This window comes from Amphiprion ocellaris, chromosome 2 (genome assembly GCF_022539595.1).
Source record: "Amphiprion ocellaris isolate individual 3 ecotype Okinawa chromosome 2, ASM2253959v1, whole genome shotgun sequence".
In the NCBI taxonomy this organism is placed as follows: domain Eukaryota; kingdom Metazoa; phylum Chordata; class Actinopteri; family Pomacentridae; genus Amphiprion; species Amphiprion ocellaris.
In genome coordinates this window covers 1,332,549-1,442,537 of record NC_072767.1, presented here as the reverse complement: position 1 = coordinate 1,442,537, position 109,989 = coordinate 1,332,549, and the positions used below count along the sequence as shown (strand labels likewise).

At 38.2% G+C, this 109,989-nt stretch overlaps 3 protein-coding genes across 4 annotated transcripts; 2 read left to right on the top strand and 1 right to left on the bottom strand.

Annotated features, from left to right (window-relative positions):
- Positions 1 to 12,942: 12,942 nt before the first annotated feature.
- On the top strand, positions 12,943 to 20,926 carry lpla (lipoprotein lipase a). Its single transcript, XM_023296319.3, has 10 exons — positions 12,943 to 13,197; positions 14,041 to 14,246; positions 14,663 to 14,842; positions 15,435 to 15,546; positions 16,181 to 16,423; positions 16,968 to 17,210; positions 17,810 to 17,930; positions 18,127 to 18,309; positions 18,405 to 18,512; positions 19,636 to 20,926. The coding sequence occupies exons 1-10, from the start codon at positions 13,098 to 13,100 to the stop codon at positions 19,685 to 19,687; spliced, it is 1,548 nt and encodes a 515-aa protein (XP_023152087.1). The 5' UTR covers positions 12,943 to 13,097; the 3' UTR covers positions 19,688 to 20,926.
- Positions 20,927 to 34,335: 13,409 nt separating this feature from the next.
- On the top strand, positions 34,336 to 41,020 carry LOC111586568 (lipoprotein lipase). Its single transcript, XM_023296321.3, has 10 exons — positions 34,336 to 34,637; positions 35,393 to 35,589; positions 35,886 to 36,065; positions 36,994 to 37,105; positions 37,218 to 37,451; positions 38,192 to 38,434; positions 38,730 to 38,850; positions 39,150 to 39,368; positions 40,682 to 40,783; positions 40,870 to 41,020. The coding sequence occupies exons 1-10, from the start codon at positions 34,538 to 34,540 to the stop codon at positions 40,889 to 40,891; spliced, it is 1,530 nt and encodes a 509-aa protein (XP_023152089.1). The 5' UTR covers positions 34,336 to 34,537; the 3' UTR covers positions 40,892 to 41,020.
- A 1,915-nt stretch (positions 41,021 to 42,935) lies between these two features.
- si:ch1073-396h14.1 (disintegrin and metalloproteinase domain-containing protein 10) lies at positions 42,936 to 102,339 on the bottom strand. Of its 2 annotated transcripts, XM_055017641.1 has the most exons (15): positions 102,081 to 102,338; positions 100,213 to 100,360; positions 99,854 to 99,972; positions 97,981 to 98,136; positions 87,020 to 87,105; positions 86,100 to 86,222; positions 80,998 to 81,090; positions 74,101 to 74,269; positions 62,428 to 62,591; positions 52,610 to 52,781; positions 52,355 to 52,499; positions 51,891 to 52,074; positions 48,241 to 48,340; positions 45,573 to 45,793; positions 42,936 to 44,501 (listed from the first exon to the last, which is right to left on the bottom strand). In XM_055017641.1, exons 1-15 carry the CDS (start codon positions 102,148 to 102,150, stop codon positions 44,397 to 44,399), a joined length of 2,055 nt encoding a protein of 684 aa, XP_054873616.1. In that variant the 5' UTR covers positions 102,151 to 102,338; the 3' UTR covers positions 42,936 to 44,396. The 2 variants fall into 2 exon arrangements, with proteins under 2 accessions (XP_054873616.1, XP_054873621.1); XM_055017646.1 differs by lacking the exon at positions 80,998 to 81,090 and having other exon boundaries at positions 102,081 to 102,339.
- Between the last annotated feature and the right edge of the window lie 7,650 nt (positions 102,340 to 109,989).

Sequence of the window (109,989 nt, the reverse complement as noted above, 5' to 3'; positions counted from 1 at the left end):
TGGCTTCATATTAGATTTTTAATTCATTTTTTTGATCATTAAAAAGGTTTCTGCTCATAATTTTTTCTGGGGGATTGCACATATTTGAGAAGAGACAATGCAAATCCTTCCTCTGGGTGATATTGAGTCTGCTCAGTTTTGAAATCACAGTCTTCTGAGAATCATCTGAGCAGAACATGCAGACCTCACGGGAGGCTGCTGGACAGTGGCACAAGAAGAATGATGCAAAACGGGCCTCCTGCCAGCCAAAAAGCTTAGACAGCACTAATGAAAAGACGGTGAACCCTCACCAAGAGGTTTCCTCTAAGCTTCTGTCAGTCTAAGCCGCAGGACGGAACAAAAATGTGAAGAAGTCCTGCAAAAAAATTAAAAATCCCACCTGACCAGGCATGTCTAATATCACAAAAACAGAATACTGCTCACTGTTTTTCCAGTTAAATCAAGCTAATATTGCTTTAATAATCTGCCAGTAAATATGCAGATGCCCAGTTTTCCACATATGCAGCCTCAGCTCACCTCCCCCCCCAGACACTGGAATCTTCTGGAGAAGTTATGAAACTTCTTCTCTCTCCTGAGTTGAGACATCAGCAGCTTGAGAAACTCCCCATCAGACCAGAGCAGCGTGCTCATCGCCTGCCTTTAAACAGGCTGAACATTAACATGGATGAAACATGGAGGACTTCTGGTCTGCTGCATTCCTCTCATAACCCTCCAATAAACCACCTGCACAAAACAGCTCATAGAACGTACATGCATGAAATTTGTGGCTTTTCACTGAGAACACGGTACAATATAGTGAATGTGTGCATCCCTCATGTGTCTGCTTGGATGCATTGCAGCTATTTGTGTGCTGGACAGAGTGTAGAAGACAGTAGAAGCTCTGTGTGACCCGACTGATGCAACATGTGCTGAAGCAACGACGTACAGACTCAAACCCGAACGAGTCTGCCTGGACTAAAGACAGAATCATGAGTCTGCTGTTAAAGGTGGAGCAGGTGATTCCACTCCAGGACACTTTCTGTCAGATTTAGTGAATATTTCCTCACAGTGAGCCTGCTGTCAATTCTGTATGTGAACTGAAAAGAAAATTGGGGGATCATATAACAATTTGGCCAATAAAACTAAATTCCAGCATGTTCTCTGCAGGTTCATGCTTGTGCACAGGATGAGCAGAAATGAAGCAGTAAATCTGACCCACACTGTAAAAAAACCTTGTAATTTTCACTTTTGTAACTTTTATTTTGTAAGTTTTTGTGTATTTTGAAATGCATGAAAATATCACTGAAATTACAATTTTTTTAATTGAATTTACATCTCTAACATTAGGTAACCTTAAAATTATGTTTTCTATAGTGTTTATGCATGTTATTTCATAGATATTGAAATGACAAAAAACTACACATAATCTCATGTAATCTGAAGTTAGAAAGTGTATTTTAATTATGAAAAATTCATCAATAAAATTTCAAAAAGAGAGCTGACATGTCTAATGTAAACATTTAAACATTAAAATTTGTAAATGTGAATAATCATAACTTTTTAAATTATGTTTTCATAATTTAAAAAGATTATTATATTGTATTGTATTGTATTGTATTGTATTGTATTGTATTGTATTGTATTATATTATATTATATTATATTATATTATATTATATTATATTATATTATATTATATTATATTATATTATATTACATACATCACAATATATTAAAGGAGATTTTATTGTTTTACTCGTGTAAATTAATCACTAAAAAGGCATAAAATACATGTGATCTTATGCTATAAAATGTATAATTGTGGAAAATTACTGTATTTTAATGAGAATTATTTTCTGGTATTTTACTGTATTATTTTGGTATATTTTAAAAAGTACCGAAATATCAGCACAAATTACAAAAATAGATTTTACAGGACATATTTTTTAAAAAGTACCAAAATATCAGTAAAATTACAAAACTAGGCTTTACATGAATGATGCAAATAATACCAGAAAATTTACATTTTAAAAGAACATTGAAATTAAAATTGTGTGACATAAAAGGACTTTATAAATTCAAGTTTAATAAAGTTTTTTTTAAGGGTTCCAGACGTAAGTAACCTTACTTTTTGGGCAATTTATACATGGAACTATCTTGTGTTAAACATTAAAAAGGCAAAGGAAATTACCCATGATCTGTTAGTGTATTTTAATTTTCGAAAGTTACGACACGTATGCGTTTATGAAATGTTTATTTTCTATCATTTTTTTAGTATTTTTAATCTCTTTTTGTTATTTTACAGTATTTTATGTTACTTTAAAGTATTTTTTGGCACCCCAACTACCAGAATATTTTTTCTTTTGTTTGTTTTTTACAGTACAAAATATTTTAACTTGCTAAATATCAACAGTGTTTGTCCAGAATCGCAGACAGACCTTTAATGCTCGTTTCTCTGTACACACCAGTACAGCACGTAGAGTACGCTGACATTCACTACATTCTATTTCTGTGTTTTATGAGCACAAGTCTTATCTAATAGCAGAAATGTCCTCAGGAGGTTTGAGGTTTGGTTTCAATGCACAGACTTATGTTTCATGTATATTTTTATATATATGTCAAGCGTGATACTAGAGACTTTTGTCTGGCTTCCTACTGATCAGTTTCCTCAACACACACTCAGCTCCTGTATAGTTTATATTGTCAGTCATAATGTGTAACCCTTCACTGGGTTTAACGGGGAAAAACGTCATAAGAAAAAGGGATTTTTTTCTGTTTTGTCAACTCAAAAACTATTCAAAGTTCAAGCATATTTAGACACAACTTGTTTTTGTAAAATATTTTCCTCCTGTGGTTCATCTTCTGGGAAGTTAGATAAGATTCCAGCACATAAACAACACACCTTTACACACATATACACACAGATACGCCATGAATCAGTTTCCTCGTTAAACTGCCGCCACAAGTGTTTAGTGCAACCTCTTCATGTCAGCCCTGAAAAGAGGAATAAAATACCACCTTCCCTCTACACACACACACCAGTCTTTCTGCTGCTCTTTTATTACTTTATTACTTCTATAGTGAGTCATAAAAGACTAAACTCCCACAGAGGAGCCTCTTTTCTTTCTTTCTTGCTCTGCAGAACCAGCTCTCTAATGGATTTCTGAACAGGCAATTAAATTGAGTGTGGCTATAGCTAATTAGAGCTTTTCTATTCAGCTTTAAAGCCACGGGTGCAGCGTGAAATGAGGCTAAACTGAGTTCATTAAAGGTTTTTTTTAACTCCTGTTGTGTTTGGAAGGAGACAGCAATGAACTTTAGTGGAAACATTGCGATAAAGGAGAACAACATGCCAATGAATACAGTTTAAAAAGTGGCCTTGCATGTGCAGAGATGTGCTTTGCATGTAGTGAGGAAGTTAGATATCAGATATTTTGTGTAGTTTAATGAACACATGCTGCAACTTTGCATGCAGATTTTAACTTGTATCAGGTCATGTTGGCGACAGAAATCTGCAAACAGAGAGAAGAAGAAAAAAGGACTTCAGTTTCATTGTTTCATGTAATGTCATTTCATGTACTTTGGTAGTTTTTGTATATCTAAACATCCTTTGTTAAACACTGAAAAGGCAAAAAATACACTAGAAAATCTGTTTTAATTACAGAATATATGTTAATGTCTGGGCTGCACAGTGGTAAGGTGGTTAGCACTGTCGCCTTGCAGCTACAAGACCCACAGTTCGCTTCCCGGCCTAAAACATGATGAGGTTAATTGGTGACTCTAAATTGTCTATAGGTGTGAGTGTGATTGTTTGTCTCTATGTGTAGCCCTGTGATAGACTGTTACCTGTCCAGGTGAACCTGTGATAGACTGTTACCTGTCCAGGTGAACCTGTGATAGACTGTTACCTGTCCAGGTGAACCTGTGATAGACTGTTACCTGTCCAGGTGAACCTGTGATAGACTGTTACCTGTCCAGGTGAACCTGTGATAGACTGTTACCTGTCCAGGTGAACCTGTGATAGACTGTTACCTGTCCAGGTGTCCTCTGCCTTCACTTTAAAACAGCTGGGATAGACTACAGCCACCCCTGGCCCTAATGAGGATTAAGTGGTGTGTAGATAATGGATGGATGTTTGTGTTTATTCTATTTATTTTTTCTACATATACTAGAAGACATGCTACATAGGTATTCGTCTGTCTTATGTAAAATCTGCGCAATATAGATAATAAACTGTGCAATATTATTATTTCTGTCAGTATTTCTAGTCATGAAAGAATCTGTGCAATACCATTGATGTGCATTACTGTTGTTATGTGACAATTGTCTGTCTGTCCATCTGTCTGTCTGTCTGTCAGCAACATTGCTCAAAAATGGACTAACAGAGTTGGATGAAATTTTCAGTGAAGGTCAGAAATGACACAAGGACCAGCTGATCAGATGTTGGCAGTGATGCAGCTTATAGTCTGGATCCACGGATTTGTTAAAGATTTCTGTATCATTGCCAGATAGCTGCATGGCGTCACTGTAACCATGACAACCAGTGAACACTACATCAACTGCCTGCTGATGATCACATGATTGTGATCCTACTACAAATCCATCACTGAGGACTTATCAGGACTTATCAGTCAGAAATGATCCAAGGAACAACTGATTAAATTGTGGGGGTGTTTCTGAGTCTCATCAATTCCTGCCTCCTGCTACATATTTAGGTCATGTGATTCAGTATCCATACATAACGTACACATGCAGAACACACGCCTGTGCTCAGAGCAGGTCATTTAGTTTGTGGGTTCATCTATTTTAAATGGACACATTTATGTTGCCGTGATTTCTGCCACAAAATTTTTCAAGATTTCATCCGTCGTAAATGATACAACGACTGAGCAGCCTTAGCGGAGTACTGCACTCTCTTTCTTGTTATGCTTTGGTTTATTTTTATTTATGCACTACGGTTCCTAAATGTTTGCACTATCTCTACAAATTTCCCCACTGTGGGATGAATAAAGGCTTCTCTTTATCTTAAGTTCATAAGATGCTTCTTTTCTGCATTTTTCAGTACTTTTTGGTGCAACAGCTGCTGGAATTTAACTGCTTTCCTGCAAGTTACTTGAAGCATCTGCAGCCACATCTGGTGTCTGCTGGCTGTGCATTGAACGGCCTCCTCGGTGTCGCCTCCATATACTGTATAGTCGTGGTGTAGCCGCTCAGAAACCCAAGGGGGCCCCGCACATTTCTCACTGACAATATTTATGCTGCGTAGCGCTGTGAAACCAAACCCATGTTTTCCGTTTTTCCTAGAATCAGCCTTCTCGGTGAGTCATCAGAATGAAGGTTTACACTTCATTCGGGGTGTGTGTGTGAAAGTGTTGCTTAAAACACAAGTTTACAAGGTTTATGTCTCAGTTTTAAGAGCTTAGAAGAAGCTTTACTGACTGCATGTTGTTATCATGAGGGCTTACCTGTGAGTGCACCTGCAGAGTGTGAGAGTTCCTCTAAACCCAGTAAACACCAGTAAACACCAGAGGCCAGAGAGAAAGAAAAACAGGACAGATAAGGACACAGGTGGAGCGTATTTGTCGGCCGTTTAAATATTTGTGATCAGCTTGGAAACTCGCTCGGCCCACATAATCTTCCAGGAGGAATGTGAAACAAATGGTGCAGAACTTTAGCAAAGCTGCACATGGGAAAGCAGCAACAGGAAAGCAAAGGAATTCCTCCCCAGCAGGAAATCTATGCTCTCTCTGCAGTGATCTTTTAATTTCCTCAGCAGCCCTTGGGTTCAAAGCCAAAACTAATTGACTGAATGACATTAAACCGCAACACGATGCAGGTTGGAAAACTGTGGAGGCCTGTTTTTGCTGCTTACTGCTCCTTCCTCCAGCTGAGTCTTAACAAGCTGCTGAGAAAGCCGGAGTGGGTCTAAAAATAAACTTGATGTGCACGATGATGTCGGCCGGGTGTGTCTCATACAGGATATTTATTCATTTGTGCCTTGTCGTTTATCTCCAGCGGCCTCCCTCTGGGTCAAGCAGAGAAACCACAGCAGAAGAAGAGATGGAGGCTGAGGGAAAGGCGTTGCTCTTCTGCTAATCACTGGGTTGGGTCTGCTGGTCGGACATAAGCATCACCTTCCTGACAATCCTTGGCACACACACACACACACACACACACACACACACACACACACACACACACACACACACACACACACACACACACACACACACACACACACACACACACACACACACACACACACACACACACACACACACACACACACACACACACACACACACACACCTAAACACACACAGGAATATCCACATGTATGTACATATATGAGCCTGGAAGATAAAGAAGACTACATTTAGACAAAACAAAAGCAGCAGCTAATTACTGAGGACAACAGTTTAGAGCTCAGAAAGCAAATCTTTCATGGATTGTTTTGTTTCTAATCCAAGTAAACTTGGGAGTCTTTAAGATCTACTTCTTATTTCAAAGGTGCAGCACTTGCTGGCAACAAAAATGTAACCTTAAGGAGTCCAATAAAATCATTAGTGGATCTGAAAAGTTATATATTTTACATTTTTCAAGTCCTTCATTCATTAAAATCCTCAAAGACAAGGTATGATAAGCCTTTATTAATCCCAAAGCGGCAGTGTTACAGCATGAAAAAGTTACAATTAATGCAAAAATGTATGCTTAAGGGTAGTAAAATAAAGATAAACAACAAATATACACAAGTCCTGTTGATATCGTAGATTCCTCTATATGTAGAAATTCTCATGTTGCACTATGAATTCAGAAAATAACAGTATTGCACAGAATTATTCTACATGTGAGCAAATCTGAAGATGGAAAATGACATTTATTTGCAATGTCATGTGTATAAAACCATTCATTTTGCATAGATTCATCCATAAGTAGAAAATACTTATATGAAAATGTTGATTTTGCACAGATTCTTTCATGAAAAGTATTTTAAATGGACAGAATATTCGGAAAAACTGTTTTTTTCTCTATGTTTCAGAGTTACATACAGCTTTGGAAATAATTATAAACCACTGTTTTCAGATTTTTTGTGGTTCTTGGTGGAACCATAAAGTGTTTTCTTCTAAAGGTTGCAAAAAAAACGGCGGCTTTGCTTTCAGACTCTCTCGCTGTTCGTCTCCTTGTCATCAGATTCTTTTCTTTGAACCACTGTTGAGTGATTTTTGACTCAAAACCGTCATTTTGTGAAAAATTTCAATAGTCATATTTTACAATAATTGTATGTGTTGAATTTTCTGACTTTTTCCTCATGTTTTATGGAAGACACTGTACATTTTTAACCTCTATGATGAAATGCAAACAAAATGTCAGTGTTTTAACATAAACATTACACTCCACAGTAGAAAACAGTCATATTTTTTACAGTAATTAGCTGTTTAAATAAGTTTCAGTAGTAAAATACTGCCAACCACGGTTGCCAGTAGTTTACGGTAATTTTACAGGGACTGTTATTATTCCTGTTATTTTTGTTTTGTTCAGTCTAAATAACTCCTAACACTCCCTCTGCCATTTGGAAAAGTTTCAGGAAACTGAGCCAGCTTTCTTAGCTGTTGATCTACAACTGGTTCCAGGATGATGACAGTTCAACAGCTGTAGTTAGTACTGGAGTTGTGTTTATCAAACTGCCGGTACACTGCAGCTTTAAAAGAAAAAAAAACTCAGTCTTAGTGTTGGCAGCTTATTTCACTTATGATGTGTCCTCCAGCGTATAAAACACACCATATGGGATTGTTAACAAGGTAGAAAAACACTTAAAGAGAGCAGTAGTTCAGTTTTTTTTCTCTGTTATTTATTTTTATCATTCATTCTGTGGTGAAAATACTAAAGTTTCCTTTGTTATCTGCACAGCAAGGCGCTTTGAGGCCCTGCAGCTCTTCTAAGAATAAAGAATGAATAAAATTGAGTGTATTTTTACTTTCATGTTAGGCTTGTCTTGCATATATCATATGGAGATATCAAAGGGGAGTTCATTACATTGTGAATGCTTGAAAAATATATTAATTTTGGAGAGGGGGAGTGTACTTTCTTATCAAATAAGTACAAATTCTTCATTTACACTGTAAAAAATGCCCCTCTCAAAACAAGAAAAAAAAAACTTATTTCAAGGAACTTTTACCTTGAAATAAGTGAAAAAAAATCTGCCAATAGAACAAGTGAAAAATGGCTTGGTAAGATTTCTTTAAATAAGATATGATATTTAGAATCTTGAGATCTCAAAAATAACTTATTTTAAGCTATATTTTACCAGGATTGTCAAGCTTAGGTGTCTTAAAATAAGCCAGACATGCTTAAAAAAAAAAAAAGAAGAAGCCGTTTTTCACTCAAAAATAGATTTTTGCTTTCATGTAACCTCCTAATTTGAGATGTATTAACCCTCCTGTTGTCCTCATTTACGGGCAAAAATATTGTTTCCTTGTCTGAAAAAAATCCAAAAAATCAGCAACAAAATTCCCCAAATTTCTGAACATTTTCAAAACCTTCAGGAAGAAAATTCCAATAATTCCTTAAAAGTTTCCCTTAAAAGTTTTATTTGAAAAAAATCCCCCAAATTGTTGTAAATATTTTCAAAAAATGAGTAAAAATCTTCCAAAAAAATCCTAAAAATATCTGAAGTGATTCCATATATATCAGTAAAACTTCTAATATTTTCTTTAAGAACATTCACATAAAAATCAACCAAAATTTGCTGGATTTTGGTTGGTTGGATCCTAAGAAACATTTTTAACATTTCTTTTTTTTCCACCAAAAAATGTTCAAAGATTTCCCAAAAATGTTGAAAATGTGGACATCAGAAGTTTCACTGTAAAAATATATTTTTTCCACATTTTCAAACTTTAAAAAGGGTTAATTTGACCTGCAGGATGACACCAGGGTTAAGTTTATTTTGAGTTTTCTTGTAAAATTCAACTCAAAACAAGATCATTTCAAGATTGTTTGACTTAAGATATTTAAGATTCATTGTCTTAAAACAAGTCCCTCCATCTGCTGAAATGTCTCTTGTTAGGTGAATTTATCTTAAATCGAGTGAGATGAGACATTTTGACTAAAAATCAGACAAACAGACTTGGTAAGATTTTGAGTTTTTGCAGTGTATTTCCAGTAATTTTCACACAGTTCCTTGGTACTCACCTGCAACTCTAGTTTGTTTAGACAGATTTAAAATAATGTCGATGATCTGTATTAACCTCATCAGTTAAACACACCTTCTGCACACAATAGTCTACAATAATATTTTGCTGTAAAGGTTTGACGTCAGCCTGTGTTTTGATCTGGACAGAACAAAGGTGTGAAATATTGACTCACAGGTGTTTCGGCATGAAAGTGATCATAAAACTCAGACGGCACATTTCTCTCATGCCTGAACGTATCTTCCACGTGGCTTTCATTATTCTGTTGTCTCTCCTCGCTGCCCCTCAGGGTGCCACGAATGGGTTTAACTGCCACCGCTTTGTGACCAGACATCTTGTTTTTATTGTGACCCGACATGACATAAGGCCGGACGTTCTCTTCGTTCCCTTTATTAACTTTAAAAGCGATATGAGGGCCATGACGAGACACTGTGGTGTCATCTCACGTCCAGTTGTGCTTCATCATTGTGTCTCAGTTGCTGAATCGTGGATCCACCAATGACAGAAGGAGGATGTGGATCACACCCACACAGCTCTGGTCTGTCTGAGGGGGTCTCAGATGTATGGATGGGTTTCAGATGGAGGGAGTCTGGGTACAAACGTGTTAAAGGCCCCCACACTGCAAAAACTCTAAATCCTACCAAGTCTATTTGTCTTATTTTTAGTCAGAATGTCTCATCTCACTTGATTTAAGATAAATTCACTTAACAAGTGACATTTCAGCAGATGGAGGGACTTGTTTTAAGAAAATGTATCTTAAATATCTTGTTAAGTCAAACAATCTTGAAATTATCTTGCTTTGAGTTGAATTTTACAAGAAAATTCAAAATAAGTTTAACTCTCATGTCGTCCTGCAGGTCAAATTTGACCCATTTTGAAGTTTGAAAATGTGGGGAAAAAATATATTATCACAGTGAAACTTCTGATGTCCACATTTTCAACACTTTTGGGAAATCTTTGAACATTTTTTGGTGGAAAAAGGAAATGTTAAAAATGTTTCTTAAGAACATTCACAAAAAAACATTCACAAAAAAAAGTTTTTTTTGTGAATGTTCTTAAAGAAAATATTAGAAGTTTTACTGATATATATGGAATCACTTCAGATATTTTTAGGATTTTTTGGAAGATTTTTACTCATTTTTTGAAAATATTTACAAGAATTTTCTTGCCAAATTTGGGGGATTATTTTAAAATTGATGTTTTAAGGGAAACTTTTAAGGAATTATTGGAGTTTTCTTCCTGGAAGTTTTGCAAATTTTCAGAAATTTGTGGAATTTTTTTCAGATTTTTTTGATTTTTTTCAGACAAGGAAACAATATTTTTGGTGCCCATAAATGAAGACAACAGGAGGGTTAATACATCTCAAATTAGGAGGTTACATGAAAGCAAAAATGTATTTTTGAGTGAAAAACTGCTTTTTAAAATTTTTTTATTTTTAGCCTGTCTGGCTTATTTTAAGACACCTAAGCTTGACAATCTTGGTAAAATAGAGCTTAAAATAAATTCTCCCAGCTAATTTTAAGATCTCAATATTCTAAATATCATATCTTATTTCAAGAAATCTTATCAAGCCATTTTTCACTTGTTCTATTGGCTGATTTTTTCACTTAATTCAAGGTAAAAGTTCCTTGAAATAAGTTTTTTTTTTCTTGTTTTGAGAGGGCATTTTTTCCAGTGCACTGTTGTCTCAAAAGCAGCACCTAAACTTAAATAATTCATACTGCAGATGGCAACAGGGATCTGACTCCTTTTGGAATGTTCCTGATGCTACAGATAGAAGCCCACGATAAAAATACAACCCCAGGAGTCTCCTTCTTCTTGGGGCCTCAGAGGATTTATCATAGGATTTGAATCAGATATAATAAAGAGGAATGATTTTATTCATGTTTTTATGCGGCCACTTTTCCAACAGTGGACGCTTGATGATGGTCTACAGGAATCTGTATCTGGTTGGACGTTGCTTCACTCTGAGACTCTCTGCTCCTGGATTTCAAACCAACATGATGGTTCGCTTGGTAACTTTTATTACGAAAAGAGTTCGTCCAAATGTGTTTCTGAAAACATTTGAGAAAAAAGCTGCTGAATCTGCCTTCATTTTAGATGAACGATGGTTTGTTTGCAAATGTTTTATGAGGCGTCCAGCCTCAGGTCAATTATTCTCATTTGCATAAAGAAGCTGAAACATTAATTTTATGTAGGAGGATCAGGAAAAGCAACAACCGTCTCTCGAAACGCAACACAACACTATCAGAAAGCATTGCAGGGCGTCTCACAGTAAACTGAAAGCACTGAACTGAAGAAAACTGCACTGATTTAGTGAAACCTTCTGATGTTTGCTCTGACTTTAACTGCAACATTACAGAGAAAAGAAGGAAGTGTTTTATAGTGTTTGTTATGAGAGGAAACTCTGATATGAGTGAAAATGGCTGTGCAGGCCTCTTCGACTTAATGTTAATTTTGTTTGTTGTTTGTTTTTAATGCTCATTGTAAACTGATTGTTTGTTTTAAAGGGCCAGATGACATAAGTTCATTCTTCTTTCTGCTCCCCTTCATTCAGAAGTTTGGAAACTTTTGTTTTTGTATTATATTGAATATTTTTTTGTTTTTTTCTTTTGTCAGTGAATTAAATAAAAACAAAAGCTGTACATTAGTGTTAGCTAACACACACAGAAACTATTTGTTTAAAATCTGAGCTACTTTAAAAAAAAATTGAATTCTGTGGTTTTTGAAAAATCCTCCTCTCACACTTTCACATACTACTAAAAAAGCACACCCAGTGGCTTATTTTAATGTCAAAATACAACTTAAAGATACCTCTAAAACAGTTCTTCTGATTTCCTCAGACCAGTAAAATGACCACAATCCACTAAGAGCAAACCTGGAGTGAAAATTAACGATATCTAGTGGTCAGGAGGGGAATTATTTTTCTCTGAGGGCATCTTTGGATTCAAGATTCAAGATTGAAGCGGCTTTATTTGCCACATGAAGGATGTGCAGACTGTTCCTCATGGCTGTGCAATAACAATAAGACGTTATAGAAGCACATTCTTGAAAAACAATAGGAAAATAAGAACAAGTCAGAGCATTATAAATAATAAAGTGATAGAGATTGTGAAGCTGCATTTAATGTAGAAGAACTGGAAATTCACAACATTTCCCAAGTAGCAGTTTAACTGTTAAAAGCCTAATATGAATGTATATGAGCATTACATTAGCTTTTTAAATAGGATTATTACTATTCATTGTGCATCTCATGTTGTTTGCACCACATTTTATGCAGATTTGCCCATTCTCAAGTGAATAATTTGCACATTTCTGGAGTTTGTAAATATTTCTATGACTTTTTTATAACTTAAATCTGATTGTATTTGCTCTACTTGCTGTATATGTGGCTCATAACACTTTGTTCCTTTTTAAATCTGTTTATCCTTGAACAAATCTCTACTTATCAGCAAACCAAATCTCCACCAAGTGCCTCCTGTGCAAGAACAACTCGATTCTGGTCATATGATGGACTTTGCAGTGAAAATGTGAAGCAGTTTTCCTCTGATTTCCTCAGAATCTCTGAGTTTTGTGGACGGCTGAATGGTGAAACTGCTGGCAGGGTGTAAGTGAAACCTCCTGCAGCTCGGCTCTCCTGGGAGCAGCTTGTGAATGATCTGTTCCTCCTCCTCAGGAACTCTGGGACAAAGTTTACTCTCCGCCCTCGAACCTCCAGCCAATCATCTCAGAATATTCAAATGAGCCACACATAAAGATGACTTGGAGCGGCAACTGTGACAGACCATAAGAAGGTTCACCCTCCAGCCACAGCTCCTCACCAAGTGTGTAACCGCTGATTCTAACCTGCCAGTGGATTTACAACCAGCAGCCACAGAAGCTTTTAGTTTAAATCCAGGACATTTAAGAGATTAAATAAAGCCTTAATAATATGGGAAAAGAAAAAATTTGCTTTTTGACTGTTTGGATAATTTTGGGAAACATTTTTGGAACTTTTTCTTCAGACCCTGAATCCACTACGTCTGTTTTTGGTAAGAATGACCTAAAATGATCTTTATTTTACTGACATGCATAGTTTTATATGCATGTGTTTTATAGAGATGCAGCTCTGATGAAGTAAACATATGTGCAAGCAGGTTAATTAATGCAGGATGTTCCGTGTTGACCGAGAGTAACCCCGTGTAAAGGGTTCAGGTCTGCAGGTCTGCATCCCATTTCACAGCATTCAGCTCCATGTGTTCATGAAGGAAAGCAGGAGCTTCAAGCCTTTTGTCTGAGCACAAGGCAAAAAAACAAAAACAAAAAAAAAAACAAAAACACAATAGCAATGAAAAACTGAGAATTTTAAAAGCACATATGATCACTTTGTAGTGCACTTTTTTCTAAGCTTCAATAGAAAAATGCACAAATCTCTAATATTTAATTAAAACATATTTTAATCACCGTTTCCCCAGTTTTTAAAACTTATTTTTTAGGCCACAGAGCTGCTTTTCTGAAAGAACTGGACGCTGCAGCTTTTTTGGAATCCAGTTTGAATCCAGTTCAACTTTATTTTTAGAAAATCTGAGTTTTTATAAATATTGTCAGTGATTGGTGAGGTTGAGCTGGTAGAAATTCAGAGGAGACAAAAGGGGGCGACACCGTCATGCTCTACGTCCCTGCTGGCTCCTGATGACTGAGCAAAGCAGCAAGAAGGGGCAAAAAGGTTGTTATTTGGTCTTCTGCTAAAAGATTTTTGATGAAACAGGACTTCAAACTGCTCCATGGTTACTGTATTTGTGCATAAAGCTGGACCTTGTCATAGAAATGTTGTAAAATGAGCTCCTCTGCATTTGTGTTTTGCCACTACAATCTGACTGTTTGTGTTTCCACAGTAAACTCCACAGTCACGGCCACTCTGCTGCCGACCACCACTGAATGGATCACAGACTATACTGACATCGTGTCCAAGTTCTCCCTTCGCACTGTGGACATCCCAGATGATGACATGTGCTACATCGTGGCCGGGAGGCCCGAAACCATCAAAGAGTGCGAATTCAATCCAGAAACTCAGACCTTCATTGTAATCCACGGCTGGACGGTACGTCACACTGAATGCTGTGTTTCTTGTAAAATTGCTGCAGAAAATCAGATCAAAATCAGACTTCTCCACTCTCAGCTGAAATGAAACTGTCCAATGATATGATGGATAAACATGAAACACTCAAAGAATGTTGGGAGAAGTCCAAACTGATTAGAAACCATAAAGTATCATGCAAAGAATATGACAATAAGGAAACAGGTCGAGTATGGTGAGCTGCAGTGCAAACAGTTCATGCAGCTTCTCCTATAATGTGATTTTAAAGCCAGTCATGCAGCAAAATGTGAACCTGATGATGCCTTGGCTGCTCTCCAGCTCCCGGACACAGAATGAGGGTTAAAGCTGGAATAAATCACGCCATCCTGCAGCTCACCTCAGACATGTGTGTGACCCCGTGTGTGTTTTGTGTTATCCAGGTAACAGGGATGTTTGAGAGCTGGGTGCCGAAGCTGGTGGCGGCTCTGTACGAGCGAGTTCCCACTGCCAACGTGATCGTGGTGGACTGGCTGACCCGAGCCAACCAGCACTACCCGACCTCTGCAGCCTACACCAAACTAGTCGGCCGAGACGTCGCCAAGTTTGTCACCTGGTTGCAGGTGAGTGGAGGAGAATCCCAGCTGGATTTGTCACATCCTCTTTGTAAACATTCTGCTTCGGGACAACCAAGTTATTACAGCGTAGTCTTGTTCTGGTAAAGAAATGACAGAAATATCTGAATCGAGTTGCTCGTGATGTAATGCTTTGTGCCCAGCGGTGCTGCTGCGGATATGTTTCCCTAATGGTTACGATCGTAAACGGCTATAAAGGCGTTTTATGGCCGCGTCTGTGGCTCACTGCAGCCTCTCTTTACAAGGCTCACTATTTAGTGGAGCACAGGTTTTGTTTGAACCACTTCAAGGCACAAAGGGGCACAAAGGGGCACTGGCATGAGTAATGCTCTCATGTGTTCGTCCTTTGTTTACGTGACTTCCCAAGTTTAAAGCTTGCAAAGTACAAAATTACACAAAATAATCCCTGTTTTGGATAAAGTCCCCAGCTCCTTTTTTAACAGAGTGCTGCTGAGCTTTGCCAGGTACAGACCACTATTAGCTGTAATCCCTCCAGCGAGTCTGCAGGATTCTCTTTAAACTGTTTTTAAGGCGTGTGATACGTCTTTCTGACACCTTTCGTGCATCTCTTCCCTCTCAGAAAGAGCTGCAGCTGCCGTGGGAGAGGCTTCATCTGCTGGGTTACAGTCTGGGAGCACATGTGGCTGGAATTGCTGGAGATCTCACGGACCATAAAATCAGCAGGATCACAGGTGAGAGCACATCAACTTCACTTAACATTATCTGCTTACATTGTAGATTAAACAGTCAGTAGAGTGGCCAGTTCTGAGTATCTGAGTCACACTGAGTGTTAGAGTAAATTAGATAAACCTGCCAGCACATCAGTACAGTTAGAATCACGTTTTCACTGGACATACTATGACCTGCTATTAAATACTTTTAAATTTAGTCTCAGGGCCAATGCATGCAAACATACCATAATATACAGGCATTTTTCTCTGCTCCTGAAAACAACATGGCATGCCAATGAAACCTAATCTGTTCGGCTGTTACATTCCAGGCCTGCATTGTGCTGCATGTGTGCACGCAGCCGGTCGGTGCCAGTTCTTGGGTCCAATCCCCATATTTGTTAGTATGAAGTTCATCCAGCTTTGAAATCTGTCTGACCTGCTTAGAATAATGGTGGGCCCATTAGGAGCCCACGATCACTGCTTCGCATTGTTGCAGAGCTGCACGAGGCAGAAAAACGCTTAAGCAAACACAGGATGCATGTTTGAAAGCCCATTTTTCCTCGAGGGGATCTTCTTCCTTTAGCTGCGTCTTCAGTCTTCAGTTTGGTCACAGTTAGTTAAAACCCTAAACCTCTTTTCCTGGTTTTCCACCCAGGTCTGGATCCTGCTGGTCCCACCTTCGAGCACGCCAACGAACAGAGCATCCTGTCCAGAGGCGATGCCCAGTTCGTGGACGTCCTGCACACCAACACCAGGGGCTCTCCAGACCGCAGCATCGGCATCCAGAGGCCGGTGGGCCACATCGACATCTACCCCAACGGAGGAACCTTCCAGCCGGGCTGCGACATCCAGAACACCCTGCTGGGGATTGCATCAGCCGGCATCAAGGGCCTCCAAAGTAAGTCTGCTAGAGATACTCTGATTTGAACACTAAATGTTGCACAGTCACACTGCATCTTGGTCTTTTTCATTGAACCGCAGTGTTATGTAACTATTATGCTCCAACACCACTGAATGAGTTTAATGACACATGCACTCTCCACTTGTCTTCTCTTAGCTGCTCCATAAATATACATCTCAGCTCACTTTAATGTGAAACATCTGCATCAACAGTGCTGTAAATCACTTTGATAAGTTCCTGTACATTAACATGCTGTCAACACACACTCCAACCCTATAGAAGCTTTCAGGGCTGCAGTTAAAGTTTGTTTGCCTCCAATCAAAACACAGACACAGAGTGCGTCAGAGATTAAAGTCCTGCCTGATGTTTTGCCGCTTCGTCCCTTCGGCTTGTGTTGTAACTGAGTAATGCAGAACTAAGCGAGATCAGCTCCCTGGGTCGGCATTCAGGGATGTCATGTGTACAAAATGTAAAGAACCAGACACGAGGATGTGATTTTTCACGGTTTTGTCATCTGAGACTTTTGATTTCTGTGCTGCAGATATGGACCAGCTTGTGAAATGTTCCCACGAGCGCTCCATCCACCTGTTCATCGACTCCCTGCTGAACGTCCAGCAGCAGAGCATGGCCTACCGCTGCAACTCCAAGGAGGCCTTCAACAAGGGACTGTGCCTCAGCTGCAGGAAGAACCGGTGCAACACGCTGGGCTACAACATCAACAAGATCCGCACGGCCCGCAGCGCAAAGATGTACCTCAAGACTCGTGAGATGATGCCGTACAAAGGTAAACATCAAGGAAGAGAAAGTTCATATAGACAATCTGGTAACTTTACAAGCTCTGTTCTACTGCAGTGCAAAAACAGAGATAAAACACAGCTAACTACTGGAGAAAAATCTGTCTGGATTTATGCGCTTTGCTGAGGATTACTGGGAGTTGAGCTAATTCATGCGCATACCTAATTAAAGTAATCCTCAGTATGTGAGCTAACGCTTAATGTCAGCACACATGTACAGCAAGTAGCCAAAGGTCTCCAGAAGAGGAGGTCAGGGGTATTTTGGTGGCTGGAGGGTATGCTGAGGTAACCTGATACTGCTGCATGTGATACACCAGCAATGGAAAAATACATTCAGCACAGAGGTATTGTTTCACAGTCTGCGCAAGATGTTTTTAAGGAGATGCAGAGGCAGACATATGATGATGTTTGAGGGTGTGTGAATGAAGCCAGCAAGCTCAAATCTGTGTTTAAATGCAGCCTTGTAAGAGTCACACGAAGACAGATAAACATCAAGGTTACATAAAGGCTTTTCTGGAGTTAACTTGAAGCAGTGGTGGGAATTCAAAGGGAGGTTGTGTAAAGTGTGTAAAAATATGTGTTTCCACAGTTTTCCACTACCAAGTGAAGGCGCATTTCTTCAGCAAAGATAAACTGAGCTTCACCGAGCAGCCGATGAAGATTTCACTGTACGGAACCCACGGAGAGAAGGAGGGCATCTCGTTTGTCCTGTAAGTACATTCAGCTGTGCATTTTCTCACAAATCCACCAGTCACACAGACATGCATGTGTAGATTACAAGAAACCACCTTCCAACCATCCTGATTCTAAGTAAGGAGCATAAGGTCCCTTGTTTCACACTTCTCTGAACACACACATGCCAGAGATGCCTTTATGAATGACATTTCTCTTCCTTCATCCCTGCAGACCAGTGCTCAATGATAACTCCACTCTGTCCTTCCTCATCACCACCGACGTGGACATCGGAGACCTGATGATCGTGAAGCTGCGCTGGGAGAAGGACGCCATCATCAGCTGGTCCGACTGGTGGGGCAGCAGCCAGTTCCACATCCGGAAACTTCGCATCAAGTCCGGGGAGACTCAGTCCAAGTAGGTTGTTAGGCGACACAGACAACACAATCTTATGTCTGTAAAAGTTCGGCTGGAATTTTAAGTAATGGTTGTTTTTCTCTGTTTGATTTCAGGGTTATCTTCAGTGCAAAGGAGGGAGAGTTTGCTTACCTTGTCAGGGGAGGAGAAGAGGCAGAGTTTGTCAAGTTAAAAGAAGACAACTTGAACCGTAAAGAAAAACTGTAAGTCGCTCAGAAACATTTTCTAGTTTAAGTAAAATCCTTCAGAGCTGAACATGAACACGGCTCAGTGAATGTGGAGAGAGATAAAGAGATCTGCAACCTCCCTCACCAAAGTAGATAAATGAGGAGGGAATAAAGAATACATCTAACCTCAACTACAGAAACATAGATTTTATCAATGAATATCCAGATATACCTCCACAATCTTTTGTTATCTAAAGCAACATGCAAACTTATCTTAGCATGTCATACCTGATACATATTTCTCACATAAGAAGAGATAAACAATGAGGCAAGAATATAGTTGAATAATGAGATGCATTTTTTAGTTTAAATTATTGAATCTTGCACTTAACAGTTAGAATTCCATTTTGCTGCTATATATCTACATATAACTAAAATTAAATTTAAATGTATATTTTAAAAACGCATGCACTAGATTTTGAACAGTTTCTTCCAGTGACTACAAGAATCCGGTAAGGATCCTATGAACCCTGTATTGTATTAACCAAAGCAGATAACATTATTAATAATGAGTTTGCAAAGTGCTTTGACAGACAAGCCAGAAAAGGAAGAGAAACATACAACAGATAGCTAGTTAGGCAGAACAAAATGAAATAAAACACAGACAGTAAAACATGATACATGCAAAAAAGAGAATTTCAGTATATCTAAATTAATAGAACAAACACCAATTGATACAAATACATTAGTTAAAGCACCAAAAAGGTCATAGCCCAGACTAAAAGAGAGTGAAAGAGGTGACATCACGAGAAAGCCAATCTATTAAAAATGGGTTTTAACAAGTGATTTAGAAGAAGATTCTGCAGCCTCAAAAACTGAGGGGTTGTTATTTCAACCTCGACTTTGGAACATTTAGAAAAGCCTCACCTGCAGATCTGAGGCTGCAAACTGGCTCATATGGGGTCAGTGTTTCTGTTATGTAGCTAGGAGCCAGATCCTGATGAGATTTAAATGTGAGTGCTCAAATCAATTCTAAAGTAAACAGAGAGCAAGGAGGTGGAGGGAAGCCGGGATTCAGGTGATGTGATCTTGTGTGTTAGAGCCAGTAAGAAGCTGCTGATTTCTAGTTAACTGTTTGTTTCGTTTTCTCTTCTTCCAGGATGCACAAGCTGAAAATGCAGGGGAGTCTTTTTGGGCAGAACGACGCTTGAAGTTGCACTTGAACATGATGCACATCATCCATCTGTACAATCCCCCACAGCCAAAGATGGAAGCAAAAACTGGGAAAGCCTTCTGCAAATGACTGGACCCCTAATGGATGCTGTGCTTTTTTCTTCCTCTTTTTTTCCCCTCATCAGCTCCCAGTGCTACCAACACAACCTCATCCCTCATGTCTCTCTGCAAATTCTGCTGCTGAAAAAAGTCACCCGTTTCTTTTTTTTCGATGATGTGCTCCTATTATTTTTTTACCTTGAGTAGCTTTTGCTGCTTTGTAATCATTGTTTATGCTTTTGTATCCTATATGTACTGTTTATACTGATATATTTTGAACTGATGTGTTTTATGCCTATGTGAGCTTGGATTATTGTTAATGTATAAATGATTCAGAGTGACAGGCATATTTCAGGCACATCTTTGTTTGTTTTTTTGTTTTTCAAACGTGCAAAATGATCATTTTTGTGCCCAATCTTTACTTAACCACTAATTGCCAACAATCGACAGGGACCAAAGAAGCTTTTTACTATCTACTGAACGGAGAAACACTGCGGTCTTTGTAAATACCTTTAATCAGTATTTTCTTGAATATGAGTTATATGCTAATATCTGATCTCTGGAAGCCTTGGTTGTTCTTTGATTGCGTTTGGTTATTGTGTCACTGGTCACTTTAAAAAAGGCTCTCTGTCCCCTGCAGCCATTTAGATGTTAAGGTCATTGAGATTGTACTCCAATAGGGACATGCATTCTCTAGTTTTAGTGATTTTTTTTCTATTGAAAATCAACTTTTCAAATGTTCCAGTGCTCCTTTAGTTTCGTCATTGATCAGCATTGTCTCACCTGAAACAGTTTACCTCATCAAATAAGCTCAGTCCTCAAAAAGCCCTTTTATTACACTGAGAGGTCAATCATCTAACAAAACCACAACATGCAATCCTTTGTAATTTGTGCTGGACTGACCTACATGATAGCCATAACACATCTCAAGAATACGTCACATTGTATTTATTGATTGTACATTTATATATTTGTATATGAAGCTGTAATATATTTTGGCAGGCTTCCATTGTCGTCTGTATTTTTATAAGTGAAGCGTTTTGTGTTTCTATGCACAAGGCTGTGGAGGGATCGATCAAATTGGCTTCCATGCCAGCTGCATGGACTTTTGTGAACTGAAATGCAGTGCACTGTCTGAAGAAAGAGCCCAGGATGTTTGAATAAAGAAATAAACTCCATATCGCCATATTCCTCACTGCTCAAGCTGCTTTTAAATATTAACATTGAAAGCAACATGATTGTGGACCTGTGCTGGAGTTGTTGCTCAACATTTTGTAGATGAGAAACATCACATACTGTACACTGAAAGACGTGAACAATCATGGCAGTGTTGAGTTTCTAATGGCTCCTATAATTCTGACTCTTCTATGATGGAATCATTGAAATCCTATCTGTAATTTTGTCACAAAAATCTATCCTCTGCAAATATGACAAAATCTGCTGGGTCAAAAATATACGTACGGCAACTTGAATGATCAGTTTTGGTTTAGAAAGCAGTGTTAATCAAAATTTCTTACTGACACGGCCTCTTAACTTCTTAGTAGTGATTACGATTGACTGCAGCTGCTGACTCCATTGAGCCAATTTAAATAAGGCCCATTTGATCCACTGATTAGACTCAGACACAAACACTACAGTGGGAAAGTCTGAGGAGCACAGCAAACATCACTGACTTGAACAAATCAGGAAAGTCACTTGGAGCCATTTCAAAGCAGCCACAGATCCCAAAATCAACCATGCATTTGTAGGTATAAAGTTTATGGTCCAGTTGTGTTACTGTCACCATCAGGAAGAAAACACAAACTATCACCTGCTGATAAGAGACAGTTGGTCAGGATGGTCAAGAGGCAACCAAGAATCATTTAAAAAGCAGGTCTGCTATGAATGATAGGCTGCTAGAACACACCAGTCAGTCTCTACAGTGTTTTACATCAACATGAGCTAAGAGGCTCCATGAGGAAGGAAGTTCTTCCAGAACCTTAAAGCTCCACTGAAGTTTGCTGCTGATCACATGGAGAAAGAAAAGGCCTAAAACACAGAATAAAAACTGTGTAGAAAAATGTCTGGAGGAGAAAAGGTGAGGCCTTTAACCCCAAGAACACCAAGCCTACTGTAAAGCATGGTGGTGGCAGTATTATGCTTAGTGGAACTGGTGCTTTACTCAGAGTAAATGAAATAATGAAGGAGGAGGATTACCTCCACATTCTCCAGAAAAACCTAAAATTATCAGCCAGAAGGTTGATCTTGGAAACAGTTGGATGTTCAACAAGCCAACGACCGAACATACATCAGTATGGTGAAGAAATGGTTAAATCAGGCTAGAACTGAGGTTTAAGACTGGTCTTCCCAAAGTCCTGACTTAAACACCATTGAGAACTTGTAGACTGTGATGAAGAAACAAGTCTGTGTCAGAAAACAAGCATGTTTAGTAGGAGGTCTTTGGAAACTCAAACTGCCATCATATATATGGTCTTTACAAGTGTATGCAAACTTTTGGCAAACTTTTGTAAACTTTCACTGTACCTCTACACCTGTTCATTCATGCAAACTGGTTTCATGAACGTGACATAATTTGGGGCTGCAGGAGAACAAAACATGAATGTGTAGCTTACAAATCTGCAAAAATCATGTGATGCAGTCATGTCAGCATGGAGCAGAATCTCCAGGGAAGGTTTCCAACAGTTTGTGGACACCAGAGTGTTGGGAGGTCATATCCAGTTTGCTTTAAAATGAGTGTATTTTTGTGTTTAATGCCCCCTATAGTAGGCCTTGAACCAATCCCAGTATAGATACATACTATATCTTGAATGTACAGTCATGCATTGCATAACACTGGACCACTTCCAATATTTGAGTTGTTTATGCTGTTACATGAATATGAAAGCTGATTTTGCAGAACATTTTGTCCTTTCCTTTTCCATATATGATGAATAAATTGAACAGAATTTATTGAATATGAGAAAAAATGCATGCAGGACTGCACCTCCTGGAAAAGACTTTTATGAAGTCATAAACAACTGCAGAGTTGTGTCCTGACAATAAAAACCACCTAATATAAGTAAAAAATCACATGTGAGAAAACCCCCACTGCTCAGCTTGATACCAACGTATGTATTTAAAGGCACCCTGTGGTATTTTACCTCATTTACACACAAAGCTTCCCACCAGAACACAGAGTACAGTATGTCTCCTTAAAGTCTGAGAAATGTCCTTCTGTTCTCATAGTACATCTTCAAAGCCTTTTAATGTATTATTTACATCCCAGGATCATTTTAACTTTTCTTTCTGTTAATGTAAAACATGTATTTTATTTGGTTAACTAGGACAGAGCCACATCGATGTCATTGTTTTTGAGCTGACAATGAAATCTGGTTCTATTGTGAAATATCTTGACTACTAATGGATGGACTGCTGGGAAATTTGGTCCACACGTTCGTAGCCCCCAGAGGATGAATCTTTGCAGGTTCAGTAATGATTTCATACCAGTGGCAGGCCTTGAAGTCAGTAAACCACTCTAATTTCAACACATCCTGGTAGCCTCAGTACACTGAACTATCAATAACTATGCTATAGATCACAGAGTCAGAGGGAGTCATAGCTGTCTTGATGGCCTCCCTCATTATTTCTTGCACTAAGCAGATATATGCATGTTTTATATACCATACATTTCTTAATGAGGGATTAAATTATCCTCCAAAGGATATTCAGCAGAGTACTTGAGTACACAAGCTAGATAGCTTTAATTTTTTTCTCTCCCATCGAGGAAAAATGCTTTAAAGAGTATCTTCCATCTTAACAGTTCTTCTCTTACATTTTGATATAACCTTCCTGGTGATTGGTGCTTTGAAATTGTTATGCTATTGAATTTTAATATAAATAATAATAAAGTTACAGTAAAGTTACAACTTTTGTCCTCGATCTGTCACTTCCAAAATAATTAGCAATAATCAAACCGTTTTGAAATCAGGTCAAAAATAATACTTACATGTATGCATTAGCTAACATTTATATTTCAATTAAAGTCAAATATTACACTATAAAATAAAGCTTATAATACATAACAAGTTTGTATTGAACAAAAAGACTCATGGGAAAACTTAGGGAAGATGTCCCGTTTCCAGATTCTGTTTTTAGTTCTATAAGAACAAAGCTGTAATCAGTTAATTAATTAGCTTCTAAATCAGAATCAGAATCACCTTTAATGGCCAAGTATGTACACAACATGAAAGGAATTTGGTTTTGGCTGCTGGTGTCAATTTGTTCACTTAAACATCCTTCTTGGCACATGCTATATCGATATTCAGTACATACACTACCAGTCAAAAGTTTGGACACATCTTCTCACTCAATGCTTTTTATTTATCTGTATTATTTTCTACATTGTAGATTAATACCTAAGAATAACACTTCTGTTTACAACATAATTCCATATGTATTCTTTTGTAGTTTTGATGTCTTTAGTATTAATCTACAATGTAGAAAATAACTAAATAAAAACCATCGAATGAGAAGGTGTGTCCAAACTTTTGACAGATAGTGTATACACCAATCAGCCACGACATTCTGACCGCTGACAGGTGAAGTGAATAACACTGATCATCATGTTATAGTGCAACATTCTGCTGGGAAACCTTGAGTCCTGATGTGGACCATGTGGATGTTTGACATGTACCACCCACCTAAACACTGCAGGTCAAGTAACCCCCCATGGTAACAGCAGTCCTTGATGCCAGTTTCCACCCTCAGCAGGACAATGAACACCACAAAAACTGTTCAGAAGTGGTCTGTTTAACACGACAGAGCTAAGGCTTTCATCCAGGTTCCACACTCCCCAGATCCAAATCTTATTGAGCATCTATGGGATGGTCCAGGAGAAGTCTGGTCTAGGTAGGTCCCACCCTGCAACCCACAGGATCCACTGCCACCATCCTGGTGCCACCAGGACATCCCCAGAGGTCCCGAGTCCATGCCCCAGTGGATCAGAGGAGTTTTAGCAGCATAAAGGGACCAACAGAGTATTAGGCAGGTGGTCATGTTTTGCTTGATTGGTGTAAATATAAAAATTGTTCTTAATAGGGAAATTTTTCCCTGGTTTACCCTACACTTAAAGTTTGACGTCTACATTGTCGAGCATGTTCGTTTATTTGAGATTGAAGACAACTTCTCTCAGTTAATTTTTTTTATTCGGCAACAAGTAGCTTGATCAAGGACCATTACTGATTAGAGGAGTGTTAATCTGCAGGCATCTTCCCAGTAATGGATACAGAATACAGTATACAGTGCATATTTATGGAATGTGCAACAGTCTCATTGGTCAAAAACTGATGGAGAAGTGCCTCGGTTTAGACTTGGCACTCTCTCGTTGGTTGACAGTCTGTGTACAATGCAATGTGTGTGTGTTAAACTAATTTCATCATGGTTAATGTTTAAGTATGTCAATGTGCTCAATCAGAAGAAGTGAGTTACATATGTATTAGTGAGGAATTTATAATATAAGGATAACATAATGATCTGTTAGTAATTAATCAGTAGTGGAGAGGTAACATAACAATTAGTAATCAATCAATAGTGGAGGGATAATATGATGATTAGTAGCAAATCACCAATATATGATTTCATTCAGCTTAGTAGTTAAAATTATAAATCCTAACAACACCTACCAGTGGGCTATTATGATAACAGTAGGTATGATAATCCACTAATTCTGTAGGAACACAAGAGACTTAATGTTTGATGTAATTAGGTGGGAAAAACTATTTACAGTCCTTCAAAATGAGTCGGAAAATCTCTGCATATCGGATATCAGCAATAATCCTATATCATGCATCACTACTATTGATTTTGCTAAGGTTGTACTGATGTGCTAACAATAGCATTAGCTTGTGTCCAGTACAAAGCTCAGTCTGATGTACTCTATGATGTCTAAACTAGACTTTCTGCATCCATGTCTGTATGAAGCTGCAGGTTTCTTGATAAAAACACAGTGTTGAGCGCTGCTACCACAGGTCATGAGCCTGACTCCTGAAGCAGGTTGTTATTGATCCTATGTGGCTCCTTGTGGCTTATAATTATGTTGACAGTGGTGCAGAGCTCGCCCTCCATGTTTTTATAGTACAGGATTATAGCTGGTTGTTATCACTAAGCCAGCTTTGCTAAAAAATTCAAAACACATTACGCAACACTGAAACAATCCACACTGAGATAAAACGTTGAGTATCTGGGATTCCTCGAGTGTGTGGATTAGTTCCAGTGAAACCGATTCCCAGTGGAAAAGGAGAACAAGCAGGAGAGGCGTTGAGCAACAGCTGTGGTCTGGATAAAGTTAATTTAGAGACAAAATGACCATGTTCTCATGTTGCAATCTTAGTATTCGTAGCTTTAAAATCATTTTAGTGGTTTGGAGCCTCAAGGGCCAATCTGTCCCTCAGCTGACTCCATGTTTGTCATGTTTGTAATTATTTTGTTTTTAAAGTTGGAATACTGAAGAAATGCTTCATCACATCTGTCCATTTATTCTTCTACTCTGAAACAGTCAGTGACATTTCTGTTCAGTGCAAAACATGATTTTAACAGGAAATGGCATCAGTTAATAACACCATTTATTCAACAATCTTTATGTTTTAGTGGATATTGCATTAATCTGTATTTACAGATTTTTTTTATATTACTTAATTTGTAAGTGCAGCATTGAATATAAGAAATTTACTAGAAGACCAAAATCTAAGGCTCCTTTGACCTTATCCATAAAGCATCACTGACATTAAACCTAAATTACCTTTCTAGAACAATAACAGTGTATAAAAATGAAGTAAAAAATTACCACACTGTACAAAAAAATCTGTTAAAAAACTGTGAAAATCTGTCAGCAGGGTGCCAGAAAAAAAATATGTGAAGAAATGCTGTAACTTAAAAAAAAACAAGAAAATGTTTTAAAAAAATGTTTTAACAAAAGGTAAAACAATGATAAATACATGTAAAATGATAATATTTTGGCTGATTTAAAAAATGTAAAATGGTGTAAATTTACAGTCACACACTAAAAAAGAAAACACAGATTTTTGATGTGACCATTCTGGTCTGTTCCCTATTCCTTTCTTCTTTTTTTACAGTTAAAATGAAAATTAATACTTTTTTCTGTGATTTTACCAGATATTATTTATCTGTAATTTTTCTTTTATATTACAGCAAATATCTGTAAAATAATATTTTACAGATATGGTATGATTTTACAGTTAGTACTATTATTATTATTTACTATTACTTTTTGTACAAAAAAAATGCAGATTTTTGATGTGGAGCATATTTACAGTTTTGGCCCGTGTGGTTTTTTTGTTTGTTTGTTTTTTTACAGTCACTGTATAAATTAATACTTTATCTGTGATTTTACTAGACGTCCTCTGTAATTGACCAAAACAAGGAAAATCTGTAAAACACAAGCAAAATATTCTCAATAAATGAGGCAACAACTGTTTAAAAAGTGCACATACACAACAGTAAAGTAAATCCACCAGTAAGAAACAGTCAAAACATTTCTCTCATTGTCGTCACTGGAAACACATCCTCATAACTTTGTGTTGTTGGAAAAAAAAGGTGTTGCTGAAAACACAAAGATGACTTTTAAAACGTGACCACCAACAAGCCTCTGACTTCACATCATCACCGAGTCAAAATAGAAACTCCAGTGTGTCCAAGAAACAACCATAAAATCCCATATGTAGAAATCTCTAAATTGCTCCTGTAATATATCTTCCTAGAAATGTTTTGTTTGGATCACGTTTATCTGCTCTGAGCTTCCAAAGAAATATCCGTATGAAATATATGAAAAAATGTGTTTACTTCTGTGTGTTTGGGTCTCAGCATGTGCAACATGATCATTCCCAGTCCTGGAAGTCCATAAAATTTAAGGCGTACTGTTGTTTCCAAACTTGTGGAGGAATTACCGTTCATTTTCCCTCCCTGCTGGAACCAACAAGTCTCTGTTGATTCCCTCCTCATCACCTTCTCGTCACCAGAGCTTCTCTCCTGCAGAGACGATCAGGACTGGATCTGAATAGTGGGAAAACAAATGCAGTCAGAGCTTTTCGAGGAAAATGTTGTCATGTTCATAGAAGAGCAGCAGCTCCTGAAACCATCTGCTTTACTGTGGGAGCAAAATCTGCAGTGTGAGTCTGTTAGAGGAAGAGGAAAAGTCTAGCTTTGATCATATAGAGTGGGCTGCTTCTTTTCTAGCAGAGCAACACTTAATTAAAGATCTTGTGTCGTCATCATGATGTTGTTTTCAGACACACAACGTCTGACTGTTTCTCAAACAGCAGGCTAATCACATGAAAACTTTTCCTCACGGCTCAGTGGAGCCTGATGAGCTGAAATAGCAGCAATCAGACTCTTCAGATGCTGCAAATCTGCCTGGCTGGACTTTGAAAAGCTTGAATGGTTGCTGTGAGATGAAAATGGCAGCTGGGCCGGCAAAATGCAACAAATACTTTTGACTTTAAATGATAGATAGATAGATAGATAGATAGATAGATAGATAGACAGATAGACAGATAGACAGATAGATAGATAGATAGATAGATAGATAGACAGATAGACAGATAGACAGATAGACAGATAGACAGATAGACAGATAGATAGACAGATAGACAGATAGACAGATAGACAGATAGACAGACAGACAGACAGATAGATAGACAGATAGACAGATAGACAGATAGATAGATAGATAGACAGACAGACAGACAGACAGACAGACAGACAGACAGACAGACAGACAGACAGATAGACAGATAGACAGATAGACAGACAGACAGACAGACAGACAGACAGACAGACAGACAGACAGATAGACAGACAGACAGACAGACAGACAGATAGACAGATAGATAGATAGATAGATAGATAGATAGATAGATAGATAGATAGACTATATATTAGTGGTGGGACACGATTAAAAAAAATAATCTAATTAATTACAGGCTTTGTAATTAATTAATTGCAATTAATTGCAGGTTTGTGCCACACCAGTAAACTGTAAATTCTTATTAACCCTCGTGTCGTCCTGCGGGTCAAAACTGACCCTTTTTAAAGTTTGAAAATGTGGAAAAATATATATTTTCACAGTGAAACTTCTGATGTCCATGTTTTCAACTTTTTTGGGAAATCTTTGAACAGTTTTTGGTGTGGAAAAAAAAGAAATGTTAAAAATGTTTCTTAAGAACATTCACAAAAAAAAAAAAAAAAAATCAACCAAAATCCAGCAAGTTTCACTGGATTTTGGTTGATTTTTATGTGAATGGTCTTAAAGAAAATATTAGAAGTTTTACTGATATATATGGAATCACTTTAGATATTTTTGGGATTTTTTTGGGAAGATTTTTACTCATTTTTTGAAAATATTTACAAGAATTTTCTTGCCAAATTTGGGGGATTTTTAAAAAAAAAAAAATACTTTGAAGGGAAACTTTTAAGGAATTATTGGAATTTTCTTCCTGAAGGTTTTGCAAATTTTCAGAAATTTGGGGAATTATTTTGCTGAATTTTTGAATTTTTTTTCAGACAAGGAAACATTATTTTTTGGTGCCCATAAATGAAGACAACAGGAGGGTTAAACAATCCATTACTATGATACAATTGGCTGTGGTTCGGGTGGTGGAGCAGGTTGTCCACGAACAGGAAGGTTGTTGGTTTGATTCCTGGTCCCAACTTGTGTCCGTGGACAAGACACTGAACCCCAAGTTGCATGTTATCCAAGTTTGCATGGCCAATAATGTGGGTAAATGAGAAACACAATGTAAAGTGCTTAGTAGAACCTAGCTAAGCCTAACATGTGCTATTTAAATGCTGACTTTTTACGTAACTGTGAAAATTACCCAGCAAGACAGTTCACTTTTGTGTTTAAAAAATGTCGTTGATGTGAATAAAAGTGTGGTTATTGGGTTTATATCCAAAGACCTTTCATCCAGAACTGTCACATCACATTACAGTTTATCACATTTAATGCACTGGATTCACTCTGGAATTGTCACAGTATCAGCTTAATGCCGTCTACAGTCTCAGTGTTTAGTGCCATCGTGCAAACTTTACTGTTCAATTGACCCTCGCAGCAACAAGCTTGTAAAGCCCTCAACCATCACCTCCTCGGCCTGCTGCCCAGTTTGTCTTGGCATCTCGTGCTGGAGTTTTGGGCAACAAGTCAGCGGCAGCGAAGCCAACTACTCTTGCCTGATTATGAGCACATAATCTGCAGCTGGCTTGTAACAGCATTCTTACCTTCCTCTGGTTGGTGAGTAAAAAAAAACTGTGCAAGAGGTCAAAGGTCAGAGTTGTGAAGTAATGGAAACTAAGAATTTCACTACAAGTCAGCGAGAACTTCATTTCAATGCACAGCTATTTATTGTCAGATGCAAAGTTTTCCTAATTTCCTGAACTGTGGAATAAACAGAACAAATTCCGGATGATGAGGCTTCAAAAACATGTGAAGCGGAAACAGTAACAGATGATGTGAATGATGATGTGGGAGCTTTAACACATCATCTGTTTCTACTCAAAACAAAGTCTATCATGCATCCTGCGCTCTTCACAGAGGAAAACTGTCTATGGCAAGAGTCGGGTGCAATATATAAACTCATCTGTTATGGAGGAAATGGGTCAAAGAAAACTCCAATCATGCAACTGCAAAATAAATGTAAAGCTAATAATAAGAACTTCTTCTTTGGAAATAAGTTGTTGTCATCATGGAGGATTTTTGCTTTCAGAAACCCCTAGACGACTAAAATTCACCTTTAACAAACCCATTAAAGCTGGAGTTTAAAGGTAAAAATGGTAAAATTTGAGCATTTTTTACTGCATTATTGCAAAAATCTACATTTCTCTTTGCGCTTAAGAGTTAAAGTTATTTCTGTGCAATTGTGTTTTGGATTTGTTTGGTTAATTAGTTGAAGATAATCATCTGTGCTTGTTGGATGGAGGATGTTGAACAAAGTTTAATTGAAGCCTGATGTTAAACTCAACAATGCCACCATGTTTTTGGTTTGTAAAAAGTGAATTATAAAAGCAAATGGTGAAGCTATTTTGAGATATTTATTCAGGCAGAAAAAGTTGACGCTCCATTAACCTGCGCATTCTTTAAGATGTTGTGTTGTGTGCAGTGCAGAGGGCCAAGAATGAAGCAGTCTTCAACAATGTAAATACAAATACAAGATTATAGGAGCAAAGATGAGCAACTAATATAATAAATGTGTTGAAATAAATTTTATATCTATAGATGTTACAAGACCAATCTGCGTTCTATCAATTCTATTCCATGTATTGGATTTGAGCAGACAGTCTTTCATCTGTATAACAGACAACATCTTTTAAAGCTAAGTTTCATGTGTTTGTGTGTGTTGTGGATTTCCAGAGCAGAAGTTTCTTACCCAACACCATCCGTAGATGCAGAGCAAAGTGCACCTTAAATGGACACTTATTTAAGAGGTTGTGTAGAGCCATTTAAAAACTGCAATCCAAAAACCGCACAGTGTGAGATAAATACCAAAAAAGGTGACATTTAAAACCTCTAAAAACCTCTACAAATGTCACATATGTAACTGATACAACTACATATATCATGTAGCTCTATATTATTTATGGCTAGTACATCAAGCAACATTCACAATAAAAAAAATCCAAAAATCCAACTTTCAGAGTCCAAATAACATTTTAAATTCACCATTCAACCACATTTTATACACACATGTAAAAATGGGTCAGAAAATCTTTTGTGTCTCTGGAAAAATCTGACCAAAATCTGATTATTTTGTCTCAACTGATGTCTTCTGAGTGTCTGAAGACTACAAGTCTGAAAATGAAAGTAAATGTGAAGAAATGAGCCCACTAGACCTCTGAACCTGATCTTCAGCTCTACAATAAGTTGACAGCTCGAGGCTACTTTAACCTCTACTGGTATCACACATCCAAATGTCTCCCTCAACTATTGGTGGTTGAATTGCATTGCGAGCAATTTAGGTGCCCGGTTTTGAGAAGGAAGAAGAATAACTAATGTAATGATATAATGAGATATAATGATGATATCCTACATAGATTTGTAAGACATAGATTATTCTTTGGTGCCTGCCGCCTGGTTTACAATGCATCCAACCCCAGTGCTTATTACTATTTGTTGTGGACCCACTGGGTGATGCCCAGCGGATCCTCATGGGCCAAGTTATGACCCCTAGATTCTCATTTCCCTCCAGAATGTAGTCCCGAACATTGACATCTTTGATTTTTTCTTAGTCTGGTCTGCTTTCCCACATCAATCTGCCTTGGGAGACCCTAACAGGCGTTATTACCCCCAATAGCATAGCTTCAAGAATCACAGGAATGAGTTTTGGGTAGTGGCCTAAACAAGATAAAATACAGGCAGTTGAAATGGAACTTTATTCTAAGCTTCATTTCAGGAAAGCTGAGACTAATTTCTCCCAGTGGTTGTTAGTGGTACTGCATGGAAAAACGGCTGTTAAATTGCAAACAAGTTAGGTTTTATTTACAAAACGTGTATAGGACCAAACAACACTGATGCAAACAGCAGGAAAAATGTTCTGGCTCATTCCCCATCTATTTATTAGTTTTTATTATTACAATAATGTGATGAACAAGCTAGCTCACAGCAGGGGAGTTTAAAGGACCAACACCAGTGTTTTCTTAGATAATACATTTAAAGTGAAGAAAAATTTAAGTCTACGATGCAAAAGACTACAACAAAACAGAAAACACAGCATCCTTTAAGTCGAAAGGAACCAGATGAAGCGGTTCAGGCATCTGATCAAGATGACTTCCTTTGGAGGCGTTCCAGGCCAATGGGAGGAGACCGTGAGGTAGACCAAGAACTCTACATATGAATTATATATCTCATCTGACCTGGGAATGACTCAGGATCCCCCTGAAGAAGCTGGAAAACATTGTTCTGGAGAGGAACATCTGAAATAACCTCCTTGTCCTGCTGTCACTGAACTTGATCCTGGATAAACACAAGAAGGGCAGAACCTGATTCCTGCAAGTTCAACATATTTATTTATAGCGTCTTGCTGTAGGTATGTGTCTCGCTCTCTTATTAGTCCTCACATGACATGACATGACAAAGACCACAGAAACAGCTTCCTAGAATATTCTCAAGAGACCACTTCTGTCCTTCTGGAGGGTCACAGAGAGTCGAACTTATAGGTGACTCATGTTAGTTTGTCTGCTTCTTCGCACAAACACTCGTGATCTGCGTCCAACCTGCATCACGCAAACTGACTGTAAACACTGACAGAAAAGTGGACCAGAGGTCTCCGAGTTCTACACTGATTACAGCCGAAACAAACGGTTTCAAATCTTCCTCTAACTCACTTTAGTAATACAGTTCATGCTCCGGTCAGACTCTGGAACAGTCTCGCTCCAGACTGACAACTCTTAAGAAACACTCTAATATGTACTCTGCAAAGCAACGTGGTGGAGTTATGTGACAACTGGCATACGTTTGTCTGTTCGTCTGTTATTCCATCTGTGGGCAACATTACTCAGAAACGGACTTAGGGATTTGGATGAAATTTTCAGGGAAGCTCAGAAATGAGACAAGGACCAAGTGGTTAGATTTTGGCAGTTATGCAGCTTATAGTCTGGATCCACACATTTGTTAAAGATTTCTGTATTGTTGTGAGATAGCAGCGTGGCATCACTGTAACCATGACTACAAGTGAACAGTACCTCAGCTGCCTGCTGACCATCACATGATTGTGATCCTACTACAAATCTACCACTGTGAACTTTCGGGACTTTTCTGTGTGAAATTATACAGTTGATTAAATTGTGGAGGTGTTTCTGAGTCCCATCAATTCCGCTACATATTTAAGTCACGCAATCCGTACATAACGTACACATGCATAACACACGCCTGTGCTCAGCACAAGGTCATTTTGCTTGTGGGTACATCTATATTAAATGGACACATTCTGTGGCGCTGTGATTTCTGCGTGAATATTTTTCAAGATTTCAGCCGCTGGAAATGATACATAGCCTGAGCAGCCTTAGTGGAGTACTGGGCTCTCTGAGTGCTTTTCTTGTTTTACTTATGCAACCTCACAGACAGTAATTATTCTTTTCTGCACTGTTGATTTAATCCAAATAAAAACATGTCTTTTGGATTTTTAATGTTCCTATTTCTTGCACTTTTTTCATACTGCACATTGCATCATTTTGCATGCAAAGTGCTCTATAAACAAAGTTGTGTGGTGTGTTTTCTGCAGTGTTTTGCTATTGTTTTCCATACATTTCATCCTAATTTACAAATATGAAATCTGTTCCATGAAACTGATTAATGATGGAGGAAACAAATTTTAAGCACACAAGAGAACAATAAACCAAACCCCAACATGCAGCACTGATTATTTCCTCCTGCTGGTTCCTGGTATGTGGTAGAAACATACATTGAGGAAACGTGAAAACACAGCAAGTCCATTCTGCAGGCTGTAATGAGAGGCTGCCCTGCCAGCCGCTGCTGTTAACTCTGCCCATAAAGCGGTCTAATGATTTACTTTACACATATTTTTCCATTCCCCGCCCGGGGGTCAGCAGCCAATGGCTCGTCAGAAGTTCACAAGTGCTATTTAAGACGCAGCCGGTCCAAGGTGGTTCAGATATCAGCTCAGTGCGCGCAACAGGACGCGCAGGACCGGGACCTGGAGGAGAAAACGCCGCTGCTGCGCTCCGAGGTCGCTTAGAAATAACTGTTGAAGACGTTTTTTCTCTGGAAGGAATAAGCTGTGAGAGACATGGGAGCGTGGAAAGCTGGGTTAGTGTACTTCGTGGTGTTGAATGCAGCTGTGCAGTGTGTGACGTCCTTGGAAGAAGAGCTCGCCGATTCTATTTTTGGTGAGTTTGACTTTTCATCTCACACCAACAGATTCCCGCAGAGTCGCGATGAAAGTTGTGTTGAAATCCGTTGCTTTTGCGTGCTTCTGTGTTTAGTTCGTACTCACTAACGTATAATGACTGTAGATGTTGTGGATCACGTGTCTTTGGTGAACTCAGCTTCCATTCTCCATTCGAGACGAGATGAACACTTTTGTTTGTCACTATGGTAGAACTAACAGAACATTGGAGGCACAGGGTGATAAGAACAATCAGAAAACGGAATAAACTCAACAGAAGCTGCATTTAAAGTTGTAATTCTGTGCTTCCAAGTGTACTACATGTCTTCTAATCAGCTCCAACCTTCTCTTCGTAAATCTCTGAGGGGCTCTATAACCTCTGCAAACAGCACAATCCTTGGTGAGTTGAGTCAGCTGACTGCAGCCCGACCACTGGAACTTGTGCAGTTTATAGTCAGTGAGCTGGAAGGAACAAAGCTGGGAAAAGCCCTCAGGGGTTTCTATGGAGCTCAGTCCTGACCAAGTGAACCCCCTCGACCTCGGAGCGCTCATCTCCTCTAAGGTGGAAGCTCATTTACTGAGGGGGCCCCGAGGGGCTCAGTCAGCTAGTCTGAAACCTCCCAGCAGGAACATCAGACAGGATTTACACATCTGACATAAACACCGGCCAGAAAGACGAGCTTCTACTCTTAAATATTTGTTTGGAAAGAAATGTTCCTCATAAACCAGTGGCTAATCTGTTGATTCTCTCTTCAGGCAACTTTCTCGACCCTCTCAAAGACTTGTTTGACCACAAGGATGATGGAAACGCGACCGTTGCTAAATTCTCCCTCCGCAAACCGTCCCATCCCGATGACGACCTCTGCTACATCACTCCTGGTAAACCCGAGTCACTGGTGGCCTGCACCTTCAACAGCACCTCCAAAACCTTCCTGGTGATCCACGGATGGACGGTGAGCGGAGATTCTTAGGCCTGTTGAGACCTGTCTCTGCTTTTCAAACCCCCTCCAGCTTTGTTCACAAAAAAAATCACCTGTAACTGGTAGAGTTTCACTAAATTCTGGTGCCACCATGTCTTGCCAAACTCACAAAACCAGTTTTGTTGACAAGCAACGACATGTTGGCATCAGTGTGAAAGGATTTGCTGCAGACCTGATCTGGAGGAGGCCTGGATTTCACAATATGGACGTGAGAAGTTCACCAGTGTTGTCACTCTGTAACTGTAGTGTTTCGACTGTCATTTGAACAGCTGAGCGGCATGTTTGAGAGCTGGGTGCCGAAGCTGGTGTCGGCGCTGTATGAGAGGGAGCAGACGGCTAACGTCATCGTGGTGGACTGGCTCAGCTCGGCCCAGAATCACTACATCATCGCGGCTCAGAACACCAAAGCTGTGGGTCAGGAGATCGCTCACTTCATCGACTGGATCGAGGTCAGTGGGATCAAAAGATCACAGGTTTCTTTGCAAATGTTACATCTGTCGCTGTCCTTTCCCACTAGCAGACAGATTTTAGCTGCCTTTCCATTTAAACACAAATTTAACTGAAGTTTCTAGCATCATTATTTGATTTTTGAATGATCTTTCACTGGGACAAATAAATATTTAGTATCAACTTAATTGGATTTATATATATAGAAAACAAAAATAAAGCTCAGTTTTCAAGTGGTTGTTGAGTTCTATTCCATACTATTAGCCAAAACCTTTATTATAACCTGATTTAGTTACCATTTGCCACTTTAGTGATAACTCAAAAAATCAAAGTCACCTATTCTACCACATAATTAACTGAATGGTTGAAAGATAACAAAAATATACTTTGCTGATTTAGATAAACCTCTTCAGTCGCAAACATTATTGTGATGAGTTGGGTTGAAGTAATAATGTTGCTTCCCCCTAATATTGTGCATAATTTAAACTTACATTTCTGCATTAGTTGGCTTAAAATTAATTTCAACTTGCGGTAGCTTAATAAAATTGGCTTTATAACTTAATTTGTTCCTCATTGGCATCATCACATTTCAGATGGTTAAAAGTAGTAATTCAAAATAAACTTTGATTGTAGAAGAAAAGCTAGTTGTTTTCTGTTTGAATATAATTCCATAAAAAGCTGAGTTACCAAAAAAAATTTTGCAAACTGTTGTGTTGATTATTTTAGCCCAGCCCAAACATTATTTTTTACAGTGTACACATCTGGTCTTTGTATAAATTATTGTAGAACAGTGTTGTTCTAATTCAGGCTAAAGTCTACTAACCTAGCAGGTAAACATAGCTTCTCGGTCAATTTCTGAGTTAGTTTATCTGTCAAAGAGAACGTTTGCTTAAGTGTTTCCCTGAATCATATTTCATTTGCATTCTAAAGGAAACTACCAACATGCCTCTTGAGAACATCCACCTGATTGGCTACAGCCTCGGGGCTCATGTGGCGGGATTCGCTGGCAGCCACGCGACCAATAAAGTTGGAAGAATCACTGGTAAATGTTACATTTTATTCTGTACATCTTAAAGATTTTTGCAAAGTAATAGACTATGATCTGGTAAATCCACTGTTAACACTTTGTCGATGCTCCTTTTGTCTTTGTGAAGGTCTCGATCCGGCCGGTCCTGACTTTGAGGGCGAACACGCTCACAGACGTCTCTCCCCGGACGACGCTCACTTCGTGGACGTCCTTCACACCTTCACTCGAGGATCTCTGGGCCTCAGCATCGGCATCCAGCAGCCCGTCGGCCACGTGGACATTTACCCCAACGGAGGCAGCTTCCAGCCGGGCTGCAACCTCAGGGGGGCTCTGGAGAAGATCGCCAACTTTGGAATATTTGGTAAAAATAACCGTCAAGACTTCAAGTGTCACCTTGGACGTGGTTATACTGTATTTGCTGAATGCAACAGGACTTACAATCTTCCTAATTGTGTTGTGGAATTTCTCACTCTGATAATGATGAACAATTTGTTGTTTGAATTAAGTACCAAGGACCTCTTAAATCATAATTCTAGGATAGAATAGAATAGCCTATATTGTCATTGTATACAAAAAATATGCACAACAAAATTGGTGGGAGCATAAAAAATACAAATATAAAATAGGCATTACATTGTTTTTTTTTAAAGTAATAAATATAGAGAACATTCCTTAACGGTGTCTAGACTACATTAAGACAGCTTGAAAAAAAGTCATATTTTAACATTTTTTAAACAGGCTGACACCATGTTGACATAGTAATTAATTCTTAATCATTTCTGGTATTTAAAGCTCACAGTGCAGTCACTAAATCAGACGATTACACAACATTATTTTTGTTACAAACAGGTTGCAATGTCCTTTTTTTAATTTGTCCCGGTCCAGCAGCTTTAATAACTCTGTAGTTACTCTGCTGCTACTGTCAGCTGCACAATGACCTCATTCACACCAGGCGTGGTCGGATATATTATCAGATTATAAGCTGACAGGTGACGTTAATCTAGCAGCAGCGTGCTCAGTCAAGGACGGATATATTTACATTTTATTTCTGTGTCCTCCAAGCTGCATGTGTTTAGTTTTCCGTCCCTCTTTCCTCCTCAGCCATCACCGATGCAGTGAAGTGTGAACACGAGCGCTCCATCCACCTGTTCATCGACTCCCTGCTGAACGAACGAGAGGCGGCGAAGGCCTACAGATGCGGCAGCAACGACATGTTCGACCGCGGCATGTGCCTGAGCTGCCGCAAGAGTCGCTGCAACATGGTGGGCTACGACATCAGCAAGGTCCGCAAGCCGCGCAACGTCCAGATGTACACCAAGACCCGAGCCTCCATGCCCTTCAGAGGTGACTTTATCAGCAGCGTTGATGAAACCGTTATTTTCTTGGCTAATAATATTGCAAAAACAAGGTCCAAGGATTAATCCTCAAAAACTTCTCGTATAAAATGTCTGCAGAAGAGATTAAGAAGACTTTGAGTTCAGTAACGTTACAGATCTGTTTGTTCTGCATGGAAAAGTCTGATCATGTGAAGCTTATTTTTGCTAAACCCTGTAAATCTAAATGGGAACATTTCATTATACTGACCTACATGCACATTTTAAGCTTCATAACTCATGCATGTTGTTGCTCTGTCTTCCAGTTTACCACTATCAGCTGAAGATCCATTTCTCCAGTAAAGTGAACATTTCAGAGATGGAGCCTTCGCTTACCGTCTCACTGTTCGGAACCAAAGACGAGGCTGAAAACCTGGAGCTTAAGCTGTGAGTGAGCAGTTTATAATACTTCATAACAGAAAATTACAGCACCGTGACTTGCATCTTGCACATTATACGAACTGTTGTGTAACAGTCACACAGCGGTTTAAGAAAACAGCGGGAGACACAAACCATAAACAGGAATAAAACCACTCACACATAGCAGAGTTGGCTCTTTCAAGCGTGCGGTTACGTCGCTCTTATATCATGTTTTATGATGCATATTTTACAAGCTGTGGTTTAGTAAAACAATCTCACATGCTATGTGCAGACCATTAACATTTCTCCATATTTGTGTCTGGCAGAAAGGAGAAGATTGTGACAAATAAGACCCATTCATTCCTTTTGGTGACGGAAAAAGACATCGGTGACCTGCTGATGCTGAAGTTTAAATGGGAGGCAACAAACGGCTGGTCTGCCTCCAACATGTTGAAGATGGTTTCCTCTTGGTGGTCCGGAGACTCGGACGGAACCAATATGGAGGTCCACAAAATCCGCATCAGAGCAGGCGAAACGCAAAAAAAGTAAGTTGAACAGTGAAAATAAATACAGAAAAGTACGTAGGCCAGTTAAAACGCACATCATTTGTAGTTGTATGAATGAAAATGTTTAGTTAAACTTGTAAAAAATGCTCTGGATGTGTCAGTGTTTTGACCAAGTGGCAGAACGTCTTTGCAGTAAAGGAGTAGGCATTTTCAGGACACAGTTGTAGGGCTACTGTTTTTTGTGCCACCTGCTAAATTGTGTAACTACAGTAGTAGCATTTAAAGAAGCAACAACTGCATTTCTGCCCCAAATGGACGACATTAAAACCAGTTCTGATGTCTTTAGTTGAAGAGCAGTCATCATTTGTTGGCCAGCATGTGAGTAACATACAGTGAAATAAATCTTTATAACCGTAACTCAATCGATGAAAAGTACTATTTAAATTGGATAAAAATTTTATACCCTAACTTGTTAGAAAGTACTATTTCCGTGGAACAAACCTCTAAACCTATAGGTAGAATTTGGGGTGGAATAAACCTTCAAAACCATTGGTTGTACACTCTAGCAACTATCCAGTCTGATAGGTGGCGCCGCTGCAAAAAGCAAGCGTTATACAAGTTCATTCCTTCAACTTCAGTCCTGAAAATGCAGTCTTGTCTGTTGCAGACACATAATTTTGATCTCTGGGCCTGAAAACTGCAGCCAGCACTGAAGTGCAGTCCCTCCAATGGCCACTTGAGGCTGCCTCCAGAAGCGAGTCAATCCTCATAGACCCCTGTGTTAAAATGTTCAACTTTACAGCAGAAATAAACATGCTTAAAGCCTGGTACGAAAGCAGTTTTGGTCTCTATAGGTAGTTTATTGGTTTGTGACAACTATACAATGAGTGACTTTTTATATAACTCTCTGATTTAAATTGTATAAAGGCTCAAACTATTAGCTCCAACTACACTCCACCTCTATGCACATCACTGCATATCCTGGAAGGTTTACCCATATTTATATACAGTCAGTGGTCCAGACTGAACTATCCAGCAACTACTGACTGGGTTCCACTTAGAATTTATTGTCCCCAGAGGATGCATCCTAATGATTCGATTTTCCTCAAAATGCTGTGTAATTTGGTCCAGATATTCACATGTCCCATCAAAATCAGTTGTGGTCAAAAACTTTATGCAAATGAGAAACAGGCAACATTACCAGAATGCATTAGACATCCAGAGCCTGTGAAGGGGGAGCGTTAGAGTGACGGATCCTATGGACACCTACCATTAGCATCCTTAGAGTCCTGTAGACTCTCATTGTGTTTAACCTGCATCCTTCTCACCAGTTTTCTGAATTGCTCCTGCAGGATGGTTTTCTGCGTAAAAGACCCTGATGCTCAGAACTTAACACAAGAGGTCACATTCGTTAAATGTAAGGACGCGTGGAGGACAAACTCAAAACAAAAAAGGTGAGCTGGTCTGTTTTGTCTGCCACCCTGTTGGCATCACATCGCTGTTAAAGCTGATGAATAACATAAACTTGTATTTGCTGTAGAATCTCTCTGGACAGCCACTGACGTTGAAGACTCTGTTGGAGGCCCTTTAGTCCATTTCAGCACTTATCAGATAATTTATACACATTTTATACTCCTGTAAATTACTCTAATATACAAAACCTTTGCCAACTTGTATATATATATATATATATATATATATATATATATATATATATATATATATATATATATATATATATATATATATATATATATGTTATTTAAAGCGATATGTATGTGAATAGTGTATCATATTTTGTAAAAAAAAAGCTGTTTTTATGACACATAACTAAGTAAATGGCGTCATCTTCAGTGCACCTTTTAATGTCACTCAGAGTCTGACGGCCTGATGATTGGTACTGATGTCCTATTGTGTAAAATACCACTGTGAAAGGTCATGTCATGTAGAAGGCTACGTCTGGAAATGAGGAGTTAAATGTGATTTTCTTTAGGTGTTTTAGGCAGTAGGGTGCAGTTTATTCACCTTTTTTAACCGAGCATTCACCACTGAGGCTCTCTGTGGGTCCTGCATCAGTGTGCCTTACTGTAAACGGTCGCCAGAAGTAAGCTGTTGCAACTTTTTCTGGCTGTTTTTCACCTCCAGTGTGTTATTTTATGAATTTTGTGGCTTTTACTGGAGGCTTTTTACTGCTACGTCTCTGTAACACGTTACTTTAAAACTGTCACCTCACAGAAGTGTCAGACGTGTTAATGTGGCTGTTGTTTGTGAGTATGTGATGCTCAGTGTGAAAGCACAGCTAATATCACTGTTGAGCTCCTTGTAAATGCAATTACACCTGTGCATAAGACTTCTAAATCCTTTTTTTAAAACTTGTGCTCATTTAATCATAATTACATTTCCAGTTCTGTGAGCAACCTTTAAACCTCAGCTCTTTGGAGATCGGTACTGTAATCATTGTGACTTCATTTCTACCTACTTTTTTTAAAAAGTGGAAATGTTTTATTTTTGCACTGAAAATGGGAAGCGACTTGTAAATTTTTTTGTAAATGCCATAATACAGATGATAGAATTTGTAGTGTGAAGCACTGTTAGTCCTGTATTTTTGCCTCTGGATGAATTTGATCTAAAAAAATGTGCATTTCTGTAATCTTTTGTACATATTTGTGCATATGTTCCTGTAAAGTGTAAATTCTTTAATAAACCAAACCTGCTGTCTGAGAGGTCATTTTGAACCCGACGTTTCTTTTATTGACAGTGAAAATACTAAATATTTTATCCTCACCTCACACAGTAATGAAAACGTTCAGCATTATCCCAGTTTACCACCTCAAGGCTCCATTTTTGGTTTATTTTCAAAGCAAAACGTGTGTTTGATCTAAACAGTTTTAAGAATTTGAAATCCTCTGCAACTGTTTTTGATAAAAAAGTGCAAAGAATGGGTGAATTATGCAAAATAAGCTGCGATATTTCATTGTGTCCTTGCAGCTGTGATGCCAGTGCATTTAGCTGATCGTGTCAGGCTGACCTGAGAGACGAATAAAATCAGGATACTAGTGTAAACTGTGCAAATATCTTAAGATTCACCACATTTTCTATTTATTAGAGGTTGTAAAAGGCTGGAAACCTTCACAGTGCTTTGTATTTTAAATTTATACTAAGTCTTGAAGCGAATCCTGATCTGTAAAAGGGCTTGTAACTTGCAAAATGTAAAAAAATAATAGAATTCCCTCTAGTTCGCAGTGAAACAGATGTAAAATGCAGTATAAAGTGGAACTACTCAAAGAAAGTGTCTCCAAATTGTATTTCCATTCAGTGTCTGTAGCTAAACAGTTATTTTTTGACATTCCGAATATATTTAATGCCAAATTACTGACCTTTCCCAGCTTAAGATTCGCCACATTTTGTATTTATAAAAGGTCATAACCCCAAAAAGTTGGAAACCTTCATCGTGCATTACCTTTTATACGTTTATAATGTGGTTTGGAGCTAAACCTGATCTATAAAGTGGCTTGTTAGTTGCAAAATGCTGTAAAAAGTACAATAAATCCCTCTGCTTTGTAGTAAAGCACATGCAGAACACAAAATAAAATGAAACTACTCAAAGAAAGTGTCTCCAAATTGTATTTACATTCAGTACCCGTAACTAAACAGGTATTTTTTTGAGATTGCAAACATGTCTAATGCCACATTACTAACTTTTCCCAACTTAAGACTCATCACATTTTGTATTTAGAAAAGGTCAAAACTCCCAAAAAGTTGGAAATCTTTACAGTGCATTGCATTTAGTACGTATGGTGTGCTTTTATACTAACCTTGATCTTTAAGGTGGCTCATAAGTTGTAAAATATGGTAAGATGTACAATATTTCACTCTGGTTTGTAGTAAAATAAATGCAAAATACAGAATAAAATGAAACTACTCAAAGAAAGTGCCTCCAAATTGTGTTTACATTCAGTACCCGTAGCCTAAACAGTTATTTACTTGGATTACAAACACGCTAAATGCCATATTATTAACTTCTCCCTTTGTAAACATCAAATGACAGGCCTGTCTGCAAAGGTCATGTCCAGCTGATCCCTAATTTGAACTCGTCTCACTGAGATGGAAAGCTGCTTGGTCATCAAAAGGCTGAAATTAGCGCTCACTTCATTGCAGTGTTTGCAGGCAGTGGAGGTCTTAAATTGTTGTAGGAGTCCAGCTTCACTCGGACGACGGGTCTGACTGACCACAGTTGGCAGCAGCAGCATTTTCCACAACACATACATCACAGGAGCCCTCGCTGCTCGATGAAGCGAAGCCAGCAAACAGGGAAAAGTAATGATGCACAATGACGAACGGCAGTGTCAGCCGGCAAAACATCGTGACAATCTCTAGGCAGGTGCTCAGTGTCTTTTAAGGTCACCTGCCGGATCACGAACTGTTTGACATGTGGAACAAAGTTGGAAATATCTCCTCCATGTGGCCTTGACACTTTTAACACTCGTGTCGTCCTGCAGGTCAAAGTTGACCCGTTTTAAAGCTTGAAAATGTGGAAGAAAAAAAATTTCACAGTGAAACTTCTGATGTCCACATTTTCAACATTTTGGGGAAATCATTGAACATTTTTTGGTGGAAAAAAAAGAAATGTTAACAATGTTTCTTTAAGAACATTGACAAAAAAAATCAACCAAAATCCAGCGAATTTCACTGGATTTTGGTTGATTTTTTGTGAATGTTCTTAAGAAAATATTAGAAGTTTTACTGATATATATGGAATCACTTTAGATATTTTTAGGATTTTTTTGGAAGATTTTTACAAATTTTTTGAAAATGTTTACAAGAATTTTCTTGCCAAATTTGTGTGTGTGTTTTTTTTTAAATAAAACTTTTAAGGGAAACTTTTAAGGAATTATTGGAATTTTCTTCCTGAAGGTTTTGCAATTTTTTTTGCTGAATTTTTGGATTTATTTCAGACAAGGAAACAATATTTTTTGGTTCCCGTAAATGAGGACAACAGGAGGGTTAAAACATCCCACATAAGAAGAATTTGTGTGTCATTGTGATGGATTCTCGGAGGTTGAAAGGTCACTCCAGGTCACGCGTGTCCAGAGTTCGACCGCAGAGGCAAACGGTGCAACCCATCACTCCGGAAAATGTCAGGATGGCCAGCAGGATCGCCCACCAATGAGCCTGCAGAGAATAAACGACAAATATGTTGATTAATTGTTGTGAAAAAAGTCTCTTATGTGAGTTTCTTGTGTTTTGGTGATTTGAAGAAACATTTTGCATTGTACTACAACCCCAGCACAGTGAAAGTGCTTAAATCATGATTTTTCAGACACACACACACGCACGGACACGCACACACACACACACACACACACACACACACACACACACACACACACACACACACACACGCACGCACACGCACGCACGCACGCCTACACACATGCACACACACACACATGCACACACACACACACACGCACACACACACGCACACACACACACACGCACGGACACGCACACACACACACACACACACATGCACGCATGCACGTGCGCACACACACGCACGCCTACACACATGCACACACACACATGCACGCACGCGCGCACACACACGCACGCACACACACGCACGCACGCACACACATGCACGCACGCACACACACAATCACATTTCACCATGCTGTATAAAATGTTGTGTTCATATCAGACTGGATCCTTTTCTGGGAGGCTGTTCCAACCAGAACAGGTCCTTGTACAAGATTCTTTGGAGACACTGATATTTAGAAAATAAACAGCTTAATTAGAGAGAAGTAGTTTGTCTTCTATCTCAAAAAACGAACACGCTCAACATACATACTTCAGTACAGTCTGCATAGAAAAGAAAGACTGGACCAGAGCAGATCTGAATATATTCTAACATCTGGCCAGATACAACAAATAGATGCTCTAAATGCACAACAACCCTTATTGTGGTCGTACTGTGGATCCACAGACCGACACAAACCAGGGTCAAGTTGCTTTTCTCATCTGTTAACCATCTTTTTGGCCCAAACTTGGGGAGCATCAGCTTTTAAAGTCTTCCCACAGCTGCTTGTGATCTGGCAAACCAGCATAAACCAAGTGTAGGATAAATAAATTATTGGAAGAGCGGCTTGATTTTAGCAGTTCACTCATGTTAGTCCTCTCCATGGTTGTATTTATGCTTTTATCTGAAGTGTGTGTTAACAGACTAGTAAAGGAAACCACCTTCATCCACTCTGCCACGTCGTCGAAGTCGGCCAAGTTGAGGAAGGAGTTCTTCAGTCTGGCGATGGGTCCGTCTGCATCCAGGATTCGACACACGTGGAATTTATCGCAGTATCCACGGTTACCGTAGCACGGAGCTCCGCCCACCAGAGGCAACGCTTTCCTTGTGAAGTGACGAGACAGAACGGAGGACGTGGTGCTGGCACACGTCTCAGGCTTATCTTCAAAAGATACGCAAAAAGAAAATCTAAGTAAGTTACAGAAATATCTATGCAAACTGATTCTACAGGGTTTCTACAGTATAAAGTCAAATTCTTGAGTGGAAAGCCCTTTTATATAAGCCACAACATCACAACCATCTGCTGAATATTGAGTAGATCTACTGAAACAGCTTCAACCAGTTCCTCCAGGAATTTGTGATGTTGCGATCGCACGAATTCAACCAATCTCCACGAATTCTGTGCGACCTTGCAGTTTTGTCCAATCACCACAACTTTTCAACAATTTTGGCCCGCCTCCCGTCAGTTCCACCAATCATAGCAGTCTAAACATAATGCACGTACATAACTGAATTCACTTCCTTGTTTTTGGTTTGAAGATGCAGACATGTCCCACTATAATGTCTCTCATTTACCTACAAAAATTACTGCTGAAGACTGTGCAAAACAATTAATTCCCTGATGTTCTTCACCAAAGCGGAAGTAAACTGTTTTACCCACGTGCAATATTATGGTGGAATACAAAAAAAATAAATAAAAAATCATCAACTGATAAACACTTCTGTATCACGAAACATATCAGGAGAACGGCTGAAACTAGCAGACCACAGACCAGACAGATCACCGTGATGGAAACTGTTGCATCCAGATCTGTTGGAGCTCTGAAAGAATGAAGGTAAATTACATTAATTATTCCACCAAGGAACATGGTGGAGTTATGTGACGATCGGCGTATGTGAATCATTCCTCTGTCAGCAACATCACTCAAAAACGGACTAAAGGATTTGGGTGAAATTTTCAGGGAAGGTCAGAAATGATACAAGGACCAAGTGATTAGATTTTGGCAGTGATGTGGCTTAAAGTCTGGATCCATGGATTTGTTAAGTATTTCCCATTGAGATAGCGGCACGGCGTCTGATAACAGCACGGTAACCATGGCAACAAGTGACCGCTACCTCAGTGGCCTGCTGACGATCACATCATTGCGATCCTACTACAAATTCACCGCTATAGACGTATCGGAAATGATACAAGGAACAACTGATTAAATTGTGGGAGTGTTTCTGAGTCCCATCAATTCCCGCCGCCCGCTACATATTTAGGTCACGTGATTCGGTATGTATATACATGCATAACACACACCTGTGCTCAGGTAATGAACAGTCTTGGTGGAGTACTGCTGTCTCTGGGTGCTTTTCTTGTTAATTGATGTGACAAGCCGTGAGCGTGTGTGTGTGAACACGTGTGTGTGCCAGGATGTGAAATTAACTTTTTAAGATATGTCCAAAAGTGATTCATTCAATAGTAAATTATCATTTAGTGCCTTAAATCTACTAACCACTTCATGTTCAACAGTATCTGTCTGCTGCTAATTTCCACTATAGTAGGCCAGTTTTTGTGTAAATGGGTTGGAGCGTTAAAGAATTAGTTTCAGAATAAATATAATCAATTACCATGTTGAAACATGTTCTAAAAGCTGAAAAAAGTGCAACTTTTTAGCAATTGTCACTGTCTCCCGCAATTACATCGCAACAAATAGGTTTAAAACATTGCAACTTGCATCGCAATTTTTTAGCTGCCGCGAATTCAGGCATTTTCGGCCGCAACAATCTGGAAAACTGCCCTGAAGTCCTGGGGGGGCTGTTTAACCCATTGATGCCTCTACACTACAGACCTTTAAAGCTTTCCTGCAGTTTCAGGCACCAAAACATTAGCAGCTAACCCGTTAAGTCCTGAAAGATTAAAGGTAGAGCTTCCATTTCTTGTTTTTTTCCAGCACATCCTACAGAGACTTAATCAGATTGAAATCTGTGGAGTTTGGAGATCAAGTCAACATCTTGAACTCTTCGTCATGTACTTAAGACCATTCCTGAACAATGGTTGCAGGGAGGAAGGGAGCATTATCATGCTGCAAGAGATACTGTTGCTATCAACATCCACATAAATGCAAGACTGAGGTTTCCAAGCAGAATATTGCTCATAACATTAAGTTCAAGGTTCAGGAGAGCTGCAGGAGACCTGTTGTTTTAGAGATGCTCTGACCCAATAAACTAGCCATCACATTTTGGTCTTTGTCAGATTCTCTCAGATTCTTACACGTGTCCATTTTTCCTGTTTTCAACATCTCAACTTGCTGCCTAATCTGCAACAAACTAATCAGTGCTCTTCACTCCACCTGTCAGTGGTTTTAATGTTGTTGCTGATCAGTATGTATATAGAATAATAATGCTGGGCTGTCCCTGATGAAACTCTGAAGCCACTATATAGAATCTGTGCCATGTCACATCGTCTTCAGCACTGACCAAAACACCCAGCACTGAATGTAAATCCTGTTTGTTGAAAACAAGGCCCATGAGATTGTCTAATGGGAAAACATGGATATAGACCTCAGTACAAATTGACTGTAAACACATTCCTCGGTAGTGGAGGACATGTGGAGCTGTGGTTACCAGGCTGCTGGCAGCACATGTGGCATTTCTCCTTCAGAGATTCTCCTGGACAGTCGCACTGCTGCAGGTGATGCTTCAGACACACCGACTCAGAGCAGACCTGCAAATAAGAAGAGGGCTTTATCAGGAATGAAGAAGAAATGGATGAGACTGGGGGAAAAGAAAGAAGCGCAAAAATAAATGAGGAACTGATCAAGAGCAATAAACCTTCTATATGAAAAACAGCATCACTTAGCTGATACTTTAGCGTCAGCGGGATTTGTTGGTAGATGGTACTTTTGGCTGGAGTTTCTGCATGTCATGCCAAATAAGATAAGATCATCCTTTATTAATTCCACAGCAGGGAAATTTGCAGTGTTACTTCTGCAAAGGGAATAGTGCAAAAGTGCAGAAAACATGGGTAGAAAAATAAAAAGTACTGTTCTTATTGCACAAATTCCTCTGAATGTGTAAAATAATTATATTGCACAGGATTATTCTATATGTAGATAAACATTAAATCTCTCTTGAGTTGAAAATACTGATTTTAACCCCTTGACACCCGAATTTATTAATAATTAAATAAAAAACATTTTTTGTGTGTTTTTGCTTTCCAGCTGATGCTAAAATAAGTGGAGATTTTTAAATTATCTATTACACATAGCACAGATATATAATAATAATAACAGATATATAATAATTAGGTCCCACTCCAACCAGTCCTACGAGAAACCAGTGCTTGCAAAAGGTTCCGAGGCATGTATTGAATATGCACAAACCGGCATTGGGGGAATGGATACGCTGTCTTGGCTGCAGTCTGAATGAAAGTGGTATGATGCAAAGTCGCGACAATGGGCGTGAAGGGGTTAAAAATACTGATATTAAACAGATTCTATTGATTGAAATCTCCTAAATATTCATAATACAATGACAATCAACTGGTACTAATGTAATCCTGCTGAAATCATAACCAATAAACTGTTTTAATTTATTTAGAACATCACCAGTTCTTAATAATAGTGAAAACCGCAAATTGTTTGGCCTGTTCCATCAGAAATCAATAAACTGGATGTGTTCACAGTATCATACAGATATTAATGTTTTATGGTGTACATTGCATGTGTTTTTCCCTTATTTTTCTTAATATTATTCTCCTTTACTTGACACCTGCATAAAGAGAAAGGAAATCTCTGTGTTGTGGTTAAAATGTTTGACAAATTGTAGAATTTCTTCTCATTTCCTGAGACTTTTTGTGAATTTGGACCGTGCAATCTTTAGCTTACTGTGTATGTACTCTGCACCGCACGTTTCCTTTTTATGTGTTTCAAAGGCTGAAATAAATTTCAAGTTTGACATGTTTTGAGGAACTGAACCTGTTTATTTGCATAGAGGAGTCCATTTCCTGTTTTTGGTTCATTGGATTCAGTGAAGGAAACTGTGAGCGAGTCAGTTGAAAGATTTTGTTTAATTTATTTTTAAACTACATCCAAAACTCCACTTTTATTTTTGGACATCTTTTCTCAGATTTACCCCTGAAAGCTTTATCCAGTTGTTATATTTTATGTTTCTAGATGAGGTCATCAGAGGTCACCACAGTTAGCACATCTGGAGGGGAACATATCCAGAATGTATGATGGAACAGCATGCACAGATGGAGTGAATTTCCCTGCTCTCCTGCTCAGAGGACAGTGTAATATCAGCCTTTAACGTTGCAGGACAGTGGTATAAATTCATGCTAGAGGACACAAAAAGAATCACTTGACACTGCACATTATTTCAGATTTGAGATCATTTTGAAACAGCTGAATTTATTATTCTAAATATGCATACAACAGGGTGTTTGTTTCCCAGCCAGCATTACTTCTGGAGGTATGTTGCTCTATTGCACCACCCTGACACACCCTGGAGTACACATGCATGTTGTTGTTTTGGATTACTTTCGGTATTTTTTCTACTTATCGACTGTTAACTGTATTTTTATTACTTCCTGTGCAGTATGAAGATCTACCAGCAGATTCTTGAAGCTTGCCTGTTGCCCTCAGAATCAACAGTTTGCCACTGACACTGATAATACATTATTACTACATGATAATATTATTTTTGATTGAGTTTTGTCACAACCATAATTTGACTTTGAAGAAACATAAATATAGTAATATGAAATTCTGTTTCAAGACTTTGTTGATTGATCTTCATATTGTCCTAAAACGAATGGAAAGTACAGCAAAGTTTCCAAAGTGGTTAGTTGAGACATAAATTAATTTTGTTAATGTTTGTGCTAACACAAGTTAATCAGGCTCATATGATTGCTAGTATCAAAGGTTTAAAGGTCCCATGTAATGAAAAATCCTTTTTAATTGTGTTTTGTGGTTGTTATAAACTTGGAGGTGTAAAATAAACAGCTGTTAAGATATGAAAATGTTTACATCTACCATCTAGAGCTGCTTCTGCTAACTCTAAAATGGCTGAGCCTCAAGCAAAGCTCACCAAATGTTCTACTGTTGGCTGCAAGAGTGAACACAAGAGTCCTCATGCACTCTCAGCATATGAAGAACTGAAGACTCAGTGAATTAATACATTATCAATATTATCTATCTATCTGTCTGTCTGTCTGTCTGTCTGTCTGTCTATCTATCTATCTATCTATCTATCTATAGTCTATCTATCTATCTATCTATCTATCTATCTATCTATCTATCTATCTATAGTCTATCTATCTATCTATCTATCTATCTATCTATCTATCTATCTATCTATCTATCTATCTATCTATAGTCTATCTATCTGTCTGTCTGTCTGTCTGTCTGTCTGTCTGTCTGTCTGTCTGTCTGTCTATCTATCTATCTATCTATAGTCTATCTATCTATCTATCTATCTATCTATCTATCTATCTATTTATCTATAGTCTATCTATCTATCTATCTATCTATCTATCTATCTATCTATCTATCTATCTATCTATCTATCTATCTATAGTCTATCTATCTATCTATCTATCTATCTATCTATAGTCTGTCTATCTATCTATCTATCTATCTATCTATCTATCTATCTATCTATCTATCTATCTAGCTATCTATCTATCTATCTATCTATCTGTCTGTCTGTCTGTCTGTCTGTCTGTCTGTCTGTCTGTCTGTCTCTCTGTCTGTCTGTCTGTCTGTCTGTCTGTCTGACTGACATAACTAAGGTTACCATTAGCTTTGCTGCAACCCAAACACAGCTGCTGTCTACAGCTGTTTGCTTCTCTCCTACTCACTGTGCTCATAAAGGCTGTTTTAAGACAGCTGAATGAATTTACTGAAAAGGGGCACAGTATGGGACTCCAACTTTTCCCATATTGTGACAACTTGCTCCAACTTGTTGAATTCATTTGAATGATTATTTAAACTCATTGTGAATAAAGTATCCTTTTAGTGATCAAGAACATGGATATCTGAAAACCAATAGCTTGTTGACAACTATGAAAAGGTATTCTGCACACAAAGACTCTTTAATATGATTGAAATATCCATAAGAGCTACTATATGAGCCACATGCGGAGAATGTCGAGGTTTTTTTTTTAGATCTGCTTTGCAACATTGGTACACATTCATAACCGTTGCCTTGCTGGGTAACGTAGCTGAAGCATGTTGAGTCACTCTGCGGTGTGTTGGATGTGTCGGCCTCACCCCGTTCAGGCAGACTCGCGTGCCCTGACTGCAGACGGTGAGGTTTTCTTTGGCATTTGGCTCGGGGCAAAACGAGGAGAGGCCTGAACACACACTTTTTTTCTGACAGTCCGTCTCCTCATCGCACATCTGACCGGCTGGCTTAAACTCACAGTCCTGACCACAACACAGTCCCTGACTTGGACTGAAGGATGGACAAGTGGAAAGACAACAGATACACATGAAAACTGAACACAAACAACAAACAACAACACCTAGAAGATGAAATGTAAACAAAATAGTTTAGATGAAAGGTTGATAACAATGTGGTGAACTCTTGAAATTAAAAATGATTAAAGATAGAAAGAGCTTCCAACCCCAAACCCCAAAACAACACCATGGCAAGTCTGAATTCAGATGCACTGAACAACAATGTCACTTTTATATATTCTATGTGCACTTTGATGGGATGTTTATGTTTGTACCTGCAGACTTTTCCAGGCTTCAGGTGACACTGGACTCCTACAGGCTCTTTAGCGCTGTAGCAGCAGGCGTCTTTGTCGTTGTGACCGATGTCGCACTCCTCACCGTCCTCCACAATCTGGTTTCCACAGATGGGCTGATCGCTGACTGACCAAAACACACAAACATGCAGATCATTTACAGTGACTAATGCACAGTGTAAACTTTGGCCCAAGCTATGCAGACGGCCCCCAGGTGGACGGCGTCTACTTCCTCACCCACGAAACAGTCGTCTTTCTTCAGCTTCAGGATCTCGCTGATGTGTTTGATGCTGCACGGGGAGAATTTATCATTGTTTTCTCGCACCTCGTCCGTGGCGTGAGGAAACATCAGGTACCTTCCTTTGCCGCCAGAGGAGCCCAGGTTCCCACAGTTGGAGCCTTCATCGTGCTAAAACACAGAGAAAAATCACAGGAATTTTCTTGTCATGTATCTTCAGTGATCTGCAGACAGAAACAGCAGGAAGAAACAAATGATCCGACCAAAGCTGAAACCATTTGTTTCCATCTTGATCACATGTGGGGGAATTAACTCCCTTTATTGCTGATCCCAGCAGCTTGTTTTATGTCACCAGAGACTGACCTGATCTGAACAGAAAAAGCCCCAGTTTTACTCTGAGTTTAAAGTTATCTTTGTTATACTTTCAAATATATCTTTGAAGCAGTCAAAAGATTCCACCAACGTCCCTGAAGCAGCCGAGGAATGCTGCGTTCCACATGTGGGACACCAAGGACAGAAAAGAGAACTCCCATTGTTTGTATAACTTTTTCTGTAATTCATCTTCACAGGATGTCAAACGCTCGGATGAGTTAAGAGACCCATGCAGAGACTTGAAAATCAACATGGGCTCACACAGAGGGAGCAAGCCTTGATGTGGATTTCTGCATCTGCTCCTGATTAGTTTTAATGGATATAATGAGTGACAATTTTATAGGCTTCACTGTAACTGTCCGAATCTGCAGCTCTGGGTTTGGTGGCGGCGCTGTGACACATCATTTTAAAAAAGTACATTTATTTTTATTTCTGTTGTGATTTCTTGGTATCGTGTCATCATTTGGAATCACAATGAGATGTTGATATTCTAAAGCCAGCTTGGATTATGTTTCTATTACAATTCCTATTCTCTTACCTCAACTATTTTGTGGGCTGCACCTCAAAGAGCTGCAACAAGTTTATCTTTATCACTGTCAAAAGTATAAATAGTAGTAAGGAAAACAAAGCTATCTGTGTTGAAAACAGCACTTCTCCAGAAATGCATGTGAATATCAGCAATGCTCTTTCTAAACTGTACATTTTCCTGCACTTGCTGTTTACTTTCAGAACACCTGTAGTGGTTTTACTGATGCTGTAACCACAGACATAAGCTTGATGCAGTTCCAAGATAAACAACACATGAAAAAAATGCTTTTCTACCTCAGGGACAAATTTAAGTGTGTCAAATTTTATTGCACTCTGACTTGTGCTTGCCTTCTCGTTGCTCATGTAAACTCATGTTTATATGTGCAAGAAAGTAGTGAGTTGTAGCACAACAAAATTTTGAGAAAATGCAGTAGTGGAAAACAGTGTTCGGACACCCCACGCATTTGTGCAATATTGCATTAAGAATCACTCTTAGGACAAGGTTCAACGTCTGAGTCACAACTTCATGACAAATGTGTGAAAAAATTATTTCATAATGAAAAAATGGTATTTCTTGATGTTTTGGGTTGTATTCAGGGGTAAAACTACCTGCTCTTTCAGATTTTAGGACTAAAAAGTGGCTAAGTATAGAGCAAGTGGTTGTTTTTTTTGTGTTAAACACTAAAAATACCCCTAAAATAGGTGTTTTTCGGTGACATTTTTTTTTTCAGTGTGTGATTTCTTGAAGCAATGAATAGGTGAATACATGTTCTGGAATATAAACTAAGCTTTTTTCCCAATTTATATGTTGTATTCTTCTGTTACAACTTGAATTTCAAGCTTTTCAGGCAGCAGAGACTTCATCCTTCATGATTACTTGACCAAAAGTTGAGTGACAATTTCATTGGCAAAATTTTATGTTTTAGGTAAGATTTGCTTTTCATTTTACTATGGTGGTGGTGCTATAAAAGTTGTATTCATAAATTGCATACCAAAATAATCAGTTGGTCTTATGCAATTCTAGGGAACCTTAGAATAAGCAATATCTAACTCTAGTTAAGAAATATTCATATGTTTCTCTACCCATACCCCTTACATTTAAGACGTGTGAAAAAATTATATGATGTTGCAAAAAAAATTCTCACTCCTTCAGTTTTAAAGCTAGACTCCTAAAACTTTAACTGGTAATACTTATTTATATATGTTACACGATGGTAGCATATATATAGACATATCTTTAACCAGAAACAGATGGGGATTTTTTTTGCAACAGATTTTTGTGATTCTATAGGCAGTTATTAGCAAGATAACAAAGCATTTCTTTCAGATCAGCTGGGGATATGTGTCTTGTTGGTATATTTTAGAGATAATAGACCTAATTAAGCATCTACAGTAAACTAAAGACTGTAAAGACTGTAAATCTGGATTACCTCTCTGAAAATAAAGTAGACGCTGCAAGAGAGTCCAGGTTTTTGGATCTGGGGACAAAGAGGAGCTGAGGAGGGTGCAGAAGGAGATAAAGAAGAAGATCAAGGCGGACAAGGCCAGCTACAGGACCAAGATGGAATCTCACCTGCAGGACAATAACACAAGGGAGGTCTGGAGAGACCTGAGATCCATCTCTGGTTACAGCAGAGGCCATGAGAGGGGAGCTGCAGCAGGAGGCCAGGAGTGGGCCAATGAGCTGAATCTGTTCTTTAACAGATCTGACTCTGCTCCCACTCCTCCCCCCTCTCATCAAAGCACCAACCAGCCAGCTCCTTCTTCACACCTCAGCTCTCTACCACCAACAGCACCCCTCCTCCCATCCCCGTCTTCTACCACCTCCGGACTCTGCATACAGCCCCATCACCCCTCCTCGTCTCACCCCCCACCACCACCATCACCCCTCCCCCTGCCACCCTCCCCCTGCCTCTCCATAACAGCTGATCAGGTGAGAAGTGAGCTTAAAAAGATCAAGACCAGGAAAGCTGCAGGTCCTGATGGAATCAGCTCCAGACTCCTTAGAGACTGTGCAGACCAGCTCTGTCAGGTGCTGCTGCACATCTTTAACCTGAGCCTGAGTCTGGAGAGGGTTCCTCTGTTATGGAAGACTTCCTGCCTGGTTCCTGTCTCTAAGACCAGGAACCCCAGGGAGCCTAACCACTTCAGACCTGTGGCCCTCACTTCTCACCTGATGAAGACCATGGAGAGGATCGTCCTCAAGAACCTCCGTCCCCAGGTGAGCCAGTATCTGGATCCACTGCAGTTCGCCTACCAACCGAACATTGGAGTGGATGATGCAGTGATCTACCTGCTGCACAGATCACTGACTCATCTGGAGAAACCCAGCAGCACTGTGAGGGTCATGTTCTTTGACTTCTCCAGTGCTTTCAACACCATCCAGCCTTCTCTGCTTAGGGTGAAGCTTGAAGGAGCGGGAGTAGACTGTCACCTGGCTGCTTGGACCATCGACTACCTCACCAACAGACCACAGTACGTGAGGCTTCGGGACTGTGTGTCTGATGTGGTAGTCAGCAGCATGGGGGCCCCACAGGGGACAGTGCTCTCCCCCTTTCTCTTCACCCTGTACACATCGGACTTCCACTACAACTCTGGGAGCTGTCACCTCCAGAAGTTCTCCGATGATACAGCCATTGTTGGGTGTGTATCTGAGGGGGACGAGCGGGAGTACAGGACGGTCATCTCTGACTTTGTTGACTGGTGTGAGCGAAACCATCTGCAGCTCAACGCCAGTAAGACGAAGGAGATGATCGTGGACTTCAGCAGGAGGAGGACACCCCGGACTGCACCGGTGAACATCCAGGGTTTGGACATTGACATGGTGGACACATACAAATACCTGGGTGTTCACCTCAACAATAAACTGGACTGGACACACAATACAGAGGTTCTGTACAAGAAGGGCCAAAGTCGTCTCCACCTGCTGAGGAGACTGAGGTCCTTTGGAGTGTGCAGGACTCTGCTCAGGACATTTTATGACTCTGTGGTAGCGTCTGCTATTTTCTATGCAGTGGTCTGCTGGGGAGCAGGGAGCACTGAAAGGGACAGAAAGAGACTAAACAGACTGGTCAGGAGGGCCGGTTCTGTCCTGGACTGTTCCCTGGACTCCATAGAGGAGGTGGGTGAGAGGAGGATGTTGGCAAAGCTCACATCCATCATGGACAATCCCTCTCACCCACTGCATGACACTGTGGGGTCTTTAAGCAGCTCCTTCAGCAGCAGACTAAGACATCCACCCTGCAAGAAAGAGCGCTATCGCAGGTCCTTCATTCCATCTGCTATAAGACTTTACAACATCAGCATCACTGGCTGATGTTAACATAAACTGGACTATATCATTACCACCCCAAACCATAAAATTTGCACTGACATTCTTGCACTGCACATCTCTGCACTTTTAAACTTTATTTTTATTTTTTCTGTTAAGCCACTTTACCCTCATCTGTCACCCTTGTATATATTGTAAATATTATTACTATTGTTCTATTATTCTTTTATTCTTATCACTATGTCTACTGTTACATAAGCTGCTGTAACAATGTAAATTTCCCCTGGAGTGGGGAGAAATAAAGAACTTTATCTTATCTTATCTTATCTTAAAGATCACATAAAATGCAGATACTGTATCAGCAAGCCTTGGCTGATCTTAGACTTGACTACCGGTAGCCTACTTATATGTGGTGTATGTGAACTTTATTTTGTTGATTTGTGAAGATCAGTTCTTTTGAAAATGCTGAAAGCAAGTTATATGTCATTTAAGCAGTGATACTTCTTGTTTTGATTTCATACATGATTATAAAGTTTAATAAACGTGTCTGTGGAAAAAGGCTTGTAGCAGTTCAATGATTAGAGATTTTGGATTTTGGATTGCAGAATTAAATTCCTGGCAAAATTTTACATAAGAGTGGCCTGAGTGGCAGATTATTTCAAGGAAGTTGAAAATTTGATGTTTTTGTCATCGAGTTGTGACTCAAACTTTGAACTGTGTCTTAGGTCTTCAAGTGCAATTCCTTTTAGTATAGTCATATCCAAAAATACTAAACAAATCATAAAAAAGCCATTAAAAACCTAAAATTGACTGGTTCCATAGAAATAAATAAGACATTTTGAGTACTGGGTCATTTTGGTACCAGTGATCCACTAATGATCATATTTTTTATTAAAAGACAGAATTTTGGATGCCGTGTTTCATGTCTATATAAAGCCAGCACATTAGAAAGTTCTTCAGAGACAAAAATGACTAAAACAAGGAACCTAACACAGATCCAGATTCTCAGCCAGGAAGGATCCAGCTGCTGCCAGATATCCAGGAAGTGCAGATGCAGTCCTTCAGCTGTTGGATTCACTCTGCAGAAATACAGACGAACCAACAGCTTGGAAGACAAACCAAGATCTGGGCCTCCAACGGTTTCTTCAGCAAGAAATTACTGCATCCTGATCCACATGTGCAGGAAAACCACCGAATCACATCACAGGAGCTTCAGCAGCAGTGGTCAAACCAAACTGGTGTCCAGTGTTCCACCTGCACTATACATGGCCGACTTTCAGATGATGGCTGAAGGTCCTACAAGGCTGTCAAGAAGCCCCTGATCAATGAGAGATGGAGGATAGCCCGGTGTCATTGGACCCAAGAACACAAGAACTGGACAGCCAGGAACTGGAAGAAGATTCTGAGGTCAGGTGAGTCCAGTTTCCAGCTTTATCTTCCTCCTGCTAATGTGAGGCTAAGCAGAAGGCCAGGAGAAGCATCATCTCCAGCATGGACAGTACCTACTGTCAAGCATGGTGGAGGCAGTACCATGGTTTGGGGATGCATGAGTGCTGCTGGTGTTGATCATCTCACATTGAACTCTGCCATTCTCCAAACCCACATGCTCCCTTCTGCTCATGCTCTGTTGCATCGAGGTCAAACTGGATGTTTCTACCAGATAATGCTCCTTGAACTCATCCAGGACCAGTAGAACTTGGCAGCAGGAGCTCAGTGTCCAGTTCTTAGAGTGGCCAGCTCAATCCCCAGACATGAGCCCCATTGGAAATCTGTGGTGGATTATCAAAAGGTCTGTTTCAAAGCATAAACCAAAGAATTTAGAAGAATTAAAAGCAGTAATTCCAGAAGAATGGGACCAGATGATCCCTCAACAGTGTGGAAGGCTGGTGGAGAACATCCAGCCAGGATTAGAGCTCTACTAGACTAAATATTAATTTGATGATGTGATCATTTATTTCTTTTTTGTTCAGCTTTGAACACATTCTAGGTTATTTGCTGACTTTGATACCAACACTGTTGTGAACTGATGTATTGAAACTGTCAAGAATTTAGTTTTGTTAGTTTTTCTGGTAAACAATAAACAAACAAAAATCATTTGTATTTGTTTGTGTCTGTCTAATGTAGCCACACCTTTTGAAACACAAAAAAGATTTTTCCACAAATATTCCATGATGATATTTGAGATTGTGTAAAAATTTAAGGATGTCCAAAAACTTTTTTCCACCACTGTATGAAGTTATTTATTCTTCACAAGAGCAACAGCACCAGTCGGTTCTTGGCGAACTTCTGTAGTTTAATTTATAAAATGCCCGCAGAGACTAACATAGCAGAACTAATCTGCTCAGGAATGCCTCAGAGGACTCTTTGGTCTCTGGAATAACAGAGGGCAGAGTGAATCGGGACTGAGGAACGCTTCTGGCATTTCATTTCAGTGGCGAGATAAAGGTTAAAGGTGTTATCAGCCATCACACATGGGGAGAGGTGTGAGCATTTGTGTCTCTACATGTGCTGTTGCTGTAGTCAGGGAGGAGGTTGTCTGGACTTGAATATGAAAATAACCAGAGAACAACTATAGGACACAAAGTGAGGGACGTCAGAGCTCCTCCTGTTGCCTTATTTGCCATTATGCAGTGAATCTCAGCCAGGATTCCCTCTAAAACAAACCAGTCAATAAAAAGACCAAGGTCTCTCGTGCTCATTTAAGTGAGTCATTCACAGACAATTTGTTCCAGTGCAGTACAAACACCCATGTATGCCTACTGGGTATACATGACGTAAGTCTGAAATTTGAATCACAGGGATTAGTCATGTTGAGGTATCGTGTGGTACACAACCCACATGGTTTTCGGTTTAAGTAAAAGGAGTTGAAGAGTCAAAGGTGAAGGTTAACAGACATCCAACCCAAAAAAAGTACAAATGATATGAAGAAGAGTCTCCTTGTGTTTCAGGACAACTTATTTTCTCTACACTTCAATAAATAGTCCTTATACTCAGCAGATAATTTGACATTATGGAAGGAAAACTACACTTTTGTCATGAACATGAACAATCACTGCATTCAGTTTCAGTGCTTAGTGAACAGAATGGAGCTGCAACACGAGCAATTTAGTGCAGTGAAAACACTTCAGAATATGTAATTAAATCTGTAATCTGTAATTAAACCAGAGAAAACAACTGTTAACACGGCGACTTTCCAATGCATGAGTCCTCAGTGAGTACTTGGACGACACCTATCGATCATTTTCATGTCAGCAACACACCTGTAAACTTTCCTAACTGCATCTTGCACAGTTGTGATGCTGTTGTGTTGATAAAAACTGTCCACAGACATTTAAACACCTGTAAGTACTCAAGACCACCTTTGTATTTGTCTCAACAACTACATTGTGCCGTCATGAAACACAGATACACTAGTGTGTCGTGCTGTTATTTTGCAGCTAAGCTAATGCTAGCTCTTGACTCTTAGCATGAACCTGTAAAACACTGTCTGGCTACTTGTTAAACTCCAGCTTCTTGCTTTCAGGTTTAACACATGTTAAATGCAGAAACTGAGCAGCCCAGTATTATGCATAAACACCAACAACAGGATAAATTGTCATTGGGATATTTTGAAGTGTCGGTTTAGTCCAACAAATTTCAGGGTTGTTTGAAGCACCAGCAATAATTCAGTTGCAGGATCATCATGCTAAACCTCTCAGTTTATCAGTTAATCTTCGCTTCACATATGGTCATGAGATGACTGAAAGTGACTGAAAGAATTAAATCAAGTATCCAAGTGGCAAAATGAGTTTCCACAGCTGAGGTAGGTAAATCTGATGCCTTCTGACCGCCTTCATTTGGAACTCCGGTGGACTTTTCTGTTTAGCCTGCCCTCATCCCAGATAAGAGACGGAAATGAATAAATGGATGGAAGTTGCAAAGAAACCCAATGTTTTCCAATGACTGATGTTAGCATTAGAAGGGCGACCTCTGAAATGGTGTAGTTTAACCCAAACCATTTCCTAGACAAGCAATTTTGTTGTCGAACAAAACAGCGACTGATAAGAAGTCTGAAGTTAAAGTCTCAAAGCAAGAAGTCTTAAACAGGTCTTTGGTAAAACTCCTGATTTCAATAATGCTACCACCATCCCCTCCACAGTCATCTGCAAAGACTCACACTGCAAAAACTCTAAGTCTTACCAAGTCTATTTGTCATATTTTTAGTCAAAATGTCTCATCCCACTTGATTTAAGATAAATTCACTTAACAAGAGACATTTCAGCAGATGGAGGGACTTGTTTTAAGACAATGCATCTTAAATATCTTGTTAAGTCAAACAATCTTCAAATTATCTTGTTTTAAGTTGAATTTTACAAGAAAACTCAAAATAAATTTTACCCTCGTGTCATCCTGCGGGTCAAAATGACCCATTTTAAAGTTTGAAAATGTCGAGAAAAAATATATTTTCACAATGAAACTTCTGATGTCCACATTTTCAACATTTTCTGGAAATCTTTGAACATTGTTTGGTGGAAAAAAAGAAATGTTAAAAATGTTTCTTAAGAACATTCACAAAAAAATCAACCAAAATCCAGTGAATTTCGCTGGATTTTGGTTGGCATGAGTTTTACTGATATATATGGAATCACTTTAGATATTTTTAGGATTTTTTTGGAAGATGTTGACTCATTTTTTGAAAATATTTAAAAGAATTTTCTTGCCAAATTTGGGTGATTTTTTTTTAAAATAAAACTTTTAAGGGAAACTTTTAAGGAATTATTGGAATTTTCTTCCTGAAGGTTTTTGCAAATTTTCATAAATGTGAGGAATTTTTTTGCTGATGTTTTGGATTTTTTCCAGACAAGGAAACAATATTTTTTGGTGCCCATAAATGAGGACAACAGGAAGGTTAATACATCTCAAATTAGGAGGTTAAATGAAAGCAAAAATCAATTTTTGAGTGAAACACTGCTAATTTTTTTAAAGCATATGTGGCTTATTTTAAGACACCTAAGCTTGACAATCCTGGTAAAATAGAGCTTAAAATAAGTTTTCCCAGCTAATTTTAAGATCTCAGTATTCTAAATATCATATCTTATTTCAAGAAATCTGACCAAGCCATTTTTCACTTGTTCTATTGGCAGATTTTTTCACTTATTTCAAGGTAAAAGTTTCTTGAAATAAGTTTTTTTTCTTGTTTTGAGAGGGGCATTTTTTCCAGTGCAAATATATCGGCTTTCTTTTGTTGCTGTTTTTCATATCTGGATGATGAAACCAAAACACTGAAGGTATCATGAAGTGGACCAAAGGGTTTACTGCAGTCTTTGGTGCGAGACTGATGGAGTAGTAAGTCCGGTAACTAGGTAACAAGGTTTTGCTGCTCCTGCAAGCTCCTGTCATGAAATGCGTTTAGGAAGGAGCCTTAGTTAACGTTATTAATTACACCTGTGAAGTTCGTGGAAAAAGTCTGCAGCAGCACTAACAACATCCATGAAAAGGCACAAGTTTGACTTTTTATGTCATGTTTCACTTCTACTGATTAGTCAATATGCTGCTATTAACAGTGATTTCTAGATGCTTTGTTATCTTGTTGTCATTTCTAATAATATATGTATTAAAACTAAAAGCATCTGGAGGTAGTTTGGAGTGTTTAGGATGGCGACTGACCGGAGCTCCCAGACTGTGGCCCAGTTCGTGTGCAAGCGTCAGCTGGACATGTCGAGGAGGCAGATACTGTCCATAGTTCTGGATTGTGACCAAACCTGTGTTCAGGGTGGAGGTCTGGCTGTTACGGAAGGCCGTATACTGTGAACACACTCCTCCCCAGTTACCTGAAGAACAGAGAACAGAAGATAAACACTGATATCACACCGAGTACATGACAGCTGTAGTAAATATTGCATAGTCTGTTCTGTTTTGGTTGCCGTGTTCTGGCATTTAGTTCATAAAAGGTTCTGCACTGCAAGAAGGTGGTAGAAATCTAGGTTTTGATAAAGTTGACAGCTCACAAATGCCTCATGGTGACACATCTGACAATGCTTCAGGCCCAAAGTAGCTGCAGATCCAATGAAAAGCTACCCGTCACTTTGCAGTACAGCTCTGTTGCATAAGTGACCTTGAGCTACTGGAAAAACCTTAAACCAACAATGTTTTGCTGTTGTTATCCACCTCTGAGGCCCGGGTCTGGAGGTACAGACAGACAGACAGACAGACAGACAGACCAACTGACCTCCCCTAGTTTCACATCCAAGCCAGCCGAGCCATTTGGTCTCCAATGGTCTCCTTTGGCTTCGAGTTTACATAATGTCCCTGAAAGTGATTCCTACAATTACAAACAGCTGGCTATGTTCACGTGGACGGATGGCTGTGCAGTAACATCATACTTCAACTGACCAGCCAGAAGGCCAGCCTCACAGAAACCAGTGCTATTGGTCAAACAGTGCTATGTCTATGATAAGGTGCCTTAGAAAGACTGTTCATAGGATAAAGTAAGATCTGACTTAAATCCTTTTTGTTGCACAGCATATATGGAAAAAAAAGAAATAAATAGTGAACTTTACAGAATTCTAACGTCCTCGAGTTCTATTCAAAGCTGTAGAAATTTACAAGTGAGCAGCTTACAGCATGGATAAACTACTGGATAAAGTGAACTAGAAAGAATAAAAGTAATTGACTTAAACCAATAAAAAACATGAGATATGAGAAATTTACAAGCATTTAAAAGATGAAGCGTACAATGAAACAGAGAAATGAAGTGACTAAAAGTGGAGACAAGTTTAATAAAAGTATAGGCAGTTTAGACCAGACCCTATAACACTAATTACTTAAAAGCAGTGGAATAAACAACAATCTTCAGCTTACTATTAAGAACGGCTTCATTTGGGACATAACTAAAGCAGCAACATAATGACTGAACACCAGTCTGGTCTGAACTCTGGGCTCCACTAGTTGACCTGTAGATCTGAGTGACCTTTCAAGCTTCAGCAAACATATCTCCGATATATTTTGTTGACAAATGTCTAATGGTCTTATTCAGGAGTACACAACAGTAGTCCACTCTACAGGTAGCAAAGACATGAATGAGCTTTTCTGAATCTTGGCAATGATTTTAAGAAGTTGGAATCAAGATTTAGTTACAGCTTCGATGTTGCTGCAGAAATTTAGATCCTCATTAATGATTGCACTGAGATTCTTGACCAGGCTGTTAGTTTTTAATGCACCAGATAGAATTATTTCAGTCTCGTCTTTATTTAATTGAAGGAAGTTTTGTGACATCCGAGTGTTTACTTCCTCGAAATGACAATAAAGTAATCCACACAATCATAGTCATTTGGTAAAAGGGTTAGATAGATTAGGGTGTCGTCTGCGTAACTACCAACCCGAAAGGACTGAACTTTGTGGGACTCCGTACATCATTGGTTAGATTCATAATGACCAGTACTCACTACAGATTCGCTGCTTTCTGAGTATGATCTAAACCACTAGAAGACCCCAATTTTCCAGTGGATTTAGGAGTAGTTAATGATCCACAGTGTCCAATGCTCCATTGATCACCACCAGGACTGTCAGACTCCCCTGAATCATAATTTGTGCACTTATAATCTTGATGTGATGTGAGTGAAAACAATATGTGGAAGCCAAGCCTTTCAGTCGTGGAGCTATTTCCATGTGTCCACCCTGTCTCTTCATTGGTTCCCTCCTTTTTGGTGTCCATGTGTTCAGGTTGGAAGTTCCAGCAGTCATGTGAGCTTTATGTAACACCTCTTACACAATTTGGTTAGCAGCACCGATCTGATTGGGAGGCTGAAACCTGCGAGATGCGTATCTGCTGCAGATATTCAGAGAAACCTGAGTTCACCAGGTGTCACTGAGGACTGTGGGAACCAGTCGCGGGCATCTGGATCTGCAGACAGCATGTTTTTGTTGTACAGTGGACGTAAGACTGACGTCCAGGAACAGTCAGGGACAGTTAGAGGTTGAAAAACAGGAGAGCTCCCTATCAGTGCTGCTGCAGAAACAAGGAGGGTACTGTAGGAATGAAGAGGCCACCTACCATCACATGTCACATGAAGAATGACAATGCTTTAACCTGACACTGTCTTATCTCTTAGTATTTGGTATCAGAGGAGGGTTTTTGCCAGAATCAATAGAGCAAAAGTGACATCTTTTAAGCTTTCGATGAAACCACAACTGCCAAGCGAGGCTCCCCTGGCTCGAGCTGATCAGGAATTCTGGATGCATTTCTCCAGCGTTCCCCGCTTTTGACCTGAAATGGCCCCCCTGGTGGGTCTATTCAAGGAGCTGGATTTCCTAGAAAGAGTTTTGCTTTGGAGGTCTGTGCTGTGGTTTTTGGCAGCGACAGCAGAGAGAGAGGCTGCGATTCCATCCCCTCCTCCTTCACGTACTCACCACAGAAAGGAGCCCTAGTGAAAGGCTCCTATTATTAGCTCGCTGGATAAACAGAGTCCGGAGAAACCAACACTCTGCAGACCACTTACACCAAATGCACACACTCTCAGGACGCAACATGCATTTCTATAGACTGTATGTAGATATATATACGCTCACTTACTACTCAAAAATAGATTTGCTCACTCAGTATCAATTAACATCATATTTCCACTCCCCCACATGGTTTTCATGTGAGCAAACAATAGTAAAGGGGCAGTATTTCCTTGGTTACATCTGTGGGAGGAGCCAGAGTATCCAAATAACACCTTTAACAACAAAAGCAGATACAGCGAGCACTTTGATCGCTAATAACCACAGCCGGAGTTCCCAGAAAACCACAGCGGAGCTGCTCTGGAAGCCAACCCGAAGTACTGTAAATAATCCGACTGCATCCGGTGACGTTTCATCTCAGGCCTCTTTGTCTGCAGCGTTCATTGACCTTCTCCTGGCAAATTTAAATGGGATTTATTCACTGTATTGTTGAGGCCAGTTTGACCTTCTCATCACGAAAGGACAAAAGATTTAATTGAACTGGAAGTCAGTACAGGTCTTACTAAACTTGAGCAAATCTAATATTTCAGTCATAACTTTTACTGATTTACACCAGAAAGCCTGATTCTACCAGTTTTTTGTTTGTTTTTTTTAAACAAATGTTTGACTCTATATGCTGCTGTAAAGTCACATTATAGTATAAATACTAAATACAGTATAAACTGAAGCAGAATTGACTTTTTTTCCCACATTTTTTGCCTTTCTTAGACAGATGCAGCACAGACAGAGAGAAATATTTGGAAAAGAGCAAAGGAACAGTCAGCCAAGAGTCAAACTCAGCTGCTGAGGATGTTTTCTCCCAGGTGGAATGGATCTCTACAAGCTCCACGATCTGATCGTCACCAGTTTTATTCAGCATTTCATTTATTTTTCAGGACACCCACAAAAACTATGTAAAGGTTTTTAATTTCTTCAGATCTGTCGCTCAAAAACTCGGGTAACAAACCAGCAGTTTGAGTTAAACAACAGTATCAGTAAAGTGCTTTACCAATCTTATCTCATTTATTAAAACAGAGACAATAGATGATTAAACGATGGTGGATTATATTACACTAAAAAACACACACACACACATTTTTAAACTGCTTTTAACTGTATATATGTTTTTAACAGTTTACTCTTACTTTACTGTTTTGATAAATTACAGATAATAACTAGTAATATCACCCAAAAAACATAATTAAGTGGAATTAACAAATGTTAATTGTCAAAATTTTAAAAATCAATTTTTTTTTTTTTTTACAAACGGTAATTAGCTCTTTTATGATATTTGACCATAAAATTACACTTTAACAGTGGAAATTACATATTTTTGTTGTATTGAAATCAGCAAAAAAAAATCATTATTTTAGAAATATTTGCCATTATTTGGAAGAAAAACTATGCATATTAAAAACTGAAAATAGTTTAATAATTTTTAAAGCTTCAGTTTTACAGCTTTTGTCAGTTTATTTGTTATTTATATTTTATTATTTATTTATATTACAGATAATATCTGGAAAATTCTGTCAACCCTGTAAAACCCAAATTTAAAAAAAGTAAAAATAATATATGTACATATATAATAAAAAAATAATTATAAAGAAATAAAACTGATGTTGTATTTTTGCAACAGTGGGCATTTCAGGGTTTTAAATACAAAAATATTTGTTAAATGAAATATGCATATGAATTTCAACAGTTTTTTACGTCAGAAAAATCTGTTTAAAAATTACATTTTATGGTTATTGTAAAAATACAGATTGCTTTTGTGATTTTATTGATGTTTTTGTGAATTTTAGACATAGAAAAAATCATCAATGTAATGAGGGAAAATTCCCCATAATTATAGTTGTGTAGGTGAATCTGAAAAAGTTCTCAGCTTATAACTGTAATTTTAAGTAACAATTTATTGTTATTTTACAGAGTTTTCCTGTTTTGTTAAATTACAGATCGTAACTAGTAAAAACATTGAAAAAAAGCATAAATGTTGATGTTAATCGGAACAAAAACAGGCCAAAACTTTCAAAAATTTGTATTTTTACAAATGGCTATTTGTTCTTTTTTGCCTTTTATTTTTACAATGTTTGACTTTTAAATGACACTATTCTTTACTGTATTTAAATTAGCAAAAATATTACTTTAGAGATATGTGCCATTAGTTAAGAGAAAAAAATATTCATATTAAAGACTGAAAAATTGTCAAATTATTTTTCAAGCTTTAATTTTACACATTTTCTCTGTTTAATTATATAAAGGATAATAGCTAGTAAAATTACGGAAAATCTCTTAAAAATATCTGTGAAATGAAATACGTATATAAATTTCAACAGGTTTGTATGTCAGAAAAATACTTTTAAAAATGGACATTTTATGGTTTTTCATGTCCTACTTTTGCAGTTTTATTGATACTTTAGTGAATTTTTGAAATAGAAAAAAAAGATTTTAAAATAATAAGGGAAAATTCCATAAAATTATAGTTTATAGCTCAATTATAGTGTAGGTGAAACTGAAAATCACAGCTTAACAACTTAACTATAATTTTAAATAATAATTTACTGTTATCTTACAGATTTCCTATTTTATTAAATTACAGAGTAAAATCACTGAAAAAAACAAAGCATGAATGTTGATGTTAATCGTAACAAATACAGGCCAAAACTTTCAAAAAGCTGTATTTTTTACAAATGTTAATTTCTTTTAGTTTTATTTTTTACAACGTTTAATGATAAAAAATTCGTTACTGTATTTAAATCAGCACAAATATTATTGTAGGTATGTGCTGTTATTGCACTTTAAAGACTGAAAAACAATAATAATCATTTTAAAGCTTTAATTACAGAACATCTGTTAAATCTAAAAATATTTTTGAAATGACACACAAAAAAGCAATTTTTTAAATTCAAAAACTTTAAAAAACGGACATTTTTTGGGTTATTCATGGCCCACGTTTGGAATTTTTTTCATACTTTTGTGAATTGTACAAACACAATAAAAAAAATTCCAAAATAATAAGGGAAAACTACATAAAATTCTAGATTGTAGTTTAATTAAAGTGTAGGTGAAACTGACAAGTAATAAATGTTCTCTGATGTGACTACTGTTGCACAAGGTTTGTGACTAATAAATGTGAGCTAAAATGTAAATTTGCTTGTTCAAATGTTCTCATTACATGATTCCCATGTTACTGCAGTCCTTCATGTTGTGCGTGATTTTTTAAATTTACTTTGCTTGCGTTTCATCAGTTTCCACGTGTTTCCTTTCTCTGCAGCACTCTCGGGGCCTCCTCGAAACGCTCGTCAACATATTGCGTGTAAAATTACTGCCTGTTCCTCAATTAGTCTCAGAAGAAGAAGGAATTTTGCTGGTTTGAAAGCCTAAGTGGAGCGAGACGTTCGGGCCCCAACCCCCCATCCTGCACTGATGTATGGACACACAACATGGAGGCTGAGAGGAGGAGTTTAGTGTTGGATGGGAGTTGTGTGTGCTCGTCTACATGTGTGTGGCTGCAGGAAGCATCGGGGTCTTTGAGTTTATGGTCCTGTGGATGAAGGTCCTCCATTACCCAAGACCAGTAATAAACTGGTGGAAGTGGGTTATGCAGATACAGAGCATATCTGTTTCTGCAGGTCAAACATTATCCACGCTGCTCTGTCTTTACGGAGGTCACATGAGACTGGAAAGTCACAACAATGTCATCCACAATGTGTGTGTGTGTGTGTGTTTCTCACGTGAGGTGTCGCCATGGTGATCATGCTGAGGAATGCAGTCACAATCCTCACTAAGAGTCTGGGAGTGTCAAAGGTTCACTGAGCCCTAATCACATGTCATAGTGGTGGTCTGCTCTCACGCCCCCCAGTTTAGCCAATCAAAAACTGCGATGGGACAGTGTCATAGAGACAGGCAGGAAGAACCTCCCACCACAACAATCCCCACATACGTGTCTGACATCCTCCAGCACGACAACAATACACGGGGTGTGTTCCTGGAGCCAGGTGATTCTATGGAAAGTCACGTTGTTTTATATTAGTCCACTTGTTTTTATATTTGTGTATTCAGGTCTCTGAAGGTTAATCTACACTGTAAAAATTTAAAATTTGGAACAACTTACTTTTGTTTTATTTTTTTAAATTTTATTCATCCCTATTTTAGAACATTACGGAAAGTAATTTGGAAAAATCAGAGAAAAAAGTATTAATTTGCATGTTAAAAACACACCAAAACTACAAATAATGCTGTAAATGTTGTGTCATTTTGCTGTATTTGTAAAATAACAAAAATATTATTTTACAGATTTTTGCTGTTAAATGAAAGACAACAATAAGTATATAAAGAATTTTTTAAAAGCTAAAACATTTCAACTACTGTTTCGCACATTTCCCTGTTCTGTTAAATTACATTTTATTTTTACATTTTTAGTTTTTTAACAAGTTCAAATAAAAGGGTTCTGTGTCTTTATTGGTTTTTTTTAATACTGTAAATCAGCAGAAAAAAAATATTTTATAGGTAGGTAGCAGGTGGTAAAATTACAAAAAAAGCTTTACATGTTATATGTAAAAAAGAAAAAAAGCGGCCAAAATGTATGTAATGTCCATTTTCAAAAAAATTTATATTTTTACAAATAATAATTCGTTTTTTCAGAACATGTGACTGTAAAATTAAAACAATTTTATTGTATATAAATTGGCTAAAATTCACATTTTTTACTGGCATTTGTTTTTTTAAATATTTTTTTTTTTTACATTACAGCATTATAATTTTTAAAAGCAATTTCTTAATTTTTTAGGCGATTTTTTTACAGTGTTCATTTAACTCTAAAAAAAGACAACAAAAAACAGACTTTTGTCAAACTGTAAATAATGTTCACATCAATTTCTTGTTTTCCAATGTTTGATTGTCAAACATATTAACTGTACTTAAAATCAGCAAAATTATAATTATTTTACAGATAAAAACTTCTAGTTATTTTTACCGTTGTTTGGGACATCATTGCTTCCAGATTTTCACAGTTGTTTTTTTTTTTTACAGCTCAGTAAAAATACAGTTTATTTGGTTATTTGTCTCTTTTTTATTTTCTTATTTGGTTTTTTCATGACAATAATAAAATCATAATTTAAAAAATGATTGTTGTCTGAGCCGGCAGCAGAGGGTGAAGCAGATTTATATGCAAATCACTGAGGAATGTTAATTGAGGGCTCCGCTCACGTATTGTTTTTGCTCTCTCAGACCAAAACACTGTTTGTCGAGCAGACTTGAAATGGGAGCTGTGTAATTTCTGCAATGATCTGCCTCATTTGATGCCAGAAAACCAAACCAACTGCATTTGTACTGTGGTTTGACCACATTGTTGACTCTCTTTGGTCGACACTACTAATAAACTACGATATAGAATCTACTTATGCAAGCTTTTACACTTGTTTTGATGCTTTACGTTTTACTTCGCTCAATGCATGGGTGCTGCTTTTCATCAAGAGCCTCTTTCTTTTTCATCGGTGTCACTGCAGTTCAAGCTGATTCTGCACAACCCACGACTCCTGATCCACCCCCAGTCAGGGTCAAATGTTTCACACTGATCTGGAAACTGGGAGTGTGTAGGAGTGTTGAACGTGGCCCTTGGCGAGTTTTTGTCGGGTCACGCCCAGAGAGTCCTGGGAGCTTTGATGGATCAACAGAGATTCACACTGAGAGGCAGAGCGGGAAAACATTTCACTCTCCAGGATTCATGCTTTTTAACGTGGATCGACTCGTATCTATTTCATGTTTCTGTTTAGCCTGGTGTTAATTCTTTACACAATCCTTTACATTTTTCTCTACTGTCAAAACACTATACATTAATTCATAACACTGCAGGCATGAAGTGAGAGTAATACTGCAGTATCATTTACTAGTTACACAGATTCTGAAGCCTGCACAGTACTATTTAGCAATGCTAGGAATTTCATTGGTCCTCGTATCATTCTGTGGGTCAAAATTGACCTGTTTTAAAGTTTGAAAAAAACCAAAACATTTTCACAGTGAAATTTCTGATGTCCACATTTTCAATATTTTCTGGAAATCTTTAAACATTTTTTGGTGGAAAATAAGAAATGTTAAAAATGTTTCTTAAGCACATTCACAAAAAAATCAACCAAAATCCAGTGAAATTCACTGGATTTTGGTTGATTTTTTTGTGAATGTTCTTAAAGAAAATATTAGAAGTTTTATTGATATATATGTAACCACTCTAGATATTTTTAGGATTTTTTTTGGAAGATTTTTACTCATTTTTTGAAAATGTTTACCAGAATTTTCTTGCCAAATTTGGGGGATTTTTAAAAAATAAAACTTTTAAGGAATTATTGGAATTTTCTTCCTGAAGGTTTTGCAAATTTTCAGAAATTTGGGTAATTTTTTTGATAATTTTTTAAAAAAATTTTCAGACAAGAAAACAATATTTTTTGGTGCCTGTAAATGAGGACAACAGGAGGGTTAAATAAAGATATTTTTTGTTATATGTAACGATTATTTGGGCAACATTCTGTTGAAGTTATAATGAGGTTAAAGTATTAGTTTGACATTTACAACCAACTATACCGATTAGCTTAGCATAAATACAGCCAGACACTCACCAGCTGCTCTAATTTTCACAGTTTGTTTGTTTCGTCTGTCTAAAAACTTGAAATGTAAAACAGTCATTTATGCGATGCACCATTTCTTGGCCGGTGCAGTTACTTCCTGGAGTCTCTGCTGGTTGCCTGGCAACCTCATGGCAACCTCATGGTAACGACAGTCTCTGTCCCTGGAAACAATCCGACACGAAGGAACACTAACAGAAATGAAAGTGCTTTTTTATTTTTTTTTTTATCTAATTTTTGGCAAATAATAAAACAAGTGCTTCCTAAGCTTGTTGATCTGTTCTCTAAAGGTGAAGGAGTTTAGATCAGAGCATAGATGTTCTGCAGGAATCACATCTGTTTCAGTAGAAAAATGTGTCGGAGTTTCAGAATGACTCCTGCACATTATGTAACTTGGAAAAATATATACATTTAAGTGCTCAGACAAATGCCTTAGTGCAAAGAAAGCTTAAATCCGGAACGATCAAGGCATTAATTACTAAACATCATTCTACTAAATGACAATTTTCAGTTATGTACAGAAGGTAAGAATCATAAATAAATCATAAAAAATAGTTTACATAGAATAGAAAAACTCCGAGGATATAAATGCAAATCTGCAAAAAACGTTGACTGATAGGTTGCATTTGCAGATGAACTTTCAATTCCAATGAAGAAATTTTACTAAATGCACAAATGAAGCATATAATAAAAAACATAGCAAGCATCAATGATAAATTTATGACCCTCTCCAGTAAAATACATGTCTTGGTGATATGTGCAACTTGAAATGGTAAACATGGATTGCAGATTTCAGTTCTGGGCCATAAAGAATAAATGTTCACTGTTAATTATGACATATGGGTGCAATTCACAGTAGTGTCATTCATTTTACTAGAAGAATAACATTAAGTAATTTACAGGTAATGTTGATTCAGTCCCAACTATAGAAATGCAGTGTATTATTGACAAATCTAGTTTCAGCCGTAAACCGTTTATCTAATATTTTTCTGCAAATGCTTTATTCAATTATACAGAAATTAGCTGCTAAGTGAATCACAGTTGCAGCACTGTAAAAATATAGCAAATAATTTTGTAGGAAAATTTGTTCCAGTGCAACCAAACATGTTGTATTTTGACACAAGTGTGACGGCATGAATCTATCTATCTATCTATCTATCTATCTATCTATCTATCTATCTATCTATCCATCTATCCATCCATCCATCCATCCATCCATCCATCCATCCATCCATCCATCCATCCATCCATCCATCCATCCATCCATCCATCCATCCATCCATGCTTTTTAAACTTTATCCTCGGTGCTAAATCATCAAAGTTTTTCATCAGATTTGATAAAAACTGAAACTTTTTATTTGTCTGTGACCAGTGAAATTAGTTATTGCTTTCTCTCCATATTTGCATTGACACTTCATCTTGTTAGCCCAAAATAACTGCTTGTTGTTACCAAGATGGTTGATGAGGGTGAAACTTTGGTCATTTCCAAATCAAACCTGCTGTTGTGCTGCATTGTCCTCCAAGCAAAGTTGATACGCTGATCAACCACGACATTCTGACCACTGACAGGTGAAGTGAATAACATCGATCATCTTGTTATAATGCTACGTTCTACTGGGAAACCTTGAATCCTGACATTCATGTGGATGTTTGACATGTAAGACCCACCTAAACATTGCAGGTCAGGTAACCCCTAACCTCCAAACCCCCCCATGGTAACAACAGTCCTTGATGCCAGTTGCCACCCTCAGCAGGACAATGAACCCCGACACACCACAAAAACTGTTCAGAAGTGGTCTGTTTAACACGACAGAACTAAAGTGTTCACCCAGGTTCCACACTCCCCAGATCTTACTGAGCATCTATGGAATATGCCAAAATAAGCCTGGTCTACACTGCAAAAACTCTAAATCCTACCAAGTCTATTTGTCTTATTTTTTTTCAAAATGTCTGTAACGAGAGACATTTCATCAGATGGAGGGACTTGTTTTAAGGCATTGCATCTTAAATATCTTGTTAAGTCAAATAATCTTGAAATTATCTTGTTTTGAGTTTGAGAATTTTACAAGAAAACTCAAAATAAGTTTAACCCTCGTGTCGTCCTGTGGGTCAAACTGACTCATTGAAGTTTGAAAATGTGGAAAAAATATATATTTTCACAGTGAAACTTCTGATGTCCACATTTTCAACATTTTTGGGAAATCTTTGTGCATGCGTTTGTGACTCCGCCATAATTCTGACTCACCAGCTTTGCCTTCCCAGGCGAGTCCCAGCACTCCGCTGTAGTCTCTGTTGGTCAGCAGGTAGGACAAGCAGAAGTTCCCCCAGTTGTTCTCTGAGAACAGACTCAGCAGCTTCTCAGGGCCGATGTACAGAGGATTCAGAGGATCGTTCTTGTCATCCTCCGTCATCACCTGGAACGAGACAGACGCTCTGAGCTCAGTCGACATTCAGGCCAAAGATAAAAAGCTTCCTCCAAAAATCTGGAAAAAATTGTGTTTTACAGACATTTTAACTTATGTTGCAGCTGAGAGTCAGTCCAGTTTATATTTTCAATGATAGAAACGACATGAAATCGATGCATTAAGTGTCTGAACCCATTATATTTACTCCCGTTAGATTTTTACTCACTGTGGGCTCATTTTATATGGCAGTTTAAAGTATTGCACCTGTATGTAAACAGAACAACCACAACTAGAAGTAGAGAGAACTCATAAATATCTTCTAAAATAAGCAAAAATTCAAGTTGGATTGTTACATATTTTATTTATAATTTGTTTTCAGACAATTACAACACAATCAAAGAACACCCAACAGTTGCCAGTACAAAAGAAAAAAAAAACAAAACAAAAATTAGATTAAAAAGATAATCTTCATATATAAATATAGAAATGTACTTAAACACACATATAAAACATGTAAAAGTAAATACAGAGTTGATCAGTCCAGGCCATACTAAGGGGAAGTGGATCAGCTACGAAGCCGGGAAACCAGCGTGACTGCAGGAACTGGAGGGTCGAGGGAGAATAAAGTCCACATAAAACCAAGCAGTGTAATCACGCATCAGGCATGATGTTTGCGACAAAAGAATCAGATCTGAGGCATAGGATTGTCTTTTCTAATTCGTGCAATGAAAAGTCCCCAGATCTTAAAAAACATAGACTGGGCACCTGCCAGAGTGTAACGAACTTCTTCAAGATATATACATGAAACCATATCGTTCAGCCATCTGTTAACACAAGGGGGAGAGGATGACTTCCACTCCCGCAGGATGATCCATTTTGCCACAACCAGACCAAATGTAAAGGCTTTCTGGAATGTTTTAGGAAAAGTCAAAATCTGTTCAGAACAGCCAAGTATCACAGAAAGACCGTTAGGGAGGAGTTGCCTGTTATATATCTCGCTATAAAAATGGAAAATATTGTCCCAAAAAATCCTGAGCTTAGGGCAGGCCCAAAAGAGGTGGCCAAGCGTCCCATCAGCAGACTTGCATCTATCACAGGTGGGAGATACAGTGGGAAATATACTATTCAGTTTGGTCTTAGAAAAGTGAAGGCGGTGAATGACTTTAAACTGGATGAGTTGAAGTCTAGCATTGATGGAGCAATACTTCACCCTGCCCAAAGCAATCGACCACAGCTCATCTGAGATGTCTTCACCAATGTCATTAATCCAAGCTTCTTTAATATGAGAGGAGGGGGCTTCAGGGCGAAAAACATCAACAAAATGGGAAATCAGATGCTTCGAAGTAGGGGACCTAGTCAGTACATGAAAGTTGTGTTGATTGGGCATAGATTCGAATTGATGAAATGACTGTCTGACAAAGTCTCTAATTTGGAAGTATCAAAATAAATGACTAGAGGGGAGATCAAATCTGGCTTGTAATTGTGCAAATGATGAAAAGTGATTATTAACATAAAGATCTGCAATAATGGACAAACCCCTGTCTGCCCAACCGGTAAACACTCTGTCCAGCAAGCCAGGTTTGAAACCCAGATTCCGACATATTGGAGTATAGATGGAGGGATCCTTGATACCCAGCACACCCCTAATTTTTTTAAGAATCCTGTATGCATTGCATAAAACAAAATTATCTTTGAACAACCTGACAGACAAATTTAACTTGGAAAATAGAATGGCTGCCAGAGAGGCTCCAGTAAGAGACAGAGCAACGTGGGATTCGATTTCAGGCCAGCGGGGGCAAAGGGAGCCCTCCTGGCCGGACAGCACCGGAGTATAGTTCCAGAAGACCCAGGCTCTAGCTTTACAGGCCCAGTAGTAATGTCGGAGGACCGGTAGGCCGAAGGCCACCATCAGATGTGGGTTTCTGCAAATGTAATTTGGAGATGCGAGGAGGCTTGTCAGCCCAGATAAAGGGAAAGATGATAGAATCTATCTGCTTTAAAAAAGCGGCTGTAAGAAATATAGGAACATTTAGGAATATATGGAGAAATTTGGGGAGTACTACCATTTTAATAATATTAACACGACCGATTAGAGAAATGGGGAGAAGTTCCCATTTATCTATCATTGCCTTAAGCTTGTCAATCATAGTGGAATAATTTAATATAAACAGAAGCTTAGGATTCCTGGAAATGTTAATCCCTAAATATTTGAAGTGATCAGTGGTGGTTTTGAAGGGTAGGTGGTTGAGAAATCCAGAATCAAGGCCGTCAGCCAGGAGCATAAATATGCTTTTGTCCCAGTTAATAGTGAATCCAGAGAGTTGGCCAAATTTTTCAATGAGGTCCAGAAGAGGGGGGAGAGACGTCCTTACATCCGACAAAGTCAGGACCACATCATCTGTTTACAAGCCAACAGTGCATTCCATTGCACCACAACTGATTCCAGTAATTAAGGGACTGGCTCTGATGGAGATAGCCAGGGGTTCAAGGGCGAGGGCGAAGAGCATAGGGGAAAGGCAGCATCCCTGTCTAGTGCCGCGATGTAACACAAAGGGGACAGAGCAATCCCGGTTAGTCAATACTGAGGATTTAGGGCAGGTGTAGAACATTTTTAAAAGTGCCATAAATTTAGGACCGAAACCAAATTTAGCAAGAATGGCAAACATGTATCTCCAGTCGATCTGATCGAATGCCTGCTGTGCATCCAAAGAGATGACAGCAGAGTTAGGTGGGTTAGTTGAGTACATAATGTTTAGCAAACACCGAGTGTTAGAGAAGGAGAATCTGTCTGGGATAAAACCCGTTTGATCAGGATGGATCAATGTGCCAATGTATTTATTTAGCCGATTTGTGAGAACTTTTGCAATAATCTTTTGATCACTATTTAGCAAACTTAAGGGGCGATAAGATGAAACATCAGTTCTATCTCTGTCCTTCTTTAAAAGAAGACAGATATGAGCATCGTAGAGAGTATCAGGGAAGATGCCAGATTCTATAGAATGAATTAACATACGGTGTAAAAGAGGGGCAACAGTGTTTATATGGGCTTTATAAAATTCTATAGCAAAACCATCAGGGCCACAGGCCTTACAGTTGGGAAAAGAGCGAATTGCAATTTTAATTTCCTCAAGCGTGATGTCAGAGTTCAGATCGCGCATAGCTGCTTCACTAAGAGATGGAATGTTCAAAGAACGGAGGAAATCCCCAATAGTTGTGTCGGTAACTGTAGATTTAGAGGTGTATAACTGTCTGTAAAAGTCAAGGAATGTGTCATTAATTCGTTTGGGATTGGTTATCAGCATCCCAGTTGTGGCAGAAATTTTATGTATTGCCCTGTCGGATTGAATACCTTTCAGCTGCCTTGCAAGTAGTCTGTCCGGTTTGTCACCCAGCTCAAAATGTTTTTGCTTGAGCTTGCGGATGTATTTCCCTACCTGCTCTCCAAGAATACAACCATACTCAAATTTAATCGACAGCATCTCATTGAGTGTCCCCAGAGTTATCTGTGCTATAGGATTCCTCTAGCACAGATAGCTTAGCCTCAATGTTAGCCAAATGGCTAATCCTGGCCCTTTTAGCTGATGCCTGAAATGAGATGATGTGGCCCCTAAGTACGGCCTTAAAGGACTCCCAAAGGACTGAGTCTGAGACAGCACCGTTATCATTAAAAAAAGAGGAAATCCGCTATTTTTGATGATATGTACTGATAAGAGGATTTATCTGAATTTAGGGAAGGGTTGAATTTCCAATTGTAACGTGGTGGGTTTAGGTCGAAATTAATATCCATTGTAAGGGAAGCATGATCAGATATTAAAATACTATGGTATGTCGAGCTAGTTGTATTGGAAATCAATCTAGAATCGATCAGGAAATAATCGATCCTGAAGAAGGTGCCGCGCACAGGGGAGAAGAAGGAGTACTGTCTATCGAGAGGATGCTGGAGCCTCCAGACGTCAGCCAGGTTCAACGAATTTACAAGGTTATTAATAACTGGAACAGATTTTAGAGATGGGGCAGTTTTAAGAGAGGACCTGTCTAGCTGAGGATCGAGATAACTGTTAAAATCCCCACGATAATAATATTATAACTGTTATAATCAGCGAGCAGATCAAAACTTACAGAAAAAGTCTGGACGGTCAAAATTCGGGGCATAAATGTTAAGGAGAGCGAGTGGTGTTGCATTAATAGTTCCAGTGACCAGTAAGTTTCTCCCACCTGGGTCCGTGACCACAGAATTAAACACAAACGGGACAGTTTTGCGGATGAGGACGGCCACCCCCCTAGCTTTTGAGGTAAAAGTGGACTGATACACCTGGGAAACCCACACAGATCTTAAACGTCTCTGTTCAGTTGGTTGGATGTGAGTCTCCTGCAAAAAGACGTCAGATGACAAACCCTTTAAATGAGCAAATACTTTACCCCTTTTAAATGCTTTCCCAAGGCCCCTACAGTTCCAAGTGGTGAAAGTAATGTGACTCATCCCTGATCCCAGCAGAATAGGATCCTGTATTTATGCATCTTGCACACAAGGAGTAAGGACTGATATATCACTGGCAGTGAACTGGCAACAAACAAACACACACAGAGAAATAAACACCCCAAAAAAACAAGCCACAAAAAAAAGAACAGTGCGGCAGATCCTTACAGCTGGCATGGAGGCCGCTGGGTAACAGAGCCGGCAAATGGAGAACTAGGCAAAAAAAACAAAAAAACAACCACAACTAAACCAGCAGCCCCGACTGCACCTCCAAAGTGCAGAAATTGTACAAAGTACAATGTTACAAAGTTAGCTGCACCAAAATGTGCTTAGTAAAAAAGCGATAGCCGTACATAAAGGGTGGAGTGGTATACCAGGCAGGCCAGCAAAAGAAAAGGAGGAATAATTACTGGACCAAGACAGCTCCACCTGCCTGCTCTACCACTACCGGTCAAAGAGTAGTGAAAAGTCAAATATTAGGAAGTCAAGCTCGCTTTGAATGCATGTATCTGTATACATCGTAAACATACATAGTGTAGTAAACACACATTCTGCAGTGTCATGGCATTATCATTGTCCGGCAAATGTCATCAGTCAACTTGTCTTAGTGAGTCAGCGAACCGTTCAGCTTCAGCAGGAGAGGTGAGGGTGCTCACCGTACTGTTATGAGTTATTTGAAGCTTGGCTGGAAACCGTAGAGAACACTTGGCACCAGCGTCGATCAGTCGCTTCCTCACGGCATTGAAAGCCTGCCGCTGGGCCGCGACCTCGGCGGTGTAATCGGGAAATATGTAGACTCTCTCTCCGTAGTAGGTCAGTGGAGCCATCTGCCTGCTGAGCCGAAAGATGTTGACAAGGACACCTTCATTATGGACCCTGGCAATAATGACCCACGGCCGCTCGTTAGCATGCGGTTTGGGTTTCAGGCTGCGGTGGGCTCGATCGATCTTGACGGGCTTAGAGAAGTTGTCTTGGCCAAGCAGCTCAGGAATCAAACGTGAAACAAACTTGCTGGGGCAGGCACCCTCTGCCCCCTCTTTAACACCCACGATGCGAATGTTGAGCCTGTGGGAGCGACCCTCCAGTTCATTCACCTTAGCTTTGAGTAGGCTATTAGCATCCCGCAGATCCTTGCACGTAGCTTCCAAAGTGGTGATGCGGGTGTCGACGGAGGAAAAGGGCCCCGTCCACATCATTCAGACGTTGCTCGGTCTCACGGTGCCCCTTTTGAAGTGCAGAGAGACACGACTCAATGGAGTCAAGGCGTCCCTCCATTGACTTCTTTAAGTCCTCCACGAATGAAGTAACTTTAGCCACCTCAATGCCCTGCTTTGCAATGGCGGCAAGTATAGCGTCGTTGCTAGCGGGTTCCTTGTTTGCTGGAGAAGACGCCCCCCCGTTCAAGTTGGATTGTTAGATAAAAAAAATTCACTGATTTACTGGCTGATGTTTCATGGAATGACTCATTATCACATTTTTACCCTTTAGGAGGCATTATCATTGCAAACTGTTGTGCATTTGTCACATTTTTACTCACTGTGGCTCATTTTTTACTGCAATATAAAATCCTGCACCTCTACGGAAACAGCACAATTATGGCTACAAGGAGAGGAACTCAGGAATGTCTTCTGTGCAGAATGACACAGTTATAATACCATAAATCATAAAAAGTCAAATTAGTTTCCTTACATGTCTCCTATCTGTGTGAACACTGCCTGCAGTTCAACCAAGAAGTTGCTGAATTGTTGTCATGTGACTGTTGGCCACATCTAAACCACTAAAGGCTTCACGATTGTGCAGAGAAGTGCAGAATGTTTTGTTTTTTACAGAGTCTTGTTGGAGCAAATGGTTTATTTTTAGAAAATGAAGTTATTTTAATGAAAGTTTAGGACTTTACTCTTAGTTTTGGTTCATTTTATCAACTGAATGTTGCATCTCAGATGACTAGTTCAAGGACAAAGCTGAAAGTTACATGATTCTTCCTGTTTTTATAGTTTCTCACTCTGATGAATGCTGTCATTTTTTTTTTATTGTTTAAAGACAACATGTCTTTCAAACCCGCCTGTGGATTTTGTGGTTCAGAAAGTTAACCCAGTTCTCACAATCAGTTGAAGGAGGCGGCCATGGCATGTTTTTGGGTTAAACCTGTAGGTGCCACAGCCAGGATTACTGGTTGTATTGAGCTATCAGTGGTCTGCATCTGAAGTGCGTCACAAGAGAGTGACAATTGTGCCGTTGTTTTAGTTCACAAGCAGCTTACTCTGAGGGATTTGACTTTGAAGTTGATCAGCTTGACTCCGTCAAAGTCCACCTTGTCGAAGATGTCGTTCACAGCCCGAACGTAGGAGGCAACCTGAGGAAGAAACACGCCGATGTGACAAAATAGTCTTATATATAGTCAATAACATCCTCTATTTTTGATCTGTTAGATGCAGGCGACACTAATCTGGGAGTAGGTTCTGACAGTAGCGTAGCATTTGATTATTTTGACAATAAACTGACCCTCGTATGCAACATAAAAACAATAAAAACCCTGATTGTGATACCCTCAAGGACCACTCCAGGTAATCTGTGAGGTCAGCCGCGGGGTGTTTTCAGTGTGGGTGGTCACACTTCATCACTCTTTTTCCATAGAGGCATGTGCAAAACCAGTCACATGTCAGATGTGTAGAGCAGGAGACGTCCGTACAGTCGAGCCGGCCGGGAGATTTCCATAAATGTAAATATTGACACCTCGGACTCACGAGACACTGAAACCAGGTCAGCGGTGACTGACAATAGCATTTTGTCTATTTACGCTCGAAGATCACATCACGGCATCACTTACAAAATATTTTCTCACCCGGTGCAACAAAGGCCTGGCACTGGACCAGGGACAACAACAGGAGTTTAAGGTGGAAAGAATCCAACGAGGGCTGGAGGAGGTGGTGAGAGGATGAAGGCCAGGGAGAAAAACAGTGTGGCCACGAGAAAATATAGAAAAAACAGCTAAGGACTTGATGACTGACTTGATGACTGACCTTGCTTTGAAGGGATTTAATGAAGAAACACACTAACGAGTGCAATTAGTCTCAAACTGGACCTGATTTAGAGATCATGAAGAATTAAGATGAAACATCTGCTCTCTTATCAGCATGTATCAGATCTGGAACATTAAAGAAAATACAGTTTATCGGTTTAAATTTAGAGGAATTGGAAAGAGAATTAAATTCTCATGATATCATGCGGCTAAAGTCAATATCAGGACAGTGTCTCCTGTAACCTCTGACTGGGATAACATCAGGCAAACTTCAACACAGACACTTAAATCCCGGTTATGTTACTTATTGCACTGAAGCAACGCAGACTGGCAGCTTTTAACCCAGAATGTCGCCGCTAGTCATCCATCATTAGATAAGTTGAACCGTCTGAGCTCCACTCAGTTGCTTTTGTTGCTCCTGTCACATTTACACTCACTGTGGGTTCATTTCTCACTGCAATATAAAATCCTGCACCTCTTCGGAAACAGTGAAGTACAAGTAGAGATAATGCTATCAATCATAAAAGATTATTTATTGTTCAAAAATTGAAAAACTGAGGATTCAACATGTACAATATTTTCCTGAGTGTCCATAAGTGACACCAAAACTGACAAAAATTCACGTTTTACCTCTTTACATAATTAAGTGTAAACATTTTCAAATTGTTGCCATACCGTCTACTCGGTTTAAACACTGCCTGCAGTTCAGCCAAAAAGTTCCTGAATTTTTGTCATGTAACTGTTGGTTGCAGCTAAGTGAGTAACAGCTTTATGTTTGCACTGAGATATGCAGATTTTTTTGTTTTACAGAATTTTTGTAGTGCAGACGATTTATTTTTTGCATTTTTTTTAAAAGACACATGCAGAATGAAGAGATTTTTATTAAATATCATGATTTTAAGTTTAGATTTGATTAATTTTCCTGATAGAACTAGAAGTCCCATCTGATAAGTTCCAGATCCATTGAAAAGATGAAAATCTGAGAATTTTTTCAGTTTTTATTGTTTTTTTTCTTTTATTAATGCCATTATGTTCACTCCCCCCCCACCTTTTTTTTTTTTTTTTTAAATAACATGGCTTTTAAATCTGTGGTTCAGAGGGTAAAACCAGACACCTGATTGATCTGTGAACTACCTGGTAGTTTTCTTCATGCTGCTCTCTCCTCTGTGGAGGCTGCCAGAGCAGTCATGCTGCTCTAATAAGGTCAAAAGTCAAGAGTGCAAGACAAAGGGTTAAAAAAGTCATATTTTAGTGCAAAAAGGCACCTCAGAGTTCACCGAGCGCAATAAACGCCAGACAAATGTCACTAAATCTCCAAATCAGGTTGTGTTTGAGCAGTTTTACCCCAAACTTCTGCCATCTGTGGATCCATCTAACCTCCAGCTCGTCTTTGACCTTGCAGCTCTACATCTGTTCTTGTTGAAGGTGAACTCTGAAGCTACTTGGTGCATCCGAGGGGAAAAACAGAAGATGTTTGTTCCTTTTTGTTCTGTGCCAGATCTTTACACCTGAAATAGAGCCTCATTTGGCCTGATCTCTGCTCCACATGCGAGGAACAAGGCTGCAGATCTTGGCATGACAGCTGTGTGCATCTGTGCATCGCCTGGCATTCGTCCCTTCATTTTCAGCCTCACAGCAGCAGCAGCTTGCTCTTTTATTCACTATTGTTGAAAGTGTCAGTGGTAGATAATGCTCTACTGCAAAACAAATCGTTCTCCTCTGAATCATTTGGTCACGATAGAAAAAAAAGACAAAAGAAGCTTTAATCGTCACCAAACTCCTGCCTTGGACCAGAAAAATGCCTCTTTAATGGGAGATTAAATTAAAAATCCTGAAGTGATTCACAGGAATATTTGGTAGCAGACACAAACTGGAGTCTCAAACAGAACTGCAATCAAATTTCAGTTAACTAAATTAAAATAACTAAAATAGCTATAAAATAAATGAAAATAAACAACAAATAAACACATACATACATTATGGAGTAGTGAGAGTGCCAAATTACAAAATAAATCTATAAAAGACTAAGCTAATAATATTGGAAATATAAAGATAAAAAAATAAAATAAAAAATAAATAATGTTGCAATATAAAGAAATATTAATCAAAAAATTAATCCATAAAAAAGGCTAATAAAAGCAGAAAAAAGACAAATAAGGACAAATAAATAAGAAAAGTGCTTTTCCTTTGCTGTTAAAGTGACATTTAATGTGACATTTAAAGCGACATTAAATGTTTATGGGTTCATTTTGATTAATATTGCTTTATATTGCACATTATTTTAAAATTTATCTATAAGCACTATTTTTAAAAATTATTTTATTTATTTGTCTATATATTTCTGCTTTTATTTGCCTTTTCTGTTATGGATTAATTTTTTTGATTAATATTCTTTATATAGCAACATTATTTATTTTTTATTTTATTTATTCATCATTATATTTCCACTTTTATTTGCTTATTCTTTAATAGATTTATTTTTTTTTAATTTGGCACTCTCACTACTCCATAATACATAGTAACTTTCTATAATTGAAATGCATTAATTTAACAAGGAATCATGTGCATTTTTTTTGCATAAATTCCCTAAAAAGCAAAATTACTTTACTTTTGAACTTCTTATATCTATTTTAGAATATATTTATCTCATTAAACTTGAATTTACAAATTTCATTTATTAGATAAAAAGGAGATATTTGTGAAATTATTATAAATTTGTTGACACATTTTACTCTCCTTTTATGTGACACAGTTAAATTTTCTTATAAATTTTTTTTGGCTGTTATTTTCCATTAGCCATTTAAAGTCTAATTTTGCATTTTTACCTATATTTTGGTAGTTTTTAAAATATGCCAAAAATACTGTAAAATAACAAAATAAACATTTCATAAAGCCATACATATACAGTAACTTTCTATTTTTCAAATATATTTTCCAGCCTTCATTTTATATGATATTTTTAGCCTTTTTAAAGTTTAATGCAGGATATTTACATGTGTAAATCCCCTGAAAAGCAAAGTTACTTTACTCTTGAACTCTTTGTACCTATTTTAGAATATATTTACCTCATTAAACTTATATTAGACCATTTTACATTTAGTATATTGGGCCTTTTTGTCTCGATTAATCCACCAAACCCCAAAACCTATCTAAACCTACCTAAGTTTTCTTTAAAAAAAAAAAAGAAAAGAAAAAACAAAACATCAAAATTACACAATTTATCAAAGCGAGAAACCGTGAAGACAGAAATATCAACAGACTTTCAACTTTCTGATGCTTCTGATGAACTGATCATGGTTATAATATAACTAAATCTATGCTTAAAATTAGGCTATTTCATCAAAGCAACAGCTCTCATTTAAAAAATCATCAAAAATGAACAGTTTGCTCGAACCAGATTCTGCAAAAACCAAATAAATCTGTGTTCTCCAGGGCAACTGTAAAGATATTAGTGTCTTTAATACAAACCAGTAGTTGGATCACAAAAATTCAGGAACTTTTCAGCTGAACTGCAGACTGTGTTTAAAAAATGGAAAATATCTACAGTATGTTTTTTTTTTTCCGGTGTGGTTAAAAAACAAACTGTGGGCACATGGAAAAATGTACATGTTGTACAAGTTTTTTCCATTTTTGGAAAATAAAAAATAACTTTTTTTCTCTTTTATAATTTATGGGATTTTACCTGTGTCATACTGAAGTGAGCTTTCTTTACTTTTAATCCTGGTTGTGCTGCTTCAATAGAGGGAAAATCTGCTCAGAGGGTTAAAAAAAAAAAAAAAAAAATCACTGATTAAGTGCCAAATGACACTTGATTTACTTGGAAATCTATTCGACTTTGGGTAAACAGAAGAAATTGTATAAACTCACGGGCTTCACTTGTTTGATTAAGATCAGATTTTAGTGTCGAGAACTCGGTTAGGGGAACTTTTATGACCTGAAATCCCCAAAATGAATTCATGGTCAGCTTTGTGAACGAAGTGTGTGATGTTCAGCCAACGTGTACGAAGACTGCGTTGGTATCTGAAGCTCCAGCTGGATGTTCCATTACAGGCGAACACTGTGTTCCCTCCAACATGTGCTCCGTGTTTCACCCTGAAGCTGGTGAGGCTCCTCATTGTGTTGACAAAAATAGGACAAAGGCTCAGGACTTGAAGTTCTGCTTCATGAACTCTATTTTTAGCAGAAAAAAGGCCTCAGATATTGAACATTTTTGCATTCTTAACTTTTGTGACTATTTACTGTAGCATCAGTTCAATTTTTAATATCTGAAGCTCAAATAATTGTCAAGATAACTAGTTCATGACATATGGATATAGGAAATCTGACAGTTTGGAGGGAATCACCTGAGCTACAACACCTTCAACAGACTTGAACTTCTTGTAGTAGAGGTGGTCAGCATGGAGGTGCAGCAGGCAGCTGGTCTTTGACTCGTCTAATGTTCTCCTCGAGCGGCTCACTGGTGCCTCCTGTGGATAAAAAACCGAAGACAGGAAGAACAAGGGCGCTCTGATGATTCAGACTACAAAGTCAACATAAAGTGCTCGATTCTCACATGCGATTTGGTGAATAGTTTGCCTTTTATGTAGGTGAAAAGCCAACAAACTCATCAGATGCAAACATTGCAACACACTGAAATGTTGACTGGCGTCCTGGTTTGAGATGTGGACGTGTTGCGGCAGGAACACAACTTGGACGCTCCGCTGGAAAAAAACATCTGCTCAGGACATTTCAAGAGCAAACAGTGGAAGTGATCTCCACCGGCAGGCATGTCGGTAAAAAGGGATCCATACCTATATCACAACAACAATAGGCACTGAAATCACCACCCAGTTGGTCAGAGGTTGACAATTAACACCGTACCCAAGGGACAGACTAGCATAATACATGCGGCAGATGTTCATAACGCCTGTTTTTATCATTTTATGACACAGTCGAGGTCTCCTGAAAAGAAGCAGCTCGACCCTCAGCAGGACACAGCCATGTTTTCTTGAACAAGGATCATAACATCCTTCTGGACTTCTACCTGTCAGTTACTCCTGATGACTCAGGCTCAATAAAAGTGAGCGAATGAATGAACGCACATAAAGTAGGTCAGTTAAAATGGATGAATCAGACACATTAGTGAGCTTTCTCCAAGTAGCAGTTATGGGTTTTGGAGTTATTTGGGTATAAATAGAAGACAGGAGGACATTTTGAGGGTGATGACAGAAAAACAGCGAGTGTTTGAGTGTGTTTTCATGAGGTTAAGTCTAGACTGTCCTACCTGATTGAGTCTGAGGTTTTGGGTGAGGATGTTTAGATGTTCTGCACCACAGAATCCACCAGACCCAGACGTCATGTTGGGCAGGACTGAAAAAACAAACACAGAAATATAGATTTATACACAGTCATGTAGAATATTTAATCTACTTTGTGGTTTTACAAACACTGGCTAGAACAATTACTCCATCTAATGTGTTCAGTCATTTAGTGGCCCCCAGTAATCAGAAATAGTTGAAGAGAGATCAGATTTGAACCAACTACTATCTATCTATCTATTTATTATTCTATGTGTCTTCTACACTGTAAAAATAAATCTGTCACTGTGGCAGGAAGGGGGCCAGAAACTGCAACTGTATAAACTTTAAAAATAAAGGCAAACATCTGGAAAGCAGTCATACATTTTTAGCTCATTTAAAGACATACTGTAATTACTATTATTACTATTCATAAATAGATTTTTTGAGTCAATATATAAACTAATAATGTCAGTTAAAATTATGATGTTACTAGATATTATCTCTAGCAAATCTGTAAATGACACACAAATGAACTATTTACCATTTATTCCATCCTTAGTATACATAAATCTTTTCAAATAACCACAAATGTCTGTAAAATTATTTTATTTTATTTTTTTAAATTTGAGAAAAAACATTTTAAAATTTTATGGTCAAACGAGCAAATTTAATGCAACAAAATCATACAAATTTGCTTTTTTGTTTGTTAATTTTGTTTTTCACTGTCAGTATAATCAATATTGATCATTAATAATGGTGATTTTAGTAGATTTTATCTGCAGTTTAACATGCAAAAGTTCAACAGTTCAACAAATGATTTATCGTATATTTAATCCTTAGCAAGTTCTTCTTTGAAATAAGGGCAAGTATTTTTTTAATATAATTTTTGTTCAGTAAAAACTTATGAATACATTTTTCTGCAATTTTACTTGTTTTTCTCTATAATTTAATGTAACACGGACCATCTGTTTAAACATTCATGGTTTCTATTTTTTCCACAGTATGCAAGACTTTCATATGAGCAGATGTTGAGCTGTGATGTGGTCACATTCTGATCTTTATGATCAAAAACACAAACAATCCTTTGAATGTTTGTTTGTGTCTGGATAAATGTGCTGCTTGGTATGTTTGTTGTACCAGTTTAACCAAAGAGTGGGGAAGATCTGCAGCTGATAGCAGTGCTTTGGAAGTACTCTGAATATGTGGGAATATAGGAGACTGTTACAATGTTTGCCACAGCATCGTAGAATCCAAAACATTTAATGAGGGTTTGCTTGTTTGACGTCTCTCTACAATTCCAGGCCTTATAAACGTGAGAGGACGAAGTGAAGCCAACTGACGCAAAGTAAAGACTGTGGGATGTCTCTGGTTTATTCAGCAGCTAAATAATGTCACAACTGATAGTTTACTACCACAATAGAACATATTATAGGTTTACAAGCAGGTATCTTTATAGAGCACCTTACCATACACAAAGGTTATTCAAAGTGTTTCACGGGCAAAGCATGTAAAAGATGCCAAAAACAGCAGGACACAGTTAAATGGAATAAATCAAAAGCTCAACTGGCAGAAATTAATAAAGTGCTCTCAAAATTTCATTACATTTAACAACATAAGTTGTGGATCTGAGGCGCTCAAACTGAAATTTTGCATGGATTTAGATTTTATTTACAACATTATATTCATTCATATATACATTATTATTCTGTACTCAGAGAAATAACGGTTCCTAAATAATTCTTTAGAAGGTTCTGTGGTTCTTCAAAACACCATCATCCATTGCAGAAAATTCTTCTTGAGGGGAGAGTTCTTCGAATTATTAATGGTTCTTTAAAGTACTAGATGTTCGTATGTTTTATTGGAGTTGTTTTGGTTTGGTGGCAGATAATATCATGAAATTACAGCTGGAACCAACAATATTTTTCATTATTGATTAACCATTTGGTCTATAAAACATTAGAAAACCCAAATTTAAAGCTGGCATCTTGTAACATTGTTTTCTGTCTGAAAAACAGTCCAGAACCCAGAATATAAAATGCACTATAGTAGAAGGGACCGAGAAATACTGAAAATTGTCACATTTACAGTTAAAAGAGTATGTCTACAGCTGTCAAATACTTTCAGTGTTTGATGATTTTTAGTTGGATCTGCAAGATAATCTATGGTTTTAGGGATCTATGTTCCTCTTCAAGGTCACTGAGTTTGTATTTCTGTTACTTTCTGAAGCTGACATTTAAGAGCTACATAAAATTTGATTTATAATGCTCAAAGAGGCATTTATTTTGAAAAACAGACATCTCAAAGGTGATTCTTTATGGAACTATCTTGAAACTAGTTCCTTAACCCTCGTGTCATCATGCAGCTCAAAATTGACCCGTTTTGAAGTTTGAAAATGTGGGGGGAAAAAAAAAAAATTCACAGTGACACTTCTGATGTCCAAATTTTCAACATTTTTGGGAAATCTTTGAACATTTTTTGGTGGAAAAAAAAGAAATGTTAAAAATGTTTCTTTAAGAATATTCACCAAAAAAAAAAAAAAAATCAACCATAATCCAGCAAATTTCGCTGGATATTGGTTGATTTTTTTATGACTGTTATTAAAGAAAATATCAGAAGTTTTACTGATATATATGGAATCACTTTAGATATTTTTAGGATTTTTTGGAAGATTTTTACTCATTTTTTAAAAAACATTTACAACAATTTTTTTTGCCAAATTTGGGGAATTTAAAAAAAATAAAACTTAAGGGAAACTTTGAAGGAATTATTGGAATTTTTTTCCTGAAGGTTTTGCAAATTTTCAGAAATTTGGGGACTTTTTTCCTGAATTTTGGGATTTTTTTAAAGCAAGGAAATAGTATTTTTTGGTGCCCGTAAATGAAGACAACAGGAGGATTAAACAACCCATTTCTGCTATTTGTCCTTGGAGCTCCATTTATGCTGTCAGTTTTTGTGGCTCTTTGAGTGCCCTTTCTCTAATGAACCTCTTGCTAAAAGGTTCATCGAGGAGCTAAAAATGGTTCTTCAATGGCATCAATATGAAGAAGCATTTCTAGTTCTAGTTCATGACTATATCACATGATACTGACCACATTTACAAAGGTTTCATTCCAAGGTTGTCTTAAACTTTAGTAGTCATTTTTTTCTTTATAAAGGTTTAAAATAAGTTTATTAATTGAAGTTTTTACTGAGCATCACGTCGAGCCACCAACATCGACAGAAGCACCCTGACATTCTCAGACACTTTAAAAATAGAAAACCTGCATTTGGACATCAGCGCAGTGGTCTGTGGAGGGGCGACGGAGCGGCCCGTGGAAACACCGGGATAGCTGCTGGTTTGATTTCACTAAAACAACAACACTAGCCGTGATTTGCAACACCTCTGGGACGTCTGCCTCGTTCACACTGACGCAACAGTGAAGGATCTGCAGTCGGGGGAGACATTTGTTACGTTTGCATGGATTGGTCCATCCGGCTGCGCTGAAAAAGCCGCAGAATTTCACAAAAATGCAAAAGGTCAGAAGGACTTCACATTGCAACAGATTGTATCAGGCTTGTGGTCAGGGATTGTGGGGAAGCTGCACAGAAACATGGATGTATGGATGCAAATGTAAAGTAATACTGCGACATGTTTCAGTGGATTATTTAACAAAGACTGTGGTCAAACTAAACAGAAAACACACTGTTGCAGCTGCATTAATGCACAGAAAAAAAAGATCTGTGAATTCCACATTTACAGTAGAGTCACATGGCATTATAATCACTCTCACATGTCATTTGCAGTAATAAGAGAGCAACAGAATCAGGCAACGGTTTGCCAGTTAACTGCTGACCCAGAAGAACTTCAAAGTGTGAAGCTCTCTGTCACCAGTTCTGTCTCCGTGGGTCAGCAATGGGAGACGGCAACACATGATTGGATCACACCATCCTCCCAAACTCCTCAGCCAATCACAGACCTGCGATTCATTCTATACATGGCATGAGTTGGGCTGGGGGTAGAAGTGGAGGCCTAAATGACAGGCGTCGACCAACTGACAGAATTACTTCCAGACCTTTCTACTCACTCATGTTCGCTCCGTCTCTTTTTCTCTCAGGTTGTCAATGCATCTCCCTTTGCAGGGGACAAATCTTTCTGATCTGCAAAGCCAAGCCGACAAACTTCTCCAGAGACCATAAATAACTGAATCTGGTCATCACAACCACTTTTTAATCCATGACAAACTCCTGTGCAGAAAAGGAGTTTCCCACATGTAAAATCAGTGTCGCATTTCAGCCAACAGCCGCAGTACCAGCAGCTGTTGGAAAGGAGAAGAAAACTTATTCCAGAGCCTGAGATCTTAATGCAGCTTTGAGTATAACAACTGCATCAACACATTTACGTTTAAATCATCAAAGGTCCACACTGAAAGGTCCGGGTAATGAAAACTCATTTTTTATTGTGTTTTGTAGTTGGTATAACTTGGAGGTGTAAAGTACAAGTTGTTAAGATATTTACTTTTGCCATTCCTCAAGCCCCTTGATGACTACACAACCTCCCAGTTTTACAAGCCAGTGAAAATCTGAGCCCCAAGTAAAGTTGCAAGAGTAAACACGAGAGTTTTTGTGCACTCCGAGCATCTGAGGAATAGAACACCCAGTGGATTACTGTTATTATTCATGCCATGTGAGAACATTATGGGCTAATGTTGCTAGTGTTGCTATTCGCTTTGGTATGTTGATGTATAATGGTTGGTGGTACATCTGAGCTCTGTGGAAACTGTAACACTGAGGAACATTCAGAAAGGGTAGAAATTTTATTTTGAAACCAATAAACAAGCACTGAGTGGTTTATTGTGTTTCCATGTCACCTGTTGTGTTCTACTTCAACCAAAACTCATCTGTTTACACCTGTTTTCTTCTGTCCTGTTCTGTGCTCACAAATTGCATCATAATACAGCGGAATTCCTAACAAAGTTGTTCTCAATAACATATTTTTCTGTTTCTGCTGTGAGATGGAACAAGTATGAAATAGTGACTGAAACACGGGCCATTAAGACTACATTTTATAGACCAGCAGTCACCTCCTACCTGTCTATGCTTCTTCTGGACAGCCACAGTGTTGTCTGATCAATTCACCAAACACAAGTTAAAAAGAACAGCTGTGATGTGAATTCAGGGATATTTTCATGTCAAATGGTCGCTCAGAGAAAAAGTCTGAAGCAATAGAAAGGCCTGATCTCACACAATTAATCGGGTCTATGCTGGCTGCCGTGAGATCAACTGCTTTGCTCTGTGTAGTCAATCACAGAGAGAGTCTTCTTCCTGAAGGGGGCAGGAACAGCAGCAGCTCAACTGGATTTAAAGTTACAGACACTGAAACAGCCCATTTAGAACATGATTAAAACCAGGAGTTATATACACTGCAAAAACTCAAAAACTTCCCAAGTCTATTTGTCTTATTTTTGTCAAAATATCTCATCCCACTTGATTTAAGATAAATTCACTTAAGTGAGATTTCAGCAAGATAGAGGGACTTTTTTTTAAGACAATGCATCTTAAAAATCTTGTTTTGAGTTGTATTTTACAAGAAAACTCAAAATAAGTTTAATACATCTCAAATTAGGTTACATGAAAGCAAAAATTTATTTTTGAGTGAAAAACTGCTATTGTTTTTTAGCATGTCTGGCTTATTTTAAGACACCTAAGCTTAATAATCCTGGTAAAATAGAGCTTTAACCCTCGTGTCGTCCTGCGGGTCAAACTGACCCGTTTTAAAGTTTGAAAATGTGGAGAAAAAAAATATATTTTCACAGTGAAACTTCCGATGTACACATTTTCAACATTTTTGGGAAATCTTTGAACATTTTTTGGTGGAAAAAAAGAAATGTATAAAATGTTTCTTAAGGACATTCACAAAAAAAAATCAACCAAAATCCAGCAAAATTCACTGGATTTTGGTTGATTTTTATGTGAATGTTCTTAAAGAAAATATTAGAAGTTTTACTGATATATATGGAATCACTTTAGATATTTTTAGGATTTTTTTGAAAGATTTTTACTCATTTTTTGAAAATATTTACAAGAATTTTCTTGCCAAATTTGGGGGATTTAAAAAAAAATAAAACTTTTAAGGGAAACTTTTAAGGAATTATTGGAATTTTCTTCCTGAAGTTGTTGCAAATTTTCAGAAATTTCGGGAATTTTTTTGCAGAATTTTTGGATTTTTTTTCAGACAAGGAAATAATATTTTTTGGTGCCCGTAAATGAGGACAAGAAGAGGGTTAAAATAAGTTTTCCCAGCTAATTTTAAGATCTCAATATTCTAAATATATCTTATTTCAAGAAATCTTACAAGCCATTTTTCACTTGTTTCAAGGTATAAGTTCCTTGAAATAAGTTTTTTTTCCTTGTTTTGAGAGGGGCATTTTTTTCCAGTGTAGTTGTGGTTAAATTCACCATCTTTGCAGTATTTTGAGCTCAAAAATTGAAAGATACATTCTGTGGACATGTGAGACTTTTTAACTTCTCAAAAAGGGGCAAAATATGGGACCTTTAACTTGTGATTTGCACATTAATTCCTGCATTATGGTGTAGGAGCTTGGTGTCTTAGAGGAAGGTATAACAGTGGCTAAAAGCAAAACAGGAGCAATAAAATACCCATTTTTGACCCAGGATATGTGGGACACCTCCACTTTTGCTATAAAGTCACTGCTTAAGTGCCTAATAAATAACACTTTGGTCATTTAAACACCCTCCCAGTTTGCCTAGACTCCACTGTGGTCAGTTTTTGTGCCAAAATAACCAAAATAACCTCCATAACAAACTCACGTCATGGAAGCTGTTTGTAGGCGTTTGTGCTAAACATTACTCATGAACACAGGCCCATTGTTCACATCTACCAGTTATTCAAAGATGTTTTATAACACAGCAACCCATAGTTTTGTCAGATAATGTAATATGGACACTTTGTGGGAAGTGGTCTGCCTCATGTAGTCCAGATACCCCCTTTAAACCCAATTTATGCAATCTGTGAATCATCTATAGAGCTGAAGTTGCTTTTCAGTTTATATGACTTCCTGAATATTAGCCTGAAATGAGGCATGGAAATCCTGCTACTATATTTCAGTGCATGGTTATCTTTATGTGATAGCCTTTTCTTGCACTTATCAGAATGTCACTAATCCAGAGCTGTGAATGTAACACAGCTGTGTCCTTACCCCCAACACCAAACACTGATAATCTTTATTTCATTGCTACAACAACAACGAGAGGTCAACCAGTGTCAGAGATAATGCTCCAATCCTCCAAGGTTTGTTTGCAATTTGGCAATGAACGTGATGAAGAAACAGATGTTTGACGGATTGTTATGTGATGGTTAAACTGGATGCTTGAAAGAGTTGCTTTAGTGTGCAATCTCAGAGAAAAAAAAAAAAAAACAGTGAACATTTCCAAGAGACGCACTGAGATATCTGTTGTCTTACACTTGGGGCTGGGTCACAGAGGCAGCGTTCTAAACTGAGCATTCCTGGAGTCTGCTTGCCAAGAAATTTTATAGCTCCTAATGGGGGATCCCAAGGTGTTCACAGGCCAGATGAGATACATAATTCCTCCAGCAAATTCTGGGTCTACCTCAAGATCTCCTCCCATTTGGACATGTCCAGAAAACCTCCAAAGGAAGTCTTCCTGCAGGCATCTTAATGAAATATTTGACCCATTCAGCTTTTGATGCAAAAGACCAGTGATTCTAATCCAAGCTGCCTCCAGATGTCCGAGTTCCTCATCCTACGCTATGGAGAAAGCTTTTGAATCCACAACCACATTCCTTCAGTCGCTATCCAGAGGTCAAAACTACAGGTGAGGGTCAAAACAAAGACCGACTAATGAACAGAAACCCTCTTCACCACACAATCCAGTACGACACCACATTACTGCTAAAACTGCCCCAGTTTTTCTGTTCAGGTCAAGCTCCATTTTCATGCCACTCTTGAAAAACATCCCGAGATGCTGCGAAATTCTTTTGCTTGGGTCAGCAACCAAGCTACAGAGAGCAATCTAACAGTTTCTAGCAGAAAACTGTGGCCTCAGATTTGGAGATTCAGCAGCAAACCACCCCTGTGTGCGCTGAAGGCCACAGTCTGATAAAGCCAACAGAACCACATCATCTGCAAAATACAGAAACTCTCAGATCCCCAGAACAGACACCATCTTCACCCCGACTGTGATCCCGTCTATGAATCTTACAAACACGATCGGACACCACTGGAAACCTTGTGCAGCAGCTACAGGAAATATGTTCCATTTTGTGACCAGATGTCTTGCAACAGAACACCATATTCCAGTAGAAACCCCCAAAAGACTCCCCAGAGGCTGCTGCTGTACCAGTATTGAGGGAAAAAACAAGCCACTTCCTGTTTGTAAAATCCCTTTCAGTCTGAGAGAGCAATTGAAAACATTGCAGTTAAACATTAAGAGATTTCCTGCTATAAAGAAACTGTACGTGTATTTATTACTAACGAAAATATGAGGTTAATAGTTAGCCATCATTCATAGTGATGTGAACCTTCAAAGGGAAAGTCACATGAACTTAGGCATAGTTTCACTGCAGATACAACATGGGTCTGAAGAATGGAAGGATCATAGATAAAAGCAATTTCAAATCACCTGAAAATTAGTTAAGATGGCTATCGCTTGCAGTATAAATCTGGGTTCAATAAAATGGATATAACAAACAGTGAAAGCTGATATGCATCCTCATATTCGAGGTAGATCAGGGTGCAGGAGTATGATCTGTTCTACTGTAAAGTAGCTAAAAAAAAAGAAAAAAATAAAACAAGAAAACGTGGCTGTAGGAGCCAAATATTATGCAGCAAGTGGAATTACTATCCACAGTATGGATGTAAGTAAGTTTTTGAACACTGGAGCAAAAACAGGTTGCATGTTAATTGTGGTTGTTGTATGGACTGAAAGAGAGAAGACTTTGTTCACATTTATGCACGAGTGGACCCTCATTTCTGTGAGTTGAACATTCCAGTAGCCGAAAGTAATACACAAATATTCCAGAGGGCCCATTTTCTTATTTCTGTTTTAAACCCTAAATTAAAATCTGGGAAAACTGGCCTATTTCTTCAGTCCCCACTAATACTAAAGATCAGATGGCACCATGTGAAAAACTTTGATGGGCTTGGTTTAATCCCATTTTCAGTTTTTGTGTCTTAAAGTGGTTCATTTCTCTGTTGTTTCAACATCCACTGTTCACTGAAACTCAAAGTAAGACACTTTCAGTCACCTAATCAGACTGAAATCAGTCAATGAATAGTCAGTTAAGTTCTCAGATAAGGAAAACAAGCAACCTGTTTTGAGACACTTCATAGGAAAAAACACAGACAACATAAACATAATATGACCAACTGTTAGAATAACAAACTACAACTCATCCTTCCTATATTGCTGGATTTAATCTGTTATACGGACAGTCTCAGTGTCCCCCTGAAATTATGCAGCCTACTATTTCATCATGTTATTATGTATAATTTATCATTTCACAGTTATGTCAAGTATATTATTTTAGGATAATATTTGATTTTAAAGTGTAACAAACAGATCGTTGCAGGTGTCTAAACTGTATTTTTTTCCCCAAATGGCCGCCCTTGGCCCCGTCCTATGTCCTGAATCTCCTAGACCTCATGACGTCCAACATCTCAAGGGACAGAAAAGTCCTCATACAACCTTTGTTGTCTCCAGACGACAACCACAGGAACTGGAAACACACACAGGAGTCGACATATTATGTCACCTTTTCGTGTCCCAATTTACTCCCTTTTGTATGGAGGCATTGATTGTTTACTAAAATTTATCATGAGCCAAATCTTTCCCAGTTTCCTGCAGATATGCTGGCCGGTGAATGAAAGAACAGGATGTCGTCAGCTGCTATCTAATGTAAAGTTTTGGGACAGATTTTTTGAAAGGGGCTGAAGAAATGGCGGGAGGAGCAGGGAGGAAGGCAGCCTTCGAATCTGTGTGGACTTCAGGACAAACACAGGAGGTTTCTGGCACTGACCGAACTGTATTTCCAGTAAAACGCTTTCTTGGAAATAGTCTAATACTAATGCAAAATATGCATGTGCAGCTGTAGCACGCACGCACATAGAAACACACACACACACGCATTTTGATCCATGATGACTGCCATCTGGCCAAGTCATGAGCATAATTGTAAGCCAAACTAAGAGTTGACTTTAATGTGTTGTCGTAGAAACTGTCTCTAAGGCCATCAAACCCTGCAGAACCCTCGACATGCTTCAATTTCCTTCTCAAACTGACATCTTTCTCCCCACTGCTGCCGCTGCACTGAACCCCTTTAGCCTTCCACTCCTCTTTCACATTCATACCTTCCTCCTGACTTTAGCCCCCATGTGGTCCATTCCTCTTACAAAAGTCATGCCATCTTGGTTTTATCTTTGCTTTGGCCATCGCCCAAGCACGGAGGGCCCCAGCCCCCCCGCCAGAGCTCTATAGGCTGAGCAGTTATATTACAACTCCACTCTTACCACAGGGTTCAGTGACTCCTAGTCACCTTAGCTTGAACTCAACCTAGACGCTGCAGATACTGTATGAGACAAGACCAATGGGGATTGAAAAACAGCAGAGAAGTTGTGTTTTGCTGCAGTTGTTTGTCTTTTTGTGAGTCTGTCAAAAGAGCCGTGGATTAAAATGTTCAGGGAGCTCTAATGTAGCGAGGCATTTCTTTTTCTGCCCTTTCCCAACGTCTGCAAAAGGCCAGGAAAATCAGCTGAGGTTATGGGGTGTCATTTGGACACTTTTGTTCTCCTAATGCACAAATGTCAGGTTTGTTTTATGATCCTGGACACCGAGGGACAATTACTAGACAGCCGGTTAAAGTGTGACTGCTGAGACGGCTTCTTTAGCAAAGATTTTCTTCAAGACTAGAAAACAAAAGCAGTCTTACTCATGTCATCCTCGTGGTAGATTATGGAGTGATGATCTGTCGGGTTGCTGGTGTATCTATAGGCTGGTTCTACATGGAAAGTCCCATTGTCAGTGTGGATGGTTCCCTCAAACTGACCCCGTAAGACGGATCCATGGCAGGATGAACCATGTTCCCCTGAAAGTCCAGGTCAAGAGAGATTACATGTCAAGGTTGGAGAGATGAAACTGAATAAGAGATAACAGAAAACTAACAAGTAGAGACAGACTGATAGAGTGAACAGATAAAAAACCTGTAGACTAGAGGCAGCAGTCAGAGTTAGAGGAAGTGTGAGAAAGCTATGAATTAACATTAATTAACATTAAATCTGGGGGTTCCAGGAGGTTTTACTTTAATCAGAGTGTTTTTCCACAAGATGTTTATCATAATGTCTTATCCAAACTAGAAGAAAAGATTATGGATAACTATTGTGATTAAAATCCCGCTTCGTTCATTCATTCATTAAACATTTGAAAGCTCATCTCATGTGTACCAAAATTGCATATTTAGAAGTTTTTTTTCATGAAAATAATTTCACCATGCCTTAAAATGGCTTAAACATAATTTTACAGTGTTGCTTCCTCTAGAATCTGCAGATTTTTTTAAAGGCCCGACCTCCATCTACAGTTCTGCTCTTCTGTTTGCTGCAGCTCAAGCACACCAGCTCACCTTCAGCTCTTTTCAAACACTGTAAAGCTACTCTCTGCTGCACAGTAGGAAGTTATAACTGGAGTTATTCAGCCACTCAAGTTTGAACCAGATTATGAAGAAGAATCCCATCAAGCTGGAAATGTTCCCACATTTGCCAACATTACCTACAAGTTCCAATAATATTTGAAAGAAAACATTTTAATCTGATGTTCAAAGAATGTTTTAAGGATATTTATCATTTAAAATAATGTTTCTGTGAGGTCAAAAGTTGACTTAGAACGTTTTAACATTCAGGAGATGTTGTCTGGTTAAGCTATATGATAACAAAAGAAGAATGTTTTCAAACCAACATTCAAAAAAATGTTTTCTAAATCTTAGCGAGGCCTCAGTAGAAAGAATGTGTTTTAGTAAAAGATTCCTGTAATTTGATACATTAACAAGATGGAACATTTTACCTGCAATATTCTGAGGATGTTTAGGGGATGTTATTATTCAGAGCAGAGCTACATAAAAAAAAATAACACAAAGGAAGAACGTTCTCAGCACAACATTCATAAAATGTTTGAAGAACATCTTAGAGTGAGAACGTACGAAAGAACGAATCGTAGAGAACGTAATCCTGCCTTTAAGAAGAGCATTCTGGGAATGAAAAGAAAACATCCAGCTTAGAACGTTACTAGAACTTTACCAAACTTTCTTAAAATGTTTTCAGAACTAGACGACATATAAGATCGGTCCATTGCAGCTGTAAGAGGAAAATACTCAGCTGTGGTGTTGACTGCTTATTTCTCTTATGATGTGTCAATATTTTTTTTCAAAAAACACAATATCGACCCATTAACAAGAATTAAAAAACAATTAAAAACTTGATTGATTTTCATTGTAGGAGGTCTTTAACTGCTTCCATCCAGGAGGTCCCATTACCAGGACCAGGAGGTATCTGTGTAATGACACCCCACTTTGAGTGACAGCTTTGATTTGGCAGAAGAAAAAATGTGACTTTTTGCAGGAGTTTTTCAAAACTCATAACAACATTTATTGTATTTCAGTCTCATCTATAGAGCCCAGTGTTTTGGGGGAAATTAAAAAAAAAATAGCCCGAAGCTCAAGAGGTAATAGCTTGTAAATTGTCCGTTAATTTGATTCAAAGGTAGGTAAATTGTTTCCAGCCCCACAGGAGGCCAGATATTGGCATCATACCCACCCCATAGAGTTCCTGAGTATATGTGGGAGAGGTCAGCCGATGTGGAACCATTTTCACTGACCACCCGGAATTTTTCGGAGAATTCTACTGCATTTTGTCTCAAAAGCAGACGGAAAGTTCTGGGGGGGAAACAAAAAACACAAAGAGCTTAGAGATCAAAGCAGCACTCAGAGCTTTGTAGTGTTCTGGGAAGTGAGTAGATCCATAATCAGCTGGAAAATACGGACTAATAACTAACTAATGGTTGACATGTTTTATTGGTTTGGGAACAAAAAGTTTGCTCAAACAGAAATAAACCAAATATTCAACCAAACTGTGCTGTAGAAGCAGCTGCCCAAGTTAGACAAAAGTGAATTTACCTGTGAAAAGCAGTGAAATCCAAATGCAGAGTATAATCCTGAGATTGTGCAGCTCTCTTGGCTCTCAGGTGCTTCCTGTGAAGGTCGTCCCTGTCGTATGAGAGGCCCTCATAATACTTTATATATGGACTGATGCTACTCACAGCACCTGGTGGAGAGAAGAACAGTTCATTTACAGGACAAAGGCATCATTTTTAATCAGATTTATTGTTTCCACTTCATAATAGAGTTCTTCTCTAAATGTTTTTAATGAATATTTGCTCTAATTTTGTGTTTACTCATCTCCGTTGTGAATGTGTTACTGAGTTTGGAGAGTTCTGCATTTAGTGGATTAAAATATTGAAAATTCACCCATTACCGCTGTTCTGCATTTAGTGGATTAAAATATTGAAAATTCACCCATTACCGCTGTTCTGGGCCCTGCTGGTTGTGTGCTTTCCTTTTCATGGTGAACCCTTGTAGCCTCGGTGTGGGGGGATGGTTTGGACAGACTTTGAATAAACCAGCAAGAGAGCATTCCTCAGACCCCACCTGTCTCCAATAATGCATGATTGTCTTGGAGCTCCAGATCTGCACTCCAGCCCTTGTTCCTTTCCCCGCCTACTGCCGTACCTGATTGGGCCACGCCCAGTTCCCTCCACCAACCAGACTGCAGCAATCACCACACCTGGGGTCTAAATGTGCAGCCAACCTCAGCTCAGGGGGCTGTGATTTAATGTGAGCAGGTCTCCTTAATGCCTCTAGTCTTTGTGTTTCGTGTCGATATATAACTTCTGTTAGCAGCTGTCTAACTTAGAAGTTACTCGTGTTCTGTGTTTACTGCAGCTATCAGGAAATGGTTACTTGCTCTGAGGAAGTTGTTTATTTTTTGAATTTGCACACGTGTTAATTGCTTCTGTTAGTTGCATGGGTGCTGCTATTGTGTCTTCAAATTTGACTAAGGAGTTTCACTTGTTTTGTTTGAGCTAATTTTGTAACTCTGTTAGCCTTCATTTTGTTTTTATTGGTTATTTGATTTATCAATGCCCTTTCTTGTGGTATTATCACCTTTCGTTTGTAAATTGCTTTACTAAACCAAGAACACCTGGTTTTGTTATCTTTCTAGCTGACCCCAGACAGCTGGTTTGTAACAACCACACTGAAACGAATCGGAATCAAAAAGCATTTATTGTAACTGTAAACTCTGCTTGCAAATAAATTAGCAGTATGACTCCTCTTGGTCCACAGTCAATGTGAAAATTAAGACACAGGACATTTAATATTCAAAAAATACGCTAAAAATAAATGCTTTATTGGACTTTTTTAATCTTCAATCAGCATATTCGACTGACATGAAATCTGCAGGGCACATTTATGCTCCCTTTGGAAATAACATTAAACACAAAGTCAATCCAGACTCTCTTTAGAGATTTTATCCTCTTATGGCATCAAACCAAAGTCTGACCACCCCAAACTAATCTGCCATCGGCTAAGTGCAGACTGTGATTTCAGCCGGAGAAGACTTGAGAGAGGTTCGTTCTTTCCTAAACACTATATTATTAGTCATCGTTGCCCCTGCTGAGTGAATCTCTCTTTACTAATCCCTTACTAAGCGACTGCACCCCATTAATCATAACTTAGTGGAGCAAACGTCTGCATCGATGTCGAGTTCTGCATGAAGGCACCTTTTTTTGTAGCATTCCTGAGAAGACAGGCTGAAACGTGTCCGAGCCCAGAAGAGACCGTGTCCACCAGAGCCAAATTTCAGTTTTCAACACACACTCACACACACAAACACACACAGAGGGCTACTACAAACAAACACACTTATTGAGGCTGCAGTGTGAGGAAATACCTCCTCTTCAGATACACAAACACAGACACACTACCTGTAATCCACTCGTGGCAGTCGAGCCACAGCAGCAACAGCAGCAGTAGCCCGTAGTGTTGAACCCCCATAGTTTCCTTATTGCTGTGTTTTTGTTTTCCTTCCCTCTCACAGTTTTTTCTTTCTCCTCCTTTCTTCACGTCTTTCTCTCTTTTTCATCCCTTTTTCTCTTCACTTCTCTTCCTCACCAGCCTCGTACCTGTGGTCTTCCCACGCTGGAATGTGACTAGTTAAAACGTTCAAGCCAGAACTCTGAACACCGACACGGCAAAGAGGCATATTCAGACTTGTTTGTTAGCATGTTAGGAGTTACCGTCGCAGCTACAGGGAGAGTTTGCAATAAAATTAGATGATGATGAACTGCTAAGATAGTGAGGATGGGGCTGGAAAGATTAGTAGCTGTAATTTAGGCTTATCTCAAATTTTTGGATGTAGAAATCTAAATCTAAGCATTTTGTTTTCATTTGCTTTGAAGAAGTTGATCTGTGATGTACAGAACAAGACATTTATGAAAGAAGTTGTTGTTTCGCCAAGTTTTTCATGAAAAAACCCCAAACTGATCAACAAAACTTATACACCCTTGTGAGAAATTGAACAAACATCTTGGAGGGAAGTTTCTAAAATCTAATTTCCATTGCTCTGGTTAGACTTGAGCCAGCTCTGCCAAAAAGGTTGAGTGACAAATTCTCCATTTGAGTTAATCCATGCTCTGGTCAGCTGCGACTTTAAATCACAATGGTCAGATAATGTGAGCAGCACACAGACACTCCTTCAACCAGTGACTGTAAATGTTCTTCAAATGCAGCTTTATTTCAATGACTCGATGATGACCGAGCTGGATTTTGGCAGCTGGATACTGGTATGTCACTTTAATCCACACAACTCCACAGTTTGTCATCTAAGAAACTGTTCCTAGCAGCTCTGGATGGACGTCATGCATTTAAATGTCACTAAACCCTTCAGGACGACTGGGATGAGCTCATTAAGTCTCAGATGTGTGACTCTTAAATGGCTTGAGAATACTGATTTATGGCCCCACTATGATCTGCCCATTATTTCCATTACAGTGCTCAGTTGGTTGTTTCATGGTGTTTATTCTGTTGTAGAGATGCAGAATGTTGGAAAAACAAGTATTCCCCTATGTTATGAAGAATGAATAAAACTTCTCACATCTTCATATCCTGCCTAGACGTTGACCAACTGGAAGATCTTGGATGTTTTGAGCTCTCAACAGCAAAGAGGCGATGGCTCCTAATCTCTGGAACAGTTTTAATGTGAGAACTGATTCGATTCTTGAAACCTTTTAGGTCACTGCTGAAGACTCATATCTTCTAGTTGGTAAAGCTTGACACCCTGACTTCATTTCTTATTTAGTTGTATCTTTTGTTCTTGTTGTTTTATTGTCTTTTCGTAAGATGCATGTTTTGTTCTGTCTTGTGAGTTGCTATGTTAAACTGCACATTCCTTTTACCTCAATGCAGTATTATTTATCACTACTGCAGTCACTTTACCGCTGCCATAATCACTTCATTCAAACCAAAATTTACAAATGCACAGATCACGGTGTCAGTCTAAGTATGCATATTTATTTAAATTGCTATAGTTTTTCTACATTTTGTCCATTTGGTTAAGGAGGATCAGTAAGAATTTGATTTTACAGTGCAGCTGGTGACAATAAACCTCTTGAATCTTGAACTCTTGCTGTTTTAAATGTGCTTTATGAATAAATTTGACTAGATTTGACTTGAATATTGCAAGGATGTGAGAAATTTAAAGGCTTGTACCAAATTTCATCACATTAGAATAGTTGAGACAGTTTCTTCAAGCCACAAATGTGACCCTACTGGTGGCACTGGAGGAAAAGTTGGGGGACTTCCTCAGTCATGCAAACTTTAATGCCAATTCATCCGTCATTACTTAAGACATTTAAGTCTTAACCAAACTATCAGCCCGACTTTGTGTGTTGCACCACGACAAGCGATGACGCTGCCAAAAGCTAAAATATTTCAACTGTGAATAATATTCTCTAAATGCCTCCCACGGGTCTGATTATGAATCCTTTTGGTAGAAAAAGTGCTGAATTGGTTCTAAATATGAGAAGGAAGTAATCATTTGCCTGACTCACACTGTGTGAAAGGCCTCGTTCTAAACAAAGTGTGACACTTTTAGATAATTGGAGGAACAACAACACAAGAAGAGGAAATGTGACCTCACCTTGGCTGAAATGAGGTAAACTGAAACAAAGGTTTTTGTCACTGAAAAAAAAGCCGCCTCTTTTACTTCTGCATGAATAAATAGACGCAAGCCCCCGACAGTTTGCACAATGTGATATTTTACGGAGAATATTACATAATTTCTCCTCATCTGTACATGTGTGTGTTTCCTGTTAAGAGATAAGCTCCGTCAGGCTGCATTAGAAACAGACAGCAGCTGAAAAATGAACATATTTGCAGATTTACAGGCTTTCTTTGCTGCAGAAGTTCACAGCATATCTTTCAAATGTACAGCCAAGATGGTGAAACTGTGCAGAAAGTATCACCACAGCGAACCGTTGCTCCCACATGAGCGGAAATACTCCTTGAACTGCACTAAATCACTGATTCTCCCGTGAAATCACCAAAACTATGAGTTCTGTGTGTTTCAGATTGATGTATTTCAATAAAAAACATCAAGAATTTACCACTGGATCGTCTAACTTCACAATTTTGTGTTGGTGAGGATAATCTAGTCTTGCAGCCACGAGAAAGATCCTTCATCCCATCTGCTGTAGGACTGAACAACATCAGCATCAGTGGCTGATAATAGCAGATACTGGACTCATATCACCCCAAAACATAACAATTTGAACAGCAATTCTTGCACTGCTGCATCTTTGCACTCTTTATACTTATTTTCTATTCTCATTTCTCATTCCTGTACATATTGTAAATATTATTACTACTACTTTATTATTATTTTATGACTATTACTATGTTTATTGCTACATAAGCTGTAACAATGTGAATTTCCCCTGGCGTGGGGACAAATAAAGGACTATCTTATCTAAAACAAGAATCGAGCACATGCAGTGTTGCATCTTCTGAAGTGTTGATAAATAACATGCAATAAAAAATTAAATGCTTTTAAAGTTTGGTCATATATTAGCTTGAATGCTTTCTAAAGCTCATGGTGATGAAGATCTCAGTGATTTGTGGTCTCCGCTGCCTTCTCTGAGCTCCAAAGGAGGATTTTCAGCGACTGTTTGACGTCCTGCAGCTCCTCATTGGAGCCAAACACATCAGATGGGATTAAGATTTGTTAGAATTTATAAGCAGCTGTGATCCAAATTAAATATTGTTACATGTCAGCACTGACTCTGGTTTTTCCTCCTGCAAAGATTAAGGCATGTTTTGTATTCTTAGTGTTACAGACTTTTCTGTGTTTTCTGAATGTTTGGGTACATCATTTATTTATTATCTATTAAAAGTGACATTTTAGAGATTTCACAGCATTTTAAATCAACCCATACTGTACACAGAGCACTGTAAAATAACATCCGGTTAAACATTGAACAAAAACTAATTATTATTTATAAAAATACAGATTTTTCATGTGGACATTTCATATAGTTCTGGCCTGTTTATTTTTCTTTTCTTTCACAGTCAACATGTAAATTAATATTTTTTCTGTTTATCTATAATTTAACAAAATGAGTAAAATCTATAAAATAATGTTTAAAAAATGATCAATGATTTTTGAATCTTTAATTTATATACTGTACATTTTCTTTCATAAAACAAAAAAAATCTGCTGTTAACTGTATTTTTATAGTTAAATAATGCAAAAAACTAATTGTTATTTGTAAAAATACAGATGGTTTCATGTGGACATTATGTACAGCTGTAGGCTGTTGTGTTTTGTTTCTTTTTTACAGACAAAATGTAAATAAATATTTTTGGTGATTTTCCAAGTTATTTTCTGTAATTTAACAAACCAGCCATAATCTGCAAAATAACAGTTAGAAATTATTTAACATTTAATCCTTAATGTATATACATTTTCTTTCAAATAACGGCAAATATCTGTAAAGTAATATTTTTCAGTGATTAAAATCTGTACAGTTTTGACCTGTTGTTTTCCTTGTTGTTGTTTTTTTGTTTGTTTTCTTACAGTCGACATGTAAATTAATGGTTTTTTTTTATGATTCCATACATTTTTATCTATAATTTAACAAAGAAGGGAGCATCTGTAAAATAATGATCAACCATATTTGATATATGTACAGTACATTTTCTTTCAAATAACAGCAAATATCTGTAAAAGAATGTTTTTTGTTGATTTAAATAGGGTTAAAAACTATGTAATTTTGCAAGACAACATTGCAAGAATAAAATTATTATTTGTAAAAACTGAATATTTTTTTCATGTAGACGTGTACATTTCTGACCTGTTTTTTACAGTCAAAATGTAAATAAACACTATTTTTGTTATTATTTATAATTTACCAAGCCATAATCTGCAAAATAATCATTTAATCCTTAATATATACACATTTTCTTTCAAATAGGATCAAATATCTGTACAATAATTATAATTTTTCTCAATTTAAATATAGCAAAAACGGTAAAAACTGTGAAAATAATAGCAAATACCTGTAAAATAATTATTTTTTTGCGGTATAATGTTATGGTCACACATTGCAAAAGAACAAATTACTATTTGTAAAACTACATTTATTTAACATTGATGTATTATTTAAGTATTGGCCTCATTTCTACTGTGATTATGTAATTTAATACTTTTTTCTGTGAATTTACTAATGATTATCTGTTTTTTAAACAAAAAAAGGAAAATCTATCAAATAGTGAATTGTTTCAAAAAAACGGTGATATAAACAGAGTGATTCTCATTCTAAGACTCACTACTCAGTGTTTTAACTCACTTTAGTAAAAATACTCCTCAGTCCTGTAAAATAAATCCTTTGTAAATCTACTAGAACCTGTGACTTTCAGACAGTACCCGTCTGGGGTCCTGTGCTCTATAATATGGATTTAAGTTGATTCAGGGAAAAGTTCAGTTTCATTTCTCAGGGGTCTCTTCAGCTTCATCTTTGAAGTTCTGTAACTACGTCTTTGATCTTTCGAGGAGGTTTGAAGGAATCCAGAGTCTGATCTCTTAAGCATCTACACTGGAAAAAATGCTCCTCTCAAAACAAGAAAAATAAGCTTATTTCAAGGAACTTTTACCTTGAAATAAATGAAAAAATCTGCCAATAGAACAAGTGAAAAATGGCTTGGTGAGATTTCTTGAAATAAGATATGATATTTAGAATATTGAGATCTTAAAATTAGCTGGGAAAACTTATTTTAATCTATATTTTACCAGGATTGTCAAGCTTAGGTGTCTTAAAATAAGCCACATATGCTATAAAAAAGAAGCAGTTTTTCACTCAAAAATAGATTTTTACTTTCATGAACCTCCTAATTTGAGATGTATTAACCCTCCTGTTGTCTTCATTTATGGGCACCAAAAAATATTGTTTCCTTGTCTGAAAAAAATTCCCAAAAATTCTGCAAAAAAATCCCCCAAAATTCAGAAAATTTGCAAAACCTTCAGGAAGAAAACTCCAATAATTCCTTAAAAGTTTCCCTTCAAAGTTTTATTTAAAAAAAAAAAGAAAGAAAGAAAGAAACCAAATTGGACAAGAAAATTCTTGTAAATATTTTCAAAAAATCTTTCAAAAAAGCCTAAAAATATCTAAAGTGATTCCATATATATCAGTAAAACTTCTAATATTTTCTTTAAGAACATTCACATAAAAATCAACCAAAATCCAGTGAAATTCGTTGGGTTTTGGTTGATTTTTTTGTGAATGTTCTTAAGAAACATTTTTAACATTTCTTTTTTTCCACCAAAAAATGTTCAAAGATTTCCCAAAAATGTTGACATCAGAAGTTTCACTGTGAAAATATTTTTCTGCACATTTTCAAACCTTTAAATGGGTTAATTTGACCCACAGGACGACACGAGGATTAAATTTATTTTGAGTTTTCTTGTAAAATTCAACTCAAAACAAGATAATTTCAAGATTGTTTGACTTAACAAGATATTTAAGATGCATTGTCTTAAAACAAGTCCCTCCATCCGCTGAAATGTCACTTGTTAAGTGAATTTATCTTAAATCAAGGATGAGACATGTTGACTACAAATAAGACAAATAGACTTGGTAACATTTAGAGATTTGCAGTGTATGATCCGATGGCCATAAAGTCGATGATATAACTTCTTCACTGATACTGAGGTGCAGCAGGTCGTCCCCATCCATGCCAGGGTTCATGCTGTGGGGCTGCAGACAGATTCTTGGCCTGTGAGGCTACTACAGACTGCATACTACACCAGCCAGTCCCTGCAGGTTAATGTTTCACAGCCTGGTTTGAGTTTAACCTCCCCCATCCCTTAATCACTCACTGACAGCCTCCCCCCCAAAAACCTCCCGCTGCTCACCGATTGGATGAGAAAAATCACCCGGATCCAGGCTATGACATCACACACTCGGACACACCCACAGCACACACACACACACACACACACACACACACACACACACACACACACACACACACACACACACACACACACACACACACACACTCACACACACACGACTACTAGACACTCTCTCTCACTCACACACACACACACACACACACACACACACGACTACTACACACACTCTCTCTCTCACACACACACACACACACACGACTACTACACACTCTCTCTCACACACACACACACACACACACACACACGACTACTACACACACACACACTCTCTCTCACACACACACACACACACACACACACACACGACTACTACACACTCTCTCTCACACACACACACACACACACACACACACACGACTACTACACACTCTCTCTCTCACACACACACACACACACACACACATACACGACTACTACACACACACTCTCTCTCACACACACACACACACACACACACACACGACTACTACACACTCTCTCTCTCTCACACACACACACACACACACACACACACACACACACACACACACACAGACTTACATAGATATACATGTATGTATAGATAGCTGTATATTACTATATGGAGTCAACTTGCCAATACAGTCTCTCCTAAAAGTACGCAACTCAACATCCACACGTGTCCTTGAGGCTGTCAAAGTGCAACAGAGTTCAATTCTAGTAACTTTTTTTAATAGGCATTTATCATCTTAAGCGGAATAATGTCAGACAACATGAAAGTAAAATGTCAAATTAGCAGTTGTACATTAAACATCTGCAACTTTTATACTTTCTGAACAACAACATACATTTTACATGATGAAGTTGTGGTTTTTATGTCAGTTTTTCATGCACAGACTATCATAACAGTTCTTATATGGAGGCAGTCTCACTAAAAGTACACAACTCAACACCCACGTGTCCTTTAGACTGTCAAAATACAAGAGTTCAATGTTTGGTTCATTTTTAGTGACTTTTTAGTGGATTTTCACCATTTTCAATGCAATTATGTCAAATAACATTAAAATCAAATGTCAAATTAGCAGTTTGAGATCATGCATCAGCAGCTTTTAGTTTTCGATGTGGAATTTTATGCTTAATATGATGAATGTGCGCTTTTAATGTCAATTTTGTGTTGTACAGATTGTCAAAGTGCAACAGTTTGCAATGTCTGATTAGTTTTTAATGCGTTGTCACCATTTTAAGTTAAATTTTGTCAAATAGCATGGCAGTAAAATGTCAAATTAGCAGTTTTACTTTGAAGACCTGCAACTTCTGCAGTTTCTGAATGGAATTTTAAACGTTAAATGACAAATGTGTGCTCATCTGTGCTAAACTAAAAGTACACAAATGAGGACCCATGTGTG

Bases quoted from the DNA above. Each gene is read 5' to 3' on its own strand.
- lpla (XM_023296319.3), top strand. From the start codon at position 13,098: ATGGGAAAAGAAAAAATTTGCTTTTTGACTGTTTGGATAATTTTGGGA. The intron at 13,198-14,040 runs GTAAGAATGACC...GTGTTTCCACAG, and splicing joins ATCCACTACGTCTGTTTTTG to TAAACTCCACAGTCACGGCC. The intron at 17,211-17,809 runs GTAAACATCAAG...GTGTTTCCACAG, and splicing joins TGAGATGATGCCGTACAAAG to TTTTCCACTACCAAGTGAAG.
- LOC111586568 (XM_023296321.3), top strand. From the start codon at position 34,538: ATGGGAGCGTGGAAAGCTGGGTTAGTGTACTTCGTGGTGTTGAATGCA. The intron at 37,106-37,217 runs GTAAATGTTACA...GTCTTTGTGAAG, and splicing joins TAAAGTTGGAAGAATCACTG to GTCTCGATCCGGCCGGTCCT. The intron at 38,435-38,729 runs GTGACTTTATCA...TCTGTCTTCCAG, and splicing joins AGCCTCCATGCCCTTCAGAG to TTTACCACTATCAGCTGAAG.
- si:ch1073-396h14.1 (XM_055017641.1), bottom strand. From the start codon at position 102,150: ATGGGGGTTCAACACTACGGGCTACTGCTGCTGTTGCTGCTGTGGCTC. The intron at 86,223-87,019 runs GTAGGACAGTCT...TTTTATCCACAG, and splicing joins AAAACCTCAGACTCAATCAG to GAGGCACCAGTGAGCCGCTC. The intron at 74,270-80,997 runs GTAAGCTGCTTG...GTCTCGTTCCAG, and splicing joins TCAAAGTCAAATCCCTCAGA to GTGATGACGGAGGATGACAA.